Consider the following 140,818-nt stretch of genomic DNA (forward strand, 5'->3'; position numbering starts at 1 on the left):
AAATCCAGGGATGACATTTTTGAGGATTTTATTTTTTGATAAGCAACTCACATATATGGAGCGCATAGGGAACTTGATTGAGGTTATAATATACGTTAAAAGTAAGAAAGATCTTAATTGGAAAACTGTCTTCCGAAGAAAACAAATTTCGCGTACCGCACAAGAAAAATTTTAGGGTTTTTAATCTTTCTCAATTTTGAGAAGTAGTAAGCGTATGATGGTTACCACATTTCAAAACCCTGACCACAAGGTTATTTATGCGCTGCATAATGATTTTTTGTTTTGACGCTCCGGGTCTCTGGGGTCACTTTTAACAAATATATCGTGCATTTGCCAGGTACTGGCTTTGAAAGATTTTGGGGCAATGTAAGATTTTTTAGATGGGTGTGGTTTACGTTATGTTGTAGCCCAAGGTTCTACTCACATTTTAAGTATACACTTGGCTACGTCAGACTTGAGTTTAAGCTATTTTAAAGATTTTTCAATTGAAGGATTTTTCATCATTCTCGAAGTTGAGCAAAAAATCGCCGACATCCTCATTTCAAAGTTTTCTATTTGGGTCATTTTTTCGAATAATTTGAAATGGAAAAGTGATTCGGAATCGAAATCGCATGGGCTTTCCAATGTACGTATCCGTTTTTAATTCTGACCGGTACTTTTCGTGAAATCAGCTGGTGACACTTGAGCCTATACAACTAGGTATGTTTTAACATATTTCTACGATTTTGCCGAAAATGTGCATTTTTTGGTATACATAAACATGTTTTTACATATTTCGGCGATTTTTTCAGAAATATATATTATTTTCAATATACATAAATTTGTTTTTACATATTTCAGCGATTTTTTCGAAAAAAATATATTCTTTTAGAGAAACCTCAGAAATTCACCATTCATAAAAAATTCCGATCATCGTAGAAATAATACCAGAGCATGTTGAAATGTTTTTAGTTTGTCACTTTGAAATGTAAAAGCATTTTTTGGTATTTCTGCAGTCAAACAAGCTAAATTTGGGGCAAATTAAAGCGAATGAAAAATATGTTTTATAATCAAATTTTGACGATTTGATTGAACATTTTACATAAATATTTCTGGGTTTTTAAGAACATATTTTACCGGACTCTGCTAATGACAAAGGGTAGTAGCAAAAGTTAGTGCTAAATATGGTAAAGATTATGTGCGACATATCCATAGTGTTTTTCTGCAAATGGTCGGATAACTTGGTAAGAATGACAACTTTATGTAAAATTAATTTCCGGCTCGGGATATGAAAAGCCTTTATTTCATAATTTTATTTCGTTTTCATATTTTTTTTTACTTACTTTAAGTGTTTAACGTACGACATATTTTCTCTTTTAATTAAGTAGGTATGTATTTTAGGTAAACCATAAAATATAGGAGCGGAAGAATGCTTTGGTGCAAGGTTATCGTATGTGTGTTTGTCAATTCTATTCATATTATGCAACTTATGTAGTTTTTGTTGGATTGATTGTTCTATTTCTTTTGTTGGGTCATTGGGTAGTATTTTATATGCAGGGTAAAAAGAATCTCAGCGTCACACCGACGATCCTGGACCCCAAGGCTTCACAAGATCCAGTCTCTCTTCGTAGATTAGTTCGGTTAGTTAAGTTTAGTTAGTTAGTTAATTTGTATGAATGTGTGTATTGACTGAACTTGTGTGAATAAAATAGAAGTAGTTAAACGGTTGATCAAATTGGACTTATTATGCATATAATAAGAGAAGTCTCTCTCTCCCTACCCAAGTAAGGGAGACACACAACTCCCCCGCAATACTTCTGTTAGAAAATGATAATTGCGAGAATTATTTTCCATGAAATTAAAAAAAAATTAATAATACAGTACACCCGTAAAATCAGCAACAGGACAGTTATGTAATATTTTCTGGACATATTCGCTTCAATCTTCAACCCTATCTTGTAACGGAGATCAAATACTCTTCCGCATCATAGTTCGGACCAATTTCATCTTCAATCCCGCCAATCACAGGTGTTTTTTCTAGTTCCAGCTTGAAATGAAAAAGGGCATCCTGCCCGGAATCCTTAACATATTGACGTATCCGTGAAAACCATTCCTTTCCTAGAAAAATGTCCATGTCTTCAGGATCCTCATCAAATTTTTTCAGCAACAGGGCGAACCAATCTTTAAATGGGATCCCTCTCAAGGCAAACTTATTCCGCAAAATTTCAATAACTCCGTGCAGTTTGCCTCCTAAATGATGAAACGTTCCATACTCGTCAGTAGTGGATACCCCAACGGTTGCAATGTGTTTGACCGCGTGACCTTCTTTTATAACTAGTGGATCCAGCATTTCGACCGGGTAAGAGTTAAGCCTGAAGCAGAGCCGGTAAATGATGGACATGATGTGAGTGACTGCGGTGGTGCCACCTGTTTTCTTGGTGTTCATGTTGACACCGGTTTGCCCGCCGTAGATAAAGCCGCACCGAAAGATGGAGACGTTCAGGTTAAATGCCTGGGAAGCTTTCCATACCAAATTTTCCGCCACCCATTTGCTCTGGCTGTACCCTTCGCGTGAATACGGACCATTTCCGTGGAGGGGACTCGCCCTTAGGGGAGAATTATAGTCTTCACACACCGCGGCGGTGGAGATATAGTTAATTTTCTTTCTGGGATTTGACTCTAGAGCAAATTGAATGATGTTGCGTGCTCCCCTAACGTTAGAGATTTTCATGGCGGCATAGTTTCTAAACATGTGGACATCCGCGGCACAGTGGAATATTATTCGGACTCGTGACACTATTTGTTTATAAGTTGCGGGATCCTGCAGCCCTAACATGGATTGGGATACGTCGCCAGAAATTGCGGTTATGGTTATGAAACTACTATTTTTGACAAATTCGGAAAGGGATGATTTGAATAATTCTTCCCATTTGTGGGATAATCTGGTTTCAGCGGTGATATCAGATCCGTCGCATGTTCTTAACAGACAGAATATGTACGTCGTGTTCTTGGCTTTATTTGATAAAATTAGTTCCCGTAGGAGGTACATGGCTAAGGTACCGGGCGCTCCTGTAATCAGAATGCCAATGTTTGGCCCGCCAGGCATCTTTATTGGTTCAAAGGCAGATGAAATATTTACGAATTCAGCTTCAACCTCGTCTCGTAAATACGTTGGTGAACTTTGTTGGTCACATTTGGTGATATCTTGAGAGGTATCGGACAAAAAGGGTACTAAATTGTTCCAGAGACTGAACCAGACTGAACGCAACCAAGGCCGGAAAAATGGCGACTGTGATGGACTCGGTCTGCAGAAATTTGTGCAAGCCTACCATATCTGTCCTTAAAGAAGCTGGAGGGATTACAATGGTTCCCCCGGTCGTAAGAAATGGCCATGTTTGATAGAATGCCATATCAAATCCAGTACTAAAAAAGAATATACACCTTTCCACATTGTCGTGAAGACTGTACGTTTCACAGGCTACGTTAACTACGTTGAGGAGGGAGGAATTTCGAACATGCACCCCCTTCGGTTCTCCAGTGGACCCGGATGTAAAAAAGAACAAAGGTGAATACCCAATAGAAGTAGTAATGATCCCGGGTAACCGCAATTCAATCTGACCTTCGGCTTCATCACATTCGACATCGTCTAAGTATAGGACGCTTGCGTTGTCAGGAATTGTAAAATGGAAGGCCAGATTTTTCCGAGTTATGACGAGTGGTTTTGGCAACGAGGCTATATTTTTTATCAAGGTGGTAAGTAAATTTCCAGGATCCAGTGGTGCATGGGTTAATCCCGATTTTAGTATAGCGAGTTGACAAACAAGGAAATCGACCGAAGCTGGGAGCAACCTAACGACAAAGTAGTCGTCGGGGAAAATCTTTCTTGTAATTATATTCTGCACCTTAGACGCCATGTGATTCAGCTTCTCATAGGAAATTTTCTGGCATCCGTCTCCTGATATGGCAATAGCATGGGGTGACTTTATCACCTGAGCTTCAAATAACTGGATAATTGAATTTCCCCCGATATCGACCTTTCTGCCAAAACTGCAACTTGGCGCGTTGTCTATGTCAAGCTCCATCTGCAATACAAGGAAAACATATATAAATAGTCAGTGCAATTTATATTGTTAGTGGCTTTATCACACCAATAAACCATTATTTCCCTAACAAGTACAAAAATTGCATAGGGAAATCTTTAAAATTTCGTATTTCCACAATCACGCCTGCTATGATTCTGTTGAAAATGTAGGTTGGGTTAATTTCTGCAGAACTGCATGTGCACCATTTTTCATAATTCGCAAATGACGGTTTGCCCACTGATTTGCTGCAACAAATTGGTCTAAATTTCTGCAGAAAACCTGCTGAGATTTTTATATAGGAATAGCAAATGTATATATATATTCAGACTCATATTTATTTCAGATAAATATTTGAAACAATTCGTAAACAGGACTTTAATCAAAATTTAAACCCACATGAGTGGGCACAGGCAGCTTTCGAGATAAAGATCAAATTTTTAGAAAGTACTTCATTGTGAAAAATTCAAGTTTTGCCTGATACTTGGCCAAAATTGGTTTACCAGGACAAGAAATAATTCACAAATTTATTTTGAACTAGTACTTGTCTTAATTACGAAGCCCAGTTTTCAAAAGATGTTGAATTTTCCAAAATAATTGCAGTTGCCACGAAATAGGGGATTTACTAACCGTTATTATCATTCAAATATATTTTACAATTTTAGTCGAATAGTTTAGTCGAATAGGATTCGGTAGGAAAGTAAAGAAACACTTGAAAAAGTATATTTATTTGTCTGAAAGAAAAATTGTCACTGAGTTCGAACGCGGTAGTGTTGTAGTCCATGCGATTGACTATCCAAATCAGAAAACCGGAAGTCGATATCTCGATTAGTTCAAAAATGAGAACAAAAAATTCAGAGGAACTCGCAAAAAAATTTGCCACTACTACGAAAAAGTGTGCGAGCGCGTCCAGATAATGGTTAATAGCCACTTCGAAAAAGAAAAAATTCATAATGGAGCAATTTGAAGAGTTTTAGATCTGTATGAGGGGAGGAGGAATGCTGAATTCAAAAAATTAAAAAATCGTCCTGCTCGCGTAGCGACCCCCAAAGTGACACGTAGAGTTCAGAAGGAAAACAAAAATACCCTTGGGATATCAGATATTAATTTGGGCTACAAATTGAAAATATCAAAACTAAGTTTACATGACATTAAACCTACGAAGTTGGGGGTCAAATCCTATAGGGCGACACCTGCACCAAAGTACAACCAAGATCAGCAAAAAAGAGCAAAGCCCAACTCTCGGCAGATTGCTGAAAAACGAGTCAAGCAAAACATGCCCGTGATTCTGGTCATGAATGATGAGACCAATTGCTCGAATGATCCAGATGAAGTCCCTGGGAGGAAGTACTACTCATGTACTAATAAGAAAACGTTTAAAGATTCCTTCAAATACACGCCGAAGTCAAAATTCCCCATAAAGCACATAATCGGGCAAGCATTGGACTCATTGGGGGACGTCTCAAAGCCGTCCGTGACCACAGCCACCATGACCTCGGAGAGATATCTGAACGATTGTGTAAAGTAGATCTTGATCCCCTTTATCAATAATCGTAATGTACTTTTCTGACCGGACACAGCAACATTTCGTTATTAAAAAGTTGTTCTGGACTTGTTGCGGTCGAAAAAAATCGATTTTGTTGCAAAAAAGGAATATGCTCCCTGCGTCCCTCGGGCAAGATCAGTTAAAAGATTGTGGGCATTATGCAAGAGAGAATATAGTCGTCGAACAAAACCACCCAAAAAGTTGGGAAGATTCTGTCACATTTGGACATACACCTCAAAAGTGGTAGCGAGAAAGAGTGGCAAAGCACTTTTGGGGACCGCGAGGCAAATAATTCGCCAGAAGGATGGGGGTCTATGGACCATATGAAGCAAAAAATTGAACGATAAGGACCTTGTTCTTAACCCTTAAAAGTTTCATTGGAATTAATTAAGTTTTCCGGATTTTACAAGCATTTTTCAAATGTTTCTTTACTTTCCGACCGCACCCTAGTTAAACTATTATAGTTTAGTCGATTTTAGTCGAACACATTTTGCCAATTCGCCCGTACACATCTGCAACATCTAGATGCATAAAATAATTTTAAATAACCAGCTTACATATGTAAATTAAACCGTGAACACAATAATTTATTTAGGTTATTTGACTCAAAGGTTGATTTTTTCCACAAAACTTCGTGTAATCCAATTATTAAATTAAATTCGTGGCCGTATTGGAAAATGTGGTTCAAAAGAGCAACTGCGCCAAGATACATATGTATATTAAAATGATCGATAATAATGGATACACTGCGATACAATATTATACGTAATAAAACCTACATTTAATGATCGATTGACCCTTCCCTTAAGCCTGGTACTCAATCCGGATTTTGCGCCAAACTTCTTTCTGTGTACTCCTCCCCTGCAATTATTTGAATTTAACTACAACATTCTTCAAATGTGAAGATTTCTTCAAATATCTAAAGCGCAAATTATTGCATAATCTTTTTCACATAAAAAACTCGTCCTGCCTACTAGGTCTTACTTGGAGTAAGCAAAACTTACCGCAGTCAAAGTGGGTATGCAAATATTCCCGTAAATGTCACTGAATATTTAAATGTACTTCAAACTTGTGTCTACAGCCAAAAAAAGTAGAAATTATAACCTCCCATAATTTTTGTTTGATGCTAGGCTACAAATACACACAAACTGACCGCTTTTCAAGATAAACTCGTCAGTTATACTGCCAAATTACCAGCCTACAAGCTATACACATACATGTACATATGTATCCTCCAAAATATTAACATATTGTGACTGTCTCCATGAAAAGGGACCTTCTTCACCAAATAGATATATACATACTTTAGCGACTTTAATTTGTTAGGAAAATTCTCCATTTATTTCAGCTCAATCTGTCAACTCCAAGTAAAGTTATTTAAATTCAAAGTGCTTCATCGACAATATGGCAAAACGACCTTTTGGCGAAAATTTTCATGCTGATTAAATTTCGAACAATCTATATTATAAGCTGGAAATGTTTGTCTGCAACGGAAGTGAAAGTAAATGTTCCGCAACGGAAGTGAAAGTGGAGAAAGTCAAGTTTCGAATGGCGCGAAAATTCAAAATAAATTAAATTTATAAAAGTTAAATGTCTAATGGTTATCTTGGAGTGGTTGTCTGATGGTGCTTATCTGGGGTGGTGGTCTGATGGTGGTTATCTGGAAGTTGCGGTCTGATGGTTATCTGGGAGTGGTTGTCTGATGGGGGTTATCTGGGAGTGGTTCTCTGACGGTGGTTATCTGGGAGTGGTTGTCTGACGGTGGTTATCTGGGAGTGGTTGTCTGATGGTTATCTGGGAGTGGTTGTCTGATGGTTATCTGGGAGTGGTAGCCTGATGGTGGTTATCTGATGGTGGTTATCTGGGGGGGTTATCCGATGGTGGTTATCTGGGGTGGTTATCAGATGGTTTTTTAGTGGGGGGTTATCCGATGGTGGTTGTCTGGGGGGTTATCCGATGGTGGTTATCTGGGGGGGTTATCCGATGGTTTTTATCTGGGGGGGTTAACTGATGGTGGTTATCTGGGGGGTTATCCGATGGTGGTTATCTGGGGGGGTTATCCGATGGTTTTTATCTGGGGGGGGGGGTTATCTGATGGTGGTTATCTGGGGGGGTTATCCGATGGTGGTTATCTAGGATGGTTATCATGGGTGCTTATCTAATAGTTGATATATTGGTTGTCGTGACCACTTTAGTTGAAAGTAAAGTAAAACTAAAGTGAAGTGGAAGTCAGTTACGGTATGCAGGATTGGCCACTTTAGTTGAAAGTAAAGTAAAACTAAAGTGAAGTGGAAGTCAGTTACGGTATGCAGGATTGGCCACTTTAGTTGAAAATAAAGTAAAACTAAAGTGAAGTGGAAGTCAGTTACGGTATGCAGGATTGGCCACTATGTCAGTTACGGTATGCCGGATTGGCCACTAAGTCAGTTACGGTATGCAGGATTGGCCACTTTAGTTGAAAGTAAAGTAAAACTAAAGTGAAGTGGAAGTCAGTTACGGTATGCAGGATTAGCCACTTTAGTTGAAAGTAAAGTAAAACTAAAGTGAAGTGGAAGTCAGTTACGGTATGCAGGATTAGCCACTTTAGTTGAAAGTAAAGTAAAACTAAAGTAAAGTGGAAGTCAGTGGGATTGGTCATGTGTCATGTTACTTTAAGTACAGTAAAGTCAGTCACTGGTTAACCACTGTACTTCGCAACGAAGTAACCAGTTATGTATACCCGTGATGGCCGTGACTGACCTCCACTTCACTTCAATGGCATTTCGCAGTGATGAAGATGACCACTACTAGACAACCACTTTCAGATAACTGCCATTAGACAACCACGTAGATATATAGCCAAGACAACCAGGGTTAGACAACTAGCTCAAGATAACTACTATGTGACATTAAATTCATTTTGAATTTTCGCGCTATTCGAAACTTAACTTTCTCCACTCTCACTTCCGTTGCGGAACATTTGGTTTTACTTCGTTGCCGACAGACATTTGCAGCTTATAATTCTCGCTCGCCCGGCGGGAGACGGGCTTATACGCTAGTGTTTTAAAATTTAATATTGTAGCTCATAAGATTAGATTTGCATAGGCCAATACAAGCCTGAATGACCTTAAGTTTTAAATTTGAGGTTTATCGCCCGAGGTTAAGTGTCTAGGGCACGTTAAGGTCCTGAAAAAGGTCAAGGCGCAATTTTTTATTTTTATTAGATAAAGCAAGCCTGTGCAACCTTAAGTTTTAAATTTGAGGTGGAATGCTTAACATTACTGTTTCTTTCGCCAATTCAGCTTTTTGACGAAATAGGTTTCGCTGAAAGTGTTCTGTTTTGGTAGTTTGCCTTTTGTGTAGAAAATATGAATAAGGTAGATCCCTTTTTCATGGGGACAGCCACATATACACTTTTTTTATGGGACAACCACTCATCCTAAGGTTGTGATTTTGTTTGTCTCTTTCGTTAATGAGCGAGATTACATAAAAGCTATCAAGGTAATTAGGTAAATATGTATGTCTGCTTCGCAGGAAAACTATGTGAATAAACTTGTATCGATGTTTTTTTTTAACTTTGAAGGATCCATCCTACATGAGTTCGTATAATGTGTAGAACAGGTTTTACTAAAGTTATTTTCTCAACAAGACGACGATTAGGGAACGTCCATATGTTACGTCATCAAAAAGGTGAATCTTTGATTATGGGTGGCCTACCTACGGCATCGAAAACCGGGTTCTTCTAACTTGTAAAACGGTCGGTTTTCGATTAAACGGAAACAATCAGTTTTTGAATTTTAATAAAACAAACTTTTTTTATATATGTAGCTAATACTTAAGAGTATATAACTATATTTTATGTTAAACCAATCCTCATAAATCACATAGTGGCGAAACTGATGAACTCGGTGGGGTAAAAAGTTCGCAAGTTTCGGTGGGAATTTTAAATTTTTTGCAAAAAACTGCAAATATCATCTGGAGTTGTTTATGTTTTTAGTGGTTTCCAGTGGGAAGAGTGTGTGTGGTGGGACGTTGCCACCACACATACTCTATGACGAGATGAGACGAATCAGGAAAAGTGGCATAATTCTGACCATATGCGTTGCTATTACGAGCTTGAACGTGCACTTATAAATGTGGAATTTTTTAAATTACAATTAGTATTAGTTGTGCAACAAATGACTATCGGGCTTTAAGGAATAAATATAATAGTTTTTTTAGTATTAATCAAAGAATCTTCAAACGAAAAAAGTATGATGTAAATTAATTAATATAAATTAAACTATTATATTTATTCCTTAAAGCCCGATAGTCATTTGTTGCACAACTAATACTAATTGTAATTCAAAAAATTCCACATTTATAAGTGCACGTTCAAGCTTGTAATAGCAACGGATATGGTCAAAATTCTATAATGCATGGGGAAGATACGGGGGAAGATATTGAGCGAGAGACTTTATTGGCTGATAGAGCGGGGCAGAGCATGCTATAACGCCCCGTTAATGTTTGGCTTATTCCAAGTGAAAGTATCAAATCGATCGAGTCGGACATGAAATTGCCAATAATTTTATAACAAAATCATGATGAGAGGACACACAAATTTAAGTTTGACGTGTTTCCTCGCATAAATTTATTCTGAAAGTTTACGGAATACTCCCGTTTGACAAAAATTCAAAACTGACCAAAATTCTTAAAAACTGTAATTTTTGGTTTGGTAGTCGTAATTTACAAAGACCTTTTACGCAAATTCGTTGCACATGATGCTTCCAGACCTTCAAAATTCTGAAAAAACAAGTTTAAATGCAATTTTGAAACCCAATTTACACATCTGCCGCTACAGATTGGGAAAGGTTTGCCATGTGCCTTTCCTAAAATATTACTTAGGAGGAGTACGTACGACCTTTTCAATGCCAGATCTTGATTCCCTTTGGATATGTTGTAGGTCTATACGAGTGTAGAAAAAGTGAAGGAGGGTTAAGGTTCATGGGCCCTAGTTCACCAGCCACACCCCTTTTTTGAAATTTCACACTTTTTCGATACATACCCCTAATCAGAAGATTTTCAAAAATTTCAAAAATTTGAAAAGGGTCGAATTTGATGTTGGATATGATAAAGCAACTATCTAGGATCAAGAATATGTAAATATTATGGAAATCCGAGCAAAATTGGATTTTTGGCGAAATTTTTAGTGCGGCTAGTTTGGCATTGGGAGCCCCTTCAAAGAGGTGTGGCTGGTGAACTAGGGCCCATGGACCTTAACCCTCCTTCACTTTTTCTACACTCGTATAGACCTATAACATATCCAAAGGGCATCAAGATCTGGCATTGAAAAGGTCGTACGTATTCCTCCTTAATGCAAAAAAATATTTTCCCAATCGCTGGCGGCAGAAAGTTATAAGAGTTTAATACTACCGCGGAGTGAATTTTTTTTCTTACTATCTGGTAGAAAATTTTTACCAAATCGGTGTGGTCATATTTATATAGACAGCGCCTGGTGGCGAAATTTCGACGATGTTGTTTTGAATGCAGTTTTATAAAATCTTCCGATTTTGGACACCCTATATGTTCTACATATTTACACATGTGGGTAGGATACAGAGGTCGACGGCGACAAATTTTCGGCGGCGGCGGCGCTAGTTTTTGGTCATTTTTCGGCGCCGTCGGCGGCGCGGAGTCGCAATTTAAAAGGAATAGGAACTTAAGTTTTTCTGCGGCGTCGGCGCGTAAAATACTGCCGGCGTTCGGCGGCGTACGATCGGCGGCGTTGACCTCTGGTAGGATAGGGAAGGAGTAGGTGGATCAATAGTTCTTTCTATGACGTAACATATGCACGTCCCCTTGTAACTGGAATTTAATAATATACTACACAAAGATACACGTGTCCTTATGTAAATTCACTCTAAATTAAAGGAAGAAAAATTTTGCGCAAGGTTGTCTAAAAAAGGAGGATGACATTGGTCCAAAAGGTAACATTGCTCCAATTGTGGTGCCACATGACTCCTCCGTCAAGGTGAAGGTGATTACGATCCTTAATTTTTTTACAAAGTTACATAAATACTTATGCAACGTGCTGAGAGATGGTAATTTAAACACGTGTAGCCTTGATAACCAACCATTTGCATAAGGAAGCTGATCATCGCAACTGGTAAGGTGCACCTACGTATGTACATGTTGTTTGTGTATGTATTTACATTCAAACACTCTTAAAAACCAGGTGTTAATGGTCACCAAACGGTAGGTATATGTGACTTTACCATGCAGTAATAATCTGTCTCACATAATGGTGGTGAAATTAACACCAGCCAGCGGGCAAGATTTATCACTAAGCGGTGAAAAACATTATCACCATTTGGTAAAGTCACATATGCACATCGTTTGGTGACGATTAACACCGGGTTTTTAAGAGTGTACATACTCTATACGTAGATGTTCACCCTTAATTTTAATGTCACCCTTGTGAAATAATGTGGATATAAGAAATTTGTCACCTAATCGGTAGTAAACTTATTACCAATTTTTATGCATTTCCTTCACAGAAGTAGTATTTACCAGTCTGGAAAGAAGCTATTGATTACCATGGGGGGTAAATCGCGACATGTATATTTATTCTTTTTTTGTTAATTATTCTTGCAAGATTGTTTAGAGTGTGTAAAAATATCTTTTTACGCCATGTCGCGTACATAATTTTGTTCTTTCAGTTTTTCCTTCTTACTTAATCGTCCTGTTTCGTTTTGCGTTATATCTCCTTTTTTGGATTAAAATGTTTAAACAAATTCGATTTGGATCCCAAATGTTTGGAATAATTGTACTTTGGCCGGTTTTCGCCGTGATTATCGGAATCAACGAAATCCTTCGGTTAATTGTCGCCATGGCGCTGCTCTTTTCGAGGTTGGTGGATATAAATAATTAAATAGTTAATTACACTATTGGAAATATGACAGATTTAATAAATATATGTATATACACTCCGTGCTTGTATTGACTTGGTAATAATTTCCTACTACCGGATTGGTAGTAGTTTGTTTCATAATTACAACATTACTAAACGGAATTTTTCGTTGCGGAATTATTTTTGTATTGCGGCAGCCACGTATGTACACTCAGTAGTTGATCAGATTATTACCGATGGGGATACTATGCAATACCACTTTATTGGTAACAGGTTGTCTTCTGAGGGTAAAAAATTGCCTTCAGTTGTGTCGGTAAAATTTTTAATACTTACCACACCTCTGACATTGGGCGCTGAGCAGGATTTAGTCTCTGTACATATGTACATACGTTACCCTTAGGTATAGATGGCAAGTTATTACCGATTTCATAGTAACTCCGCCGGTAAATAAATAATAATCTGGTTTAATACTGGTTTAATAATCGTATCAACAATTATTGAGTGTAATGTATCCCCGTCCAGCCAACAAATTTACATAATTTGTGCGTTCCCAGAGAATCCCTGGACCCGGATGGCCTCGACAATGTCGTTCATGTCCAACATATAAGTAACCGAGTAGTTGTTGTGGCCCTTTATACCAATCAATGCTTGACCTCGGCCGATTTGGGGCACGATTATGACAAATTTCGCGAATGCATCTTTAACAAACGAGACGCCAAAGGACGCTTAGTTTACGGGAAACTACGGCGCACCTCTGTTACCCGGTTTGGATATGGATGTCACCGCAATGATGCCGGAAATTTTCAACTGGCCAATCATGTAAAATTTTACTCGGAAACGACCCCTCAGAATGGCGAATTCTTTACGGAGGACGAATTTTCGGCAAAGATCTGTAAGTCAGTACTCATATAAAGGTAGCACGTGAATAATTTGGGGAGGATTTATGATTTATAAGCTTTTTTACCCTCTAGTTTTGAAGAAAAAAAATCATTTTACCACAACCATACATATATTTATTGAGGCAATTCACGCCCTCCTTCGTAACTACGTAAACAGCGTAAAATCCGTAAACTTACAAACGTTTACAAACTTTTACAAAAATTGTCAAGGAAAATCAGTTTACAAACTTTTGTAAACTTACCCAGCTCACAGGCGTCTTTTAATTTTGTAAAGTATTTTGTAAACTCAATTTGCGGAAGAAAAAAATTTGTTCGATACAGAAATTTGGCATAGAGGTTGCTAATGGCTCCTAATGAAAGAATATGAAGTGAAATTGGAAAATTTTTCATCTGGAGGTACCCGAAGGGGTGACCCATACCGATTTTTCAAAATCATCCAATCGAGCTGAAATTTGGTATAGAGGCTGCTAAAGGCTCCTAATGGAAGAATATGAAGTGGAATTGGTAAAAAATCACATCCGGGACCCGTTGGGGTGACCCATACCGATTTTCATAACTTGTCTCAAAAAGCTGAAATTCGGAACGGTGATAGCTTCTCATGAACCAATATGAAGTCAAAGATGAACAAAAAATAACCAGATGGGCAATAAGGGAGGGGCACCGATACCGATTTCTAAGAAGTTATATATTCAGCTAAGATTTAGTGTGATTTAGGATTAGAATTTAGGAGGGTTGAATTTCGAAATTTTTATAGGAACAGCCTTCACTGTTCGTGGTATTTATTATATCAATAAATGCAGCTCCACAAATTTCTTCCATTAATTTCCGTTTTCTGGAAATGATCGGCATTTTGTTTCAATTATCAGATAAATTTTTACGAAAATAATTGCGAAAGTGAATTCACGGGAAGCTGTTTGTAAACGTTTGTAAGTTTACGGATTTTACGCTGTTTACGTAGTTACCAAGGGTGCGTGAATACCCTCATTATTTCACTTTACTCAAACTAGGGCTGCCAAATCCGTTCCGAATTTACAAATCCGGATTTCGGATTATCCGGTTTCGGCTGAGCCCAAATCCGGATTTGAATTATTTATTGCCATTATCAAGTTCCTTGATAATTAAACGAGCTTGATAAATGTCGAATACTTCTTTACCTAGTGGACTTATGCTAGCTGTAAGTAGCTCTTAATGGCAAAACCACTGGAGATAATCAAGATCTGATAAGCGCATTGGATTCCCCGTGCGATTTTACGTAAATACCACATGTCCGTTTTTATTACTTGCAAAGCATATCAGCAGGGAAAATCTTGAAAGGACGCGGCCGGCGATAATTTTTGACAAAAAAATGGGAAGAAAAATAGTGAATATGAAAAGTGTGATAGGAATCGAACGTGCACTTTAATTTAGTCTAACGCACTATAAAAACGTTCATGGGGACAGTATAAACTAAAAACAGTCGAAGAACGATTTTATGAAAACCTCCAAGGACCACACCCATCGTCAAGGCGCTGAAGGCTGTAATCCGAAAAAATTCTCGAAATTCCAACGGAAAATAGCCTTACAGCTGACATTGTAGATGCACATTATCCAATGAGTGCTCAAACCGAACCTTAGACTTAAGGCTTTGAAACGTAGCACTTACCGCATGCTGATTATCCCTCAAAAGAAAACAGGGTTAAAGAAATGCAGGGCTCTCTTTAAGCGGTACGCTAAAAAAGAGTAAAGAAAATTCTCGTTCCAGGTGAGCAGATTTTCACTGTGAAGGATTTTTTAAACAAACAAAATGACTTCGTCTACGCAAAATAGGTCAAAGATATCCCTCAATATAAAAAGAAGGTCAAAAGTTCCCATTATCCATGTTTTGTTATGATTTTGGCAGATGAGAGCTAATTATGGGTAATTTCTCCTCATTTTGTCGAAACGGGGGGGAACGTGAAAGAAAAAAAATCTTTGAAATACGTTTTTGACTCCGAGGTACATACATCCCCTAAGTGATCCAAGCCAATGCAGTCGACTGGACCTCGCTACAGGACTCAGTACCACTGAATATTGCAAAAAATGAGCGAAGGGTGGTTAAAAAACCAAATTCCCAACATTATCTCCGCTTGGGAATTGTCATGCTCCTTGTTGGATTTGAATTTCTGGACTTGTGAAAAACGGTCAAAATTAGGGACAAAGGTGTGTTCTAAGCCTCACAGAAGTCTGAAAGCTTTAAAAAATGCTTTCACCACGAAATGGAACAATTTGTCCACCGATTCCGAGCGTGCTGCAATCGAGGGCTGTAGGCCGCGTCTTCAGCTCTGCATTAATGTTGGGGGAAGAAATTTCGGAAACCAAAAATTGTTTTCTACTTAAAAATTAACTGGCTTTCCACTAAAATTTACTAGAAATCTGTAACAGAAAAACTGCTGAAGCTACAGTGCTTCATTTCACTTACAGTTACTGAGGGCCACCCTGTATCATATTCAATCGAAATTTTAGCTTTTTACAAATTTTCACCATGGTTTAAAATTTTGTGACCATGTATAGGTAGATAGTTTCTTGGTATATTTTTAAATTGATGGACTAAAAACATGTAAAGTTTCAAAAACGGTTAGTTTGATGTCGAATATGGTAAAATAACTACCGGAGATGAATAACATGAACAAACTTTTCTTTTTAATTTACACTTTTCGCAACAATTTCTATCTTTGCAGTGCATATGAAAAATAGTGTTTAAATTAAGGAAATCCGGATTTATTCCAAAATGAAATCCGGATATCGGATAATTCGATATCCGAAAAATACGGATTTTTCGAAGTATCCGGATTTGGCATCCCTAACTCAAACCACACAAACGACTGTGAAAAATTCGTTTCACACAACTGAGAAATTCTTCGCATAAAGTACCCATGTATATACATAGTTACTTAAGTATGTATACCATACAAAATACATATATGCACATACGTTAAGTACCCTAATGAATACCCGCAATGTTTGTTTCATTTGGACTATGCACGAAGAAAAAATTCAGAGATCGGTTTCTGGCCAAAACTTTTCATAATTTTACTTAAATAAGGTCATAATAAGCAGATCAATAACGAGTCATTATGGAAAAGTTGAAAAAATTACGTTAGACCAGTTTTCTAGTCGCAAAACCTAATTTTTTTGATATCTAAATATGTATGTATGCCTTTGCTTATATTTTTAGTGCCTTTCCTCACCCAGACCATGCCCACCACGAAGCCTCAATGGGAATGGTTACTAATTCCCCGCCTCCAAAGAAAGGATGGCACCCTCGGATCAGTCCGCATCTTTCGGTGGGATCATTCCTACATGGATGGCGCCTCGGTCGGTGTTCTCCTGGGCGAATGCATCTTTGACACGTGGCCTTCCTCCAAGATTCCCTGGGTTGTGAATCCCCACTCAGAATTTCCCCCCAGATATCAGGAAGAAATTGTTTTTTGCAAAAGTCTGGGCCATCTTCAATCTACCACTGATGGTTTTCTTAAATCTGTACACAAAACGGAGCATACCTCAAATATTGGATGATCAAAGTCAAAACTACTTCACCGTTAAAAAATACACGGAAAACACTACGTTCTCGCGGCCACGATCAATTTCCATAAAAAGGATAAACTCTGTACGGAAGGGGGGCGCAAGTATGACTTCACATTTTGCAGCCGCGCTAGGGAAAGCGTTGCGTATACGAAGGAGAACGGGGGAACATTTAAATTTAAAGTATGCCATTCGTCGCAAGAGTAATTAGGGAACGTTCATACATATATTACATTATCAGGGTTGCTAATTAAACCAATTAATTAGCTAATTAATTAGGACATTGACCAATTATCTAATTGGTGATTTGTAGCGATTTTCTAATTAAATAGTAATTAAAGTTAGCTTAGGTACTAAACACTAGTTAGCATCAATTAGTAATTAATAATTACTTTAAGCATTTAATTAGAAAATTCATATTACGTTATCAGAAAACAGATTTTTAAACCTCCCGACCCACCTACTCCTTACCTATTCTACTCATGTGAACCTTACATAAGTCAGATAGACGACCCATGACCCTTTACCCTCCTTTTGATAATCATTAATAATGATTATTCTGGGTTTCTAATTAATTCTCTAATTAAGTGCTTAAACTAATCATTAATTACTAATTGATGTTAACTAGTTCTACCGAAGCTAATTTTAATTACTGTTTAATTAGAAAATCACCAAAAAATTATCAATTAATTGGTCAATGTCCTAATTAAGTGGTTTAATTAGCAACTAGAGTTTAATTACTAATTACAAATTAATTAGACAAAATATTTCCCTTCTAATTATCAATTACTAATTAATTAGAAATGTGTCTAGTTGAAAAGCTCCGGTTATTTGATAACGTAATCCATGGACGTTCCCTCAATAACCCTGGCAATTTTTAACATGAAATTCTTTTAGGAACATCCAAGGAGCCTCGGTGCAAGCCTTGCCGCCTTACAAGTCCGGCCCGGCTAATCAATTTATGCCCCTCGTGGTATCAATCCCTTTGGAGGGAGGTCCTGTAAAATCAGAGCTTGATATCACATGCATGTTTGGTAACGTCCTTTTCACCTGGGTGGGTCGGTTACCGGTCCGATTGATAAATTTTATAATGCCCCCATCCCTCGTGCCAGTTGGGCTTAATAACATCCCTTTCCTCAAGAAATCTGGTAGTATTGGTGGAAAAGACGTTACTGAAATGGCTGCCTGGGATTTACTATATTTACACGAAGGTTAGTGAAAATCTGATTTTTTTACACTTCGTTTGAAATCAATTTATTGAATTATAAATAGGTCTTGAAGTGGTCGGTATTGGGTATGGCGATAACTTTACGGTCAGTGGGCTAAGTCAGTTCCTCGAAAAAGATGAGGTTGAAGAACTTTTAGACGATTTGGCTAGGGAGATACAGACTGATGAGGGCTTTGATGGTTCCTATTAGTTTTAGGTTATATTATGTACATACAGAGAGCAGTAGAGAAAGCAACGCGAAGAAAATTATGCTATAGTATGTACTAAATCTCTGCACTGGTGAAATTTATTGTGCGTATGAATTGAATTATCCCCAGATTCTGCAATTATTCCTTGTCTGAAATGAAACAAAATATGCAAAACTTAATCTAATTTTTTAATAATTAGCAAAAATTCTACGTGGTATGTAAATCGTCAATTCAGGTACACTATGCAGTCAAAAAATGTTGCTGTGGTTAAGAAAAACGTGATCCTCTGCATTTTGGAGAAGTCTGGGGAAAAAGTTTATTCTTCTATTGCCATGTTTGTTAACCTTTGTGAGCATATTTTATTTTTTGTTGCTATTGGCTAATTCCTTAAGAATATAAATAAATATAAGAATCAGTCAACAAAAGTTTTAATTCTTGTGAGAATATTTCTTCCTGCAATATTTTTTTCACGTCCAGACTATCCTCCAACCTGGTCAGCCATACACCCATTTCCGGAAGTACGCGAATCTAGTATAATTTAATAAGACTTAAGAAAAAAAGTTACAAAATTAGAAAAATATGTACAATTCTAAGTTGGAATATCTGACAAAAATTGAAAAGAGGGAAGGAAATTATAGAAAAGAATAATAATCCCGTATGAAAATCGTGTCTCGGATTGTGCAGAAAGTGACAAATGTAAAAGCGGTGAATACAATAGTTTCTTCATAAAAATTTTTCGACTTAAAATCCAGCCAATGTGCATAAAAGCAGCCAAAATTTTCATATGTGATAAATAAATATGTACATATGTATGTTATTGGGTATGCAATTAACGCGTCTCATAAAAAATGGTAAAATGTCTCATAAGTAATATACAAGTTGCCTACATGCAAAACGTCTCCTAATATTATTTTTGCAGTCTCATATAAATCCATAACTAACTCCTAAATTGTTTTATAAAAAACTCACTTTATTTCATATAATTATCAGTTTTACTGTTTTAACAAAGCCTTGTTTGATTTCTTTTTCTTTCTAAAATTGCAATATACTATTTGTTCCTTCGACAAAAACAACGTTTGGTATTTTTAACGTCAAAGGTGTTAAATGTGGGGGCCTTAAAAGGGGATAAGTTGTGTGCACGAGCGCCTTCCACAAGGATAAGTATGAAATTAGACTACAAAACGGAATTAAAATATAATGTGAGACAAAAGTGGTTTTATATAGTGAAAAGCATGCTAAATCCCTTGGTAAAATTCACAAAGGAGATTTCTGCACTAGGGCCTCCGGAAAAAAATCTTTTGTTAGACACCATTTTGTTATAAGAACGGAAAATTAAAAAATGACACCTTTCTAAATTTGACCCTATAACATTCGCCAGAGTGCACAAAACTGGAAGCCAGATGAATATGTTGACCTATAGTTTGAGACATAAAAAGCATTAGAAATCTCTCCACCCAAAAACCGTCTAGTAATTCAGGTATGAATTTGTGAAAACCAACTCTGATCGCCTTTTGTATATCATTGAATACTAGATAATATTAGTCGAATTATCATGACAAAATTTTTCATTTGGATCATGGTCATGGCTAGCTATTGGCTTTTCGACTGATGATTTCACTGAATCCTTGGGGAGAACAATCCTTGATTTCGAGCTACATACATTCTTTTTCCACTCGACACATATTTAAAAATTTTTTCTCTTTCTGAAGAAGATATTGATTCAGATATCTCCACCCTTTTAGCTCCTCTAAGTAATTCTTGGCTTCAAATTTACTCCTGGAGCACCTCACACTCAGCGATTTTCCTTTCCTTCCTTGGGTTAATGTCATGTTCAGAGTTCGAATCGCGGTCAGAGTCACAAGATTCCGGAAACCGGAGCACTTCGGACTTTAATTTAAAAAGCTGAGAACAAATAAAACCTTTAACAAACAAACTGGGAGTATTTCGGATGATGTGCCATAGACTTGAGGCAGAAAATGATAAGAATTGCTTTTACATAGCTAATCATATTATGAGATAAATGTAAATACTTATGAGACATTTTTTTCATTTAAGAGACGTTTCCCGTGTAGGCAACTTGTATATTATTTATGAGACATTTTACGAATATTTAGGAGACGCGAAAATTTACTTCCATGTTATTGATAAAAACCGTTACCTTTGGAATGATGTGATCGCTTCCGGGTGTCGCAGTTTGTCCCATGGAGTCAAAGTATACCCAGGGTGCTTGCAGACTTGGTCCAGATTTGACGAATGATGTCACGTGGTGCCCGTCGATACATATCACGGCAAAAAGTTCCATCGTGACTCGACGATTTGATTCTCTAATTGTGTGATTAGCAAATTAAAATTACGATTTATCTTTTGTTAAATATTACGCAATATTGAAATTTGGGTCGAATGATTTTAAAACTATTAATTATGTATTTTGTGCGTTATGTCTTTTTTCTAAATTCGATTAACATACGTTTTCCGAAATACCGTAGATTTTTCTCCTGATCCCAGAAGAGTATTTCCAAATGTGCTTTGCTTCAATTTTCCATCCTTTTGAAACTTCTCACTGGAAGGACCTGAATCACACATTGTTTAGGTTTTTAAGCTTTTTAAATAATAATTTTTAAATAATGTTTTTAAAAGAGCGACCTAACCCGTTTTATGAATTTAAAATTATTTATGTATTTAGAGCGACGCGACCCAACTACGGGGGAGAGACGCTCTACATTCAAATCGCAAATTTCGATGGCCCCACATATTTGGTTATCCTATGTAGGTAAGAAATTGCTAACCCTGAAGTGGTTTTACTCAATGGCTTCATTTGGGTGCGGCACACCCCTCAAAGGTGTGAAAAATGCAAAAAGCCGATTTGCGTGTGGTAAAACTATTCAATTTTGATCTGACAATTTTTGTATATTTTTGGTCCTACATATGTAGACAGTCGCTGTATCATATTCAACAGCAATCTCGTGTATTTTGAAATTTTGAATTTTCTCGAAAATATCCGAAGCAGTTTGAAATTTCGATAATTTCAAAAAAGTTGAGATTATTGTTGAATATGATAGAGCGACTATCTAGGGCCAAAAATATGTAAAAATTGTCAACATCAGATCAAAATTGAATTTTTTAGGAAAGTTTGAAGTGGGCAATTTGAGTAGTTTTTCTCCCATTGAGGGGGTGTGCCGGACGCAAATGTGGCCACAGCGTAAAACGACTGTAGGCTTATCCATTTCTTGCCTACCAAAGATGTAGAGGGCATCCAGATCTGGGATTGGCATGTGGAGAGTCTATCTTCCTTAGGCGGGTCCTGAACCCTGGCATGATCCGAAAAAACGGATTTCCAACTCACAATGGAACCTTTTTTTTCAAGCTACACCAGGACTGACTAACGAGTTATATCAAAAAATCAAGCCAAAAATTGGCACTCATACATATGGCGCTTATCGTTCCGCTGAATGGCCCCTTTGAAGAAAAATATTGGGGGTCAAAGTTTTCGTGAGCGACGTGAGTTTTCGCCTCGTGGAGAAAAAAATGAGAGAAAATTCAATAACCAACTGAACCTTGCCACCAATACTTTTCGTGAGAGGGGCCCTTCAACGAAATGATAAGCGCCACGTGATTCCTAATTTTTGGCTTGATTGTTTGATATAGCTCGTTCCACAATCCTGGCGTAGCTTGAAAATTGTCAGCTCCCATATTGGTATAAATACAGCAGAATTAATTACATACCCTCCTCAAGAAGATGTGTTATGTCCATCCTCAAGCTAGGGATGATATATTCAAACGACTTCCAACTATTCGTCCTTGACATTTGCAAAATTAAAACGGGTTTGGGTACCCCCTTTAGTTTAAGCTCTTGTACAATCAAGGATTCTTCAAATATCTGCTGAATTGTCGGAGTCCTGCCTCGGCCTTCCCTTGCGACCAAGATTTGATGGAAGTAATCCGATTGTCCCGATGACAGGGATAAAAATTCTTCCAAATTCAATACTTCACTGAACAAGACATACATAAATTCTAAGGGATCCATTTCCTCGGAAGTTAGCTTTGCATCAAAGACCGCCATTTCTTTTCGAAGTTTCATAACTTTGCCGGCCGGAAGGAAAAAGTCTTTTCGAAGTGGATTCACGATTTCATCCCGCAATATGGTTTGAACATGTCCACTAATAAGAGTTTCATTACGTGAATTGTCTGCCTTTCTGTACCCTGGGAGAAGTATGCGATCTAAAACATTGGAAAAGGAAAAAATGCAGAATAGGGTGGCGTCTAAATAGCCGGAGTTCCGCCAACCTTGAATACCCTTTTCGTGGCCTGAAATGCATAATCCAAGTTAGAAGAATTCATACACCCAAAACAAAAATTTGTCAAATCAACACCGCCGGTTTCAATATATGACTTATGTAATCGCCTTGGTTAAAATGTTGAATCCGAGTTATACCTAATGATTTTGATACCGGTAGTTATAATGTTATGATCGGACGGAATAATTTCATTACCACCCGGAATCACAATTGTAACCAAGGTGGTTAAGTCATATATTGACACAGGCGGTGTTGATTTGACAAATTTTTGTTTTCGCATTCAGTCAGTTGTTCTACATATACACTCAACGGTGTCAATATATGACTTAAGAGTAAGAATTAAATGATTCGACAAGCAGATCCGCCGACTATTTCAAAAGTACAAATACTTAATTGGATTATGTTCCCCACATGAAACGAATTAAAACTTAGCATTTTTTCGGGCGCCAAAATTTCCTTTGGGGGGGGGTTATGAGAATAATGGGAGATAAATGTGGTGCACATAGGGCACAGCATATCTATGAAATGGGTTGATGAAATTTCAAAAACATCGTATCGTTGGAAAGGTATTGGCGAGAGGATTCAGAATATGTATACTTTGTGGGGTCTGAAACCACTCCCTGCAAACATAGAGCCAAAAGAATATTTTTGAGTTTTTCCCATGCATGCTTCCGTGTTAGCTCCCAATCCACTGCTGTGTTAAATTCTGGACAACTGCCGATTTTCGTTCTTTGGCCTCTAGACTTGCAGGGAGTGGTTTCAGACCCCACAAAGTATACATATTCTGAATCCCCTCGCCAATACCTTTCCAACGATACCCCATTTATGGGGTAATGTGACCTTTGACATTGTGACCTTTCGATCCCCGAAAAAGGTCACGCATGTCGATTTCGACTTTCTTTGTAATTTAACCTTTATTCTACTACTAATAATTTGCAACGTAGTAAAAATTGGTGAAAAGCTAATGTATGAACATTTCGTCATACTTTTTCGTTATAGCGAAAAATTAATTTCTGAGTCAATTTTGCGTCGCTGTGAAAAGCCCCTCAAAGTCGGAATTCCACCTCAGTTCGAAAAACCTATCGGGGTACTGATCCAGAGAGTGTAACAAAATTTTGTTTTTGAAATTTCATCAACCCATTTCATAGATATGCTGTGCCCTATGTGCACCACATTTATCTCCCATTATTCTCATAACCCCCCAAAGGAAATTTTGGCGCCCGAAAAAATTGCTAAGTTTTAATTCGTTTCATGTGGGGAACATAATCCAATAGAGTATTTGTACTTTTGAAATAGTCGGCGGATCTGCTTGTCGAATCATTTAATTCTTACTCCTAACCTACTTGGTTACAATTGTGATTCCGAGTAGTAATAAATTTTTTCCGTCCAGGCATAACATTATAACTACCGGTATCAAAATCATAATAACTCGGATTCAACATTGTAACCAAGGCGGTTAAGTATTATATTGACACCGGCGGTGTTGATTCGACAAATTTTTATTTTGATTGTTACTTGATAAATTTGCCAAGATTTTTTCATAATTAATTTTATTCACCGCAAACTTGACCAAGATTTTGTTCCGTCCAAGGTTTAATAATGGAATTAGCTGTTGAAGAATGCTGATTTGACGCTGAGAATAAATATTGCAGAAATTATTTTACACCGTATTAAGTAGTTAAAATCTTCATATTCGGCAACGCATTTTTATCCGTTAATGGAGAGTTGTTTACGAAATTGTAATTGTTACTATGATTCTAAATGTAGCTCAAAAAACAGCCGGGAAACTGCCTACATTCAAATTCGCAGAATTTAGAAAAAGTTTTTTCAGACCAGTCTCATTTGTACAAATTACGGTCAAGACTCTTTGTTTAAATTGCTCGCTTCGCCTGTTTTCTGGATTTCCATAATTTTGATACAATCTAAAAAATGTTACTTGTGAAAACTAAATATTCAGTGTAGTACATGATTGTGAATGTGAATGTAGTAGAATCAGAATCAGCGTAAAAATGACTATTTCTAAAACCCTCTGAGTAATTATACCTCTGTTTGCGCATCCTTTAGATCCCCTTATCCCCATTGCTAGGTATGTATGTGCACTCTTAAAAAATCAATATCACGCAGTCATCAATATGTGGCTCTATCTCGTAGTAATGATCTGGTAATAAATTAACACTCCGTGGTATAAATTTTAATACCGGTTAATATTTCACTTAGTACTGCACAGTATTATTTTATTATCGAATGTATACATACCAAATTGGTATCACCGCTTAATACAAGTCATTCCGCTCAATACCAAGTTTCATGGAGTGTCAAACCGCAACTAGACACTTCTATTCTTATTTCTGACAATTAATACTGTAAAATAATGAAAATCAGGATCCCACAGTAAATTCTTACACTGATGTCTTACAAATTTTAAGGGGTTTTTGACGGATAATTTTATTTAAATCTCAGTAAAATAATTTTCTCGCTAGCTATTCATATATCCACCATGGATAAACGTTAGCTAATGGGTATGTGCGTATGAATGAGATAAATTTAGTACTCTCCAAAAAGATGTACATACATCAGAGGAGTAGTGATAAATACATACATAATGTATGTATTTATCACTAATCCTCTGCAGCTTGATTTGAGAGTCTCAAATTGAGACTACTGCGCATTTTGCCATGCCCAAAAAAATTGTGATGTCATCGTACCCATCCGTTGGAACTCATATTATGTGAATAAGTTACTGGTAAGTGAAATGTAAATAGAGGTGGAAGTGTAAATATTTTTTTGAATTGTCACATACATAATGTGTTGCATCACTATGTACATACAGACATTCTAAGAAACCCGGTAACTAAGGATAAGTTATTAGTACACTGTAAAAAATGTGATGAAGTCACATATACACTCCGGGATGGTATTGATTTGGTGATAATTTGTCCCCGGGTTGGTAATAGTTTGATTCTGAGTGGGAAGTCTTCATCACCACGTCGGTGTATATTTTTCACTATACGGTAATGTCCGCGCTGGTCAAGTCATATATGCACTCCGGTTGGTGATGATTCAATACCGTTTTGCTAAGAGTGTAATAACCTATTACCAGGCGGAGTATCTATGTGACTCTACCGCGTGGTAATTAATTTATTATTAAGTGGTAGTCATTTTGTTACCAAACCGGTAATAACCCCGGTGGCGAAATTTTAAAATATTACAAGTTTGTAATATTTATAAGTTTACACTGGTGGGGTTTGCATAAGTAATTTTAACATTGTTTGTTACGATAGTTATGAGATTTTGAAAATTGCGTCATCGCAAACCACGTTACTACGGTTAACATTTTTACTAAACTTGAACCCCTGCCTTTTACTAACAATGCGATAGTGTGAAGTGTCACCCTCCGATTTGGTTGAAATTTTGAAACCATGTGGTCCATGTCAATACAATCAGCATTTCCGGCAGATTGTGCAATGGTTGGAATTTCCCAAAATATTTTAGGACAAAGTTGATTTTTACCGTGCGGAGGAAGCAAACTAAACTTCAATTTTCCTCTCGGGCTAAGAATCTCATCTTTGTCAACTTTGCCCTCAAATATTTTGGAAAATTCTCGCCAGATCCACACAAACTGCCTGAAGAAATGCTGATTGTATTGACATGGACCACGTAATTTCAAAATGTCAACCAAATCAGAGGCTTACACTTCACACGGTCGCATTGTGAGTAAAACAATTAAAAAAGTAAGTATATGTATATTTATGTTGGTATGTGTGTATTTATACATATATGATTAAATAACTGCACATCTTCACGCGCTATAAAATCATTACATATTAGCCATTAGCCAACGACCCAAAACCACGGGAATGCGTAAAACTTAGGAGTAAACTGGTTCATTCATGATTAGTAAGGTACCCTGCGTAAAGTCTGTCATCGATTTTGGACCGCGCATACATGGATGATCCAATCATGCTACATTCCATGTACTGCTAGAAACTTGGCATTAAATCATTACTGATCGGATGATTACCGACTCAACCGGCCCGGTAATACATACGAAAGTACATCATTATCGTTTAGCAAGGCCGTGGTAATGAATAATTTACCACTCACAATTAAACAAGTCTCAATCCGGTCGGAAGTTAGTACCATACTCAATACCAATACGGAGAAGATGTATTACTCTACCAGATTTTAAACTAGAAATTCGAGGTTGTTGACATAATATACTGCTAAGACCCCGAAATCGGCATACATCTTTAACTAATAATAGCTGATATTGCACTTATTGTATGACATGCATGCGAGAGAACGTGGAGATTACGTTTTAATAGCCCAAGCCTTATCAATGCTGACGAGTGAAGACACGAATCAATGAATGACTGAGTCATCTTCTTGACCCAACGTTTAATTCATTACTTATGTAAAGTTAGATCTGTTTAGCAACTAGATAACATCATACGACATCCTGTTGTTTTTGTACAATCGACATTATTGCGAACACTCGATCTTTATTCAATCATGGAACTTGGACTCCACACGACTAAATTAAGTGAGATGATACAATGTTGTTCTCATTGGAATATTGGAATGACCTACCCATTTTTGTGTGATAATTGTGCAACGACGACCCACGTAATGTACGGATGATAATGATAATGTAGAATTACTTGCCTTTTAATTAATCCACTTTTAATTATTACGACAACCACTTTTAGTTTAGCAATCCTGAATTGTGCAGGATTTTAGTTTAGTTACGAGTTGAGAGTGAAGATGTGAACTACTTCTTTTCTCATTTAATAAATCATCCAATACAGCCTCAACGGGAATGTGAGACTAATAATTATTACGGGTACTTTGTATAAAACCCCACAAGAATCAGTGCATCAATTTTGTGTGTTAACAATACGTACGTTCCCTAAATATTGACATCGTGAAATCGCATACTGTGCTATATTACTGAATTATTCATAACAGGTATTTTTTTATTAATTATCTTTACACGACTGAAATTTCCCCCTCCTTAAACTATTATTTTAACCCTTTCTTCCACCTCGACGTACCCATCCTTCCCTAAATCCAACCCTCTCATCCTCCCCCCTTCAATTCCCCCTTTATAAAGCCCAACTCCTCCCCCATCTCCACCCACTCTTTCACCCTGGCCACTCTCGCCCTCTCCAGACTTCCCCCCATGGCGGCATACCCCACCAAATTTGGAAATATTGCTGCAACCCTGTCCCAAAATTCGGACGAGTCCCTCTCCTCGCCACACTCGCACAAACCTGTCGGCCCCTTACTACATCCCGAACTTCTCCTCCTCTTCTTAATCACGCTAAACTTGTCCCCCGGGGGGAACGGGACGTCCAACTCTTTCACCGTCACCCCCCTTGAATTTCCTTCCCGGAGGAACGAATTGTACAAAAATCTCGCGCTCGTCTCAAAATATTCGAGCCGACTTAAATCCCCGACCTCTCTTTCATTCCGGAAAATCGCAATCTTTTCCAAGGAGGGGAACTGTTCTCGGTAATTAAATGTATCACGTTCCCCCTCAAACTTTAGCCTCAACCCAGGCATAAAATTGCAACACTGGCAGAATATCAGCCCGCTGAAGGAACTCTGCACGATGGCGAATATCTTCAACTTTGGCATGACGGGAAAAACAGCGTCCTTTCCGGTGTCAAAGTAGGACGGGAAATTGGTCAGGTCGAAGAATTTGAGGTGTTCCAAGGTGGGCGAGGAGAGGGTTAGAAGTTTTGAAATGTGGGGGGTAATACCGTCCTCAGCGGCCAATTCTAACCGGGTGAGGGAAGTGGTGTTCGGTTTCGGTCCGATAAGCGTTCCTGTTCGAGAAATAGATATTAATCTCTTTAATTCAAAAATTGGGAAAAAATATTCATTCATTATTCATTCATGCAAATGGTGGAAGTTTGAAATTAAATATTTTTATTCATTTCGTAGTGTTTGTATCTTAAATTTGATGGGTTTCTAGATACACCCTAGGCATCATATTCATTTCATGAGGATGAAATGAATAAATATTTGTGAAATACCCATTCATTTAAAAAAATTGAACAAATTATTCATTCATTATTCATGAATTTATTTACTGAATAATGAATGAATACTTGAATAGATCAAAGAACGTCCATATATTGCGTCGCCGGAAATGTGGCACTTGGCAGGGTGGTATTGGGTCGCTTATCTTAAGTTTAACATGGGCAATGATAAGCAACGGATTGGTCGGTAGTCGAAAAATCAGCGTTTTTAATCTATGCACGCTCGTTGAATGTGTGGCGAATTTTACGGGTCTACAAACTTACCCGGGAATGATGAATCAATTCCTTGACAAGCAAAGGTCACCAAATTTGGAAAAAGGGTCAGCATTTCGCCTGATTTGGCATATTGTTCCGCGGTCAATGATTGCCTGATTTTGATTTTAAGTTTCTTAATTTTCCGAAAGGGACGCATTTTCCCCGAGGGGAACGGCAAGCTTGGATGAAGTCCAGCAGAATCTGTGACTTCCATGTGAAGCGTGGTCAGGTTTGGGAAGGATGTCGACAAGTAGTGGAAATATTGGGGTAACGTGACACCATCCAGGGGTAAATAGGTCGACAAGTGCTTCACCTTGGCGCCATTATTCGAAATAAAATATTTAAGGATATTAGGGAAAGGAGTCATTTGTTTCAAAATGCACACATTTCGAGGACAGTTTCGCCACGTGGTACACAAGCTGAGGATATAATTTGCGGTGAGGACGACCCGTTCCGTGGATTGGAGACGTTTCTTAGATTCTGCAGCAAATCCGGTGTTGATCAAGGTGCACGTGATGAGGTCAGGTTTGGGTAGAAAGGTCATTACTTTGGCCAAAATCTGGAGAAAACAGATGTTTAAGTTTTGTAATTTTGTTTTGTTGGTGGTTTTAAAAATACTTAAAATGCAAATTTGTATTTTTAAATAACAATTATGAAACCTGGAATTTGTTCAGGCACTAAAATTATATGCACAAGCATTTTGTTCATAATCATGCAAATATGTACGTATAAGACCAAATATCTATAAATACCTCGGGGATATTGAGGGCGAAATGGGGTTTCGAAATGTCCCTGGTTAGTTCCATATTTCAGTTTTGGAAATATCTGAAATTTTTTTAAATTAATTTAATTTTAAATAGTAAGTTTTCCAGGTAAAATTCGCAGGTTAATTGAATTACCTGCAGCCTGATGATTGTACGTAAATACAGTGGGAATGAACTCTGAAAATTATTCCTTCAGTTTAAACTAAAGAATTTGAGTAAAGTAACCCCGTCCAAAATGAGGTGATGGAGTATATCCGCTTGTAGGGTACAATTTTAAGGCATATTAAAAGAAGGGACCCAAGTCTTGGTGTTTGACCCTTTTTGTATAATTTTAGACTTCTGTAAATTCCTTCATAATATGTAGTTTCTCACGAATAGAAAAGGTTTGCTACATATTTCGGCCGCGGAGATAATCTACAAGAAATCCAGTATAATACCATCCGGTATATAGTCAAATGCAACTCTACCAGAGTGGTATTGATAACTAATACGGCGTTGTAACACGCCCGATATTAACGTTTTACTATATATTTTATGAGATGAGGTGGTTATCGCCGATATCTCTCGGACTAATTTTTAATTGTTCACACTCAAAAATAAATTGACCCGTATTTTTGTCTTAGGTGAAGCAAATTTATCTCTAGGCGATAGCCAAGAAAAAAATATACAAAATTACCTAAATATGTATGCGCGTACTGGTCACCTCGAAAAAATGCTGATTTTTCTACATTATTCAGTTTTGAGGGACGTGAATGAACTACCAGCTCCGGCGCGAAATACCAAAGAAATATTGTTCGGTTCTCATCAGACCAGACAAATGTGCAGGGTTTTTGCTTGCTTTAACGTGGTGTGACATAGTGACGCCATTGGTGAGTGAGGCTCCATGTGAAATCTTTCAAACAAAAAGCATGCACATTTGTCTTCCCTCTGTCCTGCTCTTATATATGTACGTGGTTCTGATAATACCATCTTTTTAAGAAATTTTATTGTCAGGATAGTTTATGCGGTACAAATGTATGTGTATTTGTACATATGTTTCGTCATGAACGATAATCAAGCTCGCTTCTTTACAAAGCTCGTCCTTCTTCGTTAAGAGGTTAAATTATCATTTGAAACCGTTCCTCCACCCATCCGCACCTAAATCCAACCCTCTCCTCCTTCCCCCTTTATAAACCCCAACTCTTCCCCCATCTCCACCCTTGCCCTCTCCAAACTTCCCCCCATGGCCGCATACCCCACCAAATTAGGAAATATTGCCGCTACTCGGTCCCAAAATTCGGACGAGTCCCTCTCCTCGCCACACTCGCACAAACCCGTCGGCCCTCTAGTACATGACCCTGAGCTTATCTTCTTCTTAATCACGCTAAACTTGTCCCCCGGGGGGAACGGGACATCCAACTCTTTCACCGTCACCCCACACGAATTTCCTTCCCGGAGGAACGAATTGTACAAAAATCTTGCCGTCATTTCAAAGTACTCGAGGCGACTTAGGAAGTACCTGGACCCGGTGATAGCCACGTGACGATCCGGGCAAATTGAGATCTTCTCCAGAGCGGGGAACTGATCTTGATAAACTAACTTATCACTTTTAAACCGTCCAAATTTGAACCGCAGGGCAGGCATAAAATTTGAACACCCGTTGAAAACTCCTCTTGTGGGGCTTTGCACAATGGTGAAAACCTTAAGTTTTGGCATGACGGGAAAAACAGCGTCGTTCTCGTGGTCATGGTGGGAAGGGAAATTGGCCAGGTGGAAGAATTTGAGGCGTTCCAAGGTGGGCGCGGAGAGGGTTAGAAGTTGCGAAATGAGGGGGGTTATACCGTCCCCAGCAGCCAATTCCAGCCGGGTGAAGGGCACAATCTTCGATTTCGGTCTGATAAGTATTCCTTAAGTTCAAAAAATATTTATAATTAAAAATTGGGAAAGCAATTATTCATTCATGATTCATTTATGCATATAAATATTCATCCATTCTTCATGAGTATGTATGAAATGAATAAATCCATATTTGTGAAGTACTCATTCATTGAATGAATTTTCAACAAATTATTCAACCATTAGTCATGAATTTAGCGAATAATGAATGAATAGTCTGTTCTCAGTTAAGGGAACTTCCATATATTATGTCGCCAAAGAGCTGGCTGATTGGGTCGCTTATCTTACTCGTGTTCAACTTAACATGATAAGGAACGGGTTGGCGGATAGTCTACAAATCTGTCTTTTGTAATGACGTATATACACTTTAAGAAATTTTATTACCACGCGGTATACACTACCGTGCTGGTAGCCGCACTATTACCGCATGGCCGCAACCCAAAATCTTTGCTACGTATGTAATGCTGGCACGAGACTAAATACTGCCTTACCACGGTGGTGGAGGAATTGGGACACTCCGCTACCGCTGACAGTACTAGATAATATTACCACACGAGCGGTAACAAACGATATTAAAATTTTATTACCGGATTTTTAAGAGTGTAATAAATATATAGAAGCTCCCTCAATGTGAACAGAAATTTTTCGGATCTGAAGACTTACCCGGGAAAGATGAATAAATTCCTTCACAAGCCAAGGTCACCAGATTTGGGAAAAATGCCATAATTTCGCCTAATTTGGCGTAGTGTTCCGCGGTCAATGGTTGTCTGATTTTGATCCCGACTTTACTAATCTTCCTAAAGCGAATCATTTTTTCCGAGGGGATGAACAAGTTGGGGGGAAGTCCAGCTGAATTTGTGACCTCCATCTTGAGCGTGGTCAAGTTTGGGAAGGATGTCGACAAGTAGTGGAAATATTGGGGTATCGTGACACCATCCAGGGGTAAATAGGTCGACAAGTGCTTCACTTTGGTGCCATTATTCGAAATAAAATAGTTCATGATATGCGGAAAAGGAGTCATTTGTTCATGGATGGACACATTTTGAGGGCAGCTTCGTTCCATGATGTCCATGCTGAGGATGTCAATTGCGTTGAGGACGACGGACTCCGTGGAAAGGAGACGTTCCCGGGATTCTGCTGCAAATCCGCTGTTAACCAAGGTGCAAGTGATGAGGTCAGGTTTGGGGAGAAAGGTCATTACTTTGGCTAAAATCTGGGGAAAATAATGTTTAAGTCTTGTAGTTTTACTTAATTTGTAGGTATTTTCTCCATGTACAGAGTGTATAAAATGCAAATTTGTATTTTCAAAAACAAAAAGATGAGGAAAACTGGAATTTGTTCAGGATAAAAATAATAATTTGGAAAAGATTCTTGGGATCAATATTTTTGAAAACCGTATTCATCAAAATTTTCCTGAATTTGCATAATTTGTCACTGGAAAAAATCTGGGCAACTTTTAATTTTCTAAAAATTATCGTTTTTTGGGTTTCTAGAGATTCAGAAATATGTAGCATGAAAATATCAAATTTTTTAAAATGAATGTTTAGATTTTCAGGGATGTAATTCTGAATACAAATTGGGTTTATTTTTTTTTTTAAATCAGGTTCAAATTCAATAAGTTCCAGCGTTTTTAAAAATCAGAATTTTGAATTTCTTTTTGAAAACTCCGCCAAGGGCGTAAACATGCCCATTTAGGAAAGGGCAAAAATATGCGTTCACTTATTTTTGAGCGTGAACAATTTAAAATTAGTCCGGTGGATATCGGCGATAACCATCTTATATCACACCATCGAATTGTTAGTATTTTTTTAGGGTCAACAGGTTTGAGAGAAATAATATAGAGAATCTCAGGGTCAATAGGTTTGAAAAAAAGTTTTCACCAAAATTTTCCTAAATTCCTTTCCTTACAACTATTTTCTTGTTACCGTTTTTAGAAACTCTTAAAATAAATACCAATAATAATTTTGTTTATTCACTCGAAATAAGGTTTTGTCAAATTTACTCCATTAAAATAGAGTAAAATATAACTGTGTGTAAATATATTTAGGACGACGCAATAACCAAAATCTGGAGAAAGTATTGGAACAGAGTAACAATAATGAAAACCGGAATCTGTTGGGACAAAGAGAAATTTGATCTGGATAAGTTTATCATCGTTTATAGAGCTGATTTTTGTGAGTTCAACGGAGTCAATAATTTGGATCTACTCCGCCCCCTCGCTGAGTGGGAGGAGCTCAAATTTGGAAAAAATCGCCCCGTCTGCGATTTTTAGCGCAAAGGAGGGTCAATATTTTTGAAAGCGGTTTTCACCAAAAGTTTCCTAATTTTATTCCCTACAACCCTTTTCAACCGTTTTTTGAAATTCCAAAAACCAATTACGCGATGTGGGACTAAGGGTAGGGGAGGGTCAAGTCTCACATTACCCCATAAGTGAGGTATCGTTGGAAAGGTCTCGGCGGGAGGATTAAGAATATACCTACTTTGTCCCGTGCATAACCACTCCCTGATGTTCCAGGGACAGAAGAATACTTTTGAGTTTTTTCCCATCTATTGCTATGTTAGCTCCCAATCTACCCCTGTGTTAAGGTCTGGATGCTAGAAATCGTGAAATACGTTTTTGGAATTTCAAAAAACGGTTGAAAAGGGTTGTAGGGAATAAAATTAGGAAACTTTTGGTGAAAACCGCTTTCAAAAATATTGACCCTCCTTTGCGCTAAAAATCGCAGACGGGGCGATTTTTTCCAAATTTGAGCTCCTCCCACTCAGCGAGGGGGCTGAGTAGATCCAAATTATTGACACCGTTGAACTCACAAAAATCAGCTCTATAAACAATGACAAGCTTATCCAGATCATATTTCTTTTTGTCCAAACAGATTCCGGTTTTCATTATTGTTACTCAACAAGAGAATCAAACTGCTCGTTCCTAACTTTATCAACCTATTTCAATGTTTTTGGATGTAATTAGAATCTTTATTTTGTAAAAGTAGCAATGGGAATAGGTTTCAAAATCGAGTCAGAGGTCGACGCCGACAAATTTTCGGCGGCGGCGCCAGTTTTTGGTGATTTTTCGGCGGCGTCGGCGGCGCGGCGCGGCGTCGCAATGTTAATGGAATAGGAAATCAATTTTTTCGGCGGCGGCGGCGCGGAAAAATCATCGGCGTATGGCGGCGCGGCGGCGTGAGATCGGCTGCGTCGACCTCTGAATCGAGTACATGGAAGAAAGAAAAGTTGAGACGGGGTTTGAAATTCAATACCCACATGCAATAGCATGCTATAAGCTGAAATGATTCTTCGCTTGTACATAGGAGTAGACGTTTGAAAAGTAAATTTATGATGAGGAATATTTAATAAATACTTACCTCGGGGAAATTAAGGGCGACATGGGGTATAGAAATTTCTCTGGGGAATTCCATGTCGAGTTTTGACTAAATATCTGTCAATGAATACATAAATACATATTTCAAAATCATTTGTATAAAATAACCAGTTTATGTATGTACATACGTACCTGTGAAGATTTCTATGATTTAATTAATTAAGTGTAGCTTGTTTTCCGTTGGGGAGAAATATGTACATATGTAGCGTGATAATCTGGAGAATTAATTAATATTAACATTAATCGTAATTAACCCAACCTTTAAAATAAATCATGTCAAATAATCCCGTCTCAGGGTGAGGTGAATGAGTGAATTCAACTGTTCTACAGGTTTAAGGGATTTGACAGAAGGGATCAAAGTTGTTGGATTTTACCTTTTTTTAGGATTCGGAAGAACTATTGTCCACAAATACATATGTGGGAAAAGGTTGCTACGCATTCGTCCATCCAGTTAGTATACATAGATCGTGAACCCATGCATAAATGTCATATAACCTTTTGTGAAATACAGTGGTTTGGTGCATTTAATTTAAGTAAAACGAACCTTTACTTGTGTACTTACTAGAATGCAACCCGAGGGTCAAACCATGGTGGCATTTACACTGCTAAAAATGTGGTCAAGAAACAATATTTTTTCATTTGTAAGAGTACAGTCATCCCATTTATTTCGTCACGACATAGATATGCATACATAGGTTTTCCATCATATTTAGCTGCTTCTTGGACGCGTAGATTATTTGAACACGAATATGTATCAAACTTCAAATAAGTATCCCTAATTAGCTGGATTGACCATAAGTCAGATATGCATGCATTTTCCATAAAACTTACACATGCATACATGCACTTCACGGTCTATACATATATTAAATGTACGTATACTATGTGCACAGAGTTAGGGGCTATTCGTAAATTATGTAACGCAAGAGGGAAGGTGAAAAAAGGCTACAGTGTTATCGTACCTACATTCTAAAGGGGGAGAGGCAGGGTTCGGAAAACCCCGGGGTTTTTGTAGAAAAACCCAACCCCGGGGGTTTTTCCGGGGTTTTTGGGGTTTTTGTGGGTTTTTGGGTTTTTGTGGGTTTTTGTGGGTTTTTGTAGATTTTGGGGCAGGTTGAACTAGAATTCCTAAAATTATATATTAGAGATAAACTAATTTAGTATACAATTTTAACATGCAATTTTAACCGTCATCATTGATTTGGACTTTTACATCGAAAATTCATGTTTGACATGTAAACCTGGAAATATGCAATGATATTTGGAAATTCAAGTCGCAAATGAAAATTCTCAAAATTTCAGGATGAAGCAGAAAAGTTAATTAGCATTGATCTACGTTGTAGTTTAAGGGATTTTGTTTCAATCTGCCTCAAACTCCTACAAAAACCCCGGAAAAACCCACAAAAACCCACAAAAACCCGCAAAAACCCCATTAAGCATTAGGGTTTTTCCGGAGATTTGATACCCCAAAAACCCACAAAAACCCCAAAAACCCCAACCCACAAAAACCCGGGGTAGCGAACCCTGGGGAGAGGTGGGTATAAAAAATCCTGATGTTTGTATCAAATAATTTATGAACGTCCCCTAACATGTATTCAATACTCTTACGTAATGCAAGTCGATCGCCAGTCGAGTCCGCACTTTTCACTTTTCTCTCCACATGTTCACAACAACAATTGCAAAGTAATTTTGCAAAAGTCGAAAAACAAGTATCTGTAAAATTTTATTTTGATTATACACTTGAATTCGTTCAGTTATTCATCCAAATTCGATAATGATGACGGTAAGACTCCAAGTTATTTATTTGTGATTGGAATTGTATTTAATTAAATTTAAATTTACACAAGCTGATTTCACAGTTAATTTTTAAATTAAACCAAATTAATCAAGTTAGTAAGTCATATATTAAAGAATCCAATACAAATAATTATGTATACTTGATTAGTTTAGATAATTAATTTAATGATACTTTATTTTTTTATTTTTAACCTCTTGGCTACCAAGTACACAAATGTAGGTACTTTATTTTCCGTTAAGTTTGTGTCCACAAATTAATTTGATACCAAAATTTCTAAAAAATGAGAATATCTCATTTCTTTGCTAATTTGTGGAAAACTCGATGGTAAAAAGTGGCTTTTTTCAATAGTTTTCTTCACAAATTTTGGAATTTCCTTACACCAACTATGTTGCATAGAGGATTTTTTGTTTTTCGTCAACAGTCAAAAATTGGAAACTGGGTACACATTTTAATTGGTTGATAGCAAGTTTAATTTTGAAATTATCATTGTCCCAAAGGGGCCGTCCATAAATTACGTAACTCAAAAATCGAGATTTTCAATACCCCTGCCCCTCTCCCCATTTAGCATTTGTGACATAGGCACGATATCATTGGAGGCTTAGACCCCCCTCCACCCCTCTGGCGTTACGTAATTTATGGACGGTACCTAAGGGAAATTTTAACTAAGAGCCAGTAGTAAATACGAATCAGGTTTGGAAATGTACATATTAACTTTTCCTTCTACAATTATATTATTTTCATAGGCCTCTCGAGTATCAAAAGAAAGGAAAATGGCTCTGCTCAATGTCATCCAGGAGAAACGTTCGATTTTATTTGGAAAAATATCAGAAGTTGACAATAAGCAGAGGCATTTGGGCTGGATGGAAGTGCTGTCAAGTGCCCAGTCCTTACAAATCGTTTCTGCCGAGCGTGACTTTGCCTTCGTTCGGGATAAAATATGGGGAGTTTGGAAATCGAGAGCGATGGTAATTCTTTCAATTTTAATAATCTCAGAGTGCGTTCATAAGCTATGTAACATAGTTTTAGGGTACGTCCATATATTAGATACGTCATCATTTTAGTTGGAGGTTAGTTTTGGCGTTCCTATCTTTCCTATGTTAAAATTCCCAACCCTTCAATGTTCACGTTGCGTGCCAAAATCGATAATTTTTGATGACGTAACATATCGATAGTCCCTTACCCGTTGTGACGTCATGAAAAATTTCCAATTTCCACATAGGCTGTAAGGGACTGTTCATAAATTACGTAACGCGAGAAGGGGGGCCCTAGGCTTCAATGATTTTGTTCACATAGGCACAAAATCATATGAAAGGAGGGAGGGTGGGTCAAGATATTCTACATTTTTGCGCTACATAATTTATGAACGGCCCCGAAGTAACTTAATTTGACATTTACTTCCTTATGTTTTTAATTTTCACGGCGTTTGTTTGTTTGTTTTATTTTTATTTTTTCACTGTGGGTACCCTCCCTCCCACGTGACTGCTTGGCGCAAGCCCGGTACCCACCTCGAGGCATTACGAGATAAAATGACGGATATGTTCCATAGATTTTCGCGTCGATTTCATCGAATTAAATAATAAAAATTGCAAATAATATTGTGGATACAAGGATAAAGGTAACATAACATTTTTTAGTTGTGTGCAACCACACCCCCTATAAAAATATAGGAAGAAAATTTGAAAAAATGAGAAAGGCAATGTGCATGCTGTAGGACAAGAGTTAGACCAATACTTGCATTTGCCATTTGACTTCGCCCTTGAATACGAACATTTTAATGCATCAAGAGTTTCAAAATTCGAAAATTGGCGGTTTCATGACCTACACATAAATCCTTAAAAATCTCACGGTCCCAGCGTTTCCCTTCGGGCAACCAAAGGCCAGATTTTTCTACTTGGGAAGAGCTACATTTTCAGCTTTTGTTGCCCGAAGGGAAACGCTGGGACCGTGAGATTTTTGGGGTCAAAGTTTCTGAGGGAGTGGCTTATACGGCAAGTGCCGTAACAAACGAGGACCAATGATATACCAACATTTAAGTTTTTTTTATTTTGATAAGCCAACATTTAAATAACCCAGCATAGTTAATTAAATGAGACGCATGATTGAATGAGCGCGACAAAGTGCGACGGATACGACACTGACGCGCGATGGTGGTGGATACCCACCAGAACCCGAGTTTAACACTTTTTCTCGCGAAATATGGAAAATGCTTTTATGGAACACTTGGTCTGGTTTTCCTCTTACATAGTTTATGAATGACCTATTATAGGTACCTTAATTGGTTACGCAATTTACGGAGATAGTTTACTTTTTATTTTTTTAGTCCAAAAGAGAAAACATGACGCGCAAGGGAAAAGGAGGAGGTCGAGAGAAACCTTTAAATGAAGTCGACACTCTAATTCTGGACATTTTAGAGGGAGATTTACCAATAAAAATTGAAGAGGTCCATGGCAGTGCTGACAGTGTAGTTGACGAGGCAGACATAAATGGGGAAGACGAAAACGCCACAGAAGTGGAGGTCGTAGAGGTAACCAAATTTTAACAAATCATTATCAGGCGGAGAATCTATGACTACCGACATTTGCTATCGTGTATTAAAAAAATTACGCTTAAATTTTTTTATGAAACTCGGGGAGCCCATTGGCTACACCGTCATTTTTAGGGCCTGTGGATACATAAATTTTCACCACCAGGTGGTAAATTCCCACCGCTTGGTAAGAAAACCGAAATAACATGGTGAATATTGTCACCCGCTGGTGATACATTGATAACCATCAACACCATACCGGTGTAGTCATATGGGCTCCCCAAGCACTACGGGATTTTTAACTGTGTAATTACCACGCTGGAAATATATTTTCACGTCGCGGTTGCTTTTATTACCAACATTTCAACTAATTTTTTACTACGGGAATACACGAGATAAATATAGCAAATGTTTACCATGGCGGTAGAGTCACATATACATAATTAGATGGTAATTATTTTATTACCGGGGTTTTTATTTAGAGTATACCATCCAGACGACCAGGACGCTCTGCATTATTTCGGACTAATACGAAAAGAAAGGGACCACGTGTGGAAAAATTTGGCTGTAATTTCCGTGGGGAGCATACAAAACGAAAAAATCTTGAACTAACTCTTTTAGAATTGCAAATTCACAAGGATCGGTTGGAATGTCTGCGCCTAGAACGTGAACTTAAGTTACCACCTTCTGAGTATACAAGTCCATTATTTTGATATGATTTTTCATCCTAATAAATTTTTATACTGCTAAATATTGAGGGTATTCATTATTTCTTCGTATCCTAGAATAAATTACGCCCGTTACGAGGGTTTGCAATATTGTTTACTGAAGAACAAAATTGAGATATATACATGTTTATAAAACATGTTAACTAAATTGGTTCCAAAAAATTCCTAAAGCTCTTCATGTGAAAATTGCATGTATCCTACATGGAATTTCTTATGATGCATGCAAATATTTATGGACACATATTCATGGAATGTTGTTATCTCAAACAAGATCAGTTACATACATATGCATGCATATCTTTGCACTTTGTTCATTTGCACTTTGTTCGTTGCAGTTATCTTTTATGATAAATGTTATAAAACCATTCACCTCAATCGTGACTTGATTCAGTCAGAGTGCAAAAAGTTTGCAAGTAATTTCTGATAAGCTCACATACTTATTTCAGGCTTGGTTTTATTTTCAACTTATCTAAAAATGAGGCTCGCTTATTTTTCAGTCCCAATCTTTTTGGTACTTACTGTAATTCTGGGTCGCGCAGAATTAGGTAATTCCGCCAATACGGTTGAGTTAATGGGTGTGGTAGCCAATGTCTCAACATGTGGGGGTGCCGGTAATTCGATTCAGTTACGAATTTCTGGGTGCGAAGGATACTGTCAACTTCTGCCTGGACAGGAGTACGAATGCGAAGAGGATTTCATGCCAAGTATGCAAAATAAGTTAATTATTAACACTCTTGGAAATCTAATATTTGTAGTCAGGCCGGCATTGATTTCTGTGCTGAAGGTGGTACCGCTTGATATTAAAATTATTCCGATCAAAAAAAAATCTGATAACACGGATTTTGACTGAATTACTTATCAATTCCACTTTTTTAGCGTTAAATATTAATGCCAGCTAGATATTATTTTAAGACTGGATTTCTAAGATTGTAATTATTTTAACGTTTTTAAAACTTATGTATTTAATTAATCTTTTGGATCAGGTGAAGCCGCAGATTCGTTGTCTCTTCGTCTCGAAATTTGTCACCGGGGCGCGTGCTTTATCTATTTATCGGCAGAAATTCCGAACTCATCCGTTGTCCCGGGACTTGTCTACACCGCAAAATATTCTATCACACCGACCGAAATGTTTACGGGACAGACCGTCCGATTTTACGCGTTTATATTTCATACGGATAATTCAATTATGGAAACTTGTATTTCCGCATTTGTAGATATATTGTAAAACATGAATATCTTGGGAGATGTCATTTTAAGGCAATGGAAATAAAACGGTTCTCCCTGAACTTGACGGTATTGCCAGCAATTTTAGCATATCCATTTGTGACACGCCGTCTCACTCTTCCAAAGTGTGTGTACCTACCCATTTTTTTCACACGAGAAGACAAGAGGTTTGGGGACATAGTCCACAAAAATCCATCCCGAAACCACAGTAGCAAAAACGTTGAAGCAACTGGTGTGCATGGACGGGAAGTTTTTTGGAGTGTTCGGAAATTAAATGTCCGTCATGTACATATATATGTATGTATGTACATACATATGCACTAAAATTTAACATTTTGTGAGTGATAGTTTAAGACTTCGCGACCTTTCAGGCAAAAATGGAGGTCACAGTGTCTAGGTTAGCCTTAGCTTTAAATCGACCGGTGTTTGACGTTGATTAGTGTGACGTGCAACCGTGAGTTGGCCTTTAAGGGAGCAGCCGAATCCAGTTGCTGACTCAAACTCAACGATTTGACTGATTTAATTAAGATTAGAATAAGTTGGGTCTTAAGAAATATGTACGTGGTTAATACGAGTACATACTAAAAACATCGAGAAGGCAGGTACATACATACGTCCATAAATTTTACCGTGTATTGATCATGCAAAATTTCTGCAGTCCGTAAAGGGGCGGTGGTTTGAGAGCCTACTTAGCGGGCAAAATCTAAAAATGCTATTCGGGCTGTTGAAGAATAGGGAGTGTCTCAATGTGTAATATTTCGTAACCAAAATATGTAAGTCGACAGATTATATTTCTGATAAATTGCTTGAAGGCAGTTGTAATATCCAACAGATATTGATTCGTCGTCTTGTCGTATAAAGATACAGTACTTGTTATTGTATCCCACAGAAATACGGTAGCAACAAAAGCCTAGAAATATGTACTTTCAATATATATATGTAGAAGTCTATACTTTAGGAAGAATATACGCATTTAGCTTTGCAAAGAAAAGAATACCAATAATCCATACGCATTAATAAAAAATGTGAAATCTAACACAAATCTAGCACAACTTAATTTATTTTTAATACGTATTGAACATGGTATGACGGATGACATTTTCGCAACCGTTTTGTTGTTCCAGGCTGTCTAAAGTAAATATGATACTCTCTTCAGGTAGCGATGTTAAAATAAAATTCATAATACCGAAAGAACTGGTGAAAAGGATATCGCGAATATAGCTTAATATGCTTTAAAATAGCTGCACTTGATTGTTTTTGAAGCAAAGGAATCGATATAGGCGGCCTGATTGGATTAAATTGTATTTCCTCGTCTAAAATCATAGGTTGTTGTTCAACGTTTATGTAGTGCCGATGAATTTACCGACAAAATGATTGGGTGGACATTATTGTGAATGTGGAAGGGTGTCATCATTATCTTCGGATTGACTTGAATCTTAGTTTTCATATCGCTAAATCTTATTCTGGACAATCATGGCAAGTTATTTTGTAAACCCCACATGGCCGATTTAATGTAATTTTGAATTTATTGTCTAGTTGCGACTTAAATTCAAGGAAGTTTTGAAAAGTTCATCACATTTATGTGCATGTACATTATTTAGCTTTCCATAAAATTCGATACTTTTGCGTAACAGTCAAAATGAATTTGTCAAAATATAGATCCTATGTTAAATTACTGTTTCGTACCAAAACGTTCACATCTACGAAGCCGTTTTCTGGTATTTATTTTCTATTATTTGGCGTAACTTTCCGGCTTGGAAATTTCTTTGGGATAACTACGCAGATCTGGATTGCGGCCAATCAAACAATTAAAATTTCTACGTCACGGTGTCTTTGGTGGAAGTGTCGCTTGACATTGACAGCATACTTCTCGCACGGAGTATTTTTAGGAGTACAAATCGTAAAGTGCAGTATATGTAGTTCATGCACCATGGAAGAACTCAGCAATCTCGTCGTGTTCTTTGGTTATGTAATGTTTACATCTGTCTTGATGATGGTGACTATTTGTCGAGCCCAGGATACAGCTAGCCTCTTAACCATGCTGCTAAACTACATAAAAACATATTACGGTAAGCGTCGTTGTCTTCAATTTTGATTGTTTATATTCTCAATATTCCTACTCTTGAAGTTGCCGACTTATAATTTGGAACACTTAAAATATTTATTGTATGAATAAATTTGAACAGGACAGTGGGAAATATCAGAATCATTTACAAGGGCAGCAGGAGCTTTGCTAGATATAATGCTATTGACAATTAACTTATTCATGATCATTATTCCCATCACACTAGCTTTACACGTGGCCGCAGTTCCACGTTCTCCAATGTATGTTTCATCTTTGGTCCCAGGAAACCACCACATTGTCCTGGCACTCATATTGGTAGGATACTGGACAATGGTTACTCAATCATCCATCTTGTTAAGTATACACCTTCAAGGAATTCTTGCTCATGTATTCTACGCCATCCCGATAATGTCCAAGGATTTAAGATCCGGGCTGAAAATAAATAGAACAAAATCTGACCTGCGGTCACCAGACAATTTGACCCATGAGTACAGGTGTTGCGAACTTGTGCATTGTTTTGAAATGGAATATTATGGAAAATTGATATTGCCATTGCACATGTTGGTTTATGTACTTATCATGTTTCCATCTGCTATTCTAATACAACATTCGTCACACATGCATGGAAAAACGATATTGCTAATTGGTTTATATATTGTTGAGTTCTTTACAATATGGTCAAGTATTCTCCTGTTTGGTGGGTACTACTCTGCTCAGAACGTCAAAACCATAAAATCTTGGAAGAAGCTGGGATGGAATAAGGAAGATAAAAAGTACTTGTCAAGGTTTGCCAAATCTTGTAAACCATTACAAATAGGGGACCAGTCTCGATTTAAGATTAACAAGTTATCCATCTTGTTCTTCGTTAGAGGGCTTTCAAGGGGAATTGTCAGGATTTTATTGACAACAGTGGATTAGCCACTAAGTTAATGTATAATTATATTATCATGAAACAAGTGTTACACAACCTTGATGACTGTGCCTTTGAGTTCCTTCGGATTGGGAGGTAGTCCCGTTTGGGGAGCTGAGGTGGTTAAAACGTAAGGAAATTTTTTTCAGGCGGGAAATTTGAATTTGGGAACTTTACATGTTACGTGTCAGCCATGAATGTGCGCTAATTAAAAAATGTTTCATACCTCAGTTATAGATGTATACTGGGCAATTAATTACTTAAATATTATTACAGAATAATCTATGTATGTATGTAGATATGTAACAAGTTGCCAAAATTCAATGCTCACATGAATTGAGAAGATATGTAAGTAGGTATATCAATAAGCAAATATAAATTTAAGTATAAAAATGCAAATGTGTATGTAAATGTGTAACTAAAATATGTATTCGTCGTCACTTTCCTGCCTTTAACAAAATTTCAAAAATGATATAAATAAATGCAATTTGGTATATGTATGGGTTTTTTAGTGATATCCATACCACACTACCACTGCTAACAGTTTGTGCTCCTATTTAATTAAAGGATGAGGTTATTTGTTATTATTTCACGAAGAAATATACATATTTATGAAATCCACGCATACGTATTTTCCGCTTTCTTCTGTCCGTCTGTGGATCAAAATCATCCAAAAGAACTTTCACCCGTGCACGTCAACTGGTTTGCTTATGGCATCCGGTTCGTAATAAAGGATCGTTGAGTAGTATTCTGGTAAAGACAAATTTGCCACTAATGAAGAAACTACTAACAAACTTGTAGGAGATCATTCTAAATCAATACCAGTACTCATCCTCTGAATGTATCTATACCAGGTGGTTTATGCGACTATTTTGCTCATCATGTCACGACAAAGAAGTTATTGTTCATCCCGAATTAATATATCCAAATTATAACGAAATCGGAAATACCTGTTGGTGGCATTTTAAATAAACAAATTTAAATAAACAAATGCTTTTGCTTAAGTTATGTATGTTCCTTGCTCGCTTGTCACTTTGAAATGTAAGCTTTTTTGTCGTTTCTGTAGTCAAATTAATTAAATTTGAAGCAATTTAAAGCGAATTAAAAAAATTTTCTATATACATATGTATTTTGGTCGTTTGATCAAACATTTTACATAAATATTTCGGGGTTTCTAAGAACATATTTTTATCTGGACTCTGGTGATTATGCGCTTTTTCTATCATACATATACCAGCGAAAATAAAAACTTGGTCCACAATGTTGACCAAGTGGATTAAAAGCAGACTACACATTTTATTCTCAAGACATAAATAAATTTAGAACTAATCGTACATATGTATGTATGTAGTATCTTTCTTTGGACGATATTCCTCAATATTTATCTTCTTTAAATTTAAATAAATAAATAATAACACTTAAAAATCCGACATTACGTTTGTTTAAAAGCAAACCAAATTGTTTGAAATTATTGGTCTCATATTTTACACGAGTTCGTTACCTGACTTATGTGTGTACCTGAAATGGGTAAGTTAGTTTATATATTTTTTATCAGCACAAACGCAATTTGTTCGGAACACACCCTTCTTACAGCCTAAATACATCTACGTAAATATATTTTTGAGAAGCTAGGCTATCAGCATTATTGTAGTCAACAGTTTTATAATTTCGTAAGTGTCGAGCTAGGGTAATTAATAATTCAAGTGGCACAGCTTACATGCATGCAGTATGTAAGCTACGACTTTGTGTCTCATATTCAAATTCAAGTTCCTCTAGAACCGATATGTGAATATTTCATTTTTATACCGATTACTAGTTAATATCTGCATATCGGATTTAAATTTTCGATAGGCTTGAGATATAAAACTACAAATACTTTAATTCCAAAGACGTTACAAAAGTAAAGCCACATGGGCATTTGGCCTGTTTAATAAGCATTTTGTGCGACACCCCTTAGCTGCCATTTTAGTTTCAGCTGGTGTCTTTACGGCACTAGTTTTAACTCGATGAACTCATATCATGGTGGTTATTACGGTGTTGGTGGTAGTGTCCTGGTGACACTGACTGTGATACAGGTAGTAACAAAAATTTATGTCTGTGTGGTTGTCAAGGTGTGGGACGTATAATCAATATCCGGTAGAGTCACATAGACGTAAGTAATTTGTCACCGGTCAGTGATAAGCAATCCGATGACAAAATATCCTTTGCATAGTATACACGTTGTTAAAATATTTTCACTCTTCCTCCTCTTCACTCCTTTAAAAATGTCGGATTCCATGACCTTTGTCCCTCCAGGGACAAGTTTCCCCCTTATTTTAGTCACCGTACGGAACTGCGAGGTACAAATTTATCACGATGGAATTACCTCGGACATGTTCCCAATCTCTGGTCATGCACCCACCAACATTTTGTACAAAATAAACTTCACCCAGCAGTACGCGAGAAACTATTTAATCCGTGAATTTCATTGCAAGTTGACCTTCATTCTGTTAACGTATTTAACCTCAAATACTTTGAATTACAGTGGAGAAATACCTTATGAGGGCGAATGGGAATATTCTGTTCATTTTTACTACTCCAGTTTTAAGTATTCATTTCGACAAGGAATCCCAACTGACAATTTGATCATAATTCTAGTCACGACATTCACCCGGCAAGATATGATCGCCCTTTTAAGAAAGTTTCATAGAGCAAAGTGGATGTATCTTGTCATAAATGGAGGAATTTTGTATAGTAAGTTATCAATCTTGTGTTTCGAAGGATTTGGAAGTGAATATGAGAAAGCGCAATGTGCCGATTATACTACAGATGATGTTATCAGTGTTTTTGGAAAACTTGCACGTTCCCCGAAATTTCGAAGATGGCAAATACTCATCTATGATTTCGCTTCGAAAGGTTTCTATCACGACCTGGTTTCTGAAGTGTTTCGTAGAACGAATGAGACTGAAGTTGATGCTATTCCCTTAAATTTCAATGACCGCCAGTCAACCATGACCATGTTTTCGAATTATATTGAAATGTTTGCCTCCCATGTCCAAATACCGACCTTGGTAACAACAAATTTTCGCGGGTACCAGTTTTTAACCTGTTACCGACAAAGGTACCTCACCTTTGGTCACTTCATTAAACCGTTCCAATTCGAAATTTGGGGTTTCCTTGGTACCTTCGTGGTTACTTTGGGCATCAGTATCACGGTTTATCTACGATATTCCAAAGGGTTATCCAGGATCAAATTTTCGCCGTTCTTGTTCCTCATCTCGAACATGTGCGAGGAAGGGTTCCCGGTACCGGGTAAATTGGAAAAAACCATATTTTTTCGGACCTCTTTCGGCGCATGGATCTTGGTATCCGTCATCCTGGTAAATTGTTACAATGGGATTATGATAACGGATTTAAATGCCCCGCTTCCTGGTGAAACGCCATCTCTTTTTAAAGACTTGCTCTGTCAAGGAAAAATCCTGACCAGCGGAGACTATAAGATGCATTCCCCGCGACAATTAGAAGACCCCACATCCGACGTTTTTTTCGAAACCTGGGGACTAAGAAGAGATGGCATCAGCGATTTCTTGCAGCGAGACGACTGCTTCCGGCTATTATCTTATACTACTATCGATTATTACCTTAGGATGAAAACCTACGAGTTTTTTAATTTTATCTGGGAAATGGGATTTTCGTATTGGAATAAAATTGACGAGGACCTAATTCCTACCCAGATTCGAGTAATTTTCACATTCTTCAGCAACAAACAGTCCTTTGAACCGTCCTCACTGACGGAGGAGGAGGCTAAAAAGGCTTACGGAAAGTATCAAATACCGCATTTGAATAGTTCTATTGAGAAGGAATTGGTCGCTTGTGGAAAATCCGTGATAATTAGGGAGATTGCGGATATGGAGGCGGAAATTCAATTTTTTTAAGAGACACTACTATTGGCTTGAGTTTTACAAGGAGGATGAAACCCTGGGTTCGCATCCGCACGGAATTTCCTTTGTGAGGGCGGGAGATTCGAGTATTCCGAGGAGTTTTGAATCCCTGCAAGAAACGGGAATTCTGCGGAGGATCGAAGCTAAATTTCACGCTTCGAAATATACCGGGAGGAAACCAGTGGTTAAGGAGAGGAAGGAAATTGACATCTATATCAAGATGGAGGGTGGAATTGGGACATTATTCATTGTATTTATGGTTTTAAATTGTATAGCTGTGGCCGCGTTTTTTATAGAGATTTGTATTTTGATTAAAAAACGTGGACTTTTAGTGACACTATGGTATGAGGGGAGATATTTAATGGGAAAAGCATGTGTGTGTCGTTTCAATCGGTGGGGTAAATGTATTTAGATGATTGATTTGAATTATGAATACATATTTTTCTGTTAAAAGGATTCAAATACATATTATTTAATTTATTAACTAATATTTAAATTAAAATAATCTAAAATGTGTAAATAAATTTTGCAAACATTACATATCGTACTTAATAAATAATACATTTATTTATGACGAAAAAGTTGTGCAGTTTGACTTACAAGATACTAGGTGACTTATATGTAATGACAATGCCCACCAAGAACTTCCTTGTGTACACTCTAAATAAAAATGAGTAAAATTTACCCAAGGTTGGGTAAAAAAGAGGATGACACAACAAAATGGTAAAATTTACCCAACATTGGGCAAATTTGACACAACTTTGGATAAATTTTGCACAACGTTGGACAAATTTTACCTTCTAGTTGTGTCATCCCCTTTTTTACCCAACCTTGAGTAAATTTTACTCATTTTTGTTTAGAGTGTAGGAGAACATGGGCAGTTGTGGTGACATATTAGTCAATTATATCATCTCCACTTGCATTCGTTATCACCGATACGAGTGGGTTTTATCAATGCTCCACATAAAAAACTTCGTTTACATAAAGCTTAAGAGTTTGTGACGGGGACGACGCAAAGTTAGGAGAATAAACTCCTAACTTTAACTCCGGAGAATGTTTTAATTTTTAATTGTGGAGATTTCAAACCTAAGAATGCTCCTTTGATTGACTCATACATACGTGATTACTGGTACATATGCAATGTTTTAGCCCTCCGTTTCTAAGCGCATATGTACAAATATGTCGCCTTAATATATTCTCCTTTAAATCCATTACATCCATTACGCACAGCCCTTTGTCTCCATTGTAGTGAGAAATGTATGTACTTATGTGCATCTACATAAATTACGATCAGATGTGACCCTTCCTACAGAATGGGGATGAAGTCACCCGAGGGCAAACAAACCCAATTTTCACCCCCCTCTATACGTTTCAGTGGAAAGGATGTACATAGATATGTATTTAGAAATCCACAATCAAATCTGTAGGAAATCAGTACCACCACCGGGTAAGTATGTAAGTATGAATATACGAATCTATATTTACATATATGCATTGTAACGCTCCCTATTCTATTATGGGATTGCGTGTCCTGATTCACATCCACTTTCGCGGATGCCCCTTTTCTTTGTGACGTTGTGCAATAAATTTGTAGTAGAAACTCACTTTTTTTATAATAATTATGAATATTTTATTTACATCAATACCGATTGAAAAATATTGACTTTACAGAAATGCGGGTATTATTAATACGTGGGAGAGCTAATGCTATTATTTAAATTTTAACTAATTATCTAGACAGGAACTTATTATTAAGTTTCCGAAGCCTTAAACCTTGAACTTGATCTTGATGATCACTAAAACTAAACCTGCTGATCCTGAATCTAAACCTACACTCTTTTCTTCTTCTCTCTGCTTACTCTATATATACGTGATCACATAAGCCACGCCTACTTGATCACTACCTTTACTTACGCTACATATGCACAAACTACGCCCTCCTGATCATGATGATCATGATGACGTAGGCATCATTCTGTGCTCCTCATTCCTATCCTCTCTTCCCCTTCATGATCTCCTCCTGCACACAATATGGTTTGGACACACATGAGAGGCGAGATACATATGAAAACTACATCTATGTATTTTGAATCCCTTGACCTTTGAAATGCTGATGTCACATTTGCATCAGCGTTCCAAAGGTTGCAGCATATTCCTCTATCATATTTTTAACGTGGAAGGATACTAATCCACATTCATATCGGGCATCCTATGTATGTACATATCTATGTACAAGACATTCACATAATTTATACATACACACCCTTAAAAATATTGTAGAGTTACATGCAAATACACTGGAACATATTTACTTGACACTTACTTCTTAACGGATTGGTAAATGTGGTAAATTTGTCATTAACGCAACATTACTAAACCTTTATGCAATCATCGCCTGTGCAAATAGTGTCACATAGACACCTGTGTACTGTACTCCGATCAGTAATAGTTTAATACAAGTTTTTTTAGAGTGTATGTATATAATGCACATTATAAATACTACATACATACAAGGTGGTTAAAATGTCACGCTACAATGGAAAATTTTTCAATGGGAAACCCCTTAAATCACCATTACAAGATTTGGGATTGAGATTTTTATTAATTATTATCAAAACTACTGAGGGTAGTCCACATCCGTGAAAACGTTTTTGACCTTTAATATCTTTAGCGCTAGTAAAAATTTTGAATTGAAATTTTTACAATTTCTTCACCTTATAGTCAGCATTATTGGTGCAAAATTTCAATTCGCTAGTCCAAATGGCGCCAGAGATATATGCATACGAAAAAATAGTGCTCTTCTAAAACTGCTCAAAACTGCATAAATTTTACGTTTCAGAATATTTTTAAAACCTTCTAGAATTGTGAATTGCTTATGGAATTTTATGCGGGTGGTATGAAAATTTTTGGCATCTATCTGGCTTTCATAAATAACTCATAAATCTTCCAAATTTTTTTCAATTCGTTTCATACCAGATGGATTTGTACAAAAAAAGCGCGAATAAAGTTTTTTTTAGTTAAATGGAATTAAATGGAATTTAAATGGAACTATTTTTATCTTTATTATTTTGGAAGTTAGAGGAGACATTACTGATGGTCATGCAAACAGATTTTGGACTACAAATGTTTAATTTCGTGTAATGGAGGTAGTTGGCAAAAATTAGCGAAATTTTGACAAATTGGGGGCTGCTGTTATAACTTTTACTGAAACTCTACCCAGCTATTTTTTTATCAAAATTTAAACTGCATTGTGTACTGTAGACATGGGCTCACACAATTTGCTATTTCCTGGCATTTCTAGCCCATCAGCAACTGCTCCATGTCTTTTAACCCGGTAATTTATGTCTGAAACAAAAAAATCATCATTGTTTTACTGTGGGGTTAGTTGAAGGTCTGCTTTTTACACTAGAGAATTGGAATTTTGCACCCATAATGCTGACTATAAGGCGCACAAATTGTAAAAATTTCAATTCAAAATTTCTACTAGCGCCAAAGATATTAAAGGTCAAAAACGTTTTCACGGATGTGGACTACCCTCAGTAATGGAACACTGATCACAAAATTCTTATATTGAATTTCACAGACAAAATTTCTCTAACAATGCGATGGTGTGAAGTGTAACCCTCCGATTTGGCTGAAATTTTAAAATTAGGTGGTCCAAGCCAATACAACTAACGTTCCTTCAGGCAGTTTGTGCGATGGTGAGAGTTACTCAAAATATTTGAGGGCAAAGTACAAAAAATGGCCGACTTTTTTCAGGCGGAGTGAGTCCATTCTCTTCCCCTCGCTTTGATTTTATACAGGCGTCGCGCTCACGCATACGCCTTCATGCACAAGCACAAGCTTTGATGCAAAATAATAAAAAATAAACATTATTAATTACAGCTTAAAAAGCAATTAATACGCATTATACATACTTAATTTAATTCATAATTAAATAAGTGAGATTTTTACTTATTTCTAGTACAAATTTACATAAAAGTTAATTTATAAATTCGCCAACGGCAAATAAACATGGAAAAACTTAACTTGCTTTCGATTTCGAAAGCGTTGGTTATTCTAATATCCTATATTAATATTTTAAATGCTCCTGTGTTTGTTCCAATGATTCGATATTGTTGGTACTCGAGCGGATTATGGGGTAATGACGAAAAGCCCGAGTTTAAAAATGTAAGCGAAGTTTGTTTTAGAGAAAAAAATATTAGTTTGCGACCTGAATTGTGGCACCCCACATTCATCAAATTCAGCTGGTGCAGTTTATCGTATTGTTTTGTGGACTTTTATTAAAATGATCATATGGTTACATGTGGAATGAATAATTAATATTTTTCTATAAAAAATTAAATTTAAAATTGTTGAAATGAATTATTTTTCGGGATGAAAATCAAAGCGAGGGGAAGAGAATGGAAGTGTAGTTTTCTCACTCCGCAAGAAAAAATTCGGCCGGTTTTTCAACTTTGACCTCAAATATTTTGAGTAACTCCAACCATCGCACAAACTGACTGAAGAAACGTTAGTTGTATTGGCTTGGACCACCTAATTTTAAAATTTCAGCCAAATCGTAGGGTTACACTTCACACCATCACATTGTAAGTAATGGACATTTATAAATTTTTCCCATTGACAAATTTCCCATTGTAGCGTGACATTTAAACCACCCTGCACATATTCATGAATATATGTATGTACGTAGAAACATGAGCAGACTTTCCCCTTCCATTCGACCCTTTTTGGATAGAAATCACCCCATTTATACATATGTTTTACCCACAGTGGGAAAAACAACGTCCCGTTTTAAGAAAAACATATTTTTTTCATTTCGTCTCGAAAGTATATTAGGGTTAAATTCCCAATTTGAATAGCTACAGTCAATGGAAAAAGTATTGGCAACCCCCACGCCAGCTAAATAAAATTTGCTGTAACGTTAGAATGCATTATACAATTGGCATGAAAATTTGTAGGCCTTTAGCAAATATTATGTAGTTTTCGATTATAGTCATGTTTTATTGATTCAAATGAGATGAACACAGTTTTTAAATAATTTGTTGGAAAATTTGCAAAATTTACCCGCAAAAAGTATTGGCAACATGTGGCCAAATTAATTACGCGAAACAATTTTCTTAATCAGCTACCACATTTCATTACGGTAAGTTAATTAGGTGACCAAATATGACGTTAGCTACATTTTAAGTCGACAGTTGTGTTGTCTGGAGCCAAAATGGCGACATCAAACGAGCTGTATTTGGCGCGGCGAGAAATAATCATGTATCTTTCACAAAAAACTTTACTATCGAAAAATCAAAGAGAAAACATACTTTTCCATATTTACTATTGAATAGGTAGCCAAGAAATATAAAATGACAATCTCAGTTTCTACTTTTCCATGGTGCGGAAGAAAAAAGTCACCTACGCCCACGAGCCACTGATGAATCAAGGAAATTATCACTCGAGATCGGAAGATTTTAACCCCAAAAACCATGTTGAATTTGAGAACCAACTGTGGCGTCAACATATCATGCAATATTGTGATCAATCAAAAATCATGCCATGGGGTTTCAGGGTCCAGAAGCCCGACTGACGCGAGGGTCCCCAAAACGAACCAACTCAATAAATTGGAATGGACTAAACACCACCCTGAATAGACTTTCAATGAATGAAGAAGGTTCTGCTGGTCTGACATAAGCATATTTTACTTATTCGGAGCAAATTGAATGGTTCAAGTCTGGCGGATGCCATAATAGGCTCACAAAAACGAATATGTTCGTATGACAGCTAAACACAGAAGAGGAGCGATTATGGTTTGGTGTTAAATGACTAGGTCGTGGCGTAGGTAGCTGGTCATTATCGATGGAATCATGACCAATGAGGTCCAAATAATCATTCTAAACGATAATTTGAAATTATTTGATAAAAATCTGACCTATGAAGGAATTTTATATTCCGAAAATTCAGTGACCCCAAACATGTAGCCAATTTAACGATGCAAGGTTTTGGAGATCAAAAAGGTTAAGCTTCTTTCGTTGATTGCACAGTCTCCCGATGTGATTCTGATTGTCCGGATTCAGAAAAGAGGGACTGGTGGGAAACCACTCTTCGAAAAACGAGCTTGTCAAAAGTTCAAAGGAAGTGTGGGCAGCCATATAGAAAAGCGTTATAACGAAACTTGTTGAATCAATTCCACGACGTATTTTTGCTTGTATTACGTCGAGGGGAGGTGCTACGTAATACTAGAAGCAGTTTGTCATAATAAAATTGGCGTTTCTTTGATTTATGATTTTTTAAGTTAAGGGTTGCCAATACTTTTTGCGGGTAAATTTTGCAAATTTTCCAACAAATTATTTAAAAACTGTGTTTATCTAATTTTAATTAATAAATCATGATTATAATCGAAAACTACATTATATTTGCTAAATGGGTACAAATTTCCATACCAATTGTATGATGCATTCCATGGTTATAGCCAATTTTATTTAGCTGACGTGGGGGTTGCCAATACTTTTTCCATTGACTGTATATACACAAACCATGTCGACTAAAATACCATCAATTTCTCCAGGGGAAACGCAGGGCAAAGTTTCAATCACCTTAGTATTTGTCCTGCTCTTTGGTAGCGTTCTAGTTCTATTGTTATCCTTACATTTTTGGAAAATCGTTGCCTACAGAGAATTTGGCTGGTTTAACAATTTACTGCACAAGTTCGAGTGGCGGGGTGACAAGGGGGACAGAAATGTGACGTTTGACACGCTGCGGGACGCGGGATTTGCCATAGAGGTCATAACTGTTCACATTCATTTATTTAATACAGAGGGAATAAATGAACAATTCATTCATTACTCAATAAATTTATGAATAAGAAATGAATACATGGTTTTTTCGAATATTTAAAGTGAATGAATCTTACATAAATATTTATTCATTCCATATTCATATGCAGAATGAATTGTTTTTTTTTCACAATTATTCATTTTTCACGCTATGCTTAATACAAGGGATGTGTTGAAAAATCCATGTATTTAATACGGAGAATTTGAGATAAAACGATTAAATATTTATGAATGTTGATAGTTGAGCAATGAATGAATAACTTTTCAGATGTTGGGAATTTTGAATGAACAAATGTTTTTTGAAGAGGCCCGCTTCCTCCAGGACAAGGTTATAGGACCCTTCATAAATCGGGACATTAACGCCATCACGGGAAATGGCGGTGTCCCAATGGTTTTGTTACATGGAGATTTGGCAAATGCAAAGCTTCTTGCAACCGCGACTTGGAATGAGATGCCCCTTCAGGGTGAAAATCGTGAGGTGACGATTTTTAGGAAAACGAAATTCCATCTGTCAAAATGCGCTGAAGCCGTGACAAATTATTTCGACTGGATATTCGGCGCGGGGATGAAAAATAAACCTGCACTCATTTATTTGGACGAGGTCGACACCCTGATTGAAATGGGGTCTTGGTGGAAGTTCAGTATTTACATGTTCTAACAATGGAGAGGTGTCAGGTGGTTATCGCCAATGTGGACGGGACTAATTTTAAATTGTTCAGGCCCAGAAATAAGCCCACCCGTATTTTTTCGTTTTCCTGAATGGGCATATCTACGCCCGTGGCGGAATTTTCAAAAAAAATTTCAGCCAAAATCCTGATTTTTAAAAACACTCTAACTTCTCGAATTTTAGCCCGATTTCAAAAATTGAATACAATTTGTGTTCAGAATTACTTCCCTGAAAATATAAAACAAAAATTTTTTAAATTTAATATTTTCATGCCATTTCTGAGTGTTTAGAAATGAAAAAAACGATAATTTTTTGAAAATTAAAAAAATTTTGGAAATGAAATTTTATATTTTCAGGGAAGTAATTCTGAACACAAATTGTACTCAATTTTTGAAATCGGGCTAAAATTCGAAAAGTTAGAGTGTTTTTAAAAATCAGGATTTTGGCTGAAATTTTTTTTGAAAATTCCGCCACGGGCGTAAATATGCCCATTCAGGAAAACGAAAAAATACGGGTGGGCTTATTTCTGGGCCTGAACAATTTAAAATTAGTCCCGTCCACATTGGCGATAACCACCTGACACCTCTCCATTGTAAGTTTGGAAGAAGTACACCCAAAACAAAAATTTGTCAAATCAACACCTCCGTTGTAAATATATGACTTAACCGCCTTGGCTAAAATGTTAAATCCGAGTTATGATAGTTTTAATATCGGTAGTTATGACGTTATGACCTGAAGGAAAAATTTCCGGAATCACAATTGTAACCAAGGCGGCTAAGTCATATAGTGACATCGGCGGTGTTGAATTGACAAATTTTGTTTTGAGTGTGCATATTTACTTTTGAAAGTGTAATTTTCTTAAATTTTATTCTTTCAATGGAAGTATTTGTGCGTTTCACCTCATTTGCATATTTTGATACACTCAAGAGTGACATATTTAGAGTTTACTCAATGTGGAATTGTTTCATTTGTTTCATTTGTCTCATTTGGTCTCATTTGTTTAACAAACAAATGAGACTACAAGCCAAAGGACCTCTTAAGACATATTTATAGACATTATGCATTACAGTAAGGGGTCGTCCATATATTACGTCATTAAACATTTGCGAGGGTTAGTTTTCGATCACCTATCTTACTCGTGTTACGGTTAACATGGGTAGGATGGGGAAGGGGATGGATGGGTGCATACCTGTGCAAGTGAATCTCGCTTCACTCAACTTCACTCATTTCCACCTCGAGGCAAATTGCCCTTCACTCCCCTCACTCTCGTGAAGGAAGGCTGAGTGAGGCTTCACTCACTCATGAATCTAATTCTCACACCTTCATTCCCTTCACTCCCTCATTCGTTACACGTCACTCATTCCCCTCACTCATCAACTTCCCTCACTCTTTCTTTCATTCAATTCAGTCCCTCGTGTCATCATAATTAAAATACTTTGGCGCCATCTAGTGGGGTAACGTGAGACTGGGCTGGGGCAATGTGAGATTCGACTGGGGCAATTTGAGACTGGGCTGGGGCAATGTGAGACAAGGTTGGGGCAATGTGAGACAAGGTTGGGGCACCGTGAGACTGGGTTGGGGCGACGTGAGATTACACTGGGGCACGGTGAAAATTGCATGGGGTAATATGAGACGGTACTATGTTAATATTGCGACGCTTATTTGAGTATGTAAACTAATTATCTACCTTATATTCCTTCACCCTTCTTCCCCGGAGGAGAAGGATTGAGAGAGTTGAAGGAGATGAAGCCTTCATCTCCTTCACCCTTCATTCCACTCATTTCTCATTTGGACCTCCCTCACTCACCTTCACTCACTCGATCAAAGTTTTTACCTCCCTCACTCAGCTTCACTCTCCTTCACTCCCTCATCGTGAATGAAGCTTCAATTTAGGTAAATTGAGTGAAGCTGCACAGGTATGGATGGGTGATACATATAAAAACCGGTATTTTTAATGACGCAGTATATAAACGTTCCCCTACATAAATATGTACTTACAAAATTATATTCTCAATTTGCAGACCAAATTACAGACTCAGCGCGTATATTCCTGCATCACATGCCCTATAACGTTGTCGACACGCTTGGAGAACATTTGAGCAAATCGATGGAGAAAGTACGGTACGAGGGGGTCCTCGTCATTGCGACTGTGCCCCAGATAAGCGCCAAAGACAAGAATTTCACCATATTTTCGAACGTGCTCCACATTCCAAAGTTACTTTCACTTCCGGAGAGAAGGGCGGTTTTGGAGAGACGCGTTTCTACCTGGGTCGTGCCCCCGGGCGACGAGATTTTAGACGTCATGGCCGAAAAGACGGGGGTCTTTATCCGGGGAAAGTTTGACATTGAGGAGAAAATTGGGGCCGTTTGTCAGCTCGCGTATAAAAATGGGGTGACGAAGTGGAAAAAGAAGTATGGGATTGTGGGGGGTGGATCTAAAATCAGGGTAGATGAGGTTAATCCCTCCCTTAAAAATTGGGAGGATGCTTTAGCCGAGATTTTGAAAAAATTGGAAACCAAATCGCATCATTAGTTTGGGTTAATTTACCGGCGATTAGTAGCTTATTGAGTGGGACGGGCTAATTTCAACATAAAATAGTCAGAGTCACGGGGTGTCCACAGATTATGGTAACAAATTTGCGAGACAGGACGATTTGTTGCCTGTGCCGTTTTTACTGGCGCTTGGAAGCCGAGCCCCGCCTGACAACTGAGGACTGAAAAGCCAGCATTTCTGCGTAACATAATTCATGGATGATCCCTAAAGTGAAAATGGTTTCATGATGAGCTGAAAAGTAGTATTTTATAAATTTAAGCATTACGAAAATTTAACTAAACTCCACTGGTATTAGATAATGCGCACATACATAATTAACATTAATTCGACCAATGTACAAATTTCGTTGTGAAGAACCATGAAAAATAAAACGGTTTTTATTCATTATGTAAACAATTTCGTGATAAATTTACATGTAAAATATTCTGTGCATAAATATGTTTATCAATGCATGCAAGCAACACGTGTCCACTGATTGGCACATGTTGCGAAAAAGACTTTCCCCAAGTATGCTACTCCTTTCTCGGTGAAAGTTTCGTTGAAATCCGAGTGAAAGCAGTGGCTGTTTTGCTCCAGTCAGTCATTTGCTTACTTATTTGCCTCCACGAGTGGGCAAATATCGATCCGATTTGCAAAATCAGGAGGAGAAGAAGAAGAGCAAGCGAATTTGCCAATGTCACTATTTAGTAGCAGTAGCAGATGACATGGAGACAAATTTGGTGGTGGTGGTGGATTTGGGAATTATTTTTTGCAAAATAATACTTGTTTGAAGAAGTTTGATTTGTGTACTTAGTTTTGGGGTGGAAGTAAAAGTACAAAAATTAGTCCGAATTTTGAAACAAAGAACATCCAATTATACGCTTAATTGAGTAGGTGACATGCTACCTGTTGATGCAAATTATTGTCGTGAAGGTGAGTCGAGAAAGAGGAAATGTTGCTCGTGGCGTGGCTGGGCAATGGCGGCGTCCATTTTGCAAGCGGTAATTGCGATAATTTTGCATATTTGCATATTTTTAATTTTGTATGATTAATTTTTGTCGTATTTATTGTGATCGATTTTGCAAATTTGAAATCAAAAGTTACGCCAAATTGAAGTGACCGATTTACAAAAATTCGATACATGAATTTTCCTTGGATCCATTTTTTAATGAAATTTTTTTAAATAATTTCACAAACCTCAAATTTGTTAAAAATGTCGAGTTGTGAAAGTATATATTTTAAAATTTGCAGCTTTACTACACCTTCTACTTCTTTTACGGAACGTTTCTAATGTTTATCGTGATCCTGAATGGTGGAGGTGGCCACGTGAGTGCAAATTCTGTCCAAGTTTACCGATCTTACAAAAGTGGGGGTGACGCTAAATCGTCTCCCGTGCAGGGTTGGGGGGCCATGTTCTTCTTCGTCGTCCTGGTCGCACTTCCGCTCCAGTTGTGCCAAATATTCTTGGCGAATCAGGCCTACCGCATTTTTGACGCCATTAACAACAAGGTAAAAATTTGGCAATGAATAATTTTGATCAAAATTCAAAATCAATTTGGGATATTGATTTGTTACAAAATTTTCGCAAACTTTTACGAAATGAAAACCTTCCTATCTATACCTGATTTCTAACAGCTTACTGTAAATTAAACTTTGACAATTCACTATGCACAATTTTTTAAGTGCACAAACAATGCACAAGATAATGTGCTAAAAAATTGCAAAATTTTTGGCACGTCGATAAATTTCTGGCAGAAAACTATGATGCCGCGATATTCATGCAAATTTAATATACATATGTAGGACCCACCCGATGGCGTCACGTGGATGGTGGAAGTCTACCTCATCGTGAAACTGACCTTCGTCACGGCCATCCTCTTCGCTCTCGGCGTCTTCGTCACCTCGGACCACCTCATGACCTCCGTTGCGTTCAACTTCTTCGTCATCGAGGTGACCGTCCTCGCCCCCTTCATAATCTTTGTCTACGGCTACATCCGCATCAACAAACAACTCCCACCACCCCCAGAGGATGACACCCCCACTCCGGAGGAAGTGAGGACCCTGGCGGATGATGAAACCATCCAAATTGAAACGACTGTTTAGATTAGACCAAAATAAAATGGACCAAAATTTAAAAAAGTTACAGAAATTTTATGAAAATCAGAAACTATAGTTTCCCACGTGACGGAAATTTAGGCTGCTCTGTCCCGTCGCTGAACTTGTCCCGTGAGAACGCGTAACTTCACATAAAAACGATTCAAAATTTAGATACAGATTTATACACAGATTATCAATTTACGCATGTACATTTGTACACTCTTAAAAATAATGTAACCATTTAGAAAAGTAAATGCACCTTAAATTCTGAATTATGTAAATCATACTAAATCCAGGGCAAACTTACTCGTTATCAGGTCAACGTTACTTTGGATTTAGTATAGTTTCCTTAATTAAAAATTCATAGCGCATTTACGTGTTTCAAAAAAGGCAACATTATTTTTAAGAGTATGCACATATGTACGCGTTGGAATATACACAAAAAAAGAGTAAATACGGTAACCTCGGCCGTAAATATCGCATGTCATCGAAATTTAGGTCACGTAAGAGATTACAACCCGTGAAAATGGAAAGGACAGACTGACATCGCATAGCGATGGAATGGCATCGTTGACTCGCAATGTGAATGGCCCCTCACAGACGGAAAGAAATTATTAAATTACTCAAGCAATGCGGAGGAGATTATGTACATACATAAATCACGTTGGTGATAACGAATGAAGGATAAATATAGTAAAGCTAATATTTTTATGAATATATAAATACGTATGTATGAAGGATGTGATGCTTGCATACATATATGTAACATATTTTAACTTCAGTGTACGTATTTGTTTATTGTCGATTGGAAGAGAAAGGAACACAGTTGATCACATTCTTTATGAGGGTCCCTACTGCGTGTGGATTTTGATAGTAAATATGCATGTACACGGAATGATACAATGATTTTAGTCTATACTGGGTAGAATTTATATGTATGTATGGAATTATGTGTATTCCTATAATTTGCATGAATACACATACCTATTTCCAAAATTTTGGCAACCACGAGAGTTTAGTATATTTGTACATATGTATGTATATGTATATTTACATAAAAAAAATACTTCATTGGCCACAAATGTACGCAATATTTTGAAGTTAAAAATGAAACTATGAAATCTCATTTATACATACACGAAAGGTACAACATGTATATGTACAGATGTTTATGTAAATATTTAAATGCATACTTAAGTAAGTATTATCTACACATATTTAATGTGTTACAGGAACAAATGTAAATGATAATTGTCCATGGAAAGTTGTAATTTTGTAATAAACCATTTTGAATGGGATATTTGTACTTGCAAAATTCGTGCAAAATTTGGGAATCTTGATGCTTTTGAGATGTAGGCTTCTTTATGTACATGAAAATCTTTACCGTGCAGCTTTTTTCATGCTGAATGAGACATTCAAGAGCGGTTTCGTTTCCTTCCTAATAAACAAAAAAGGATCAATAAAGAAGGGGTCGTGCAGAAATGAAGGGGAATAAAACACCAATTTTAATATGTATCAGGACACAATTTTATCCCAGATTGGTGACATTTTTATTCCCCAAAATAAATAAAGAGCCAATATCCCCCTTTCGGGTGACGTTCTTTATGTAACGTCCCTCAGAAACGGAAGCCCTCTCTTTTGCACTTTTCCACATCCCGTACATACATAACACAAAGTACAATGTTTCTCTGATCTCAGAAATAAATCCAATGTTTCCAGCATAAAATAAATTACATGGAAATACATAAAACTACGCTCAGAAATATGTCCTTTACTTAACAAAATACACGACTAACTGCGTCAGACTAATTCTACGATAAGCCAACACATCGATTGTTAAACGTAATTTAAAAAACAAAGAGTTTTTGACGTTTTGCACTTTTGAAGTTTCATAATACATTTTTTGTATAAAAGAAACACTTTTACAAGTTAATAAAAGTGGGTGCAATTAACGACATGAGTCAACCACAAAGTGGACGGGGTGATGAGCCTAAGGCGGTCAAAAGTACGCCGTTACCTGCTAAAGTTGACCTTTCCGCGGTGAATAAGACCGTTTGGCTGGTTAAGGTGGAAATTCATATAATAACTTTATATATTTTTTGCATTCATTTGTACCTTCGTGACGGAATCAAACCGGAAGGAATTAGCACAAACCTCTGTAACATTGTAAAATCCGGAAACTTACAAAAGTTTTGCAAACATTTGTAGGGAAAACTAGCTCACAAATTTTTGCAAACTTGCTCAGATCAAGGAAGTCTCTCTGTTTTGTGAAGGTTTGGTAAAATTATTCTACAAGAAACTGATTTTACGAAGTTACTAATGATTGAGTGCTTGTCTCAAAGTCAATTTATGCAAATACGTAAATGGACGTATGTACATGTACATAATGCATAATTAAGTGGGTAGATTTAATACCTGAGATTGTTTTACAAAAAACATTTACGGCGTTTACCGGGTTACAAAGGTCATAGTGAATATGATTACATGGAATGGAATTATGCTTGGACATTTGACAAATTGTTTTTTCGCACAGGTTCCAAAGTACTTGGCAGCTCGATGGGAACGAATTCCTGGAGATTTGTAAATGAAATTTTTAACATCAGCCCTAAATATTTTGTATTTGGTTTCACCTTTAAACTAAATTAATTGGTTTCTAGGGAGGCGGGGAAAGTGAAAATTTGCAAGTCGTCCCCCACAGCGCGCCCCACGCTGACCTTAAGTCTCAGTGACGCCACGATGTGTTTAACGGAACCAGGCGAGTCGGAAATTCCGAAGGAGCATGCATTCCAAGTTGGACCAATTCATCAAACTTTGATCGCATTTGATCACACGGAAGGTAGTTGCATAATTTTTCGTAAATTTAGCAAACTATTGCAAATTTGCAAATACATACTTGGCAACACCAAATACAAACCGACCAACGGATTCGCGTGCACAATTTTTTATTTCATAATATTTACATATATTTACCATAGTTCTCGCAAAACCTAGCAAATTATTGTTAAAATTTTGAACTTTTGAATTGTGATCGTAAAAAGTATGTTAATTGCTTTTCGAAATAATTTATCCATTGGAAAGATCCCTTTAATTTCATTTTTGTAAGATTGCATATGTACATACAATTTTTTATTTGTACCTATAACGTAATATGTACATATAATTTTTGCAAAGCATTTGCGAAAATATTCAGTGCACACATTCTTCTTAATTTGGAAAAATGACTGAATAGATGAGGAGGATTAAAAAATTAGGGATTTTAAAAATTCCTTAATGTTTTAAATCGACGGAAGTTTATAATATTTTTTTAATGTCAGCTCCAAAAGACGATCTATTTCCCTCGGAGCCGGACAAAGTTCGCATTTTGGGCAAGGTCAGCGAGAAATTGGAATGTCGTCCGTACGCCGATTCGAGCTACATGGCCATGAAAATGGAGGAAATTAAGAGGGCGTCAAAACCCGCGAGGTCAGTGCAGCAGTTGGACCGTGTCGTCAACAATTATAAGCCGGTCGCAGATCACAAAAATAATGTGAGTCAAACATGATAAGGAATTTTAAAAAAACTAGCAAACAAATTTCAATTCTGCAAAAATTTTACAAATATTATTTTTCATTGCGACAGATTGAATATGAACAGAGGAAAAAAGCGGAAGGGAAGAAAGCTCGAGATGAAAAGGACAAAGTTTTGGAAATGTTGTTCGCAGCGTTTGAAAAACATCAGTATTACAACGTTAAGGATTTAGTGAAAATAACCAACCAACCCATCGTGAGTAGCGAAATTTTTAATTCTGGATAAAATTCGCCAATTTTTCTGTTCATATATTTATTAGAGTTATGCAAAAGTTATTCGATTCACAACTTGACCGGATAAACTTTTACAGTTATATTTGAACGCCTTTTTTGGAAAGCTTTCCACCTGCTAAAATGTTCAGAGTTTTAGTTTGAGAAGCTTGTCCGTGCAAGTGAATTTATCTGCAACCCAGTTTAAAATATTGGCATCTGCGAATCTTTATTTGCATTAACGCAGTTGAAATGTTAAAATTGCTAAGATAAAAAATATTATAAACTGTTAAAAATCTGGTAAAGTCAGGAAAGTATAGATTGCTGGGTATTAAAGTTGCTACAGATAGGTATTAAAATGAATGATACCCGTAAAAATTTGCTACCGATACGGCAAAACTTTAATATTGGGCTAAATATTACTACACCGTAATTTTTATCGATACCGTCATGGATGAGTCATGCATCAATACGGCTTGGTATTATTTTAATACATGGATTAATATTGGATAGTGTACATATGTACATATCTAGATTTATAAACATATGTATGCCTCGGAAATATTGACACTTTATGAATACTAATTAAATACCAATTAAATACACTAATTAAAAAGTATTTGATTACTGATGAAGACAACATTCGTTGTAGAAAGCTTGGTCGAGTATAAATAAAACTGTATAGTTTTTAGAAATCAAGTCCTCAAAACCGTTTAAAAACTCATTTTAAACTTCAACATGAAAGGATGGAAAGATGTCAAAATAGATTTGATTACTTGTTTTTCAGGGATTTCTGAAAGAAGTGTTGAAAGAGGTTTGCAACTATTGTGTGAAAAACCCGCATCGGAACATGTGGGAATTGAAGCCGGAATATCGACACTACAAGCAAGACATGGATGACTAATTACAGTAAAATTCTACCGATCTAATTTTCCATGATTTACACCTATTTCCATAAATATTATGTGAATTATATTTTGAATCTTAACGCTTTAAGTGCAAAAAATTAATGATTTGCAAAAACATAAAATTCTACCGACCTCTCTTTTAATGTTTATTACACAAATAGATTTTACCCACAGAATCTCAAACCTTTAAGAAAGTACAAAAAACTAATTATTTCACAAATTTGCTGATCTCTTTAAATTACCGAAGTACAACTGTGTAACTTAAAGTTATTGTTTTTTAATTATTACATTTTTAATTATTTCAATAAATATTACACTTTGAACAAGAACGTTACACCCTGATACGTGTTTGTTGTATATCTTTAAATTAATCATGATGAGAATAATTTGAATTTTACATATATACACTATTCGACATACTTATACTGTATAATCCGTTTCATAACATTTTTATATGTATTTTCGTTGTCTTCCCTGAAAATTAATATCCATACATCAATCCAGTCCAGAAAAATCCATGTAACCCTTGGTATAAAGAGCGTTTATTTCCTGTCGATGTATCGTAATGGTCTTGGGGACATCCATAAATTATGTCATCCAAAAAATCATGAATTTCTAGACTCCCCTCCCCCCTTTAGCATCCGTCACATAAATAAGCGCGTTATCATTGGAACCTTCGACCCCCTCCCCCTTACCCCTCATGCGTGACATAAGTTATGAACGGCCCCAATGAGATGGGCCAATACATGTTGAAAAAATAGTAGTTTCACAACTGTCAAAGCACAAATTATGACAAGTCGAGTAATTCGAGTGGAATGTTGAAAATGAGGAAACTTTTACATGAAACATTTGACAGGTCCTCCAATTTTTATTTCATACAATATTTTGTAGTTGGTCGACCCAAACATCTTTACACAGCGAGGGCAACCTGCTTCGCTTCAATTTGAAGCGATTATTTCGCATATGAAGGTATCTTAAATATACATTTTCCATAGAATCTTTTCAAGAAAGAAATAGGAATGGTACAGGGAAATTTTTATTTTTGTATAGCCACCATTGTGATATCTTTGGGTTATCTACACCTTATCCAGCCAACCGTGGGTAGCCACACATTTACGCCTTTTTCGGATTGCACCACATTCTTCGTGCTACCAGAAACCAATGGTACGAAACAAATTAAGTTTAATCTATTTAATTATGACGGTACTCCCGTCATAATTATCAATTCACCGAGATATTCCGATTTCGCCCTGCAGTATCAAGTCCCGCATTAGGGCATCCAGAATCGGAAAATTTTCAAAAACCGGTTTTCGATTTTTCCGATTTTGGAAAACTTTCGTAGAACCGGTTTTCGATTTTTCCAGTTTTTTAAATTTTTGTAAAACCGGTTCTCGATTTTCTCCAAAACCGGTTTTAAACCGGTTTTCAAACCGGTTTTCTACAAAATTTTAAAAATGTGTTAAATATATGTGGTAAAATTTAAAGTTGAACAAACTTTTGGCATTCATTTAGAGACAAATATTTCAGAACAATTGATTTTTTGCATGAAAAACGAGAAATCACTAATATTTTGTAGTTCTAAAACAATTTTTATCAAAAATCAAAAACCGGTTTTTGAGTGTGATGAAACCGGTTTTTAACAAAATCGTTTTTTCAGAAAATTATAAAACCGGTTTTCGGGGAAATCGAAAACCGGTTTTTAACCGGTTTTACAAAATCGGAAAAACCGGTTTTGGATGCCCTAGTCCCGCTCGCATTTTTGTTAATCACTAGACTGATTCCAGCCCAGCACTGTTGGGCATATTTTATTCTTCTTCCAGAGTATGACATCACATTTCCGAACGTTAGTATCCTACCGGTCGATGAGTCCAAGTTACTAAACTATTTCAAAAGGAAACGCTACTTTATTCATGAATCCTGGCTAAATCAGCACTTCATTTTTTTGACGAGCTTACAAAACGAGTTGCAAAATTATTTTGGAAGGATGCCAAACGGTGGATTAGCTTGGAACGGGCTCCGCGAATTCATTACAATTTCAGTGTTCGTAACAGCACTCTAAGAAATTTTACTACCGGACTGTCACCGAGCGGTGACTATATGTGACTCTACCGCAATGGTGGTAACCTACCACCATGCGGTGATAAAAAGTTCCATCACCATCGTGGTGATAGACCTCTACCGGATGGTGGTGGAACGATCAATATTTTCTATCACCGTTCGGTGATATACCACCACCATATTTAGTTCGCCATGTCACTGTCTGGTGATCGATAAATCAAAATAATTTCGCTTCTTCACACAAAAATGTCACATTTTTCACAATTTATTGCTTTATTCAAATACTTTAACAGATAATTCATATTTTATATATGTGTATGTAAAACCTGTTCCTCCCCATTTGTGGAATTGCACCAGCAATTGAAGTTGCGAAGAGTTTCCAGTCACGACATGTAGGACACTGACTGAAATTAATTAGAGTTTGAAATTAATTAATGTTGATTTAGATTGGTCCAGAAATCATAGCTTATTACTTTACCTGTTAGTTGGAACTTTGGCACAATTTTTTTATTTGTACAGATGACGTTGTACTATCAGCAACTTTTTTGCCGTACAACCGGTGACCACATTCGTCAGTTATTGACTCGCATCGATTACAGTTGGCGGACCAATTAGATAAAAATATATTAATTACCTATGAGTAGCTGCAAAAAATAACTAACTAAATTTAATGGAAACATTACCTCGTCAATCTCTGCTCCTTCTTTGTCATCTAGGCGAATCTCGGCATCCACGTCCAAAGTTTTCTTCAACTAAAAATTAAACCTTGGCCAAACTTAGCTAAATTTTAACTTTTCAATTTTTTACCTGTCAATAAATTCGCCATAATTATTTGCGCACGGTATTAATTTTTTTTCCTCTTCAACTTTGAAACACAAAGTAATTTTACATTACAACTCCGCTGCTTGTCGGCTGGTGCGTGAAGTAGGACAAACTCGCCACTCTGTAAGTCACGTGCATTGCGAAGCTACCACCATGGTGGGTGGTAGTGGCGGTCACCACCAATGGTGACAAATATCGGTGATAGGTTTATCACCATTACGGTGACGCTTGCTATTTCCACTCGCGCGGTGATAGCGCCTATCACCCAATTTCTTAGAGTGAAGAAATCATGAAATAGTGCACAACCACGCACACTTTTTCTACTTCAACCCTTATCATGTCCCGGGATTAGAAAAATTTGGGGTGCAATGGTACCTCATAACATGTTTTACTCATCAAGAATGTTCCCAAAATTTTGAACTTGCCCGAAACGCGATTTCCCACGTGCAACGGTACTTTTGGGGTGCCGAAGTTTTCCCAGAAAATTCAAATCGTTTGGTACAAGTCTTAAGGATATTTTGTGACGAGATGAACCTCCATAGAATCACTAATTTAGCCACGTTCGAAGAATTTCTGGCCGGCTGGTTATTAAATACAGGGTGTACAAATATTTCTGGCGGTCCCCCTATCAAGAGAACGTTTCCTTTACTCAGCGAAGCCTCCCTTATCCGGCCCACAATGGGAATGACCTTTACCTTTGAATCCATAAAAACGTCGCGATTAATATCTTGTCACCAAGTTCGACCAGGGCACGATACGTTAAAAGTTTTGTTAAATCCATTCGATCTTCTTGGATGGATTTTGTTCATGACAAGCTTCACTGTTATTTCTGCTTTGTTGTGCTTGATTTCAGTGAAGGATCACGTGTCATCTATAATTTTCACGGGTCGAGTTTGCATCGAAATTCCAACAGTTATCGAAGGATCGAGACTAAAGAAACGATATTCCACTAGTTTTACAATGGTTATCCTGATTTGGTTACTTATTGCGGGAACTGTATTAACCAACTGGTACAAGACGGCCTTTACCATGGACATGATACTACCCACGAGGTACTCCGCACCATGGAATAGTATCTCAGACGTGGCCGATTTTAACTTCATTCTACCCGTTTTTGAAGGACCTCTTAGTGCTTTTGCGAATAATAGGACCACAAAAACGTGGTACGTTACCACATTCTATCAACCCTTGGAAACCAAATTGACCATATTATCGAGCTATTATGGAGACTCGATTCGTCTCAATGCCTACAAGAAGTTGGCCCTAGCTCTCATGCAAAGCATCCCGACAATTCGATACCCCGACATGGATAAAAGTGTGATCCGAGTTACGCCCGTTTTGTACGAGGACCTTGATACTTTCGTGGGTAATATGTCGAAATGTGTTAAACTGGGATATCTCGATAGTGACGAGAACATTGATACAATCTTGCCATTTATGAACGATAATAAAAACCGTGTCGTATTTTTGAAGACGGAGGACGGATTTTTTCCGAAAACTTGGAGCTGGTTTGGTGTAAAAGTTAGGGAAAACTATGTCCTTAATAAGCTTATCGTAATGCAGTCGTCGGGAATATATAAGCATTGGGTTGATTGGTTTAAGCTTGTCCGACCGAAGAGGTTGTTTCATCATTTTAAGGGGTGGAAGTCGCCAAGGGTTGAACGGGTGGCTAAACTGGATTTTTAACTCGAAGATCTTGCCGGGATTCTATGTTTGGGGCGGTGGTATAGCCATTTGCATTGGGGTAATGGTATCTGAGTTAGCGTTAGGGATTTCGTAAGCGTGTTGGTTCTCTAATTGTGAGACAAGTTCCTGTTTTCGAATCTTTAAAGAATTAGCTGTACATAGTTCGAAAGTAGATCCCGCTATGCGTAAAATAAATTCTATTAGTCTATAAGATATGTGTACATATTTTTATGTAAACTCAAAATTTTATGGGTACGATGGTTACCTGCGTATTTACTGTGTAATTATACCAGATGCTAACATTAATTTAGCTTTAAAAATTAGTTTTAGAATTTATTCATTTATTACGGAGCACAACAAAATTTTATTTCATATTTTATCGAGACGCCGGGCCTCGGGGTTCTTGTTCCCACCCAATATCACCATGACAACTGCCACGGTATTATAGGCCAACGATACCTGACGTTCACAACTTTTTATGCACACTAATTTTATAAAAAACTCAAAAAATTGTCGTGTAAAATTTTTTTGTATAGAATTTATAAGTAAATTAATAAATACACCCTTGTCTCGACGATAAGCTACTTTTTGTATGAAAGGTAGGGATGACTATATTCAAGGGTAAAATATAAATGGCATTTATAATTCCACCCCCACCCAAATCCACCCCCATCCAAAGCGCTGTAAATTCTAAATTTAGAGAAGATTTTGCTGTCAGTTGAAAAACACTACTGAAAACATGAATTATTACGTAGGTGCATATAATAAATTGGTGTAATAGAGTAATGCATTTTTACAAAACATCACAATAACCACTTTTATCGATGTCATAATGCGGTCACCTCTCGAGACACCCTTAATTAATTAGATGTTTGTTCCAAAGTCAGGTTTTTTGCGGATGCAGTTGTTTTACCCTTCCAGACTTTGGTAATGACTGGAGACGAAGTAATGTCAGAATTAATTGCAAAATGCTTGCAAAAAAAATTAATTAATTGTGTAAAATGTTAAGATTGGATAACACAGCTCAAGGATAACTGTAATAATTTATGCAGAAGCAGCAGGTGTTTTTAGTAAAATTGACAGTTTAAATTGATTTCCATTTCTATTTAAGCTAAGACTTTGGTCCCCACTTGTCAAGTTTTATTCTAACTTGCAAAAACGGGAGGAAATAATCGTTCTACCAATTTCTTATTTGTGGCGATAGTCGTCCTTGCGACGAGTATTGTTATCCAAGCTGGTCTGATCGAAAAGCGTCGCTACGGTAATGCTCTTAACTTATCCTCATATTGTTATACGAATTTAATTGATTAATTTTTCTAATTGAAATCCAGCTAAAGTCGATCTAGCCAAATGCAACATCTTCAATGTTGGAAAGCAATTAGAGCCTGAAAAGAAGGGGGACTTGATCACATACTGTAACTGCACGCAAACCATGATTCTAATTTTCAGAAAGCAGTGCGTAGAATATCAAGAGATTTCGGATGATGGTAAGTAGCTTTGCGCGTTTACGTGTTCTTTCTCAATCGGAAGCTTTATGTTTTTAGATAACACAACCTCGACTAGACAAGCGTCATCCAGCACGACTGTGAGGACTTGGAGGCCACCAACTACAACCAGAGTCAGTTCTACTACTACGCAGAGAACTACTACAAGCTTCCCAACGTCTGAAAGATCTACAACAACCTTCCCAACTTCAACAACAAGCTTTCCTACCTCTGAAAAGTCAACGACAAGTTTCCCAACCACTGAGGAACCTACAGATTTCACGACGACCACACACTAGCTGCGACCACGCAACCACCAGTCACCAGTAGTGAGAGCTGTACGCCGCGGTAAAACTACATTCAAGTTTATATTAAAACCAACTAACTATTCAACCATTTCTAAAATATAGCGGTCCGGGAGGGCTTCGTTCCGCTCTCCCATGATGAAAGAGCAGATCTTCGTCCAAGGCCACTGGTACAATAAGGACGGTACAACCAACAAAGGCTTCGAAACATCGCAAAATGTCGCCTCAGCACAATCTGCCTTTGAGCAGTGCAAGTATCACGACAATTCTACTGGCTGTGATAAAAAGTGGTCTCAGGTAAGGTAGGGTTGGTCAAGAACAGCACGCAAATATTAATCACACTGTAATTCTTTAGCGATACTGGGTCAACATGCAATACTATAAGCCCGGAGGTCCCATATTTTTAGAAATTGCAGGGGAATGGGATGCGGAGCACGATATTAATGGTGGCTACTGGTATAACTATGCCAACAGATATAACGCAATGCTGGTTGTGTTAGAGCATAGATTCTACGGACAAAGTTCCCCCGTTAAGTACGTACAACTGGAAGTATTAGATATGTTAGATACTTGATAACTTTTTATATAAATCAACAGCAATCCGAATGTGAGCGATCTTTGTTTAATGACTAGTCAGCTGGCACTAGCAGATGCTGCTTATTTCATTGACGTTTATTCGGCTCAGAACCAGCTACAGGTAAATTACGGAAGGATAGTTTGGATGATTAAAATGTGTACAATCTTCATACTTATACTTATAGGATGCTGATTGGGTTTCATTTGGTTGTTCGTACAGGGCAAATTTAGCCGCTTGGATGAAACTTAAATACCCCAACCACGTGAAGGCTGCTGTGTCGTCTTCCGGACCAGTTGAAGCGGTTTACGACTATCTTGGTGATTTAAAGTAATCGATTGGTCATCATTTGTACTAATTTGTCCCGTTAAACCTTAGGGTACACTCGGTGGTTTCTGAAGTCATCCGAGAAACAGATCGAGGATTCTTCGATTACCTGAGCCAAACTTTCAGCTGTATGGAGAGCTTAACCAATGGAAGTAAGCCAAATTGTGAAAAATACACATCAGGCCAACAGATGCAGAAACCCATCCAGTGCGTACTCCTTCAATGAATTCTACAGGGAATTAATTAGATCAATAATATCGCCGTATTTGTAGATATTGTAGAAGCGTAGATTGGGCTGGAAACAGTTATAGCAAGCAACAATTTTATAATCATCAGACATTTCCTCCATGGGCAAGTAATTGGCCTGGTGGCAAGGCTAGGTTGGGCGTGGCAAACTTGCAATGAATTCGGTTTCTTTGTCTTCAGACCCAGAATTAGGAACCTTTGGCAGGAATACGTTCTCTGGAGACGTGTACGGTGCAGGATGCAAGAAGTTTGGGACAAAGTGAGTCTTTACATATCTGTAATAGCCCTTGTACGCACGACCAAATTATCAAAATATCTATCATTTCATATCATTTCAGGTATACACTAAAATATGTTGAAGGTCAAATTGCTAAATCCAATGCGTATTATGGTGGTAAAAATTTTAACTCCAAGTGCGTTATTTTCGTCCATGGAACTTGGGACCCGTGGCATACTCAAGGAGTTACCACACCAAAAGCGTATAACACTGTTGTACTTGTTCCAGGTGAGTAATTTCAAAAATATTTAGTTAGACACTAACTTGCCTTATGTTCGTTTAAACATAATTTTAGGAACTGCGCATTGTTCAGATACTTCGAATCCAACGAATGCCGCAATGACTGCTGCACAGCAAACAATCATGACACAAATTGGGACATACTTAAATGATCCTAATTGTTAAGGTGACACGGCTTGAAAAATTAGTTTATCATCAATAAAAAATAATAGTTTATCAGCATCAACACTGATTCAGATATGAAATACTTTATTAAAATTTCATAACTTGACAAACCGTTAGACATATGTATTTATGTACACGCCGTGGCTCAGTTCATACGCATGTACACCCGGTAGACAAAAGTATTGGTTATTTTTTATGTCGCATCTTCATATGCATGTAAAACCTTCATATGTTACTGACATTGGTCAAATTTTTTCTCGCTGTCACATAACTTCATTACCTTCAAAATAGGGTATTTGCGGATTTTAACATTCAAGTATTTTTGCCACAATAAATTACAAACCATTAAAATACATGTGATGGAGTCGGTCATAAGTATTGGTCACTCTCAAAATTCATAATTAATATTGAAAATGGAAATCTCTGGCAGCAGTTACTTCTGTTATATTTAATGGCCAAGCATTTCCGATATTACAAATTAAATCGACTTATGTTAACTGTCATTTGTGCTCGAAAAATTCGCCCTCACTATCGTTATGTACAGTAGCGAGTTTTTGTCGAAGAATTTTGTTCTAAAGGCTCGCTAATTTTCCAATCTGCAAGGGGACCATATTAAATGTTCCGCAACATATAGGTCTGAAGGTTTGAACGCATTCCTATGCCATCTGGGCGATATGCTTGGGTAATCATTTCGCAGAAACGTAAATAAGTTCAAAAGTGACTATCTTGCGCTGATTGGTTTAAAGTTTTTGTACGAAAATGGATGTCCGCTTCGAGTTTTTTGCTCTCGGTAAGTTGGGCTGGAGCATCTACACAAATTTAGGCCATTAAACTTAAAATCATATCGGAACATCAAAAGTTAGGTATGGGTATTAGTAATGATAACCAAAAACAAGCTTAGAAAATTCATCGTCTTTTTGATATTTCACTGTGTGATGGAGGAATTAATCTTTTGCTTAATTTCTTGGTCGCCACCAAGTCAGCCTGGACTCATTTAACCTGAAAATGCGAAATTTAGTTTCATTTAGGTAACGTACCTTAAAGTAGCACATAATTATCCAGGTACGGTTTTAATTCGAACATCTCAAATTCTTGATGTTTTCCTTCCTGGTACTTAATTTATTTTTTAGCATTCGTCTTAACTTCAAATTAGCATCATGCAATCTTCGAACGATTTGCTTCGAGGTAAACTACTGTTTTTCTCAGTATTTGCGTTTTTGAACCGTTTCAGTGCGGTGATTTCATGACCAACTATAGACAAATTCACAATCTTCGTATTCTATCGTGGTTTTGTTACGTTCATATGTTCACGCTATGGTTTATTAGCCACCAAACCTGTTTGTGGTCATATTTCGGTCACATTTACAGCATTTTATTTTCAGATGGAAGTTTTTGTAAAAATCCGTGAGCACTTTCAAGCTCTGTGCAGATACCTCGTTTCTTTTCACATTTGACAATATCCAATTCCAGCAGTTTCGTAATTTTTTTTCAGCAAATGATTCAAATCTAACAGCAAAGAAGTATTGAATCAAAAAATTAGTTTACATGTCAGATATGGAAGTTTATTGTCAAGTTATAACAGGGAAAATTGAAATGACCAATACTTATGACCGACTCCATAACACGTATTCCAATGGTTTGTAATTTATTGTGGCAAAAATACTTGAATGTTAAAATCTGCAGATACCCTATTTTGAACGTAATTAAGTTATGTGACAGCCAGAAAAAATTTGACCAACGTCAGTAACATATTAAGGTTTTACATGCATATGAAGATGTGACTTAAAAAATAACCAATACTTTTGTCTACCGGGTGTATATAGAAGTATTCACATACATATTTACAAATCTCTCGACAGATTTAGTATGCAAATAGTAGAATAGCTTAATGTTTCTGATTTTCATAAAATGTACTTGTTGAAACGTAAATGCATTTGCCACATATAACTAACTACTCCACATTGTAGCAACACTTTAGTGAAAATAGGCTCATTATGTAAACCAAAATCAATATACATAACCTCATTCATAGTAGGCCATCTAAAACAACGCAATTCTTCCTGTCATTTTGCTTTAAATGACAAGAATATAATTTGCATTCACTGTCAAATGAACGAAAGTGAACAGATACGAATTGTCCTCTGACGCCATTTCAAATAATCCAAATATGTATTTATAACGGTGATATATATGTAACAAAGAATTAAATGTACGTATGTTTAAATTTCCTCGTGCTGCGTAGCTGGCGTGGTTGACCTGGGCGAAATCTTCATCCCTAACCACTGATCTGGAAAATGTAGAGGATGTTGAGGGTATGAATGCGTGCTTGTCAAGCTCGTTTTATCGTTATTTTCACGATCAAAATTAGTTTTGGTTGGTTCGGACACCATTTTCGATCCTAGTCCTGGAATAATTTGTAAATTTTGTATTAATTTAATCCAAGTATGTAGCACAATTGTCATTATGGTATTGGAAGTTTTAATCATGTGCCTTCATTGGTTGTCGGCGGATTTTTTGCACCAGTAGGCCTACTTTTTATGGCAGAAACATCTGTAAATAAATAATTATATTAAATCTATTTATGCACCACGGATTAGCATTATATCATATTTATAAAAATTGGCATTCATATGTACGCACGTACCACCTTCAAGTTTATCCAGGCGAGACTTAATTGAAGAAATGTCTGTAATTAAATACAGGACGTATACGTTTTATACAGATACCACCATTTTTATGTATTTAAATAAATTACTCCGTACGCACGCACCACTTTCAATTATCTCCAATTGAGAATTAATTATAGACATGTCTGCAAAAAATAATAGCAATGTTTTTACATAAATGAATAACTTATGCTTAAATAATTATATAGATGTATACCACCATCCACGATTTTTGAAGATTTATAGTATGTACATATGTATATTAAAGAAGAAATATATGTACCAGTATTTATTTTTAGCAAGGCTGCCGAAACTTCTTGGTCCTCTACAAAGAAAGGATTATTAAAATCGAGCTATTATGTTAATCTATCTAATCATAAATCAATCGCATTTTTGTCATTTGTCAAGGTCATTTAATTATGAATACAAGTTGCGGTTTTTGTTATTTCCATTATTTCATCAACAATCGATGCCATAGCGGATCAATATGTTAGAAAGTCTTTAAAAATGCTAAATATAGCTTGGATAACCAATTATCTAATTAACAAATTAGGCATGCAATATTCCATTTATATCAACTACTTTTTTATGTAGAGGTTGAAATACATATATCAAAATTGTGAATTTTTCTTTTCCTTACGTGCTCTTTTCTTTGCAAGTGTCTCCCGTATCCTCCAAGATTTTGATTCCATCCTAATTTGAGTATTATTTCTATCCCAATGCTTACTAAACAGGTTCCCAAGTAGGACGTTCGCTTTAACGAAATCTATTATATCATCGGTAGAAGAAGAAACCTGATGATTTTCAAATTTCGCCACTTCCGAAGATGAGGTAAGCCTATTTATTGTGCCAAAAAAAATCAATTAAGCCGGGTATACCGGGCACTTTTACATAAATGCCCGACTTGATACCGGGTAGCCCAAAAGAATTGAGTACAAATTCCGGGTATCTACCCGGTACCCGGGACATTCCTAATTTCTGCAACTTACATCTCGCAGAAGTGTAAGGCTTCCTGTAACACTAGAGTGTCGCTAATTCCCATAAACTTCCGCACCTTTGGAATTTCGCCTAAAAAATGGTAATAAAAAAAGTAAGAAATTATTCATTCTAAAAATATAAACTTTTATAACTTATCTATAACATAAAGTATTACGAAATTGATATACCGGTATTCCCAAATTTGGAGGAAATGCGTCATACTGAACACGAACAAGGGCTCGATTATTGCAATAAATTTCTAAGAGCTTGGCTTCCTCTGATTTAGCCAGGCATGGAATACTGGCCAAATTGTGTAACAAAGTTTCCGGGTTTGTCCACAGATAGGGATAAAAAATGTAGAAAGCTTCTCCAACATCGCTCCGCTCTAGGTACGTCTTAACCTTCGCAATAAGTGAGTTATCTTCTTCTTGACAACTAATTTTTGTCGGAATAGAATCCACCCTTTCACTATTCTGCACTGATCCAAACACAACTTTGACACGGAATAGAACGATACAGATTAGAGGAATGCTTCTGACTGTGAGCATTTTAAATCAAATTTTAAAAATGTAGTGTTTTTAAAATTTAAATATGTATTTATCTAAATACATACGTAAATATTATATTTCTGTAAATAATCAGTAAGATTGCATCGTATCCTAGAAAATTTTAAGGGAGACTTGATGAAGGAACAGGTAAGGGTATCCAAAAATAAATACTCTTTTCTTCAATATCGTGAGCAATATTTCAACCCTTTTGCACCCTTGGAGCAAGTTCCGTGTCCCTTTCTTCTAGTGGAACTAATCATATTAACCTTACTATAGCCTTTGTTATTACATACTTACATACACAAGCAAAATCACTGCAGGTTCTGTTACAGTCCATAAATTATGTGACGCGAGAGGGGGAAAAGGGGATCCAAGGGTCCAATGATATTGTGCCTATGTGACACAAGCTAAAGAGGAGAAGGGGCTGGCGGGGGTCTAGAAAATCGAGATTTTTGCGTGACATAAGTTATGGATGTCCCCATAGTTTAAACTGTGGCTTCGTGTAACTCATTCAAACCATTATTTAAATATCTGAATACGCAAACATGTGCATGATTGCATGCGCATTCAAAAAAAGGAGAAAAGGGATGGATTGCCAGTATGCAAATGTAATCTACGTACATAGGTACATAAATTCGTACATACACATAAACCTATGAAACACTGGAAAATATTCGAGAGATTTAACATCGATCTTTCTAAAAGTATGTAGGCACTCTTAGAGAAATCGTATGTATCATGAAAATTATTACCGACCGGAGTATAAATATATGCACATGTATTACTCTACCGGCCCTCGCACGATTGTCATTCCCGTCTACCCATATTAAAAATAATACTAAAGATAGATAACAACCTCGCATTTATCAACTATGTATTGTTACATAAATTTGTAGATGTTCTTATGTGTTTATATATATCCTGAGTTGCTCTGCGCAACTTGATAAGGCCATTCCCTTCCCACGATGATATCATAATAATTTATTGTCAAACAAAGAAGTGAAGGTTCCCACGATTACTTGGATTACTTGGTGTGAACATGGTTCTGAACCAATCCAGTAATACGCATTAGTAATAAAAAAGTAAGGCAAAATAATTTTCTTCATTAAATTACATACATAATTTAGTTATTTCCTATTTTCCACTTTCCAGTCTTTGATGGTAACTGGTGTGAACATCGACAGTGTAAAGTTTACCTCCTTGTTCCAAGTATTTATTACATACATAGTAAATTTACTGGAAATTTGGAAATTTTTAAAATTTTGAAATATATCATGCGCCCGTCCGAAACCAATTTAAAATTAGTGTCGATTATTGTACTCCTTATCTCTCACCGATTACAGTTTGTTTCCTTGGTTGAACTTGAAGACGAACTACGGCTAACGAGAGAAGAGAATGGAAAGCTGGATATGGCATGCAGAAATATTATCTATTACCAAGTTTACAAAATTAATATTAATTACTCTCTTTGATTTCCAGTTGAAAATGAGAGTTGGTAATATCCGGGCGCACACTTGGCTTAAAACCGACCTTGCCCTTCTCCGGTGGTTGCGAGGTTTGGAATTTAGATTAATTGAAATATTTACTAAAGGGAGATTCAGTGAATCCATGTTCGTGGTGAACTCTTAAAAATAGTGTTGCCTTTACGGAAAGTATATGCACTCTAAATTCCGAATTAAGTAAACTCTACTAAAGCCAGGAGAACGTTAAAGAGTAAAGCTTATGCTATAGATATTTAGTTTATGCAGTTTACTTCTTCGGAATTTTGGGTGCATTTAGTTTTCAAAGTGGTAACATTATTTTTTAGAGTATGGTGGTCACGCCAGAATTTCAAGCTACCTGCTCCATTCGACGACCCTCTGACCTAGAAAAACAAATAAGGGGCTAGTACATATTATTCACCCCAGTTTTTTAATGTGGGGCACCAAATCACTAGCTGGATGGAGCTTCACAGTGATTCTCAACTTGTTTCTCAAACCGTAAATACACATAAATGCGTATTATTTTTTTGGCTCTGATCTAGTTAACAAATTGAACGTGGAGGAAGCTGAGACCGCCTTTAAACATGTAATACGAAATTGTAGTGTAATTTATAGTATTTTTATTGAATATACACTAAAAACTAGCGAAATCAACGTTAATATACGTTAATGTGTGATGCATGTCTGTTTCAGAACCTTAAGTGGAGAAAGATAAACAGGATAGATTCCATCCTGCGGGAAGATTGGACCTTCTGGGAACGCGAATATTATTTCGATTGTAGTGCCACGGACTATACGGGAAGACCAGGTGTGCATATGTATATACAATACACTTCGGCAAAAATTTTTGCAATACTTTAAATAGCATGTTGCTTTTTTTGTGTTAAAGATTATAATTTTTGATAGTTTTTTTGCACATTTGCTTTTTAACGAAAATCTGTCCAAAGTTGGTTAATGTCATGCACGTACATATTGCCTAGTCTCAAAACTGTCCATAAGCCATAATCTTTTTACTAAAATGTCTAATTATTTTTAAAATAAATAATTCGCACAATGTATTACAGTTTGCACTGGTGACATTTCTGAGTGGGATATTCGCCAAGCAATCATATCGGGTGAGGGTGAAACACTGCTGAGATACATGATCAAAACAGCGGAAGATGCGTCCACCCGGGTTTGGAAATCGCAGGAAATGGGAAAGAATGTGACGCAATGGATCACAATTTGGAATATGGATAACTTTAATCTTGCTCAGCATGGATGCGTGCAATGTATGTAAGCAATTTGCTGGAAAAGAACAAATTTCAAAAGTATCATCTGTATCCTTCTCTATTTTTACCCTTATCTGGCAGGTATTTCTCTCCTGGTACGATTTACTACCACATTTCAAACCAATTATCCAAACGGGATGCATAAGCTTATCTCAATTAATGGTAACTAAATATTTATACTCTTTTGAGTGAAAAAAACTGGTATGAAAATATTACTGGCCGGAATACATGTGTATGTATGAGTCTATACCGCCCCTGGTAATAATTTGTAATATTTAATATCGTATGGGGTACATATGTAAATACATATGTATCTGTATGTGACTACCACGTTTTGCATAATCTTATCAATCCTTTATTTGTTGAGTTACTTACAAATTAAGTAATTCAAATTAATTAACCCTTTTTATTTCGTAGCACTGGACGTCTTCCAAACCGTTTTCAATCTTTTTAAACACGTCATGAGCAAAGCCATGCAGGACACGTTTCATATTTTTGGCACAAATAAGGACGAATGGAGGAAGGAATTGCTTTCGCTCATTCCGGAAAATGAATTGACTCCGAATTTTGGAGGAACGAAAATAAGATGATTTAATTTGCATATTAAATGATATGTATGTTTGCGGAATCTAAAAATAAATTACCATTGCAACCCATGCAACAAAGGGATGAACCAATGGAAAAACATTATGTACATATATTGATTGACCTCTAATGAATATGGACTCATTTTTTAATGCATGAAAACAATAGACTAATTCACAAGAAATACGATCTTTCTTTCTAATGAGGTTCAATTCGAAATTTCGACTGAATTTCCATGAATTTGGAAGCCTCAGAATTTATGTAAAAGGACTAACTTGATAACCAACCTTTCACATATTTTTAGTCTTCCACTAGCTCGTCTTTCAGGTGTCTCGGCCTAAACCTAACGGTACGTGTCATAAAAGGCGGACACAAAGTTCTTGAGTTTTTCTCAATACCACACAATGTAAACTTCCAATCCATCGTTGTGCCAAATTAAGGATAATCAATCACAACTCAAAACTTTACCTTTGCCCAAACATTCATTTGAGTTCAGCAATGGTCAAATATATGTAAATATTTGCTTAAATGTAAATTTCATAAAATTCGCCGTGTTGAGTAGGACACAACTTTTAAAAAAGGCTGACAGGTTGAGTTCTAAAATTATATTATTTCAACACAGCACAGTAGGACACGCATGTTTATCACACCACAAAAAATAACATAAGCAACACTAAAATAAACAATTTCTGTTTGTTATTTAAACCCCACATGGGCAAAAACTAAATAAGGCAATAAATAAGTGAATAAATAAATTAAAATTATCAGTCACTAGAGTTTCCCAACGGGTTCGGGTTGTTATCGGGTTTCGGGTTGTTATCGGGTTTCGGGTTTTTATGGGGTTTCGGGTTTTTATCGGGTTTCGGGTTTTTATCGGGTTTCGGGTTTTTATTGGGTTTCGGGTTTTTATTGGGTTTCAGGTTTTTATCGGGTTTCGGGTTTTTATCGGGTTTCGGGTTTTTATCGGGGTTCGGATTTTTATCGGGTTCGGATTCGGATAGGGTTTTCTGTTTCCGAACGTTATCGGGTTCGGATTCAGATTATCCGATAACCCGATTCAAAATTTCACGATAACATTTTGCAGTACCGTTTCCTAAACTATATCTAATTTCTGCAATAAATTTTATCAATGCAGTCAGTAAGATTATAAAACACAAAATGAAAACAGCTTTCACTGATTCAAACGGGATCGGAATTTCCTCCCGAATTTGGATTTTATTCCTTTCGTGGAAATCATTTCTCGAAAAATACCACCGGTATCTTGCATTTTTCGAGTGATACAGTTGCATCGCAATTGTTTTGCTATCTTCCAAGTTTGCCCACCTCTCCGCCAAGCCCATTGCTTCCAAGTGGGAAAGCGTTTTTTGGAAGACTGGCGACAGGAAATTGCTGTACCCGGTGTCAATCGTAATAAAATTGAATGGGGTATTATCCTCCTTTCCGTCAATGACGAGGCGGCCCCCATAAATTTTGATCAATTCCGTCAAAAACTTTATATTCACCATGTCATCCATGACAGCAAAAGTGCGTTCCGTGGGAAAAGTTGTGTTTGAATACGTCGCAGGTTTAGAGTTTATAATGTAGGTTAGCAATCTTAGGATGTCCCGAAATGTGGTGCCAATATCCATAAATTGTAATTTGTTCTTTAATTTGGAACACACCGCGAAGAGCTTGCTATTATTTTCGAACTTTTGCATAAATGATGGTATAATACTCATTATTAGCGTTGATATCTGGTGATTTCCACTCGACTTTGTTGTAATGCTGCTCCGTGTAAGGATTGGTAAGTTAGAGTCGACAAGTTGTGCTAGAGAAGTTGGCACGGCGGGTCCTTTGGTGGCGGTCAAATAGGAAAAGATCTCCCCCGTGTACAAGTTATTCGTAATTATGTAGTACCCCGCTAACAACCAAACCGTGAGAATAGGCGCTGCGATCGTGTTTCTGTTGCAAAATAGTTTTAAACTGTTCCCATTCGTCTGCCCCAGCAGGACAGAAATGATGATAATCAAATCGTCCAGAACAGCGACCGTGACTATTTTGCCCTTACTAAGTTGGACCAGGACGGTAACGAGGATACAAAAAATAAATAAAGTTACCCACACTTGCACCGAAAATGGAAGCAGGAATGCATACATTCCTTGAAATTCTGCCCGGACATGTGTAACCACTGAGAATTGTATCCGCCTGTACACGAATTTAAAGACGTCGCTGTATCCCAAAACGACCTTGTATACGTAGTCATCGAATATCGAATTATGGTAGAAAATTGACATTGAATTGTTGGACTGGGTACGCCCTACGATTGAAAAGTTGTGGACCCCAGATAAAAATAATATTCTGCAGATCCCAGTTGGTGTACCCATCTTCAAATTGGAGAAATTCACACTACAATCAAAGTTATCGAGACGACTGCCACTATCCACTTCGATATCCCTCTTTAGCAAGTTGTTATTTAAGGAATTCCACGAAAGGGCAAGTTGGGATAGGGAAAAATCTGTCGTGACCATCAAAGCAGTCGGAGACACTAGATCGGATATGACACAGGGAGTTAGGACGATTTGAGGCTTGTAGAAATTAGTTAGAATCAATTTCGAAGTTCCAGAATGGATGTGATATTTCCAGTAATTTATTGGATTCCAGGGATCTTCACAATGTTGAAATATGAATTGTGGATTAAAATATGTTATGACTATATTCTGCAGCAGGACATGGGCCGGGGCACCACTGTAGGTTTCGAGGAGTATGTCCCCGCTTAGATGAAGGAATGTCACTAACGGTGTTTGAGATCTGAAGAGCATATCTAAACGAGATAATATGAGGAGTTGGGAAGGACTCAGTAAAAAATGGTGGAATAAGATTGCCGAATACGGATTGTTTTTAATAAGTGTGTTAAAATCTGATAGCTCCTGGTCACTGGCTCCAATCGAGTTGTTCTCATACCGTATAACGAAATGTAGTGAGTTTGCGGAAAATAAGTCAGGAATTGTCCACAGGCTAGGAGTAGCGGAAGAGAAATGAAGAACGAGGATGAATCCGACAAGTATTTTAATTTCTTCTGTAAACATGGTTGCTGTGCCAAATTTTAATGTTCCACTAATGACACGTGAACGAAGCTAGTATTGAAATGGGCACAATTTATCTGAGAGAAAAATCTGCTGCTATAAAACAAATAATGGTTTGGCTTCTATATAAGTAACCAATTTTTAAGATTTACAGAGAAATATTTGGTCGATTTCTTTGTTAATACTTTCAAAATTAAAAGTGAAGACCAGGACAAACAAGTGATGCAAAAAGCTGTTATATGTGTATGTCACTTTGATCAGATTATTTTGTTTAAATCAATAATGCGTACAAATTTCGTAACGATCTAATGTTTGCATAAAATATGTAATGGACTTGTAGTTGTCGCAATAAATGATTTAGAAACATGAAATGGCAACACTTTACTGTCCAGAGAACACTTCACCTCTAATCTGGTAAATTAGATAAATATACCTTTTCTTAGTGAGGCGAATACCTAGAAAAAAAATCACTAACATTGCGAAGGTGCCAAGTGTAACCCTCCGATTGATTGAATGTCAATGCAACCAACGTTTCTTCAGGCAGTTTTTGCGACGGTCAGACTTTGTCAAAGTTTTAGAGGTCAAAGTTGTAAAATGGACACTTTTTGCGAGGTGGAGGAAGCAGACTCAACTTCCATTCTCTTCCCGTGCTGAAAATTGCACATTTTTCTTAGTGAGGAAACTATTTAACCACGAAAAAAATTTACTACTTTGGAAATATATAAGTGTGAAACCTCGAGAGGTGGGCATCTAGCTCATAGATAAGCTGATTTCAGAATTGTGCAAACATTTTACGGTTTAGTTGAGTGAAACGCAGTTAATATTTGAACGGCTACGTAGTCTTAACAAGGAGAAAATTCTACTAAAATAAAATCAAGTAAAATGCACAAGCACAAAATACACAATGCAAAATTGTCCAGAAAAATTTGGGATTGGTGCCATAAACATGTCAGTGCGAACCTCCGAATCGTGGGCATTCAGCTAATAGCATGAATGATTCCAGCATTGTTCAGAACGAGTTGCTGGTTTCATCTCCGTGAAAGGCATGACTTATCCCAATAGCTAGGCTGTCTCTAAAAGGAAAAAATTCTACCGCAATAAAATCAAGTAAAATGCACAAGCACAAAATACACAGTGCGAAATTGTCCAGAAAAATTTGAGATTGGTGCCATAAACATGTCACTGTGAACCTCCGAACCGTGGGCATTTGGCTGATAGCAAAGAGCATTGCAGGTTTATTAGCTCACCCTGCGTGACACGAGAGCTATTGAATTCCTCTTGTCCGTCTGTCTGTCCGTCTGTCCGTCCGTGTGTTCACGAGTTTTTTCCATCAATTGATGCTAATTAATAATCCCCTTGACCATTATAGAATAAATTAGGCGCACCATTGGTATCGAACAATCCGTGGCGCAAATGGTGCGAATTAATTGTGAAAATGGATCGAGCAATATCGAGGTATTTCGTACCACCATTTACCTCGGCGGTACTGCTTACAAGGTTAACAATAATACCAAAATTACTGTGTGCATGTATGTATGTACGTGTGTGGAAATGAACTTTGCAAAATTATTATTGGCCAATGACGGAAAACATACCCAGAATATTATCTACATATATGACTGTGCGAAAAGTATGTAACCCACTTGAGCGACGGTATTGGGTCAAAGCATCCTACATATCCCTCCCATGTAAATAAATTGTGACATGTACATATGTGCCACACCAGGGGGGTTGGGGTCTAAATTCTCCGAAAATTGATCATATGCTTTATGCACGACCCCAAGGTACATCAGTAATCCGTAACTTAAGGCTGCCTGGGACGCAGGCACAAAAATAATTTCTTAAGAATGATTTTAAGGGCTGACTTTTGGACAGAACGGAAAATAGATCCGCAAATATGTGGGGAATGGGATTAAGGATCCGTTTTCCATTCTCTCCACAAATACATAAGCCCTTACCATCATTTTTTAGAAATTCACTGTCCCAGGCACGGTTAAAAAATGTCTAGTAATGAATGTGCCTAGACGTGGGAGTAATAATTTTGAGTAAAAAATCACTGTCACAATTACAAAGTGGTCTCCTTTCTGTATTTTGGCATATGTATGTAACTTGTTGATAAGTAATGGTAAATATATGTTGCAGTAATGAAAAATAACTACTTTGTTCTGGGTAGGAAGTTGTTACCGAGTCAATACCAGTATTAACAAGAAGAAATTGGTTTAAACCCTGTCATTCGAAAATTCGTTAATCGAATTCGATGAAATCATATAGGGCATGAATTTTAAATTCCGGGTAATTTCTTTAAGAAGGATATTCCCACATACATACCTAATATCGTTATGCATATTTATGTACATATTATTTTTTATGAAATTTGTATCATCTTGGCAATATTTATACATGAATACATATGTAAATATATCTGCTAAAGGTTTTGAGCTTCATGAGATTTTATGTTCAGTACTCTCTTTCCATCTGTCTCATACATTACTGGACATCCCTTACATACAATTTGCTTATTCGTGGAAAATCAAGCGGGTCCGAAAGTAGAGGACGCCATATAAAGGGTGTTAATAAAGTCCGATCCCATGCATTTTTTGGAGCGTGGTTGTTACAAATTCAGCTGGAACTTTTGAACCAGTGAAGTTATTTATTTCAAATTTTTACCATGGGAGGAACAACTAAACGTGTAAGTCATGAGCATCTTAGAGTTGAGATACAAACATTGCATCAGCAGGGGCTTAAACCTACAGAAATTGTGCAAAAATTGGGCTGCAGCCGCAGAACTGTTTGGAAATGGAAGAATAAAAATTTTGTCCACGACAAAAAGCGACCAGGGCGACCCAGAAAGGTGTCACCTACCACAAAAAGAATGATTAAAAACAGACTTTGCAAGAAAACCGGTAGTTCATTACGTAATTGAGCAAGGGAGTTAAATGACTCAAAACGCTATAAAGAGAAGAAGAAGCAAATTAACTGTGTGACCGTGCAAAAATTTGTGAAAACTACGAAGTGGGGTCACACAGCTTACAAACTAACCAAAAAAACCTCTCATGTCACAAAAATATATCGATGACCGTCTGAAATTTGAAGAACTCCTTCAGAAAAGTGCCCATTTGAGTGAAAAAAGACTTGGTGAAGAATTGCGCAGTCACATCCTTTGGACTGACGAATCTATTATTGAACTATATCCAAAATTGAACCAACAAAATGTTCGTTACAGGACAGAAAACAAATCGGATGTACCATCAAGAGCGATCCCAAAATTCGGGCTTAAAGTTATGGTAGCGGGTGGATTTTGTGCACGTTGCGTGACCCCTCTACATATCATACCAAAAGGCCAATCAGTCAATGCAAAGCATTATATGGAAAAAATATTACCTATCTATTTCGATAGCATGGGGAACAAGGAAATATTTCCGAATGAAAGAAAAATAGTTTTCATGCAGGATGGTGCTATAGCCCATACAGCAAAAGCGAGTTTGAGTCTCATCAAGACGCAAGTTTCAACGGTCTGGAGCAAGGGGGTGTGGGCCGCTAACGGCCCAGATTTGAATCCCCTGAAGAACCAGTGGTCCATACTTAAGGAAAATGTATACAAAGAGCCACAACCCCGAACGAGGGAAGAGCTAGTAAAAAAAAGTTCAAGATGTATGGAATTCGATTTCCAGAGGCACATTGGAAAAATTAGCACAGAGCCTTAAACAAAGAGTTGAGGGCATGGTTAAAGTAAATGGTAACAAGACCAAATACTAAGGTAAATATGTCGAACATTTTTTGTAAGTATCACGGGTAGTTTTTTTTTATACTAGCCTTCACTTTTTTACAGGAAAAATGGGATCGGACTTTATTAACACCCTGTAAATTCATTAACGGCAAATAAACATGGAAAAACTTAACTTACTTTCCATTTCGAAACCGTTGGTTATTTTGTTTTTCAAATCATTTGAAAACAAAGACCAAGACCCATGTGCAATGAATAATTAATGTTTTTCTATAATAAACTAAATTTAAAATTGATGAAATGAATTATTTTTCGGAGTGAGAATCAATGCGAGGAGGAGAGAATGGAAGTGGAGTTTTCTCACTCCACCTGAAAAATGTCAGCCGTTTTTTCAACTTTGACCTCAAATATTTTGAGTAACTCCAACCATCGCACAAACTGGCTGAAGAAACGTTAGTTGTACTGACTTGGACCACCTAATTTCAAAATTTCAGCCAAATCGGAGGGTTACACTTCACACCATCGCATTGTTAGTGAGGCAAAATACCTAGCAACGAAAAACACTAACAAGGGACACTCACGACCTGTCGTTTGAGTCCAGGGTACCCACCATGTTTTTTAGAATCTACTAGGACCCCAGATGAAGGATTCATTCATATTTCCGTGTAAAACTCATATTTGACGTCATGGCGTGGCGCCAAACTTAAAAATTTCCATTTTCGACCAATTTCAAACCCCCATAACTTTTGCAGTTTATGTCAGATTTTCAAGATTTTATGCTTAAAATGATCACAAAAGCCTAGATTTTTGAGAAAAAATAAAAATAAAAAATTTCTAATTTTTGAAATTTTTTTAGCATTTTTTCGACGAACCCCATTTTTAAGAAAATTACGAAATTTTGCGAAAAGTTGAAAGCAATAATTTTGGAAAAAATTTCATGGAATAAGAAAGTCGAACTCCTTGTCATGATTTTTGCTAAATATTTTGAAAATCCGTCCAGGATTTCAAAAGTTATGGCGGTTCCAAAAATAAAAACATTCAAATTTGGTGAATTTGGCGCCACGGCACGACGCCAAATATGAGTTTTACACGGAAATATGAATGAATCCTTCATCTAAAGAACAAGAAGTAGATTCTAAAAAACATAGTGGGTACTCTGGACTCAAACGACAGGTCGTGAGTGTCCCTTGTAAGTATGCGAGTATGCCGTTACTCACGTTAAAAAAAGTGACATTTTATGATAACTTGGTCATTTCTCGTCCGATTTTGAGGAAATTTTGCACAGATCATTTGGAGCCAATTTAAAAACGATTTGCTATTGGACCTAGCGATCGATTGATTTTTGCCCGACTTATTAGCGAAAATGTACCCTTAGTAACACATTTCGATTTTTAGCTAATTACTGGGAAATACGAGGATGTTTTCTGATGGCAAAATGTTAGATAAGATTAATCTGGATTTTTTAAGCTAAAAACGACCAAAATCGGTTAAGAACTGACTGCGTAGTATCAATTTTTATATGAAAAATTGGTTAGGCAATAGTAGGTAAATAGTGCTTGGTTACAAAATTATGCTGATTTTGAGTAAATTAAAAATAGTATATTTTTCGTAAACAACGAAAAAAATACTACCTATGCGCATTTACCACACCCCAAAAAAGTGACAATGGGCTCTATGTCAAATCTTGGTCAAAATCGGTTAAGAAATCGCGATTCAATTTAAAATCATTGAAACTTTTGAGTCGACACAAAACGAACAACTCAATTAAAAGTATTAAATAAACAAGGTCCCAAAAAAGTGGAAATCTTAGTGCGGCAGTGCAATCAAGACTTATAAATAAAATTAGATTGCAGAATTTTTGCATCACCTCTCTCGGTTCAATTTTCTCTAAAAACAATATTTGGTCCCCGTCTTTTCATCAGAATAGAACATCCAAATTAATATATCTAAATTTTATAATTGCAACTTTTTAAAACAAATATGTATGTACGTAGTGTACATTTGATTATTTTGTTAGCCATTATATTTCATTTGAGTTAATTTAATCCACCTCTCGGTGACTAGTTAAAACGCCTTCTTGAATTCCCAATTTATTCAATTTAAATAAGAATTCCTGCATATGCAAAGCTTTATAGAGTGCATCCAGAGAAAATTAAACCGAGAGCGGTGATGCAAAAATTCTGCAATCTAATTGTATTTATAAGTCTTGATTGCACTGCCTCAATAAGATTTCCACTTTTTTGGGACCTTGTTTATGTATGTAAGTGGCTAATTAATATGAAAATTATGTTAAAATGTGTAACCTACCCGAATCGGAGATTCTGCCAACTCTTTGTAAAACCCGCAATTAATCAATATCCCCTTCAGAAATCTTTCAAACGCGTCGTAAAGTTCTTTCTTGATGTAGAATGAAATCTGTTTATCTGGGAACGACATGAAATACAAAATATATACTCAATAAATATTGAGTATCTCATTTCAGTTGGTTAAATACTTAGAAATCTAAAATTACTTGAATAGTCCATCTCGACATTGACATAGGATCCTTGCAGACTCTCGTTTTCTATCGTGTCGGCCCCTACCGCCCATTCGTACACGTTTTCCGAGAAGTTTTCAGGAAACGATAAAAATCCCCAAATTTCTCCAGATCTAACGGCGTCCCTGGCTAATTCGTTGGTTTCATATTCCCTCTAAATTTCAACGGATACATTTTTTTATGACCTACACACTCTTAGCAACTTGGTAACAAAACCCAGAATTTCGTTAACACCAACCGTCGGTGTCGACGTCAACTCCATTAAATGGTGTCAAAACGTTGTGTCAAATTGACACTGAGGAAGAATAATGCGTTGACACCCTACCGGTATCAGAGATATTCTGAAAGGGTGTTGAATTGACACGGTGCGATGTTACAGCAGTAAGCAAAACTTGGACTTCACACCAAATTGTGTCAGTCGCTTCCTTGTGCACGGGCCTGCTTGGCGGCCATTTTCCTTCCCCCTCCACGAAAAGTCAACAAAAGGGATGAATTAATTGGTGCGTTCAATTTATTTCGAGGGAAAAATTGTTTTTAATAAGTTTAAGGACTACTAAAGTACTTCCAATTTCTGGACTTAGGTGCGTTAATATATGTAACACATTAATTTGCTCTCATTTAATTAAAATTATTTTACTATGTGTATTTTTATTTTTCGAAATTTATTGTTTCCAGTACAGCTAAAATTCGACGCTGGACCCAACGAGGGAGCCAAAAGTGACGAATAAGGATTTGTCCAACCGGGAACCTATTTAATTGTTATTAAATATCTTGCTGCAAAGTTAATTTAACTGAAAAATTTACTCATATATATTTTAAATCATGACTGTGTTAAAAACATATAAGCTTTTTCTGTAAAAGTGCATAAGGTATGATGCAAAAAGTACTATTTAATTTGTGTGAGTGTAATAATTTGTTACTTGTGAATATGTTTGAAATAATACTTGATTAATTTTTTAAGTGCTTAATATTATTGAATTTAAAATAAAATATTTGTTACTAAAAGCTGTACTTCAGTCAGGGTTCGGAAAAACCCAGGGTTTTAATCAAAAATTATAAAACCCATGGGTTTTAATGGGTTTTATCATGTTAATTGGGTTTTATTTGGGTTTTAATGGGTTTTAATGGGTTTTATTGGGTTTAAATGGGTTTTATAGGGTTTTATTAGTTTTAAGTAATAACTTAACAAAAATAATTAGGAATTTGTATCTATTCGGAAATTATTTTGTTTTATAACACTTGAAATCTGTGATGCTAAAGGATGGAGTGAATTGTTCCGAATTTTCATATATTAGAATAGTAATGAAATAAACTGCTTTAGAATGAATTGAGATAACGTCTTCTAACGTATAGGAGATGTATTTAACTTTTAGAATGTAGTTTTTAAGTAAAACTCAATTAAAACCCAATAAAACCCATTAAAACCCAAATAAAACCCACTTAACATGGTAAAACCCACTGGGTTTTATTCATTTACAACCCATTAAAACCCATTAAAACCCAATAAAACCCAACCCATTAAAACCCAGGTCGGAATACCCTGACTTCAGTTGTCACAATCCGGGGACGATTTTTCACCAGGTGGTGACATGCATATATTAAGATGCACATATATTGTTACCTAGCAGTGTCGAATCAACATAACTGAGCACAACTTATTTTCCATTCGCGGTGTTGGTATTTTCACAACGGCATGTTGGGTTGACACTGCAGCGGTGTGCAACATAATTGACACCGCACCGTGTCAATTTGACACCAAACCGGTAGAGTCATATATAGACACCGGCATGGTGTCAATTCGGTGTCGATTTTTCTGTGAGTGCACTCTATAAAATAATTTTACCGTTTCGGGTAGTAAATAAACATGTAATGAATCCAGAGGGAACTTGAAATTACTCTGGATTTAAAACAGTTTCCTTGTTATAGAGTACAGAGTGCATTCACTTTAATACAATTTTTAATAAAATAGACACTTTCGTAAAATCAGACTTTAAACGTCGTTGCTATCATCGAAATTGTTTTGACTGAGCATATAATTTTAGACTTATAAATGCCAATTTTAAATGGGGCCGGGCATGAAAAAATTCCCGGGCCGGAACCTCTAAGTTTGGGCACTGTACATACACAAATATTTATTGTACACTCACCAAGTAAATTGTATCGGTTGGTATTTCAATTAAGAATTTACAACTTAGCTTCTTCACGTCACAGCCTTCAATGGAACCACGATCCTTCAACCGGGTAGTAGAGCACGGCGTATAATTCATTTCATGGTTCACCACTCCCATCCACATTGGCCTGGGGGAAGCAATTTATTAAATAAATATTTAGGTAAACAGTAATTTTTATAAATTTTCGATGCGGTTTTCTCCTTACTTAGGATCGTTTCCTATGGCGAGACACATAACGAAGACTTGTAAGGCCGGAGTGAACATCATGAAAACGAGGAGCATCAAATTTCTCGTCATGGCCATGTAGTTTTTTGTGATGAGAGCCTTAATCCTCTGGAATGCTGTGGTGTCGCCGTATGGCACATCCTCCAGTGAGGTGGGGGCATGGTGAGACATTTGTTTCAGTGATTTTAGCAACCCCCCATTAGCTACATAAAATATGAAACATCACGAATATTTAGTCAATGAGAAGTATGTAACCATAATCTTGGGTAGATCCGTAAATTATGTCACGCAGAAATCGGGAGTTTCTTGACCCCCTCCCCCCTTTAGCATGTGTCATATAGGCACGATCTCATTGGAGCCTTGGACCACCCCCTCGCCCCTCTCGCGTGACATAGCTTATGTACCGTCCCTTTTTCATTTTAGGTTCATTTACATTTTTTATTTACATCATTTGTGCGAATAAGTGAACATTAAACTTACAGGTTTTCCTACTCCGACAATTTTCAGTCTGCACATTCATATCGTCGTTTCGACACAGTTTCAAAACAATTTCCTCCAGCGAGGTGGTTTCATACTTTTGTAGTAATTCCTTCGGACTTGACTCCGCAATAAGGCGACCACCACGCATTAATCCGATCTAAAAAAACGGGTTTATTTAACGAAAACAAGTTGATGCTTTAGATAATATGTAAGTAGATAGTTTCCACAAAAGATGCCTTATTTGATGATCGTGCCTCCTCCGAATAGTGCGTACTGACTGGCAATTAAATTAGTAAAATCATATGTACCTAGCATATTTGCCAAAATCCGAGAGTAGTTTGCATACCGATAATTGTGCAGTTGTTTTTTGCAACGAGGTGAACGAGATGGTTCCAAATGCTGGTAAAATACACAAATCAATGATAAGAAATTTGGGAACTTAAATAATTTCAGAAATCTCACTTTTCCCGCAGTAATGGGTCGACCTACATATGTATTTATGTAGAAATCATAATCCATAATTAATTATATGTACATTTAACTTTTTGCCTTTATGTAAATTATCTTTACCCCAACAGAAGGCTCGTCCAAAATCAAAAGCTCCGGTGAATGAATCAACTGAAGAATAAAGAATTGTATACGCTCTTAAAAGTAATGTCACCCTTTTGGAAAGTAAATGCATGAATTGAATTCTAATTTAAACACACTTTACTAAATCCAAACGAACGTTAACTTGATAAAGGGCAAATTTTAGGTTGGATTCATTATGTATTTAAAAAGTTTAGAATTCAGACTGCATTTACTTTTCAAATGGGTAACATTATTTTTCAAAGGGTAAGAATTTTATAGTCGTTCCAATAAACTACTGCATAGTCTGGATATTACATAATGATTTAAACAATATCTATATTATAAGCTGGAAATGTTTGTCGGCAACGGAAGTGAAAGTAATTATCCGAAACGGAAGTGAAAGTATTTTTCCGAAACGGAAGTGAAAGTAGAGAAAGTAAAGTTTGGAATGGCGCGAAAATTCAAAATAAATTAAATGCAAAATAATTAAATGTCTGATTAAATAATTAAATGTTAACCACTCAGATATATAGCCATCGAAGACAACATGAGACATTTACTTTTCTGAATTTAATTTATGTTGAATTTACGTGTCATTCACGTTGAACTTGACTTTCTTTACTTTCACGTCCTTTGCCGACTGACATTCGTAGCTTATAATTCTGCCTCGTGCCTGGCGGGTGACGGGCTTATATGCTAGTGTTTTAAATAAAAACAACACGTAACAGGATCGTAATCCGCGTGGCTTAAACAATAATAAATTCCAGCTTCATAAAGCAACCAATTTTTTTCCCAATCACAGAAAGATCCATAATTGTTTTGGATTGCCAAAACAATTATCCAATTATTCAAAACAATTATCCAAACAAAAAGAAATAAGGTACATAAAATATTCCCAGGTCAACGTTAAATGCATAAGTCGTTTCTGAATGTCGCATCATTCTGTATGTATATATATATTTACCAAACTGTAAATAATCTGGTAATAAACATTACCGAAAAGCACAAGTATATGACTCTACCAAAGTTGTAATGATAAGTTGTACCGTATGGTAATGGTTTGGTAATAAAGTTTTACCATCATGGTAACGAATTTTTACTACCTGGTAAACCATTATTACCAAATTTATTACCCAGAAATCATTACCTGCTTGACTTTATCGGATTATTAAGAGTGCATGACAAAATAAGAAAAGATTAATATAAGGTGTGCAACTAAATATGTATGTGCTGTGCCCCTATGTATGTACATACCTACATATGTAAAACAATTACCCATTTGAGTGAGCAAATAAGAAACTAAAATATGTTTCCTGATTTAAAAATAAAATTGAACTAATTTCCCTAACACGAAAACAATGTTTTCGATATATAAATATAAAAATGCGAAAAACCAAAAAAATGCGACACCAAGTTCAGTGTAACTGACGTTGGTCATTCGTAATAAAAAGTTGACAAGTAAGTGGAGAGATGTGTACCTATATTTGCATCATGCAAATTGCATGAGGTCAGCCAAACCACTTAATGCAGGTGTATGCTTGTACATATGTACACAAATAGACTGATTTACATAACCCTTGGACGTAATTCTGTACATTTATAAACAGGATTCCTGCTTAGTAAAATCATTAAGAAATCGCGAAAATTGCTTACATATTAAATGCTGTTACATATTTAGGACTAGTTTAATTGAATATACCTAAAATTAAATAACACTTTTTGGTACCTTTTTTCTCCTTGCTTACATAACTTGCAACAACTCGAATAATTAAATCTTTAGTGTACGTACATCTTACGTACGTCTTATGTACATTCTAAAAAACAAACTGGTTTTAATTTTTTGGTACATATTCTAAATGAATATGTGACTGGACTTGGACTTTATCGGATTTTGTACAGTGCGTGTAGGTAAATTAGTCCTTACTGCAATTTTATCAGTGAGAAATAATGGCAATGGCAATTTAACCCATATTAAACAAGTAGATTAGTCAGACTACTTAATTTAGGAAGTGGAGACTAATTTAGTCTCCACTTTTTAATACGAATTTAATTTTCAGAAATATTGAAGAAAAATAAAAATAATGTCTTACCGCAAGTGCGAGTGAAACTCTTCTCTTTTGTCCACCACTGTATACAAAAATTTTAAAAACAATATTTCAATCTTTTATTGAAATTTTCATAAAAAAGTTCGAATTTTTATATTTATAAAGTACCTCAAACTTCCAATCCGATTCTCGGCTTCGGGTAAGTCCAAAAATTGAATGAGAAATTCTCTACTTTCCTTCAACTCTTTGCCGCTCATGTTATACAGTACAGCAAAATACTGCATGGACTCATTAATTGAAAAGTCGTTATATAAAGCGAGGTCTTGTGGCATGTAGCCGACCCGTTTTCCAGGTATCCCACTCCCACGAGAACCCGGGTTTCGGCCGAAGACCAAAATCTCCCCGGAATTAAAATTTCGAATTCCTACAATGCACGATAACAGGGTCGTCTTCCCACATCCGGACGAACCCAGGAGCGAATAACTGTACAATTTTATATCGTTATATATACATATACTGTAAAAATATAGAAAAAAAACTACACGAAGTGAAAAATTATTACAAAATACTATATAATTCACGCAAGCCCTAGAAACATTCTAAAATCTCTTAATTCTGTAAACTTACAAACTTTTACAAAATTTTAAAACTATTAAAAAAATTAGGTTACAGATTTTGCAAGCATGCTCAGATCAAGGGGGTCCCTTAGTTTTGTAAAAATTTGAAATACCATTTTACGAAACACGCAGATTTTACGAGTTATCAAAATGACTGTGTAAACACCCTCAATATTTCAGAAAAAAAGAATAGTTGCACCTCAAAATAAAAAAATAGAACACTTACATCGTCCCCTTTTCGATCGTCATGCTTAGATTGTTCAGAACTTTGGGTCCACTCCCGTAACTTTTTGAGGCGCGTTGAATTTTCACCGCTTCCATAAATCCACCTTTTCCGAAATTATTTCCATTTTGAGTCTGACTTGAATTAATTGCCATTTGAAACCCCGCGTTGTCTCGGCCACTATCGTTGTCAAATCGTGATTTAGAATTGCTAGCAAAATTGTTCACAATGAGAATTTTTTAATTTCATAAAATGTTTCTTTACGAAATTTTATTCGCCATGATTAAGTCCTGACTTGCTGTAAGAGTAATCTAATAATAATCTTGACTCTACGAAAAGAATTACGAGAAAAACTGCTTCTGTTGCTTTTATATAAAACAACTGGAAGTATTTATTGCATGAAAATTTGCATAATGATCTGTACTTATGCAATGCACTCGATAGGAAAGCAAGAAAGAAAACCAATCATAAAAAATTTTAGGCAACTGCAGTAAAATATTTGCATACATGGATACATTGTTTAGTTCCGTCGTGTTTTTGGTGTTCCCATCTAAAACATGTATACATGTACTTTGTACATATGTATGTAGTACTGGTTGCTTATGCAATTTGTTTTGACCTAGGAGAATTTGCGTCAGTAGTATTTTTATGCCAAAATTTATTATTATACTCTTAGAAACTGGTATTACCTAAATGGTTTAAAATAATGATAAAATCGTGTTAAATATAATTAAAATGATATAAAATGATTTAATTTAAATCATTACTAACAATGCAAGTCTTTTACGTGTACAACTCAGATCTGGTTGGGACCAATTTTATTTTGATCACCACAAAAAATAAGCATACCAATATTTTTTCATTCTTTATAATGCTCAAATTTGAGCGCGTGGCGCGAATTTTAAAAAATTATTCAGCCAAAACCTCGCTTTTTAAAAATGCTATAAGTTTTTGAATTTTAGGGCGAATCCAAAAATTCGAAAACATGTCTCTTCAGAATCACTTACTTGACGTATAAAAAATCCACATGCATTATTTCTTTTAAATCAAAAATTTGAAAGAGTTTATAATTTTAATGAATTTCAAAAACTGGTAAAAAATTTTGAAATTCATATTTCGAGACAATTTGATTTTTCCAATACGTACCTAGTCTACTTAAACTTGGGGCAAAAATGATTGGCATGATCGCGCTATTATTCGTTGTTCAATCAATCATCTCATCGCGGGTAGCATCCACGCCGGCTCGTATTGAGGGCACTACTAATCTGGAGGTAAATTTCCAAGTATAAAACAAAATTTTTTAGAGCATCAATAATTCCTTTGCATCATTCTTTGTAGCGTAAGATAAGTTTCCCAAATTTTATACATATGTAAATCTCATAAGATTTTGTCATCAAAGATTGCGTTATTACGTTTACGATTTTTACGAGGTTGAATCCCTGCTTTTTCGTCGTAAACTATTACGAGCTACACCCCTTCCCGGCGCTTTGCGCCTCGCTTTGATTGCGTACTGATTGCAACCACACCCCTTTGCCGCCAATGGGTGTGGTCGAAATATCTGCGTAAATTTATGACACCATATGGTGCACAAAGAATAGAAGAATATTGTTCCGTTCTGACTTTACATTGATTTTGATGATTTCTGTTTGACCACTCCCCCCCTGACCAATGGTGGATGTGGTTCCCAATTATGGTTGTATTTCTTATAGTAGATCGAAAGAAAGCCTATTGGAAAATTATATTTTAATTTATTTAGAAAATTTGATTTGAATTTCGTTTTATACTTTTTTCGGAATTTAATTTTCGAGTTTTTAGGAATTTTATTTTTAGCTTATTTGCAATTTCATTTTGTACTTTTTTCGGAATTTAATTTTCAGTTTTTCAGAATTTTATTTTTAGCTTATTTGCAATTTCATTTGATACTTTTTCTGAATATAAATTTCAGTTCTTTTCAAAATTTAATTTTAAGACTTTTTTTTGAAATTTTAAGAGTTGCCCACATATTGAAAGTGTCAAGGTTCCCTCTATTGGTTCACCCAGTTAAAAATGAATTTTGCAGATGTAAAATGCACAAAAATTAGTAAATTTAATAAGCTTTCTAAAACTGAAAATAGAACTTGATTATCTCTTTTCGTTAAAAAATGACAGCATAAAATTTAGAGGAAGTGGAAAAGCGAGTTTGCCACTCGTGCGAAAAAGTGATTTTCTCGGATCGGGAAAAGGATCGTGACCACTTTATACGTCAAGGGATGCACCGGACAAAATTATTCAGACACTGTACATATCTAAGGATCGTGAAAATGCAAAATATAAAATTTGGCCTTATCGATCTGTCCGCCAGAAGACCAAAATACTGACGAGAAACGAGAAAAAGTTTTTTGAAAAAGTCGCAAAAGATCCATGAAGCTTGCATCCAGACATCTAAAAATTTCAAAAACCTATCTTCTCAAGATCAAAGCCAATAAGATGGACTTCAAAACTAGCGACATTAAAACCGTGCCAAAATACAACGAAGATAAAAAAGACGGAGCTAAAACAATTTTTGGAAAACTTGTTAAGAAAATGTTGAAATCGACTCCCAGAAATTTCTCGTCATGGACGATGAAAACTACTGCCCCGTTGACCTCGAAGCGTCAATCGTGTAAAGTTCTACTCATGTAGAAGTAAAAACGACGTTCGTTCGAAATATAAATTCAAAACCCAGCACAATTTCCGATTAAATACATAAAATGGCTGGCAATCGTAAAATATGGGAGCGTCTCAAATCCATTCCCTTCCACCAAGAACATGAACTTTGAACTTTATTTGAAAGAGTGTGTCATCAGGAGATTGACCCCCTCTATCAAAAACAAACACGTTTTATTTTGGCCGAACATCTGTACGTGCCATAGCACCAAAATAGTGACAGAGTATTTTCGAGAAAAAAAGTTGATTTCGTCGATACAAAAGACTGCGCCCCAAAAGTACCCCAGTGTCGAAACATTGGAAGTTTTTGGGCATAAATTAAGAAACAAGACTCTCATGAAAATAGGACACCAAAAAATTTCGAAAAATTTCCACGGGTTGTAGAGAAATCATCGTTGACATTGGTGAAACGAGTGGCAAGGCGCTCATGAGAGGTTCGCGACAAAGTATTGTCTCCACCGGTAGCGAAGGTATATTTGGACCACTTAACGATTAAAAAACTCCGGTATGATCATCGTTAGTATTGCACAAAAATTTCGTTAGATTTGATTCATGCATTCATTTTCTGCTGGTCAAAGCGTCTTGACACTTTCAATATGTGGGCAACTCTTAAGTTAGGCGTTTTTGCAATTTTATTTTAAGCTTTATGCAAGTTTATTTAAACTTTTTTCGCGTTTACTTTTCAGTTTTTTTCGGAATTTTATTTTAATCTTCTTTGCAATTTTTATTTTCAGCTTTTTTGCAAATTTATTTTAAGCTTTCATGCAATTTTGTTTTCAGCTTTTTTGCAATTTTGTTTTCAGTACAGTGCGGTCTTGCAATTTTGTGTTAACTAAAAACAAACTGCACTTTTATAATCCAGTCGCCAGCATGAGTAGTACATGTAAAGAAGCGAAGCTTATATATATGCATACTTGGGAATAGGCATACATATCGTGCGGTGTAAAATGCAAGGTTGCCATTGCCGACTGAGAAGGTGGGGAGGGGAGAGAGCGAGCGAGCGAAAGAGAACGTGGCAACGTCGCACCCAACTTTGTACCTACCAAACGAATGAAAATAGTTAAGAGTGATACGTACGAGACTAATGAGACAAAAACATATACCTAGGTAATTGTAAACACCCTCATTAATTATTTACCGAAATTAAATATTTTCAGAGAGCTCGATTTTTCTGGTGGCTTTCCGGGCAATCTGCAGAATCGGATGTTGGATATTATCCGAATGGTCCCCCGGCCGGGCATCCCGCTGCCGGATGTAACGTTGACGCTGATTGTGGGCCATGTTACACCTATGCGTCGAATCAATGCTTGGAAATTCTGGGGGGGGGCCTGATTGCGCCCTGGTTGCCAACTTGGTGGCACTGGCAAGTCCGTATTAACGGATGACGTTTACATATTCACGCATAAAATACGTGGCCAAGATCTTCTTACATAACTATTAGTAGAAAACATATTATAATAATAATACTAATAATAATAATAATAATAGCCTTTATTATCCTCATTTACTAGTACTAGGGAATGCACAAAATGAATTAGCATAGCACACTAGCCTATTTTCGTGAGCTTACATGTTTCATAAGTTTGTAGAAAATTTAAAGGGAAAACTATTTCGCGAAAAATTTACTGTAATGGTTTATCAATAACAAATTCTAAGAATATTTATGGTCAAGATCTAAAATTTATTAATAAACTCAATGAAAATTATGCCATTTTGATGCATTTGTGCCAATTTAATTTTCCAAGTTCTAGCATATTCGCACTATCCGCTTGACTGTCGAAAATTGTATAGCGAACAAAATTTAGTTTCTAATTTAGAAACTTTTTTACAACCATATTTTTTCACATTTCGCGAAATGTCGCCACTTCGTACACAGCGGTGTATATGTGCATAGGTACAATCTACCCAAGCTGTCTAACAAGACGACACGGTCAGCCTGGTTCCTTTTTAGGGAAATGTAGCCGCTGTATTTCTTCTTAATTCCGTGATCATTTTGGGTAAGACGCCCTTCACTCTTTGTATGTATCAGGATGGGGTGTAGCCCACAATTCTACTGAGCATGCAGAATTCTCAATGTCTGTAAAAGTTCAATCCTGCATGGATGGACAGAATTTTTAGTACATTCATATTGGGATGTATTTATATACTTATGTATTAGAATGGAAGCAATTCAATCGTGGGACAGGGTTGGGACAAGCTCATTATACACATAAGGGAGTTGATAAGGAAAAATGAGATGTCAAATCGAGCTAAGGAATGTTCACAATTTACGTTTTGAATAAACAAAGGTTGATACGGCTCCAAAATTGTGATTTAATAAATGGATATTTTCTCAGTTAAGGCTTAAAGACGAGAAAATACCATGAAACTAATATAAAGTTTGTTGATATGTACATAGGTATGCATGCATTTTGAAAAAATATGCACACTTATGGAATAATTAACTACAAAAGTCTTCCGTAGCTTAGAGTTCCGAAATCACGACGGAATAAGGAGGTCTTTTAAATAAAAAGAATGCTGTTTGAATACATAAAAGTTTATGTACGAACATAATTATTTACATACATATAAACGTATATACAAGATCATTTATTGTGTTCAAGCTCGCACGTAATGATGTTATTGAATTCACCATAATCACCTTGTCTGAGTCAAATTTCCACACTCGAACGACATCATCGCCCATATCACACAATTTGTATATTAAGCTAAACGTTTGGTAATTAAACTAACCAACCAACTAGGCCCAACCCGAAGTAATAAAAGTTTCATACTTTTGTCTCTTATTTATTAAATAGTCGGGAATAAGTTTCTTATAAAAGTCACCACAGACGGTTTTAATATGGACATGTCCACACCAAGTAAATCTCTTGGCCATCGGTTATACGATCTCTGTGACTCCGATACCTGTGTCGACATTGCGTTCAAAGTTTCGAGGTTCAGAGAATCCGAATCCTGGGTTGAACCAATGCCGATCAAAGCACACAAAAATGTTCTCATTGCCTCCTCTCCTTACTTTGCGACCTTAATAAAAAAAAAAAAGGTCGTCTTTATTGATTCCCAATTTTAGCCATTACATTTGAATTACAAGTGAACCAAACCTCACATAAGTGAGAAATAGATGGTCACAGGTTCCTAACTATGGTGCCCGTAGTGCAATGGACACCGCACAGACCTGTGCAACAAGTCAGAGAGGAAAACCACAAGGGAAAAAACTCTCAGCCAGTACTGGGAATTGAACCCAGAACCTCCATTCGGCTTGAAGCACAGTGTGATGACCACTCGGCCACCACTGCCTGCCTAATGGCTTAATGGCAGAACGCTGGAATACTACTAGTGAAAAGTTGGAGGCTATTAGTATTCCTGAGCACATATATCTAAATTCTGCCAACAAGTTTGTCAAGGTAACCGTAGAAATAATATTACTCTTTTGCAAGTAAATGCGCTCTAAATTCCAAATTAAGTTAACCATCCTAAATAAAGAGTAACGTTGACTTGATGAAGGGCAAAGTTTACTTTGGATTTAGTATAATTTACTTCTTAAAAGTGCAACATTATTTTTAAGAGTGTGCATTTCATATCTATATTTTATGTTAATTATACATAAGTATTTAAATATATAATAATAATAATAATTGATTTATTGCATCACAGCCAACAGCCTTTGCACATCATGAATTGCCTTTGCACATATTATTGATAATCATAAAATCGTAAAAATGGATAAAATTAATTATTGGTCAGAACATAGGTCAAAATATTTGGCGATTTTGTGCCAAAGGATTTCGCGGAATTTGTGGCTCCTACAAATATTTTAGAGCCAAAGGATGTCATTGATCTTTTCATATATTTTGCTGGAAAAGGGTAGGCGATATTTGTGTGAAAATTAATTTCTCTACAACTATAAAAGTGTTTGTAAAATACCCTCTCAATTTTTATAATGTCGTGAAAGACTTGCCAAAATTAAGAGTTAGTCGTAAACTGTACACGATTCTATAAACTGATTTCCACGTTTAGGCCGTCACCCAAATTCTCCACCCAGCCCAGGACCATGGCGGAGGCTAGAAATGCTTCCGAGCTGCACTATTTCCTCGATCAGGCCAAACCAAGGGATACAATTCAACTTTGTGAAAATGTATATGAAGGATCCTTCAAGCTTAAAGTCGATAAGATAACGCTGCTAGGAGCCGGCCCGGATAAGTCGATTTTGAAGTGTGATCAAACTCCGCTGGAAATTTGTAGTTCCAGTAACAACTTGTCTGGTTTTCGAATTGAGTGCAAAACAACGAGTGAAGAAAAGTTCGCTGTCATCGTGTCAGGAAGGAAGAATAAATCGGACGATATAATTGTCTGTGCGGGTCAATTTACTGTAATGGTTAATGAAATAGATTGGACAGAAAAGTTGCCATCTTTAACACACAATGGCGATTTGGCATGCAATTTTGAAAATTTTGTACAACATGCGAAGTCGGTATTGGGCAGTAGGAAGGATGTTCGCGAGCGTATAACAATTTACCCGCTGGGACAGCGCTCGTTTTTTTCGGAATGAGGACACCTGTCCAATTTAGTAGAGCACTAGGGTATTTAGTAGGGGTATTCAAAGGTATTTAGAGATATTTGATAGGGGTAGTTAGGGGTACATATTTAGTAGAAGTATTTTGTAGACATTTTAAGACAAGAACGATCATTGTGTGCTGAACGGTTACGGAGCTAACGTTGTTTAATAGAAACAAATGTCATCCCTTTAAAATCTTGTTGCATAATCGCTGCAATTATTCTGATCTTCAGCCTAATTAATCAAAAGTTGATTAAATTTGCTATAAGATTTGTTTTTTTAAATGTGGGGTCGCCTTTACTTTTTTCTCACACCAGGTCCATCATTTGTATATATATTCATTGCTTGCTGTGTAAAAAATTGGAGAATCTCCATCATGCAAAAATTACGATCTGTAGCTAGGCAGGCATTTATGGGGTGCTTAATAAGTATCCGGAATTTTTTCATACGCATATATCTAAGGGATATCAGTTCGTCCCAAATTCGAAAGGACCGTAGTCGTGTAGCACATACATCCATCGACTAAAACCCGAAAACTGGAAGTCGATATCTCTTACCGTTCAAAAATGAGGCCAAAAACCAGCGAGCAACTCGCAAAAGCTTTCCGCCACTACCTCGAAAACGTGGTTACGTGCACTATGAAATTGAGATGTAGCCACTTTAAAAATCGACGAATTCAAAAATCAAAAATTTGCTATACACTACTAAGGTATGAGCTACAAAAAACTGTTAATTGTAAAAAAATATCTGGTCGGCCCATTCGTATATCAGCACCCAAAGTGATAAGATTGGCAAAAATAGAAATCTGCACTGTCTGAGCGTAATTCGATTCCATACTTGAAGTTATCACCTAACATAATACATCATTTTAAAGCTTAGAAGTAGGACATTAAATCCTATTAGGTTTTATAAGCTTCTAAATACAGTGAAGAGTAAAATAAAAGTAACAAACTAGATGAGAGAAAAAAGACTCGACCTGAAGTCATCAAAATTGGACGGCCCGTAGAACACGATTTACAGCCAAGATCATCAAAAGGATTTTATCTGCACATCGTACAACTCTCCCAGCTTCAAGAAAACTATATACGCAAAAGTTGAAAATAAATCTAAGCAAAATTACCCCGCTCCGCCTGAAAACGGATCAAATGCAATTAACATGGGAGAGGTAAACAACGTTCCAAAATTTGCCCCAAACAAGACCTATTAAATAATTTTTGTCTTTATCCAGTAAAGAATATCATAGTCGATAAACTTCAGCCAAAAATTTGAACTTATTTCACAAAGTGTGGTCAATAATGGCAAAAAAGGTAGCTTAAAACAGTGGCGACGCACTTTTTGGAGCGTCTGACAAAAGCTCCTACAGATTGGGCGAAAGGAGGTGCATGAACCATTTGAAGCAAAAAATAAACCGTCGCAAACGCGCATACGGAAGTAGCTTCAGATTCACTCCACCCCTACGACAGCGGGGGAACACTTAATTTCAGTGTATTTCATCCATTTTTTAATTTCACTGAAAATCTCATTTTGCCCCGACAACACCCCCTGGCGACCAGGGGGTGTGGCACCACTCGGGAACACTTAATTTGACTCTATTTCATCTATAGATTCAATTTTTGTAAAAATCTCATTTTGCCCCGACCACACCCCCTGGCGCCCGGGGGTGTGGTCCGGTTGCACCCAAAAGTTGATAGGTTCCTCCCCCTGGGGTCTTATGTATGATGGCGAAAACCGATTTCAATTATCTTTATCCGTTCTCCCGTTATCCTGCTGACAGACGGACAGACAGACAGACGGACAGACAGACAGACAAAGTCTTCACATAAAGTAGCTGAAGCTACTTAATAATTAGTTTCAATCTTTGTCGCTCCCTACCCGAAATTTCAGTTATATAAAATTATTGGTTTATTTTATATTTGCATATGCAAAAATTCCGGATACTTCTTAAGCACCCCATACATAGCATGCATATTTAGTTGTACATCGTAAATTATTATGTTTACTTGATGAATTACTAAATACTTAACTATTGAAATTGTTGCTCTCATATCAAATTTTTAATGTAGGTACTCTAAACAAGGCGATTATTAGTCGGTGTCTATATCAGACAAGGAAAGCGTACATATCTTACATGACACAAAATACGTATGTATGTACATATCGTCGTATTAATTCGAAAACGACGTAAGTACAGTCGTGTGTTAACTTGAAAACGACGTAAGTACAGTCATGTGTTAATTCGAAAACGACGTAAGTGCAGTCGTGTGTTAATTCGAAAAAGACGTAAGTGCAGTCGTGTGTTAATTTGAAAAAGACGTAAGTACACAATAAAATCTTGCAAAAGGACGTAAGTGCAATTATAATTTTAACAACAGGTCAGTTTTTCTTCAAAATTGCTTGGTAAATTTAAATATACCTATGTATTATATTTATTGAAGTAAATCTATCACCTTCATCAATAATTCCATTAGTGAACAAACTGCGGCAACGCAGTAGCGCGAAAACGACGAGAATGCGATACAAACAAAGATAACAAAGATTGCCGAATCTGAATTATTTAAAATTAACAAAATAATTGAGATTTCCTCATTCTATCTTGCCACTCTGAAGAATAATGTAGAATAATGAATAATGCATCTTACATGTTTTACTGTTTTATCAATCCTAATTAATAAATCAATCAATGTTTTATACGTCCTACGTGTTAGATTCAAATATTTGTAAAAATCTCATTTTGCGTAAACCACACCCCTAGGCTCGAGAGGGTGTGGCACAACTCGGGAACACTTACTTTAACTCTATTTCATCCATGGATTCAATTTTTGTAAACGTTTCATTTTGCTCCGACCACACCCCCTGGAAGCGAGGGGGTGTGGTCCGGTTGGCCACAAAGTATGACGAGATCTTCCCACTAAGGTCATATGTATGATACCGCAAACCGATTTCGATTATCTCGATCCGTTCTCCGGTTATCGTGTTGACAGACAGACAGACAGACAAATTAACTAAGACATCGCGTAAAGTAGCATGAGCTACTTAATAAACTTTTGAAGACCCGAACTGATGCATTGTGCAATTACAAAATTAACAAGTAATGTTATAAAATTACAAACTTTACTAACTATGCATGTATCAATTACTACGTATATAGAAATAAAAAACCGAAGGGGTGCACTAAGATATTTAAACTCACGAAGTATTTTTGAACAAGAACTGACCAGTTGTTAAAGTTATAATTGCACTTACGTCCTTTTACAAGATTTTATAGTGTACTTACGTCGTTTTCGAATTAACACACGACTGCACTTACGTCGTTTTCGAATTAACACACGACTGCACTTACGTCGTTTTCGAATTAATACGACGATATGTAGATATGTGCAGGGTTGGGAAAAACTCTGAATTTTAATGAAAATAATAAATTGGTTGGAATACCCTTCAAGGTAATGAACCTAAAACAATTTTCGGACCCTTCTCAAAAATTACATATTTCATGTATGTACCTATGTACGTTACATACATAGGTATGATTACAGACATATCACAAATGATTATGATTAATGATTACATATGATTAGATAAATATGATCAGAGTGATAATATATTTGAAATTTTAATAACATTTTAGAAATTTTTTATAACTTACATGGGTTAATTGATAAAATGATTTATTGTTTTTGAATTTATCAGTACTTGGCAGAAATGTGTAGTACATACATATTTATATTATCTATTTCATAACATGCATGCATTTACCTCTGCGAAAATCTAAACTTATGAATTAGCAAAGTTAGTATCCAGTAGAACGTGATCCATCCAGAAGTAGTCAAAAATCCTGGCCACACCCCAATGTGGGTAAACTCCCATCCTCTCGTTACGATGGAACGGATTGATTCCTAAAAACCGAAATGTGCTTAATATTATTCGCAAATAATGGGAGTATTCATTACGAGTTCGCATTCTCGCATAGCAACATAAAATAAATTCTAGACATATCTAGAATTACGCAAGTTCACAAACACACTTTTTGCTACTTTTTTTGCAAGGCTGCTAATTTGTAATGAATACCCCCAAAGTTCTTAACATTGTTTTTCGATAATTAGCATTTTAACGTACAGAAGCCAATCTGCTTGGGAGCAAATATGTAATATATTGCATGGAAAGAGGCATTCCTTCAATGGGCCACATTATTCCTGAAAATTTAATTTTGTAAAATTTCATATCCTTAATTTCACTTTAATCCAGAGTAATCAATTGAAATTCTGTTTCTCACCGGAGAGAATCATGTTGGGAAAAAATGTAGCTATGGAGAGCATAACGGCCTCAACCTCTTCGTCACAGAAAGAAGCGATTAAAAATCCTACAAATATAAATTGATATTAAGGTCCCATTTAAATTCATTACTTTCAAAACTATAAATAATCTGGGCAACGATGTTCCTACACTCTAAATAATCTCGAGTTTAATTTGGGATGTCGTATCTCGTTCAGAGAAACTTACCCAACGTCGTACAATATTCGCTCGACTTTGAGTAAATTTTTCCGGTGTGATTTTTCTCGAAACATATTCAGTAAAATTAACATCCCAAATTGTACAATATCAAATTTTACTAAAGCCCGAGTAAATTTGCTCAAATTTATTTAGAGTGTGTGTACCAACCCATGCTAACTCCGCCAAGCCCCATCATAAATGTGATCAACACGGATAGAGTTAAGGATCCCAAAATTTCGATCTCGAAAATGTAGATTATCATGAAGAAGGAAAAGAAACACTGAATCACGAGCACGATTCCTTCCGTGACAAGAAATGAAGTCATGATTTCCCAACTTTGCCTGAAAAAATATTGTTTTTAAAACCACAAATTACATAATTTAAGTAATAAATAAAAAATGAGGGTCTTACACTCCAGCAACCATGCTTCTTTCCAAGCTAAATATAAATCGTAAATTTTAAAACAGGAAATTAAGTTTTAAAAAAATTTCAAAATTTTTAAAAGTTTACGTTCCCTGCTTCTTATCCCAAATGTAGGCAATGGCGCTCGAGCAAAGTGGAAAGAAATAGATCATGCTAAAAATAGTTTTATGGATATTTAAAAAAAATATACATCAATCACTTTAAAATTTAAAATTTAAATTTACAATTCACCATAAAAGTATGCCTGGGCCGATAAATTCTTTAAAATCGGTATCATCAGTTCCATAAATGCCATCCAAGTACTGAATTATTCAAGATACATGTTTTTGTAAATAACTAGTCCTACAGACACTCAAGAATTATGTCACCATTTCGAGAAGTAAATACACTCTGAAGTTTAGATGAAATAAACTATACATGCTAAATCCACAGCGACGTTAACTTGATCAAGCTGGCCCTGGGTTTTGTATATTTTACTTAATTTAGAATTGAAACTGCTTAAAAAGGTAACGTTCTTTTTAAGAATGCGAGAAACTCGTCATGTGGATGAAAATTAGCTATGCAAGAAGATGGAATAGATATCACCTACCCGAATCGGAGATTCTGCCAACTCCTTGTAAAATCCGCAGTTAATTAGCATCCCTTTCAGAAATATTTCGAACGCGTCGTAAAGTTCCTTCTTAATGGCAGATGAAATCTGTTTATCTGTAAGGAAAGAATAATATGTAATTTACCAAATTTTTTTTATAGCTAAATTGAAATCTAAAATTATTACTCGAGTAATCCATCTCAGCATTGACATAGGATCCTTGCAAGGTCTCATTCTCAATCGTATTCGCTCCCGCAGCACGTTCGTACACGTTATCCGAGAAGTTTTCAGGAAAGGATAGAAATCCCCAGATTTTTCCGGCTCTAACGGCATCCCTTGCTAATTCGTTGCTTGCATAGTCCCTCTACATTTCAAGAAATATATTATACAAATTTCATCAACTATGCACATATCCACTGGATATGACGGCTTCAATAGGGATATTCACAATTGCCTAGATACCGTTTGTGTCCTTAAATAGTGTACGGAATGGAAAACAAGTGGTCAATCTTCGTAAATATCGTAACCTTAGTAAGGTTATTTTTTATATTTGACCAAATTTGACGATGCTACACAAAATCTCGTAACCATCGCAACCTCTTAAGAAATCATGAGTACCCCCAATATTATTCTGCACTCACCAAGTAAATTGTATCGGTTGGTATTTCCGTTAAGAATTTACAACTTAAATTTTCCACGTCACAGCCTTCAATGGAACCACGATCCTTCAACCACGTGGTGGAGCAGGGCGTATAATTCATTTCATGGTTCACCACTCCCATCCACATGGGCCTGCGAATACATCAAGTTAATATTAGTGATTGATTATAATTCGTGTATATATTTAATTTTGAAATTTTGGCGCCATACTTGGGATCATTTCCTATCGCAAGACACATAACGAAGACTTGCAACGCCGGGGTGAACATCATGAACACGAGGAGCATCAAATTTCTCGTCATGACCATGTAGTTCTTCTCGATGAGGGCTTTAATCCTCTGAAATGATGTGGTACCCTCGTACGGCGAGTCTTCCAGTGAGGAGGGGGCACGATGAGACATTTTTCTCAGCGATTTCAGAAACCCACCAGTAGCTGCATAAAATATAAAACATCACGAATATTAAATCAATAGTTTAACTATGAAGTTAAATAGAATCGTAGAACCTTACGTGCATAATTATGTATTTGCATAGTTTTCTGCATTGGGACCTTGTTTCGTGGGCAAGTAAAGTAAACACTTGAAGGAAATTGGTTTCTTGCTTTCTACTTATTTACGTGCAAGAAATGCAAGGCGCAAAAGACCAAGAAACTAAATACTGCTTTTTGCATGAAAATTTGTGCAGAAAATTGGGTTAAATTTCTGTACAAACCCGTTTAAACTTTTACTTACTATTAGAGTAATTCTAAAAAATTAGCTAACGGGAGATAGCGAAATACATGTTAAATGAGTATGAGTTGCATATCGTATTCCACCTTGTTTTATCATTAATAGGACCAAATTAACTAAAAACCTACAGTTTTTCCTAGGCCGGCAATTCTCTTCATCCATATTCATGTCGTCGTTTCGACACAGTTTCAAAACAATTTCTTCCAGCGAGATGGTTTCATACTTTTGCAGTAATTCGTTCGGACTTGACTCCGTAATGAGTCGACCGCCACGCATTAGTCCGATCTGCGGAATCAAAACCCGGGTTTTTATAAACAAAATTTAAGAAATGTACAAGATGAGCGTAGTCATGAGTCATGACAACGTCATGACCCATTCACAAAACTTGAATAAGTAGATCGCAAAATTTGTGTCGTGGAGAGATTTGCAAAATTTGTGTCGGGGAAAGATTCGCAAAATACAACTTCGCAAATCTATTAAATACACAAATACGTTTCGATCTTGTTTCTAGAGATTTATGTAGTTTTTTCTACTGGTGAGGTTGAGTTTACGAAATAATTTTGTAAAATAAGAACATTCCCAATTCCTGTAAATTTGCGAAAAAAATTCCATATCTTTCCAACCAAAGTTTTGTAAATCCTCGCAAATTTCGGAAACTTCGCGACTTGTATTGCTACATATTCTCAATTTGCGAAGGTTGACGTAAGTACGCTCATCAATTTACACACCTTGCTTGACGCACGTGCCTCCTCTGAGTAGTGAGTGCTGACTAGAAATTAAAAAAATGAATAAAATATTCAGCACATTTGTAGAAAATCTGAAGGTAGTTTTCATGATTTACCAATGATTGTGCTGTGCTTTTTTGCAACGAGTTGGACGAGATGGTTCCAAATGCTAGATATGTAAGAACATATGCATAATAATACAGATAATTTGGGCAACTAAACAATTAATTTCAGTAATCTCACTTTTCCCGCAGTAAAGGGTCAACCTAAATAAGAAGTACAACCCATAATTAATATTCATAACATGCTGGCATACTGTTTTAAGTAATTTAACCCAGAGGTCGACGCCGCCGATCTCACGCCGCCGCGCCGCCATACGCCGATGATTTTTCCGCGCCGCCGCCGCCGCAAAATTTGATTTCCTATTCCTTTAACATTGCGACGCCGCTCCGCGCCGCCGACGCCGCCGAAAAATCACTAAAAACTGGCGCCGCCGCCGCCGAAAATTTGTCGGCGTCGACCTCTGATTTAACCTTACCCCAACGGTAGGCTCGTCCAAAATTAAAAGCTCAGGGGAATGGATCAACTATAAAAAGAGACGTTTATTTGCACACTTTTAAAAATAATGTCAACCTTTTGACAAGTAAATCTACACTCTCAATTCCATATTCAATATGTAGATTATGCTAAATATGTACATATGTACCGAGTAATGTTTAATTCATACAAAGTAAAGTTTACTCTCGACTTTGTACATATATGTACACAACATGCACCCTACTTAATATTTTCACATTGCATTTACTTTGCAAAAAAAGTAAAATAATTTTTAAGGGTGCAAAAATTAGTCAGGCTCCATACATATTTACTATTAGATAATAATGATTTTTATAAGTTTTTTTTTTAATTTCCAGATAACACGACCGCAGGATTAAATTCTGCTGAAATACGTGACGCGAACTAAAATTTCGTAACAAAACCGGACCTGTGTATTTAAATTAACTAAATTTTTTCCAATTAAAGAAATGTCCATATCATTTTGACATATGCTAATGTATTTATCCAAAGAAAAACAAATAAGGTTTTCCCAGATCACATTGAAAGTCTGAATATTACATAACGCTTGAACACATTTGCCATGCCAACAAGGAACTTTGTCCTATGACTAACAATGAAGGTCTCCCAACGTATGCTCATAGATTTAGACAGAACTAGTGTCACAAATATCATTAGTATGAAATTTTCAAATTGCACTATCTGCCAATACTAAAGTTTAGTCGAAATATTTGCATCAAAATAGGAGAAAACTCACCCCCAGGGCTGGAAAATTTGTTAATTTTCAAAATTTGCTGCGCATTTCTCCCACTTTGGTTGCAAATATATCCGTCAAACCTGCACATTGGCAGATAGTTGCATTCGCAGATTTCACTAATTATATCAGTGATCGATTGACGCTCGTTTGATTAAAATCTCTTAGCATATACGTTGGGAGACCTCTATTCTAAGTATGTATGTACGTACATATCCATCTAGATTCGTACCCAGTGATGCGACACAATAAAAAACTAAAACATTCTTCTACATTGATTTTTACTACAATGTGATTAATTGCGCAAATACGGGCAAGGTGACGAACAAGAAGATGACCTATGTATGTACATATCTAACAAGATATTTATGTAAGCAACTATGTACATACATAACTTAATAAAAATGTGCAACAAGATATCAACTGCAGGCCAACTTTTCTTTCAGTGAGGTAGGTCATCTCAACGAAAAGTTGACAGCTACCTGGAGAATTATGAGGTCAGCCAAACCACTTTATGCAGGTGCATATGTTTGCATGCATGCACTTGTGTAACTAAATATGTAAATACATACCCCAGAGATGCTTACATGGTGTGATCCTGTTTCGTTAAAGAGATTATTATAAAGCAATCAATAATGAGAATAGGATCGTTAAATCCTAAAAGGCACTTTAAGTAAAAATCAGCAAGATATCTAAATCTGTAGATGATTCTGGTAAACTTGAAGCAAGTAGAATGCATGCATAATTAGCAAATATACATATGTACCTAATTTAAATAAGAGAACTGGTATTAAATTTTCAGGTATCATAATGGATAAATAGGTCGAGAATCGATGCGACATTTGCTAAGTTTTTTAAATGGCACTTTAATCAGTAAGTTATGGTACACAATTAAATGAATTTTACCTGATCTGTATACACACTTGTACAAATATGTTACACACTAAATAAAAGTAAGTAAAATTTACTAGGGGTTGGGTAAAAAGAGGATGACATAACCAGAAGGTAAAATTTACTCAACCTTTGTACACAATTTGTCCAAAATTTGTGTAAAATTTGTCCTACGGGTGGCCAAATTTTGCACAATGTTTGAAAAATTTTACCTTTTGGTTGTGTCACCCACTTTGTTGCCCAACTTTGTGTAAATTTCACTTCTTTTTATTTAGAGTGTATAACTAAATAAAAATCGGGTAGATAAGTAGAAAGAATTTTCCTGTTAATAAACCGGAATAATAAAATTTGTGTATGTATGTATACATAATTACATATCACACTTTAAGGAAAGTGGTGTTAAATTATCTGGTCCCATTACGGGGTGGGGTAACCATTTACGTATCAGCCCCTACCAGATTTTTGCCTTGTAAAAAATTATGTAAGAAGTTCTTACATATTTTCTTACTAAGAACCAAGCAGCATAAAAATAATGGTACTGAAAATTTCACCAATGTTTAAGAATATATAGGCACGTTCTTGTCATGCGTTGAACACGTGGTGCAAAACTGACCTGTCACACAAAACCTTTGTCTGTCCTCCAACCAGTTTGCAGTTATGTAATTTATGAAGATCACCTTAGTCTCTACATAGTGGGGTCATAAGTTCTCGTGAATGCATTTCCGGTAATAAATCCCAAAGTATTAGAGCTATCTGTTCGAAATTTTTATGGATTAACAAGGTATTAATATTGTTTAGAAATCATAACTTCTTTGTCAAGATTTCGTCCACGGGCAATTAGACAAGACATAACTCGTGACGGCCACAGGTTGATCGTGGTACGCGCCAATTTTCGTGCAAAAAGTATTTCAGACTTTTCACCGTTGGCAAAAAATTTAATAGAAAAAAAGGCCAGATATTTGTTGTACAGAAGTCTGACATCCGTTTAAGTATGCGGAAGTCAATACGAAGTCATCACCGTGGTGTGCATGGGAGCAAGTTGGCTGGAGAAATGAAATCTGTTTTTTTACCGCAAAGGGTACAAGTTGAAGCCAAGAATTATTTTCAGAGTGTCCTAAAGCCAAACGTTAATAACCTGAACCCTGGACCCTCCGAAAATCGACATTGGACCTTTCAACAAGACCCTGTTCCTGCGCAAGGTGCAAAATTGTCCAAAACTGGCTTCAGACGAATTTTCATGACTTTTTTTCATCCGTAGAACGGTGCTCAGTATCTGCAGACCTTAATCCCCTAAATTATGACTGGTGGTGAAAATTATAGGTACAAGTATGCTCTAAATTTCACCCAAGTGTGGAAGGGCTGAGGTCGCACTTACTGAAGATCTGGCGCTTTTCCCTGGAAATCCGTGCGTGCCGCGATTGAACAGTTTTCGCCACGACTTATGTCTTGTGTACAAGCCCGTGGAGGAAATTGTGAAAACGAAGTTATGATTTCTAAACAAGATTAACCACTTCAACCCTAGGAGACGAGTTTTTTCATACCTTTCACCCCTAGTAACCGCGAATTTTTACCTCCCTTCACCCCGAAATTTTTATCTACTGCATGACGTTAATTCCTGGGCCATGAATTAAAAAATGTTGTTCCCACCGGAATTATTCTGGACACTTTTTTATGAAAATTGATGTGAATAACCTTTCAAGAAGGTATTTTGAGTTGTAATTTGCATTTTTGAGTTGTGGCGAACCACCAATGTTTATAGCCGAAAATAGCCAACACGCCGAATTTTAAAAATGATTGTAATTGCATGAAAAGTTAGACAAGCATGGAGTAATACTTGCATAATAGTACGTAAACTCGCAAATATTGATTATAGCGCATAAAGTGCCTTAGGAGCCGATTTTGGGCGGGAAAACCAAAAATCCTTACAATGACTTTAAATAGACAGCAATGACAATGAATAATTATCCCGTGAGAGGAAATTGCTCGAACATAGACTATGGCACATCTGGTGAATAGAAATCAATTTTAAGCGGGAAAATTAAATTCTACTAATTCCTGGCAATCTCTCAATTTTTAATTTTCCCGCCCAAAAGATATTTCAGCGGCACCCGATACGTAAGCATTAATTTTGACGTAGTTTACCCTACCGGCAAGATTATTTGTGGTATATAATTAAATCCATGCAATGATGCAATTCATCAAACTTTTAGTTTTCTCGCCCAAAACGCCCGTTTGTGCTACATGCGAGCAAAACAATTTCTCTAATCTTATCGTAAACCGTTGTTGAAATAAATCGGTGTCGAAATTTCCTTGCAAAAAACAGTTTTCACAACTCGGCGTGTTGGCTAGATATAGCCACTTGGCTATAAATTTATTTTGCATCCATTTCTAATATTATTTCCTAAGAGACAATTTATCTTCCCGCCTAAAGGGCGGGTTGTTGACTCATAACTCTTGCTTTACTTTGCTTGGAGAGGCAATGACCTAATTTTTTCCGGATACGACACATAGTCGTAGGCCGGTGTGAACGGAAAATACGCCACATAGTCGTATCCGTTGTCAAGGGTCAATACGACACATCGTCGTATTCCGGTGCCAAGGGAACTTACGCCACATGGTCGTACTCGGCGTAAAGGTCAAATACGCCACATAGTCGTTATAGGGGCGAAGTGGTTAATACCTTGTTCATCCACAAAAATTTCTATCAGATAGCTCTAATACTTTGGGCTTTATCACCGGAAATGCATTCACGGGAACTTATGGTCGGACTATGTAATTGTGAGAATGGACTAATTCTCATAAATACTAAGTAATTATGCAAATCCGTAAATACTCACGGCAAGAGCGAGAGAAACTCTTCTTTTTTGGCCGCCACTGTACATCAAAAATATTTAAAAAATAATTTTACGAATTTAATTGAAAATTTTAAATGTATATATTTTTTAAATACCTCAAAGTTCCAATCCGTCTCTCGGCTCCAGGCAAGTCCAAAAATTGTATGAGAAATTCCCTACTTTCCTTCAACTCTGTTCCACTCATGTTGTAAAGGGCAGCAAAATATCTCATGGACTCATCAATTGAAAAGCCGTTATATAAAGCGAGGTCTTGGGGCATGTAGCCTACTCTTTTTCCAGGTATTCCACTTCCACGAGAACCCGGTTTTCTGCCGAAGACTAAAATCTCCCCGGAATTTAGATTTCGAATTCCGACGATGCATGATAATAGGGTCGTCTTCCCACATCCGGATGAACCCAGGAGGGAATAACTACATATTTTTACGAATGTGGTCATTTAAAAATAATATTTCTACAATTCATGTAGTTCTTGTAAAATTCGTAAATTCTATAAACTCAAAAACTTTTACGAAATTTTAAAAACATTTTTTAGGAACAATTAGGTTATAAATTTTGAAACCATGCTCAGATCAAGGACGTTGCTTTCTTTTGTAAAAATTTGAAATATAATTTTACAAGACACGCGAATTTTACGACTTATTACTGACTGTGTGAATACCCCTAATATTTTCTTAAATAAATGGTTAAAAAATGAATAAAATATGAAATATGAAATATAAAAATAAAAAATATAAAAAAATTCTTTGAAATAAAAAAATCCTTACATCGTCCCCTTTTCTATCGTCATGCTTAAATTATTCAGCACTTGTGGTCCACTCCCATAACTTTTTGAGGCATGTTGAATTTTCACGGCTGCCATCATTCCACTTTTCCAGAGATTATTTCCATGTTCCATCTGGCCTGACTTAATTTCCATTTGAAACCCTGGATTATCGTGACCACGTGTCTGAATATCGTCGTCGAATCGTGTCTTGATATTGCTAGAAAAAACACAAATGTTTCAAAAATTTTTAACTTTCCTAAAATCTTTTTAAAAGTTTTCCTTACGAAATTTTATTTTCCATGATTGATCGTAATGGTTTACTAACACTATAATTATTGGTCAAGTTTAATCAAGATTGTCGTGTTCCTGCAGGGCTTGGCTCCACGAGAACAATGAAAAGGTGGACATCGCTTGGCTTGTCTTTATATGGAACGAGTGGACCTCGGGGTGAAACTTGTCCATGAAAATTGTGCTTAAAGTATGTATATATGCATTTAATATGAAAGTAAGAAGCAAAACTAATCATAAAAAAATTATTATGCAACTGCATTTGTCCAAGCTGCATTAGATATTTATTCACATTGTTTAATTGCGTTGTCACTGCAAAATTTTTCTAAAATTTGGAATTTTGTTTTTAATTTTTTGCTTAGGAAATTTTATTTTGCATTTTTATGTAATCGTAACTTGTCTTTTGTTAATTTACAACATTAATTAGTGAATTTTAATTATTGTTCCTCGCTAATTTGTCTCCACGAGAAGAATGTCACGGTTAACAAAGTTTGTGTTGTCTTTATCTAGAACGAGTGGATCTTGTGCATGCAACATGGGCATGCAAATTTGGCATGGAACAAGATATACATTTTTGCATATTTAATGCGAAAGTGGGTACCATGATAAAATTATTGTGCAATTTCACGTTGTCCTGTGTGCATAAATATGTAAATTGAATATCTATTGTTTAGTTGTGTGGTCATTCTCATCTTACGTGTTACATAATATTAGCTGGATTATGGGACTTTTGACGAAGGAGAATGTCATTTTTATCTAAATGCAAAAATTTATTGTAAGTTGTTAACCTCGTGTTGATTTAATGACGATATATTATCCTGCGTATCAGACATTTTACGTAATGCATGCATATGTACGTATGTATGTGTGATATATGTCCAAAATCGTTACCTGCTATGTAAATAAGATTAATTTGCTTGTGTTCAGCAAAAATTCGTCATGCACTTTTAAGAACTTTACTTTACTTTCTAAATCCACTCTCAATCCTGTATTAAATTTACTTTACTATAGTTTAGTATAATTTTGTTTATACAGAAGTCGATTTAGAAGTTAGAATACATTTACTTTTGTAGTAACATCATAAAAACTTCTTTCGATTTTAAGGAATTTGACGTGAATAAAAGAGAATATTTCGTTTAATGTACATACATATGTTGATGACTTTTCCGTTGTCACCGAATGTGACCATAATTTCGACTTAACCGCCTTGGTTACAATTGTGATTCCGAGTAGTACTGAATTTTTTCCGCCCGGTCATAACATTATACTACCGGTATCAAAATCATCATAACTCGGAATCAACATTGTAACCAAGGCGGTTAAGTCATATATTGACACCGGCGGTGTTGATTTGACAAATTTTTGTTTTGAGTGTAGTAATAAAAAACTGTTAAACAAGTTCGCAAATGAGATGGATCAGGCGTCCGACGAAGGAATGTTGTGCGACGTCAAGAACGCCAAAGATTTTTCAGAAACTGAGGTGATGAATAACAGCGAAACAGACGAAATCGTAGTTCACCAGGCTCTTCTAATTCCTGAGGTACGTTAAATATGTACTCAAATAAAAGCCTTTCATAAAGTTAATTATCAGCGAAAAGAATAAAATCACCGCGATACGTATGTATGTAGGTTCTTGACCATATTTTCGGATTTTTGTCTGCATCCGATTTAAAAGTGTGTCGAAGTGTTTGCAAAGGTTAGGAAAGAATTGCCACCACTGTGCTAGGGAAGTGCACATTTCTCTCAATAAATAAGTTCTATAATGGACAAACCAAGGACTCGGGATTAATGCCAGCTAGCGACGTAAAACTGTGCCAAAGAATTGGTTTTAGCCATGATAAGCACAGCGTTCCTGAAGATTATGTTGGCCGCCCAAAATTTGTCATGTTTCTAATCCGACACCAAAAAATAATTGTTCGATTAGACTGGCCACTGTCTCTACAAGAATGGATTTTCGCCACCTCATTGCCTCAGTTTAATGGTTAGCTGAAAAATGAGGAGAGGAATTTTTTCCTTGTGTAAATGATTCTTGTGAATTTGTAGGCTTGAAAAGTTTAAGACTTGTGGACTTGACGGGTAAGGCAGTTGTGGATGATGGAGGGGATATCGATGAAGTGAAATTTCCCCTTATCGGACACGTTTTTTTGGAAAATCTCCAATTCAAGGCAAGTTGATAAAGTTGTAATATACTTATTGAATATTTATTATATTGTTTGCTTGGTTAATTTTCAGTTGCAAGGAGGCACCACCTCAACTTTGGCCAAGTTTTTAGCGAAGCACAATGGGAACGTTAGCTTTAATTGATGCTAATTTTTATTCAGATGCCATATATAATAGCATACTGCGTCCTGGAAATAAAGACAACGGAATAAATTAAATAATTTTGCATTTTGCATTGGGTAATGTTAATGAACGTATATATATAGAGACCTTCGTCTAGATGATTGCATTTTTGGACCCAAACTACTGCATCATAAAATAATCGAAGATTTGGAATTCTTTATCGACTCCCATTTTTTCCCAATATTGAAAGAAATAGTTAGGGTCAAACATGTATGTAGGTGAATGGTAGTCAATGGGTGGGTGTAGGACTCACTTCTGAGAAATGGAACAACTGTGATTGACTTGCATTGTTTCTAAGAGTCGAAACATATCAGACTCAAAGCTGGGTTTATATTGTACCAAGTACCAATTTTCCGTGAAACCAGCGTGACATAGGGGAGGGTGGGTGTCTAAAAAACCAAAACTGCGTTATGAAGTTTATGAACGTCCCATATACACACATGTAAAGGCACATATTTAAATACGCAAGTAAGTACGTAATTACAAGTGTTACTTGTTTCTATTGTGCAGATTGCTAATGGAAACCCGGTATTTATGATAAGTAATGAAGAACCGTCATAAGTAACGTGTGTAACTGGTTGCAGATTCCACCAAGAAAATTTTTTCATTTCTTATTCGATTTCGCTCGGGGTTGGCTTTAAATGACGCGTTATATGTAGATTTCTGCAGATGAAAATTAAAGTCCCATACTATCATTGCATGGTAAAAGTGAATTTTCCGGCCGTCCTTAACTGATGTTTTTACAGCAGGATCAACATTTGTATTTGAATATATATGCATGAGTACAAATAAAAGAGATAAATGCATGCCTCAACTTTGCATTCGCTATCTTATCTACACCATGATAATGCAAATTTACCATTTTGTACTCATTTGCTCCCCGTTGTCTTGCTATTCTACTTAACAATAAATTTACCATATGGTTATATATTTTTTCTCCAAATAATTGTATACAAAATGTCAGTCCCAAGTAACTCTATATCTGGCACACCACCTTCTAAGATTGACTACATATCACAACTAAATTTGATAATACAGAAGGAATACCGGCAACCACCCAACAAGTGTAATAAATTTTCTATTGAAGAACCAATCCCCACTAATGACGGTAGATATGTCACTACTATAAACTATTTTAGCAGACAAACTGAAAAGCAGTACCGAGGTGGGCCAGCATTTATTTATGTATTTATATACACATTAGTTAATTATCTTGGCTCAAAGTTGTTTCTCTTAAATTCTATAGAGCAAGGGTTTTCATCGTCACCAGTGAAACAATCCACGAAGGATGCAAGAAATGATGCGTGCGAGAAAATAATGGCTAAATACAATGCGGACCTAAGTCAACTATCTACAACCTCAGCACATTTTAATGCACCCAGTCCGTCAGCGCAACAAGTGCCCTCAACGTCACTGGAGATACAAGGTTCGCATAATAGTCTAACACGAAGTGATAATAATGTGGTGCATGGACAACAGGATAATTTTCTTAAACGTGTAAACAATGACGGTAACTGCATAAATAATAAATTAAAATATATATGTGCAGGATTTTAATATAAGTAATTTCCTCATTTTAATAGTAGCGGATGCGCAAGTCGTTCCCGTCACGAATATTGGTGCAGGAAATTCTAATATCACCCGCGTCAAGAACTCAATTTTCTACTTTCCCGACCAGGTACTTGGTATAGGTGGAATGGGTCACGTTTTCAGGGGCTACTTCGAAAAACCGGACTGTAAAGCTGCCATCAAACAAATTCCACCATCGAAAATAGTGCACGAAGAGCAAATTGAGAGGGAAGTTGAGATTCTTCGCTCGCTGCGGCACGACAATGTCATCCGTTATTTTGCAACGGAAAAAAATGAAATTAATGCTAATTTCAAGAAAATTAATGTCTACTTTATTGCGATGGAACTTGGTAACAGGACGTTGGAAGATGTACTGACAGGGAAAACATATAGCTCGCTAGATCAGCTTCTACATTTTATGCGAAATACAGCTTCAGGATTATCGTATCTCTACGACAAGGCTATCATTCATCGTGATCTTAAACCCAGTAATATTTTACTTTTTGATGAGGGCATCGCCAAAATTGCTGACTTTGGGTTAAGCCGTGTCCTACGTTCGACCGAAAAAGTGGGTCATACAGTAACAATGACTGGTTCATTTGGTTGGATGCCACCCGAAACCCCAAAGAGACCTTTGGAAAGCTCGGAATACAGGCATTCCGGTGATATTTTTTCTTTCGGTTTAATTATTTTTAAAACTATGTCCAACAATCATCGTCATGCTTACGAGGAAATGGGGAACGAATCCAACATAAAATTGCAAGAAAACATTTGGTCAGAAGAGAAAAAACCGCAGTGGTGCCATATCGAAGGGAATCAATATGAATGGTCCATGAAGAGTTTGTTGGAACCGATGCTGTCTAAAAATCCGGAGGAAAGACCTGATATTAAGCAAATCAAAACTCATCCATTTTTCTGGAGTGGGAAATATTTCCTGGAATTCATCCATCGTGTCTCAGAAGGTCTCAAGGGTGTAAAGCAAGAACATCGAGTTCAGCTAGATCGAGATTACGATGAATATTTTATGGCACAGTTCCAAAGTGGCCACGTTAACTGGAAAATGCGACTCTCCCCTGAAGTGAGGGAGCATCTTCTAGAATTTTCTACCCACAAAAACGGCTATGATGCTGGGTCACTTCGCTCGCTTATCGCGTTTATTCGGGATAAGGACGAGCACGTAGGTGAATGGGAGCAGAGTAAGGCCGGTCGTAAACTTACGGATGTGTTTGGCGACACGGACGAAAGTTATGGAAATTACTTCATAAAAAATTTTCCAGAATTGCTTACCTTCTTATATAATTATCTAGCTAAGGCCCCGTTTTTTTCTGAGATAGGAAAAGTAAAACGGACATTTTACGACGTTGAATTTAAGAATTAGATCATTCGTAATAAATATAAAGCGATTTTAGCCATCTCCAAATAAATTGACCTTTCGGATAATATTTTATTGTTTTTTCGCACCTATTCATTTCCAATTTTACATAAATATGCAGGTACACGTAAATGAGTAAATATATATGTACGTATATCTTGGCTCTCATCTCATTATATTAAATGAATTATTACTAACTTCAATAAAATAGCTCCAATTGTAAACTTATTGTTACTGTTAAATGTAAAATAAGTTTATGTATGAAATTTATTGAATACGCGTCTACAATTGCCCCGTGTCGTGGTGGTGGTTGCCATGGAGACGACGGGGGTGGGATTTTTGGGTGCGCGTCTCTCTTTGTTAAGTCGTAGTAAGTAAGTAAGTAGGAATAGTCAGCACAGTCGAGTTTTAGTCGTTGTCAGAGTCAGACATTTTGGATTTTAGTCGTCGTGGTAGGCAATCAAGTTTAGAATTGTTAGTTCTTTTTTGCTGCACGATCAATTTATAATTAAAGTAAGTCGTCAATCAACTCGTGTTGTTGCAGAGCTCTGAATTGTGTTGACCATCGTTTAATTGATTTAAATAAAATCTAGTTTAAGTAGATAAAATAATCGTATATTCACTCAGTCACTTTCTTTAATTCCAACGAGCAAAGCACAATTAAATATTCGTAAAGACACTATACTCCGGGTAGGTGATAGCTTGGTTTTTACATTAGTGGTGACCTCGACGTGATTGCTCGTTGGGTCAGTTTTAGTTGAAAGTGGACTAGTTATAGTTGGTCAGTGAGTTGTGATCTTTTGAGTGAATTAGTTGTACGTGCAAAAGACTGTTCCGTGGAAATCCTGTGCTATTGTTGCTGTCTGGAAGAGGAGCAGATTGAATTAGTGTACGTGCAAAAAGTGTTCCGTGGATATCCTGGGCGATTGTTGCTGTCTGGACGAGGAGCAGATTCAAAGGAGAGGATCACATCAAGCCTTGCCTCATTGAGGACCCGACCCTGAGTATTCCGGGGTTGTTCAGGTGATACCTTTCAAGTTTTTATTGTTGCTGTGAAGTAGTCCGTGAGGAAGGAGTGACCGACCAGATTGAAATCGGCGTGTCCGACCCGAGAGGAACTTCAACTTTATTCGTCTATTACTCAATTACTGTCTTGCCTCGTTGAGGGCCCCATCCTGAGCGTTCGGGAGCCATAGAGGTCGGCATTGTTGCTGATTGAGTTGATTAACGTGTATTGTTCTAATTGTTTTTGTTTGTTGACTTCGAGATATCAACATGGATCGACTGAAGAAGGCGAGGACTCCTGTTCGAGCTTCCATAACAAAGACAATTGATGGTGCTGTTGCTGAGTTGGCGAAGGATCCACCGGACTCAAGAGAACTCACCATTAAATTACGGAAGTTGGAATCCCTGCAGTCATCGATCAGAGAACATGATGAGAAAGTGCTCACCCAGATGTTGGATGAAAATTGCACGGCGGAAGCTTACACGGAAGAGAGTGCAGCGAATGAAGAATATTCAGATAGAATCAAAGTTGCTATCATGGATATCGAGAATATTCTTTATGGAGAAACTCGTCCATCAAGTCCAAGTGCAAGAAGTAGCTACAACACGCCGAATGGAGAGCATGTGCATAGAAATAGGAATTTCAAACTGCCCAAGATCGAACTATAGAAGTACGATGGGAGTTGGAAAGATTGGTTGGGGTGGTGGGCGCAATACCGGCAAATTCACGAAGATGATGAGTTACAAGTAAACGTGAAATTCCAGTATTTGATCCAAGCTATCGTCCCCGGATCAGAAGCAGAGAAGGTTCAAGGAAAGTGTGACGATCCCGGTGCGACCTGTATTTGATGCCTCTTGCAAGACAAAAAGATATCCATCATTGAATGATTGTCTTCACAAAGGACCTAATCTTATGGAACTCATCCCGTCAGTTTTACTCAGATTTCGGGAGAAGAAGATTGGGGTCGTCTCTGATATTAGGAAGGCGTTTCAAATGATAGACGTACAGGAATCCGACAGGGATTATTTGAGATTCCTGTGGTGGGAGGACCCTGCCGGAAAGAAAATTAAAATTTACCGTCACTGTCGAGCTGTGTTTGGTGTTAACTGTTCACCCTTCTTGCTTGCAGCAGTCGTCGACATGCATCTATCATCAATTGTGGATGGACGACAAGAAGAAGCCCTGAAACTGATGGGAGCACTATACGTGGACAATTGTGTCACGTCAGTCGACAGCGTGGACGAGTATGAAACATTCAAAGTGACTTCAACCAAGATTATGGAAGAAGCGAAGATGGAGTTGAGACAGTGGGAATGTAGTGTTGTGGGGGTTCCCGGAGTCGGCTCGCCTGCCATGAGGGGGTGCGGATTGGGAGACGGCAACACTGACACTCCACAGGAGTCAAGAATACTCCCTACAACAATGGTACTTGGTCTAATTTGGGACAAGTATGAAGATACGCTGTCCTGTGACATAAAGATGGACAATCGCCCGGATAAGTTTACCAAGAGGAGCGTGCTGTCCATGGTTCATAAAGTGTACGATCCCATCGGTTTCAGTTGTCCAGCCTTAATAAAGCCGAAGATGTTGTTACAGAAGGCGTGGGAGAGGAAGACCGGATGGGACGAACCATTACCTATGGAGGAGGCGAAGGAATTCAAGAAATGGTGCGAGGAGCTACCTCACCTAAAATCAATTCACCTCCCACGGTTTATGAAATTAGAAAGTACACGTGTATTGCAGATGCATGTGTTTTGTGATGCGAGTCAAGATGCATATGCTGCTGTCGTGTTTCTTCGCAGCGAAGTTGGGGATCAAGTGGAGATAAGCCTCCTTCAAGCAAAGGCAAGGGTGGCTCCTTTGAAGAAACCAACAATTCCAAGACTCGAGTTAATGGCTGCGTTAATTGGGGTGCGACTTTGTGAATCTGTCAAGAGTGCACTCAATTATGAGACCATCCCCACTACATATTGGAGTGACTCAACCACCGTGCTGGCGTGGATTCGAGGTAACGAAAATTGGGGGACTTTTGTTGGAAACAGGGTACGAGAAATTTGCACGTATACGGATTCTAAGAAATGGAGACATGTTCCGGGTCTTCTCAACCCTGCTGACCTACCATCACGTGGATGCAATGCTAGAGAATTGCTACAGTCAGGATGGTGGATGGGGCCTGATTGGCTCAAAGAATCAGAAGAAACTTGGCCTCACTCAGATGAAGTTATGGACGAGGAGGAAATTAACCAAGAAATGAAGAAATCCAGCAGTGTTGACTTGGCTGGTACTACCGCCGTCGAGATAATTCCAGATCCGAGATTCTCTACCTACGTGAAGAATGTTGCAGTAGTTGGCTGGCAGCGTCGTTTTGTGGAGAATACTCGTGTACCAAAAGAAGACAGGATCATGAAGAACTATCTGACAGTCCAGGAATTAAGAGAAGCTGAAATAGTTTTGCTGAGAGAAATTCAGGCTAGCTTCGTGGACAAATTCCAGACTGGTGGCGGAGTAAAAGTGCAAAAAATGGAAGATGGACTTTTGCACGTTAAGACAAGACTTCTCAATCGAGTGGATTCTGAAGAATTCAAGATGCCTATATTACTTCCAAAATCCCATCGGATGGTGCTACAATTGATTCGAGATGCACATCGGAACTATTGTCATGCTGGTGTTCAGTTCATCATGGGGAAGTTACGAGAGAAGTATTGGATCTTGCTAGCTAGGAAGACGATCAGAAGTGTCATTCATAATTGTTCCACGTGTAGAAGATTCGAATCCAAGAAGGTCGAGGTGGAAGAAGCTGCTCTACCAGAGAAGAGGGTCGCTGCGACCGAGCCATTTCAGACGACAGGTGTAGACCTGGCTGGACCACTCTACCTTAAAGATGGATCGAAAGTGTGGATCGCTTTGTTTACTTGTGCTGTGTTCAGAGGAATACACGTGGACTTGATCACCTCACTGAGCACTGAAGCATTTTTGGAATCTTTGGAAAGATTCATTAACCAATGTGGACGTCCCAATAAAATTTATAGTGACAATGGGACTAATTTTGTTGGAGCCGTCAATCTCTTCAAGTCACTGGATTGGACCAAGATCGAGAAAGAAAGTCAAGTGAAGAGAATCCAGTGGATCTTGAACCCACCCACGGGAGCGTGGTGGGGCGGATGGTGGGAGCGACTGATCAGATCGATTAAGGATCTTTTGAAGAGGATGCTGGGGCGAGCCAGGCTGACCTGTGACCAGTTGAGGACCTGTCTCTCTTCTGCAGCAGCCGTCATCAATAGTCGTCCCTGACAACCGTGAATAAGGATGAAGACGATCTCATTCCTTTGACACCAGTAATGTTCATGAGAGGAGCATTAACGTGTAATTTTCCTGAAAGTATGGAAATCGGATCAAGAGAGTTGCAGTCTCATTACAAAAGGACAAGGAGACTACAACAAGACCTTCAAGCAAGATTTAGGAAGGAATATCTCGGTCAATTGGTCCAGAAAGCGAATGAAAAGAAGGCACGACAACTTCAAGTTGGAGATGTTGTCTTAGTTGGTGCTGATAACAAGAAGCGTTTTGACTGGCCGATGGGGCGAATTATGGAGCTTATCCCAGGAAAGGACGGAGTGTGCAGAGTTGCGAATGTCAAGACGTCGAAAGGAACACTCAAGAGACCACTGCAACGACTCTATCCATTGGAAATCGCTTCCCCCAAGGCAGCAGCGTTACCTATTTCAAGACCCTCACTGGACTCCAAGCAGAAGAAGCAAGTCCAGAATAAACCGGAAGTTGATACTATCGATGAAGAGATAGTGACCAAGTCAGGGAGGATCTCTAAGAAACCAGTTAGATATTCGCGGTGGAATTTTTAGATTACTCGTATAGTTTAATTGGATTTAATATTTATGATTTTTTCTTAGGGTAGTTCTTTTGCTCTCACAAAAGAATGTGGGAGGATGTTAAATGTAAAATAAGTTTATGTATGAAATTTATTGAATACGCGTCTACAATTGCCCCGTGTCGTGGTGGTGGTTGCCATGGAGACGACGGGGGTGGGATTTTTGGGTGCGCGTCTCTCTTTGTTAAGTCGTAGTAAGTAGGTAGAAGAATTCTACACAGTCGAGTTTTAGTCGTTGTCAGAGTCAGACATTTTGGATTTTAGTCGTCGTGGTAGGCAATCAAGTTTAGAATTGTTAGTTCTTTTTTGCTGCACGATCAATTTATTATTAAAGTAAGTCATCAATCAACTCGTGTTGTTGCAGAGCTCTGAATTATGTTGACTATCGTTTAATTGACTTAAATAAAATCTAGTTTAAGTAGATAAAATAATCGTATAATTCACTCAGTCACTTTCTTTAATTCCAACGAGCAAAGCACAATTAAATATAACGTAAAGACACTATACTCCGGGTAGGTGATAGCTTGGTTTTTTACAGTATCTTTTTTTAACAAAATATGCGACATGAAACGAAATCTACACATTTAGTTTTGCAAATGGGATTTTAATTCCTTCCCTCAGTCTTTTACCGTTTTTCTCTATATTTGTATTTGAAACACACTGTTGATAACACTTATTTCGCAAAGTTGTCAAGTTGTGCCGCCCAGCGACACGTTTGAGTGACGTGAATTCTTGGTTATTTATTTATGTATGTATGTATGTACCTGTCTGGTTTCGATTACCAATTCCGAGTGTATTTGGTTGAATAAAATTGGCAGTAATGTTAATATTAAACGAAACATTTTAAATTGTGCACTGTAAATATATGTATTTTGCTTTTAAATTTGTGGTGATTTCGTGGTGATGCCGTCACTTTTATACTGGTTATGTTGAGGGTATAAAGCGTGGAAAATTTCTATTATCAATTTTTTTAGAATCGCAGATCATGAACGAATTTATGGCCTGTATTATACAATGCTTACATACTTTATACAGCTATACATATATGTATGTGCTTTGTACATATCCTGAAGAATATTGTTAGCATTATTACATATGTAGGAAAAAGACGAAGTGAAAAATATTACCAAGAATTAATTTGATTTATGTGACGCGTGTTTGCAATAAATTTTATGTTGTGCAAATCGGATATAAAAATGTCGTACATGTATTTGGTCATAAAACGGGGTGTCAATCGTGAACCATGATTGACTGCATTTTAACTTGACTTTATTGCCTTAATGATTACACTGTCTGACGTGACGTGAAGAAGTAATGAAATGTTTTGAAATGAATTTACTAGGGATAGACACAAAGTAATGAATTTAAACGTGTACTGATATTCTGGTATTCTGTATGTATGTAAGTATCCAAGCCAAATTCACTGCAATACGTATATATATATTGAACACAAAGATTGCGGTTCAAATTTGGATATGAATCTATGTATGTATGTAAATATGCTTGATACATACGTGATTATACAAATTGTACTTAATATTTTTGTCAAGCGGTCGTCCAATTTAGATTTACGTACATATACGTTTTTTTGTGCTTAACGCTGCAATGATTTATGTATTGCGTATTTTGTTGTGCTTGTTGTTAAGTTTAGAACTTAATTTATAGCTTTTAAGAGTGGGCATTTAAGTGACGACTGAAAATATATATCTATCTTTTTAATAAGATTATGACTAATTGTTACATGCATTACTTTTTCTAAAACCTAAATTAACAAATTGATTGATTTTTAATTTACTTGGCAGAAATACTATAAGTTTCGTAATATTTATAAACATCTGGGAAAATCTAGACTAATGAATTAACCAGTGATCCAGACGCCACGAACTAAATTCTAGTGATTTAAATACTTAGATAAGCGAGTTTGCAAGTAAATTTTCGAGTGAAATATTTAATTAACATGCGAATTTTGTTTTTCCTAATAATGCTAACCTTTAACTATGTTTTAAGCATAATTGTCTTCGATAATTAGTATACTAACCCGCCGAAGCCAATCTGCTTGCGACGAAGTATGCAATATTTATGTCGCGTGGCAGGTAGCGTTCCTTCAATCGGTTAAATTATTCCGGGAAGTTTAATTTTCTAATATACAACATTCTTAATTTCAATTTCTAGTTGTTTTACTTACTATTTTTATAGGAAGGGACTACTTAAAATTTCTTGATTTAGGTATATTAATATGTGTAAACTCTACTAATTGTTATTATTTAACTGCAATTTGAATGCTGACGTTTTTATTTAAAAAAAAATATTGTTTTAAGGTAGAAGCTAAACTTTAACGTGGGACCTGACGAGAAAGCCGAAATCGACGAACAATAATTTTTCGGCGCTGCAAGCTCTTCGATTGTCATATTTTTTTGCAAAGTCAATTGAACTTAATAAGTGTCTAGCTCAAACGCACATCTATTCCTATCATAATCTCCGAAAGGTCTTTGTTTGATATGAATATATGTATAACCCGTTTGACTGTAAGATAATTAACTGTAACATTTTCATGCCGTGCACGACGACTTGGTTAGGCTGAAAGAGAAGTGAAATTAAGCACAATACAATCAAAATTCTTGTTAAATATGAGTTGAATTAAGGATATATCTTTTGCTGCCGTCGTCATACAGAAGCACTAATTCTTAAAACGAATTAAAAATGGAAGGTAAATAGTGTAATTGTAAAAACCAAGCTATCACCTACCCGGAGTATAGTGTCTTTACGTTATATTTAATTGTGCTTTGCTCGTTGGAATTAAAGAAAGTGACTGAGTGAATTATACGATTATTTTATCTACTTAAACTAGATTTTATTTAAGTCAATTAAACGATAGTCAACATAATTCAGAGCTCTGCAACAACACGAGTTGATTGATGACTTACTTTAATAATAAATTGATCGTGCAGCAAAAAAGAACTAACAATTCTAAACTTGATTGCCTACCACGACGACTAAAATCCAAAATGTCTGACTCTGACAACGACTAAAACTCGACTGTGTAGAATTCTTCTACCTACTTACTACGACTTAACAAAGAGAGACGCGCACCCAAAAATCCCACCCCCGTCGTCTCCATGGCAACCACCACCACGACACGGGGCAATTGTAGACGCGTATTCAATAAATTTCATACATAAACTTATTTTACATTTAACATCCTCCCACATTCTTTTGTGAGAGCAAAAGAACTACCCTAAGAAAAAATCATAAATATTAAATCCAATTAAACTATACGAGTAATCTAAAAATTCCACCGCGAATATCTAACTGGTTTCTTAGAGATCCTCCCTGACTTGGTCACTATCTCTTCATCGATAGTATCAACTTCCGGTTTATTCTGGACTTGCTTCTTCTGCTTGGAGTCCAGTGAGGGTCTTGAAATAGGTAACGCTGCTGCCTTGGGGGAAGCGATTTCCAATGGATAGAGTCGTTGCAGTGGTCTCTTGAGTGTTCCTTTCGACGTCTTGACATTCGCAACTCTGCACACTCCGTCCTTTCCTGGGATAAGCTCCATAATTCGCCCCATCGGCCAGTCAAAACGCTTCTTGTTATCAGCACCAACTAAGACAACATCTCCAACTTGAAGTTGTCGTGCCTTCTTTTCATTCGCTTTCTGGACCAATTGACCGAGATATTCCTTCCTAAATCTTGCTTGAAGGTCTTGTTGTAGTCTCCTTGTCCTTTTGTAATGAGACTGCAACTCTCTTGATCCGATTTCCATACTTTCAGGAAAATTACACGTTAATGCTCCTCTCATGAACATTACTGGTGTCAAAGGAATGAGATCGTCTTCATCCTTATTCACGGTTGTCAGGGACGACTATTGATGACGGCTGCTGCAGAAGAGAGACAGGTCCTCAACTGGTCACAGGTCAGCCTGGCTCGCCCCAGCATCCTCTTCAAAAGATCCTTAATCGATCTGATCAGTCGCTCCCACCATCCGCCCCACCACGCTCCCGTGGGTGGGTTCAAGATCCACTGGATTCTCTTCACTTGACTTTCTTTCTCGATCTTGGTCCAATCCAGTGACTTGAAGAGATTGACGGCTCCAACAAAATTAGTCCCATTGTCACTATAAATTTTATTGGGACGTCCACATTGGTTAATGAATCTTTCCAAAGATTCCAAAAATGCTTCAGTGCTCAGTGAGGTGATCAAGTCCACGTGTATTCCTCTGAACACAGCACAAGTAAACAAAGCGATCCACACTTTCGATCCATCTTTAAGGTAGAGTGGTCCAGCCAGGTCTACACCTGTCGTCTGAAATGGCTCGGTCGCAGCGACCCTCTTCTCTGGTAGAGCAGCTTCTTCCACCTCGACCTTCTTGGATTCGAATCTTCTACACGTGGAACAATTATGAATGACACTTCTGATCGTCTTCCTAGCTAGCAAGATCCAATACTTCTCTCGTAACTTCCCCATGATGAACTGAACACCAGCATGACAATAGTTCCGATGTGCATCTCGAATCAATTGTAGCACCATCCGATGGGATTTTGGAAGTAATATAGGCATCTTGAATTCTTCAGAATCCACTCGATTGAGAAGTCTTGTCTTAACGTGCAAAAGTCCATCTTCCATTTTTTGCACTTTTACTCCGCCACCAGTCTGGAATTTGTCCACGAAGCTAGCCTGAATTTCTCTCAGCAAAACTATTTCAGCTTCTCTTAATTCCTGGACTGTCAGATAGTTCTTCATGATCCTGTCTTCTTTTGGTACACGAGTATTCTCCACAAAACGACGCTGCCAGCCAACTACTGCAACATTCTTCACGTAGGTAGAGAATCTCGGATCTGGAATTATCTCGACGGCGGTAGTACCAGCCAAGTCAACACTGCTGGATTTCTTCATTTCTTGGTTAATTTCCTCCTCGTCCATAACTTCATCTGAGTGAGGCCAAGTTTCTTCTGATTCTTTGAGCCAATCAGGCCCCATCCACCATCCTGACTGTAGCAATTCTCTAGCATTGCATCCACGTGATGGTAGGTCAGCAGGGTTGAGAAGACCCGGAACATGTCTCCATTTCTTAGAATCCGTATACGTGCAAATTTCTCGTACCCTGTTTCCAACAAAAGTCCCCCAATTTTCGTTACCTCGAATCCACGCCAGCACGGTGGTTGAGTCACTCCAATATGTAGTGGGGATGGTCTCATAATTGAGTGCACTCTTGACAGATTCACAAAGTCGCACCCCAATTAACGCAGCCATTAACTCGAGTCTTGGAATTGTTGGTTTCTTCAAAGGAGCCACCCTTGCCTTTGCTTGAAGGAGGCTTATCTCCACTTGATCCCCAACTTCGCTGCGAAGAAACACGACAGCAGCATATGCATCTTGACTCGCATCACAAAACACATGCATCTGCAATACACGTGTACTTTCTAATTTCATAAACCGTGGGAGGTGAATTGATTTTAGGTGAGGTAGCTCCTCGCACCATTTCTTGAATTCCTTCGCCTCCTCCATAGGTAATGGTTCGTCCCATCCGGTCTTCCTCTCCCACGCCTTCTGTAACAACATCTTCGGCTTTATTAAGGCTGGACAACTGAAACCGATGGGATCGTACACTTTATGAACCATGGACAGCACGCTCCTCTTGGTAAACTTATCCGGGCGATTGTCCATCTTTATGTCACAGGACAGCGTATCTTCATACTTGTCCCAAATTAGACCAAGTACCATTGTTGTAGGGAGTATTCTTGACTCCTGTGGAGTGTCAGTGTTGCCGTCTCCCAATCCGCACCCCCTCATGGCAGGCGAGCCGACTCCGGGAACCCCCACAACACTACATTCCCACTGTCTCAACTCCATCTTCGCTTCTTCCATAATCTTGGTTGAAGTCACTTTGAATGTTTCATACTCGTCCACGCTGTCGACTGACGTGACACAATTGTCCACGTATAGTGCTCCCATCAGTTTCAGGGCTTCTTCTTGTCGTCCATCCACAATTGATGATAGATGCATGTCGACGACTGCTGCAAGCAAGAAGGGTGAACAGTTAACACCAAACACAGCTCGACAGTGACGGTAAATTTTAATTTTCTTTCCGGCAGGGTCCTCCCACCACAGGAATCTCAAATAATCCCTGTCGGATTCCTGTACGTCTATCATTTGAAACGCCTTCCTAATATCAGAGACGACCCCAATCTTCTTCTCCCGAAATCTGAGTAAAACTGACGGGATGAGTTCCATAAGATTAGGTCCTTTGTGAAGACAATCATTCAATGATGGATATCTTTTTGTCTTGCAAGAGGCATCAAATACAGGTCGCACCGGGATCGTCACACTTTCCTTGAACCTTCTCTGCTTCTGATCCGGGGACGATAGCTTGGATCAAATACTGGAATTTCACGTTTACTTGTAACTCATCATCTTCGTGAATTTGCCGGTATTGCGCCCACCACCCCAACCAATCTTTCCAACTCCCATCGTACTTCTATAGTTCGATCTTGGGCAGTTTGAAATTCCTATTTCTATGCACATGCTCTCCATTCGGCGTGTTGTAGCTACTTCTTGCACTTGGACTTGATGGACGAGTTTCTCCATAAAGAATATTCTCGATATCCATGATAGCAACTTTGATTCTATCTGAATATTCTTCATTCGCTGCACTCTCTTCCGTGTAAGCTTCCGCCGTGCAATTTTCATCCAACATCTGGGTGAGCACTTTCTCATCATGTTCTCTGATCGATGACTGCAGGGATTCCAACTTCCGTAATTTAATGGTGAGTTCTCTTGAGTCCGGTGGATCCTTCGCCAACTCAGCAACAGCACCATCAATTGTCTTTGTTATGGAAGCTCGAACAGGAGTCCTCGCCTTCTTCAGTCGATCCATGTTGATATCTCGAAGTCAACAAACAAAAACAATTAGAACAATACACGTTAATCAACTCAATCAGCAACAATGCCGACCTCTATGGCTCCCGAACGCTCAGGATGGGGCCCTCAACGAGGCAAGACAGTAATTGAGTAATAGACGAATAAAGTTGAAGTTCCTCTCGGGTCGGACACGCCGATTTCAATCTGGTCGGTCACTCCTTCCTCACGGACTACTTCACAGCAACAATAAAAACTTGAAAGGTATCACCTGAACAACCCCGGAATACTCAGGGTCGGGTCCTCAATGAGGCAAGGCTTGATGTGATCCTCTCCTTTGAATCTGCTCCTCGTCCAGACAGCAACAATCGCCCAGGATTTCCACGGAGCACATTTGCACGTACACCAATTCAATCTGCTCCTCGTCCAGACAGCAACAATCGCACAGGATTTCCACGGAAGTCTTTTGCACGTACAACTCATTCACTCAAAAGGTCACAACTCACTGACCAACTATAACTAGTCCACTTTCAACTAAAACTGACCCAACGAGCAATCACGTCGAGGTCACCACTAATGTAAAAACCAAGCTATCACCTACCCGGAGTATAGTGTCTTTACGTTATATTTAATTGTGCTTTGCTCGTTGGAATTAAAGAAAGTGACTGAGTGAATTATACGATTATTTTATCTACTTAAACTAGATTTTATTTAAATCAATTAAACGATGGTCAACACAATTCAGAGCTCTGCAACAACACGAGTTGATTGATGACTTACTTTAATAATAAATTGATCGTGCAGCAAAAAAGAACTAACAATTCTAAACTTGATTGCCTACCACGACGACTAAAATCCAAAATGTCTGACTCTGACAACGAGTAAAACTCGACTGTGTAGAATTCTTCTACCTACTTACTTACTACGACTTAACAAAGAGAGACGCGCACCCAAAAATCCCACCCCCGTCGTCTCCATGGCAACCACCACCACGACACGGGGCAATTGTAGACGCGTATTCAATAAATTTCATACATAAACTTATTTTACATTTAACAGATTGGTCGTGGCGTCGGAACTTTTCGCAAACACAACAAAATTGACGCTAATGCCTACAATTAATGTTTTAAAAATGTATTTATATGTACATACAATGTGGTTAACTGTCTCACTAAGATGGAACAAATTTTCAATGAGGAAAATTATTCTTTGCGTAAATTATCATTACCAAAACTCTTTATCTGAGATTCAACATTTTAGGAATTTTGTCATCAGTGCTCCATCAGTTTTGATAATAAGTAATAAAAATCTCAATCCCAAATTCTTTCGAGATTTAAGGGCTTTCTCATTTGCGAAATTGTCCATTGTAGCGAAACATTCAAACCACCCTGTACATTGTGTCGTACCGATTTTCTTAAAGGTACCGATGTCCGAAAAGATTGCAAATTTAGAAAATCACATCGACAAAGTGGAACAAGTTGTGGAACACCTGGAGCAAAGCCTTGATCGCATGGAGAAATGGATACACAAGTTTGACAAAATATGTAAATATTCCTGCCTTAAAGTATATACATGCATAAAAATAGTTTGAATACACATAAACTCCGTTTCACGCTGCCTGATCTTACCGCCACACGAAAATAAGATGAGAATCTCATGTTTTTTTACCTGTGGCTCTGAACTCGACAATGTGTGACTGGGTTTAAATTTCACAACAAAAATATTTCAGGGAACCCGTCACCCCCACAATTTGAAAAACTCCCACTGGTCGTGCATCCAACCCGGTCCAGGTGTGAAGGCATCATTTGTCACACGTGTGGTGGTGTTCCGACTCCAAAGCTAAAATTTTTTGTGGGTATGAAATTAACCAGATAATAATTAAGAAGCTCTGATCATGTCCATTTAAGGTTTTTTTATACAAAAGTCAGTCATCCCGATGTCTGGCTGAATATTTTCATTTACATTCAGTCATTCTTGTTTAAATTCATTTCATTTCTCTTCATCCGACTTCATTTCTTACTTCGCCCCATGTATTAAGCATAGGGTGCAAAATGCTAAAAGTGCGACATCCTTCCATTCACTGTCATTCATCTGAAATGACATAATCTTTCAATCAACTTCATCAAATGACAGGAAATCCACTCTCATTCACTGTCATAATCAGTCAAATGAATGAAAGTGAACATGTATGCATCTGAGACGTGTTTTAAATTATTTTCAGCCACTCACGACCTAACGTATAATTCTGAAGAGGTCAAATTTCAAGATCCAGCTTATAACAAATCCTGCGTTGCCCGCTCCATGCCTTTGCGGCTTTTCACACATAACTACAATAATCGTGCCCTTAGATGCGTCCTAATTCACGATTCTGTTCCGAACCCTTCGTCACTTTTGGCGGTCCAGGCAGTAACAAATATCACAGTTCTATGTAAGCATTTCTACACTATGTCTGAAAAACCTAAAATCTGTTACCATATAAATAATTTGGAGACAAATCGCCACTTGCGGTGGTACTAAAGTGTTATATTTTTTCGCAATGATTACGGTGATGTTTCGTCACCAAGGGAAAGTAAGTCACAAATGTTTGTCCCAAACACATGTGACGTCGTTATTTAAAATTTTGGTGCATGAAAGTATTATACTTCACGAACGATGACGCGTGTGCTTGATACACGATTTCCCGTTGGCAGTTCATTTAATCATTACCCAAAAATAGAGCGCGATAGCACCTTCGAGGGTGATGATTTACATATCTCCAAATTATTTGAAATGTACTCTGAATCCACGCAGGTTTACACTTTTCCAGAAATTGAGAATTCTGAGAAACTACGCTCATCCACAGTCCCAGATGATATACATAAACTATCCTGACGGGGGAATGTGAGACTGACAGTGACGTAGTTTCTCATAATTCTCAATTTCTGTAAAAGTTCAAACCTGATGGATGGAGAGTAGTGTTCTAAATTAATCAGATACATTGTACGCATTACCCCAAAAATTATCGCAGTCAGCCCCAAGTCAAGTGGCGATCAGGAATCTCACATTGCCCAAGTTGGCGCACCTGTGGATATTATGTACACCCTCTACGCAAACCCAAGACCTGCCATACAATGGAAAATCGGGGACACGGTACTGCTAGAAAATTCGACTTTTGAACACTATGAGGTCCTTCCTTTACAAACGAAGCACTATTCAGCTTACAGCCCCCTGTACACGTCAGTTCTTCGTATTAATCCGTTCAAAATCGAGGATTTGCTTGTCAAATTTCAAGCAAATTTTACCAATGAGTACGGCTCCTTAGTGGTCTATCAGATTAAAATGATTCTCAAAAAACTTCCACCCGATACAGGTACAATTGTATGCTATTATTTTGGTAGGGAAACTTGCATATATTTATTATGTCACTAAAAGGGTGGGGAGGCGGTCTTCTGTCGCCCATGTTACTCGTCTAAACTTAACATGAGTGAGTGAAAGGGTGGGTGGGAGATCCAAAAATCTTTGCATATTTGATGACGTAATATATGGACGTGACTTCTAACCTCGTTACCGAGCTCACGTCAACCTTCTCATATGGGTCTCGCATATGAGAAGAGGTGACTATAGAGACGTAAATTTTGTCTATATTTTGCCCAAAGATTCCTCAAAGCTTTTGCTGCAAATGTATTGATTTTTTACAAAACAATTTGGCATGTTTCTATTTCGCAAGATTTTTTGCAAAACCACCTCGCAGAGAAATTATAAAAATCCATTGAAAAAACATGAAAATATGTTTTTGGAAGACAATTTGGGAGAATTGCGAATACCCTATAGCGACGCATACTTGTGAGCTTCGTTTGCTATGATAAATGAGCAAAGCGTAATAAGATGTTGCCGGGAGTATGTATCTTTTATATCAAATTAATTCGACTCAATTGAGAACGAAATGAGAAAAAAATACTTTCACGGATTTAAAAACCTTTATTTAAGAAATACAATTTAAACAACTACAAACAGATATTGAAAAGTACCGCAAACTAAGTGGACTCATCAGATCTCGCAGCGTTCCAGTAAACGTTAGATCCCACGCGTCCGAAATCACTGAAAACATCTTTCCCTCCGATATCTGGATCGTCAAGGGAAACGCGACCTTTCAAAATCTCCAATCCAAATTATGTCTCTCGGACACCGGAGTTTTAAACACTACCATCTGCGCGGACAATGATGACTCTCAAAAATGGACGATTTCTTCAAATCAGTCAATTTCGAATGTCCAGTCTGGCCGGTGTCTCACTCTTCACCAACATCCGTACAATCCCGTACGACTTGGAGCTTGTGTGGAAAACCATGTCTCGCAACTATTCGATTTGTGGGGTTCTCTGAGACCCCCCTTCCCAACTAAAGATGGGCTTCGGGTTAAATCCGTTCTAATGGACGAACACTATCAGGTCTGTGTCCCAGTATACCTGTTCATATTCATTTATTCAAACCGGATTAAAGAATTTATTCAAGACTGAACAAAGTGTTCATTCATTATTTACAACTAAGGCCTGAACATTTTTTCCAAAATTTTGAATAAATGGAGCCTTCATTGGTACTTATTCATTTCATATTCATGAAGAATGAATGAATAGTGGTATACATTATTCCTGCTTAATGCATATATTTATTAAATATTTAATATCTAATAAGGCCAATTCCAAATATTTGCATTTAATGAAAAATGAGTAATGAACACTTAATTAATTTTCAAGCTGTAAATGAATGAATAATTTTTTCCAATTAGTAAAATTAATGAATTTTGAATGAAGAACTATTTTTTAAAAACAGGCCTGCCTCCAAGACGTGGATGGCCTCATAACGAAAACCAACTGTACGCCATCCTCCGGAACCTGGATGTGGGTAAACAATTCGATACAGAGTTTCGAAACGGCACGCTGTTTGGATGGACTGTCAGACACGCTAGGACGACTGTACAGCCGGCCGTGCACCTCAGATTATTCAAACTACCAAAGATGGCGGTTCCACATGGACGGGAGTATTATTAATGAGCGGACGGGGAAATGTGTGACTACCCGGTACAACGGAATATACTTGAACCCCTGCTTATCAACCAGTAATCAACGGTATAACACTAACGGAGGTAATGTTATAATTCGACGATTAGAAGTCTTCGAGCCTAGCCTTCATCAAGATTTTGGGAAAACAAATTTGTGTCTGTCTGATGAAAATGGAGACCTCGTTTTTGAAACGTGTTATATTAACGAGGAATAAAAGTGGATTGTGAACAAAGTTTTTGGCGGAGGCGTTCAAAATGTGAAGAGCGGCAATTGTCTCGCTTCTCGGAGTGCGGAGTATTCCAACGGTACACTTTTATTGATATATTCATTTGTTCAACAAATGTAGAATGAATAAGTTAAATATTTATTCACTATTAATTCATGAATAATGAATGAATATTGAATGCATATTTATTCGTGTGATCAATATTCATGAAGAATTAGTGAATAATTGTTTTCATTTTTCATTTTCTACGCTATGTTTAATACACGAGGTGTATCAAGAAACCCGTGTAATAGGGCGAATTTGAGACAAAATAAGTAAAAAAAATGAATAATTCAGTATTAATTATTTAAGAATGCCAATTTGCGCCTGAGAAAATATGCATTTTTAAGTTTTGAATAAATGAATAATATGTAATTGAATAATTTCTTCAAAAATTGAAAGAATTTTGAATGAAGAAATATTTATTGAACAGGTACAGTTGTAGTGATTCCTTGTGCTGTGAATGGAACTGAGGAGCTATTATTTCAACAGTGGAACTTTGCCGAGTTTAGTTGGATACAAAATATGCAGTTTAATGGTTCCTGCCTCTCTGCAGTTCATGCCAGTGGAAAAGTTAGACCACAACTATCTCTTTGCATGTTTGCCAACCATGTGAAATTTTTTCCTTAAATGTTTCGAAATTTTTTCAGTGTGTAAATATTGGAATTGCCCGTTTTCACAAAAAACTTGATCATTTAATGTTAGTATGTATGTGCATTGCTAAAAGTATTGTAACCCTTCCAAAATGTAAATAAATAAATGCACTCTGAAATTCAGAGTCTGAATTTAAACTGTACTAAATTCGGAGTAAGGCTAACTTGATGAAGAATAAAGTTTACTCTGATGAAAATTCCACTTGTCGAAGAGTTAGCAAAAACAACAGTTTATGTTCGACGAAAATAGATGCATCGTTTCGTCGCATGCATATTTCGCAAAAAATAAATTATTTCGATTTGTTTTAGCATCCCAGGTTTTTCCCATCATCTCAAAGTTGACAAGTAATGTTGCAAAGGAAGATTTACCGCTGTTACAAGGTTATCATGCATACCCCCGATACGATTGTGATGTGTCCGTCTTTATCATGTTAACGGATGATGAATTGTGCCAACAATTAAGTCAATAAATATTTGAAAATTTGCAAGTAACCAGATTTTTCGTGAAATGCCTAAAATGCATATTTGGATACGAACAGATTCTGAAATTATGGTTGTACAATCCTCAGACTTAGGCTTGGCACCTTATTTATAT

General features: G+C 36.9%; 15 protein-coding genes, 2 long non-coding RNA genes and 1 other non-coding gene across 29 annotated transcripts; 11 read left to right on the top strand and 7 right to left on the bottom strand.

Annotated features, from left to right (window-relative positions):
* Positions 1-1,248: 1,248 nt before the first annotated feature.
* On the bottom strand, positions 1,249-7,024 carry LOC110854721 (carboxylic acid reductase-like). Of its 2 annotated transcripts, none has more exons than XM_035855354.1 (3): positions 6,609-7,024; positions 6,384-6,465; positions 1,249-4,061 (listed from the first exon to the last, which is right to left on the bottom strand). In XM_035855354.1, exon 3 carries the CDS (start codon positions 3,083-3,085, stop codon positions 1,931-1,933), a length of 1,155 nt encoding a protein of 384 aa, XP_035711247.1. In that variant the 5' UTR covers positions 3,086-4,061; positions 6,384-6,465; positions 6,609-7,024; the 3' UTR covers positions 1,249-1,930. The 2 variants fall into 2 exon arrangements, 1 of the variants encoding a protein (XP_035711247.1); XR_002548358.2 differs by lacking the exon at positions 1,249-4,061 and adding an exon at positions 6,165-6,300 and having other exon boundaries at positions 6,609-6,770.
* A 4,759-nt stretch (positions 7,025-11,783) lies between these two features.
* LOC118436679 lies at positions 11,784-18,329 on the top strand. The gene is made up of 5 exons (XM_035855195.1): positions 11,784-12,471; positions 13,027-13,364; positions 16,565-17,094; positions 17,809-18,122; positions 18,184-18,329. The coding sequence occupies exons 3-5, from the start codon at positions 16,853-16,855 to the stop codon at positions 18,327-18,329; spliced, it is 702 nt and encodes a 233-aa protein (XP_035711088.1). The 5' UTR covers positions 11,784-12,471; positions 13,027-13,364; positions 16,565-16,852.
* On the bottom strand, positions 18,150-25,575 carry LOC110854635 (ubiquitin carboxyl-terminal hydrolase CYLD). Of its 3 annotated transcripts, none has more exons than XM_035855207.1 (7): positions 24,879-25,566; positions 24,666-24,780; positions 24,181-24,255; positions 22,051-22,632; positions 20,795-20,897; positions 20,486-20,651; positions 18,150-18,855 (listed from the first exon to the last, which is right to left on the bottom strand). In XM_035855207.1, exons 2-7 carry the CDS (start codon positions 24,700-24,702, stop codon positions 18,715-18,717), a joined length of 1,104 nt encoding a protein of 367 aa, XP_035711100.1. In that variant the 5' UTR covers positions 24,703-24,780; positions 24,879-25,566; the 3' UTR covers positions 18,150-18,714. The 3 variants fall into 3 exon arrangements, with proteins under 3 accessions (XP_035711100.1, XP_035711101.1, XP_035711102.1); XM_035855208.1 differs by having other exon boundaries at positions 22,051-22,545; positions 22,612-22,632; positions 24,666-25,566; XM_035855209.1 differs by having other exon boundaries at positions 18,150-18,476; positions 24,666-25,575.
* A 277-nt stretch (positions 25,576-25,852) lies between these two features.
* LOC118436691 lies at positions 25,853-28,563 on the top strand. The gene is made up of 2 exons (XR_004835632.1): positions 25,853-27,590; positions 27,736-28,563. It is a non-coding gene; the product is annotated as an uncharacterized LOC118436691 (long non-coding RNA).
* A 641-nt stretch (positions 28,564-29,204) lies between these two features.
* LOC110854568 lies at positions 29,205-40,014 on the top strand. The gene is made up of 5 exons (XM_035855210.1): positions 29,205-29,212; positions 32,578-32,737; positions 37,481-37,702; positions 39,058-39,261; positions 39,744-40,014. The coding sequence occupies exons 2-5, from the start codon at positions 32,591-32,593 to the stop codon at positions 39,972-39,974; spliced, it is 804 nt and encodes a 267-aa protein (XP_035711103.1). The 5' UTR covers positions 29,205-29,212; positions 32,578-32,590; the 3' UTR covers positions 39,975-40,014.
* LOC118436690 lies at positions 33,148-35,284 on the bottom strand. 2 transcript variants are annotated; one of them, XR_004835631.1, is made up of 4 exons: positions 35,072-35,284; positions 34,923-34,996; positions 34,465-34,762; positions 33,148-33,630 (listed from the first exon to the last, which is right to left on the bottom strand). It is a non-coding gene; the product is annotated as an uncharacterized LOC118436690 (long non-coding RNA). The 2 variants fall into 2 exon arrangements; XR_004835630.1 differs by lacking the exon at positions 33,148-33,630 and having other exon boundaries at positions 34,402-34,762.
* Positions 40,015-40,357: 343 nt separating the features above from the next.
* On the top strand, positions 40,358-41,295 carry LOC110854658. Its single transcript, XM_022103122.2, has 2 exons — positions 40,358-40,693; positions 40,973-41,295. Exons 1-2 carry the CDS (start codon positions 40,465-40,467, stop codon positions 41,212-41,214), a joined length of 471 nt encoding a protein of 156 aa, XP_021958814.1. The 5' UTR covers positions 40,358-40,464; the 3' UTR covers positions 41,215-41,295.
* A 17,525-nt stretch (positions 41,296-58,820) lies between these two features.
* On the top strand, positions 58,821-60,952 carry LOC118436785. Of its 2 annotated transcripts, XM_035855387.1 has the most exons (4): positions 58,821-59,133; positions 59,384-59,458; positions 59,531-59,641; positions 59,936-60,952. In XM_035855387.1, the coding sequence occupies exons 1-4, from the start codon at positions 59,032-59,034 to the stop codon at positions 60,233-60,235; spliced, it is 588 nt and encodes a 195-aa protein (XP_035711280.1). In that variant the 5' UTR covers positions 58,821-59,031; the 3' UTR covers positions 60,236-60,952. The 2 variants fall into 2 exon arrangements, with proteins under 2 accessions (XP_035711280.1, XP_035711279.1); XM_035855386.1 differs by having other exon boundaries at positions 59,384-59,641.
* A 920-nt stretch (positions 60,953-61,872) lies between these two features.
* Positions 61,873-65,247, top strand: LOC110854608 (general transcription factor IIF subunit 2). The gene is made up of 6 exons (XM_022103071.2): positions 61,873-62,296; positions 62,763-62,809; positions 62,887-63,065; positions 63,544-63,755; positions 63,848-63,991; positions 64,793-65,247. The coding sequence occupies exons 1-6, from the start codon at positions 62,186-62,188 to the stop codon at positions 64,907-64,909; spliced, it is 810 nt and encodes a 269-aa protein (XP_021958763.1). The 5' UTR covers positions 61,873-62,185; the 3' UTR covers positions 64,910-65,247.
* Positions 65,248-70,632: 5,385 nt separating this feature from the next.
* On the top strand, positions 70,633-73,164 carry LOC110854486. Of its 4 annotated transcripts, XR_004835745.1 has the most exons (11): positions 70,633-70,740; positions 70,811-70,966; positions 71,024-71,311; positions 71,374-71,565; positions 71,624-71,802; positions 71,866-71,965; positions 72,065-72,162; positions 72,221-72,376; positions 72,442-72,674; positions 72,754-72,920; positions 72,988-73,164. It is a non-coding gene; the product is annotated as an uncharacterized LOC110854486 (transcript). The 4 variants fall into 4 exon arrangements; XR_004835746.1 differs by having other exon boundaries at positions 72,030-72,376; XR_004835743.1 differs by having other exon boundaries at positions 72,065-72,376.
* Positions 73,165-76,771: 3,607 nt separating this feature from the next.
* LOC118436837 lies at positions 76,772-77,318 on the bottom strand. Its single transcript, XM_035855475.1, has 2 exons — positions 76,930-77,318; positions 76,772-76,831 (listed from the first exon to the last, which is right to left on the bottom strand). Exons 1-2 carry the CDS (start codon positions 77,287-77,289, stop codon positions 76,784-76,786), a joined length of 408 nt encoding a protein of 135 aa, XP_035711368.1. The 5' UTR covers positions 77,290-77,318; the 3' UTR covers positions 76,772-76,783.
* A 1,128-nt stretch (positions 77,319-78,446) lies between these two features.
* LOC110854487 (SEC14 cytosolic factor) lies at positions 78,447-80,735 on the top strand. Of its 2 annotated transcripts, none has more exons than XM_035855258.1 (7): positions 78,447-78,701; positions 78,769-78,844; positions 79,313-79,374; positions 79,464-79,578; positions 79,835-80,041; positions 80,123-80,203; positions 80,459-80,735. In XM_035855258.1, exons 1-7 carry the CDS (start codon positions 78,564-78,566, stop codon positions 80,629-80,631), a joined length of 852 nt encoding a protein of 283 aa, XP_035711151.1. In that variant the 5' UTR covers positions 78,447-78,563; the 3' UTR covers positions 80,632-80,735. The 2 variants fall into 2 exon arrangements, with proteins under 2 accessions (XP_035711151.1, XP_035711152.1); XM_035855259.1 differs by having other exon boundaries at positions 79,313-79,356.
* Positions 80,736-91,427: 10,692 nt separating this feature from the next.
* Positions 91,428-96,632, bottom strand: LOC110854488 (ABC transporter G family member 23). Its single transcript, XM_035855322.1, has 10 exons — positions 96,544-96,632; positions 96,283-96,459; positions 95,608-95,922; positions 95,485-95,521; positions 93,395-93,442; positions 93,287-93,309; positions 93,171-93,223; positions 92,825-93,101; positions 92,325-92,547; positions 91,428-92,246 (listed from the first exon to the last, which is right to left on the bottom strand). Exons 1-8 carry the CDS (start codon positions 96,558-96,560, stop codon positions 93,022-93,024), a joined length of 750 nt encoding a protein of 249 aa, XP_035711215.1. The 5' UTR covers positions 96,561-96,632; the 3' UTR covers positions 91,428-92,246; positions 92,325-92,547; positions 92,825-93,021.
* Positions 96,633-107,113: 10,481 nt separating this feature from the next.
* LOC110854489 (ABC transporter G family member 23) lies at positions 107,114-117,363 on the bottom strand. Its single transcript, XM_022102923.2, has 20 exons — positions 117,235-117,363; positions 116,952-117,167; positions 116,283-116,597; positions 116,170-116,206; positions 111,671-111,718; positions 111,376-111,398; positions 111,249-111,301; positions 111,136-111,176; positions 110,536-110,692; positions 109,890-110,112; positions 109,661-109,811; positions 109,206-109,383; positions 109,020-109,135; positions 108,662-108,732; positions 108,518-108,583; positions 108,419-108,445; positions 108,176-108,348; positions 107,790-107,876; positions 107,633-107,709; positions 107,114-107,412 (listed from the first exon to the last, which is right to left on the bottom strand). Exons 1-20 carry the CDS (start codon positions 117,249-117,251, stop codon positions 107,269-107,271), a joined length of 2,220 nt encoding a protein of 739 aa, XP_021958615.1. The 5' UTR covers positions 117,252-117,363; the 3' UTR covers positions 107,114-107,268.
* Positions 117,364-118,976: 1,613 nt separating this feature from the next.
* Positions 118,977-122,590, top strand: LOC110854591 (serine/threonine-protein kinase/endoribonuclease IRE1). Of its 3 annotated transcripts, XM_035855232.1 has the most exons (4): positions 118,977-119,219; positions 119,282-120,746; positions 120,828-121,091; positions 121,165-122,590. In XM_035855232.1, exons 2-4 carry the CDS (start codon positions 120,383-120,385, stop codon positions 122,526-122,528), a joined length of 1,992 nt encoding a protein of 663 aa, XP_035711125.1. In that variant the 5' UTR covers positions 118,977-119,219; positions 119,282-120,382; the 3' UTR covers positions 122,529-122,590. The 3 variants fall into 3 exon arrangements, with proteins under 3 accessions (XP_035711125.1, XP_035711124.1, XP_021958742.2); XM_035855231.1 differs by having other exon boundaries at positions 118,977-120,746; XM_022103050.2 differs by having other exon boundaries at positions 118,977-120,746; positions 121,168-122,590.
* A 1,207-nt stretch (positions 122,591-123,797) lies between these two features.
* On the top strand, positions 123,798-126,819 carry LOC110854490. Its single transcript, XM_022102924.1, has 3 exons — positions 123,798-124,151; positions 124,197-124,359; positions 124,430-126,819. The coding sequence occupies exons 1-3, from the start codon at positions 123,798-123,800 to the stop codon at positions 126,817-126,819; spliced, it is 2,907 nt and encodes a 968-aa protein (XP_021958616.1).
* Positions 126,820-131,266: 4,447 nt separating this feature from the next.
* On the bottom strand, positions 131,267-134,288 carry LOC110854492. Its single transcript, XM_022102926.1, has 3 exons — positions 133,935-134,288; positions 133,727-133,889; positions 131,267-133,656 (listed from the first exon to the last, which is right to left on the bottom strand). Exons 1-3 carry the CDS (start codon positions 134,286-134,288, stop codon positions 131,267-131,269), a joined length of 2,907 nt encoding a protein of 968 aa, XP_021958618.1.
* Positions 134,289-135,010: 722 nt separating this feature from the next.
* Positions 135,011-140,362, top strand: LOC118436669. Its single transcript, XM_035855185.1, has 7 exons — positions 135,011-135,813; positions 135,999-136,124; positions 136,491-136,697; positions 137,277-137,618; positions 138,263-138,693; positions 139,076-139,610; positions 140,004-140,362. The coding sequence occupies exons 1-6, from the start codon at positions 135,378-135,380 to the stop codon at positions 139,517-139,519; spliced, it is 1,986 nt and encodes a 661-aa protein (XP_035711078.1). The 5' UTR covers positions 135,011-135,377; the 3' UTR covers positions 139,520-139,610; positions 140,004-140,362.
* The last annotated feature ends 456 nt before the right edge of the window (positions 140,363-140,818 follow it).

The sequence above is a fragment of the Folsomia candida genome, unplaced genomic scaffold (assembly GCF_002217175.1).
Source record: "Folsomia candida strain VU population unplaced genomic scaffold, ASM221717v1 Fcan01_Sc010, whole genome shotgun sequence".
Classification (NCBI taxonomy): Eukaryota; Metazoa; Arthropoda; class Collembola; order Entomobryomorpha; family Isotomidae; genus Folsomia; species Folsomia candida.

Coding starts and splice junctions, on each gene's coding strand:
- LOC118436679 (XM_035855195.1), top strand. CDS start 16,853: ATGGTTTTCTTAAATCTGTACACAAAACGGAGCATACCTCAAATATTG. Junction 17,095..17,808: donor GGGGAACATTTAAATTTAAA/GTATGCCATTCG, acceptor AAATTCTTTTAG/GAACATCCAAGGAGCCTCGG. Junction 18,123..18,183: donor TTTACTATATTTACACGAAG/GTTAGTGAAAAT, acceptor AATTATAAATAG/GTCTTGAAGTGGTCGGTATT.
- LOC118436669 (XM_035855185.1), top strand. CDS start 135,378: ATGCCTACAATTAATGTTTTAAAAATGTATTTATATGTACATACAATG. Junction 136,698..137,276: donor AACAAATATCACAGTTCTAT/GTAAGCATTTCT, acceptor AAATTATCGCAG/TCAGCCCCAAGTCAAGTGGC. Junction 137,619..138,262: donor AAAACTTCCACCCGATACAG/GTACAATTGTAT, acceptor AACTACAAACAG/ATATTGAAAAGTACCGCAAA.
- LOC110854635 (XM_035855207.1), bottom strand. CDS start 24,702: ATGGGGATAAGGGGATCTAAAGGATGCGCAAACAGAG. Junction 20,652..20,794: donor TCTACGGTATTTCGGAAAAC/GTATGTTAATCG, acceptor TCACACAATTAG/AGAATCAAATCGTCGAGTCA. Junction 18,856..20,485: donor GCGATCACATCATTCCAAAG/GTAACGGTTTTT, acceptor AAATTATACTAG/ATTCGCGTACTTCCGGAAAT.
- LOC110854489 (XM_022102923.2), bottom strand. Junction 109,812..109,889: donor GCGATAGGAAATGATCCCAA/GTATGGCGCCAA, acceptor ATGTATTCGCAG/GCCCATGTGGATGGGAGTGG. Junction 107,877..108,175: donor GCTTGGCGGAGTTAGCATGG/GTTGGTACACAC, acceptor TTATATTTGTAG/GATTTTTAATCGCTTCTTTC.
- LOC110854608 (XM_022103071.2), top strand. CDS start 62,186: ATGAGTCAACCACAAAGTGGACGGGGTGATGAGCCTAAGGCGGTCAAA. Junction 63,066..63,543: donor CGCATTTGATCACACGGAAG/GTAGTTGCATAA, acceptor TTTTAATGTCAG/CTCCAAAAGACGATCTATTT. Junction 63,992..64,792: donor AAATAACCAACCAACCCATC/GTGAGTAGCGAA, acceptor CTTGTTTTTCAG/GGATTTCTGAAAGAAGTGTT.
- LOC110854658 (XM_022103122.2), top strand. CDS start 40,465: ATGAGGCTCGCTTATTTTTCAGTCCCAATCTTTTTGGTACTTACTGTA. Junction 40,694..40,972: donor CGAAGAGGATTTCATGCCAA/GTATGCAAAATA, acceptor CTTTTGGATCAG/GTGAAGCCGCAGATTCGTTG.
- LOC118436837 (XM_035855475.1), bottom strand. CDS start 77,289: ATGCTCACAGTCAGAAGCATTCCTCTAATCTGTATCGTTCTATTCCGT. Junction 76,832..76,929: donor CTCCAAATTTGGGAATACCG/GTATATCAATTT, acceptor ACCATTTTTTAG/GCGAAATTCCAAAGGTGCGG.
- LOC110854591 (XM_035855231.1), top strand. CDS start 120,383: ATGCATGCCTCAACTTTGCATTCGCTATCTTATCTACACCATGATAAT. Junction 120,747..120,827: donor AACTGAAAAGCAGTACCGAG/GTGGGCCAGCAT, acceptor TAAATTCTATAG/AGCAAGGGTTTTCATCGTCA. Junction 121,092..121,164: donor TAAACGTGTAAACAATGACG/GTAACTGCATAA, acceptor TCATTTTAATAG/TAGCGGATGCGCAAGTCGTT.
- LOC110854487 (XM_035855258.1), top strand. CDS start 78,564: ATGCGCCCGTCCGAAACCAATTTAAAATTAGTGTCGATTATTGTACTC. Junction 79,375..79,463: donor ATGTAATACGAAATTGTAGT/GTAATTTATAGT, acceptor TGTCTGTTTCAG/AACCTTAAGTGGAGAAAGAT. Junction 80,042..80,122: donor TCAGCATGGATGCGTGCAAT/GTATGTAAGCAA, acceptor CTTATCTGGCAG/GTATTTCTCTCCTGGTACGA.
- LOC110854490 (XM_022102924.1), top strand. CDS start 123,798: ATGGATCGACTGAAGAAGGCGAGGACTCCTGTTCGAGCTTCCATAACA. Junction 124,152..124,196: donor ACACGCCGAATGGAGAGCAT/GTGCATAGAAAT, acceptor ATCGAACTATAG/AAGTACGATGGGAGTTGGAA. Junction 124,360..124,429: donor AGGAAAGTGTGACGATCCCG/GTGCGACCTGTA, acceptor GTCTTCACAAAG/GACCTAATCTTATGGAACTC.
- LOC118436785 (XM_035855386.1), top strand. CDS start 59,032: ATGCTACCTGTTGATGCAAATTATTGTCGTGAAGGTGAGTCGAGAAAG. Junction 59,134..59,383: donor CGGCGTCCATTTTGCAAGCG/GTAATTGCGATA, acceptor TAAAATTTGCAG/CTTTACTACACCTTCTACTT. Junction 59,642..59,935: donor TTGACGCCATTAACAACAAG/GTAAAAATTTGG, acceptor ATACATATGTAG/GACCCACCCGATGGCGTCAC.
- LOC110854568 (XM_035855210.1), top strand. CDS start 32,591: ATGGATGGACACATTTTGAGGGCAGCTTCGTTCCATGATGTCCATGCT. Junction 32,738..37,480: donor ACCAAGGTGCAAGTGATGAG/GTCAGGTTTGGG, acceptor TTATTTTCATAG/GCCTCTCGAGTATCAAAAGA. Junction 39,262..39,743: donor CAGAAGTGGAGGTCGTAGAG/GTAACCAAATTT, acceptor GTTTTTATTTAG/AGTATACCATCCAGACGACC.
- LOC110854488 (XM_035855322.1), bottom strand. Junction 93,224..93,286: donor GACCCATTACTGCGGGAAAA/GTGAGATTTCTG, acceptor GTATTTTACCAG/CATTTGGAACCATCTCGTTC. Junction 93,102..93,170: donor AAACAACTGCACAATTATCG/GTATGCAAACTA, acceptor TTTAATTGCCAG/TCAGTACGCACTATTCGGAG.
- LOC110854492 (XM_022102926.1), bottom strand. CDS start 134,288: ATGGATCGACTGAAGAAGGCGAGGACTCCTGTTCGAGCTTCCATAACA. Junction 133,890..133,934: donor ACACGCCGAATGGAGAGCAT/GTGCATAGAAAT, acceptor ATCGAACTATAG/AAGTACGATGGGAGTTGGAA. Junction 133,657..133,726: donor AGGAAAGTGTGACGATCCCG/GTGCGACCTGTA, acceptor GTCTTCACAAAG/GACCTAATCTTATGGAACTC.
- LOC110854721 (XM_035855354.1), bottom strand. CDS start 3,085: ATGCCTGGCGGGCCAAACATTGGCATTCTGATTACAGGAGCGCCCGGT.